Genomic DNA, 143,460 nt, shown 5'->3' on the forward strand with positions numbered 1-143,460 from the left:
TCCCACTTCTTTCCTCTGTCCCCTTTCGACCCTTAATCTCCCCCCTCCCACCTTCCTTCTCTCCTTTCTCCTGTCCCCCCGTCCTCTCTCTGCTCCCCTTCTGGCCCTGTCCACCTCTAGGCCTCGCACCGGCGGCCCCGCCTGAGGTCCGGTCGCTGGTCCCGGGGGTCCGCAGGACTTGCGAGCGAGTGGGTCCCGCGGCGCCGGGTTTGAAGATTCATTCAAGCACCGCACGTGCACTCGGCCGTTTCACTGCGATCTTCACTTTAGAGATGCCTACGGAGGGAGCCAGAGAAGTTTTTTTTAGGCGCCGACTGGGAATCCGTGTCAGTGGGGAAAGATTTCTCGGATGTGTTCTCTTGGAGTCAAAGGAGGAGGGAAAAGTGCCCAGGAGGGGCTTGGACCGAAATGAGGACGGGGCCAATTCTCATTTTACATCTTGAATACCCGTCTAATGGCCCTGTATGGGTCAAGCCGGTTGATTTTATGGTGCCCCCACGCGAATGCTTATTCCGGCGGGTTACGCAGATTCTCTTCGGCTTTTTTCAAAACTTGATACTTTCCGGAATGCTTTCGTAGATGGAATTCTCCTTCACGGGGATTAGGTAACACCATGGACGAGGGCCTGAATGCAAACACAGCAGGCTCCCCTGGCCACCCCCCCGCCCCACCCCCCAGCTATGGAACTGCCTCTAAAATAAAGAAACGCCGATGCGGTATTTGTTCGCGGCCCTGCCCACGTGTTCGGCGGGGAGCTGATGCCGGCTCACCGGAAATTTTAACTACTCGATGATTAACCGCACTATTCGGCCAGAAGATAATCGGAACTCCTGGGGCTCAAATGCTTTCAGTCCAGTCCGTATTTGCAATCGCCCCACACTCCTCACCCCGCTGACCCTTCGCTCTTATCCCCCTTTCCCACCTCTCGTAGCGGTGACGTTTTTCACCGTATGAACCGGAGCTAGACTAAGGGAAAAGCAATCCCAAAGGTTCTAAAGACTCGATGGATGATTAGGCTTCGGTTCTCTCATTACCTGAAACCACCCGCTCTTACCCTTGTGCAGTAGATCTACACGGGAAAGCCTCGGAGACCCGCGCTTCCAATGTGGTCATTACAGTCTTTCGGGAGACACTGAAAGGAGGATCTCTACTAAAATTAAATTCTACCCTTGCTCGGTCCGTTTATATTCCTGGCTCGGGCGATGGGAACCCGAGATGTAGTCACTAGACTGTCAAAGCTCTGAGGGCGAGAATCACGTCTCCCAAATCTCCGAGCAGCTCTTTCCCGGCACTTAGTTCGGTGCTCTGCACGTAGTAGGCAGAAGCAGCGTGGCTCAGTGGAAAGAGCCCGGGCTTCGGCGTCACAGGTCATGAGTTCGACTCCCGGCTCTGCCCCTTGTCGGCTGTGTGACCGTGGGCGAGTCACTTAACTTCTCTGTGCCTCAGTTCCCTCATCTGTAAAATAGGGATTAAAAGCGTGTGAGCCCCACGTGGGACAACCTGATTACCCCGTATCTCCCCCAGCGCTCCGAACAGTGCTCGGCCCCTAGTAGGCGCTTAACAAATACCAACGTCGTTATTATTAGGCGCTCAACCATTATTATCGTTATATTCCTCAAGTGCTTACTCTGTGTTGAGCGCTGTTCTGGGCCCTGGGGTTAATAAGGAGCCGATTAGGGTCGGACACAGTCCCCGTCCCGCGTGGGGCTCACAGTCTAAGTTGGGGCGGGGGGGGGGGGGGGGGCAGACAGTTGAATCCCCATTTTACGGATGAGGAGATTGAGGCACCGAGAGGTTGAGTGACTTGCCCCAGAGGTGCAGGTGGGAGTAGAACCCAGGCTCTCTGACTCCCATGCCACTGCTTCTCCCCCCTAGGCCGTGCTGCTCCTCAGTCAATTGATAGATGCCCCAAAATACCACCGATCGACCCACAGCTCTCCTCTCCTGGCCTTCCCTAGCCTTCGTCTCTCTTCCCATTCTCTGGCTCCTCCGCGTCTTTTCGATGACTGTCGGCTCCTCCTTCTCCCCGGGGCTTTAACGGGCGTCAGTGCGCGTGGCTCGCCCGAGCCGGACAAGAGGCCGACCCGGTTGCTCGGCGAAGAGGAAGTCGGGCTTGGGAGTCAGAGGCCGTGGGTTCCGATTCTGGCTCCGCCAACTTACCGGTTGTGTGACTTTGGGCAGGTCACTTGACTTCTCCGGGCCTCAGTTCCCTCACCTGTAAGATGGGGGATGAACAGTGCTTGGCACATAGGAAGCGCTCGACAAATACAGCCGTTATTGTTACGATACGGGAGGCGCTGAATAAACGCTAAAGATGGAGTCGCTGTAAGATATCGCCATCAATCAATCGAATAGCATTTACTGAGTGTTTACCGTGTAACGAGCACTGAGGGAGAGCACGATACAACGGAGTTGGTCGAGAAGCAGCGTGGCTCAGGGGAAAGAGCACGGCCTCGGGAGTCAGAGGTCATGGGTTCGAATGCCGGCGCTGCCAGCTTGTCAGCAGCGTGACTGTGGGCGAGTCACTTCACTTCTCCGTGCCTCAGTCACCTCACCTGCAAAATGGGGCTTGAGACCGTGAGCCTCACGTGGGACAACCTGATTACCTCGTCTCTCCCCCAGCGCTTAGAACAGTGCTCTGCACGTAGTAAGCGCTTAACAGATACCGCCGCCATTATTATTAGACACGTTCCCTGAAAAAGGATACTTGGGACAAGAAAGAGATGGCGTTTGTTAAGCACTGACCGTGTGCCAGGAACTGTACGGAGTGCTGGGATAGCACAAACCAATCAGGTTGGCCACGGTCCCTGTCCCACAGTCGGCCCGCAGTCTTAGTTCCCGTTTTACAGGTGAGGTAACTGAGGCCCGGAGAAGGTAAGTGACTTGCCCGAGGTCACGCAGCCGACAGGTGGCAGAGCCGGGATTAGAACCCGGCTCCTTCTGACGCCCAGGCCCGTGCTCCGTCCACCAGGCCATGCCGCTTCTCCTTTTATTTTCATTCCATCTGTAGGCGGAATGAAGATTAAGCGAGAATTCATTCCTCCGACTGTTCCTCGATAGGTGGGGAATGAGTCCCGTGGCCGGTCCGTGGTGATTTTGCACACGGTGCTGCTGTGTTCATAAACCTGTTTCTATTTGCTTGTTCTATAATCCTGTAACCGGGGTGAGTGTTCAGTCAGGTGATCTGGCTTGGAATTTAGCGCGGGCTTCCCGTAGCTTCGGGGGGGAATCAAACTGTCAGAGCCAGGCCAGAGCTCTCAGGACTCTCACTCTAGGCTTCGAGGCCGTCCGTCGCCTCGCCCCCTTCCCACCTCTCCTCCCTCCTCTCTTTCCGCCGCCCGCCCCGCCCGCTCCGCTCCTCGCCGTCCCCCTCGGTCTCGCCCGGCCCGCCGTCGACCCCCCCGGGCCGCGTCCTCCCGCGGTCCCGGGCCGCCCTCCCTCCTCGCCTCCGCCGAACGGATTCTCTTCCCCTCTTCGAAACCCTACTCAAAGCTCACCTCCTCCGAGAGGCCTTCCCGGACCGAGCTTCTCCCTCTGCTCCCTCTACCCCCCCCCCCCCCCACCTCTCCGCAGCTAAACCCTCTTCTCCCCCCTCTCCCTCCGCTCCTCCCCCTCTCCCGTCCCCTCCCCTCGGCACCGTGCTCGTCCGCTCGACCGTCTATATCTTCACTACCCTATTTATTTTGTTTAATGAGATGTGCCTCACCCTGATTCTATTTATTTGCTATTGTTTTAATGAGACGTTCTTCCCCTCGATTCTCTTTATTGCCATCGTTCTCGTCCGTCCGTCTCCCCCGATTGGACTGTGCGCCCGTCAGAGGGCAGGGACTGTCTCTGCCTGGTGCCGATTTGTCCATTCCAAGCGCTTAGTACAGTGCCCCGCACCTAGCGAGCGCTCGACAAACACTGTTGAATGAATGAACTACGGCCCGCATGGGGGCTGGAAATGGAAAAGAGAAGGGTCAAACTCCCAGCCGTCGTCGGGACGAGAGAGGCCGCGGGTGGGCACGCCGGTGCCGGGGACCCCCTGCCATCCGGGGCCGTAGATTGAAGTCGGAATGGTGACCGCCAGTTACGTTCACGGTGCAATTCGGGGCCCCGGGACTGGCACCTGCGCAAGAGATGTGGCGGTGATTAATCAATCCATCAGTGCTTCTAGTTCTTGAGGGCTTCCTGTGTACAGAGCACTCCGCGAAGACAACGGAGTTGGTGGACACGTTCCCCGCCCACAGTGGGCTTAAATCGCCTTTTAAATCGGGTCCCTCACCTTCTAGGGTCCCTCCGGGTTGGGGAGGAGAACGGGAGAGGGGGAGGGGGCCGGGGAAGGCCGGTGGGACAAGAGCCCAGTGGGGGAAAAAACAGTCTCTCCTTCCTCTCACTGTCAACGCACCTTGGGAGTTGGACACCCTGAGCCAAGACCTGCTGCCACCGTGACTTCCCGGGCCGTAGCGCTTGCCAACTCTGGGATGCTGAAGCGTCGTAATTCAGGGATCGGTGCGTTCCAGGTTCGCTATTTACGAAGAACCTGAAGAGATATAATTGCAGCGGAAATCACTGACGAGGAAAACATCCCCCGTCATCGCGACGTTAAGCGATGGGAGCCCCACGCGGGACGGGGACTCTGTTATGTCTGTAAGAGCCCCAGTGCCTGGCGCAGTGCTTGGCACGTAGCGGATGATTGATAAACGCCACAACTAAAGAAGTATATATGCGACGGGCAGTTCTTAACCTACGGCGTTTCGAGTTATGCCACAAGGCACCATTTCTAAATTTATATCACGTTTCAGCTTTATGATACACCTGGGAGTCAGGAGGACCTGGGTTCTACTCCTGGCTCTGCCACTTGTCGGCTGTGTGACCTCGGGCAAGTCGCTTCACGCCTCTGTGCCTCAGTCACCTCATCTGGTAAAATGGGGATGAAGACCGCGAGCCCTCTGGGGGACAGGGACCGTGGCCAACACGATTATCTTGTATCCAGCCCGGTGGTCAGTACGGCGCCTGGCATGTAATAAACGCTCAACAAATATCATTAAAGAAAACGACCAGTTCCAGCTTTCCAGCGGTAGCCTCCTCTGTGGCTCCGGGGACGCGGGCAGGCGAGGGAGCCCACAGGAGTGATGGAGAAACGGGGAAATGGTTTTAAAAGCCACGACTGGGCTTTTGAAAGAGAGGGGGAAGCTTACGGAGGGCAGGGAGGGGGAGGAATGGGAGAAGCCGCGGGGGTGGTGAGCGGGGAGGTTATCCGATCGCCAGGTGAAGTCACCAGGGAGAGTCGACAAGTCCGCTTTTCCGCTAGCGAAGTAGAAGTTGGCTAGCCTATCTCGGAACACCTCTGACTCAATATAAATACAGAATGTAGCTATATTGCCCATCTATAATTGCTCTCGTCCACAATTCTGGGTAACTGGGGGCAAAACAGGATGTCCGACAGGTTCGGGAATCAGCCCCCTATGGAAAACATTTTCCCCATTAGAAAACTGGCTCTCATTTACAAAGTTTCAACCTGACACAGTTTTCAGACACCAGTTGTGACGTTAAGTCGGAGGAGTCCCCGTAGGGGGAAATAAGACGACGTACGCTACGTATCCTTTAGTATCACAGATGTCCTGCTCAACTGTGAAAATGATGTCACAAATTATAAAGGTCGAAAAAAGGCAAACAATCAGAATCCACAACTCCAAAAAAAAAAAGGCTGGTTGCCCCGAGGAGACCCTGAGAACCTAGTCTGGTTCTTTCCCCTCACCAGTGGAGTAAAGCAGGGCCGTGTAACCGCTCGAGGAGATCAGAATGTGGTTCCGGTCCTCCGGAGAACTCATCATTCCAAGGGCTTAGTACAGTGCTCTGCACATAGTAAGCGCTCAATAAATACTGTTGAATGAATGAATTTGACTTAGTCCGAGAGCACCTTCGAAAACCTTCATTCAGGAGTCGCCGTATGTCGACTGAAGATTCTAGCCCGGAACCACAGAGCAGGACGACACGAAGATGACTACGAGCTGCTCCTTGGGATCGACGTAGCCGTTCGGATCCACAGTTAGACCGAAGAGATCGAAGGAAGAAATCCCAGCCCACACCTGACAAACTCTAGGCCCAGTCAGAGATCGCCACTGGCACCACAGAAGGCCGCTCCCTTTGCAGGACACGGTTCAATCCATGGATCGACGGCGTTTATCGAGCACGTGCTGTGTGCAGAGCACCGTGCCAAGCGCCCGGGAGAGTAAACTACAATAGCGTCGGTGGACCCGAGAAGCAGCGTGGCCTAGCGGGTAAAGCAGGCGGGCCCGAGAGTCAGAAGGACCTGGGTCCGAGCGAGTCCCGGCTTCGCCACTTCTTTGCTGTGTGACCTTGGACAAGTCACTTTCCTTCTCCGTGCTGTCAGTTACTTCATCCGTAAAATGGGGATTAAGACCGGGAGCCCTACGTGGGACAGGGACTGCGTCCAATCTGATTACCTTGTAACCGCCCTCGTGCTCAGAACGGTGCCTGGCACATCACAGACACTTAACAAATGCCATAAAAAAACCCCAACAAAAAAAGATCCCGCCCTCAAGGAACTTACAACGATTCGAGGAGAGATAAGGAGGTAGAAAAACCGACTCAGTACGGCTAATACATCCTCTGACGGCCCGGCAGGTTAGACTGCACCGCCATTATGGCTTCTGGATTCAGACTGAACCGAACGCCTCCCGTGAAACTGTGGCGTCCGACCTTCTCTGTGACTGGGATACCTGGACTCTCATCTGGTTTCTAGAGTTTCTCTAAAAGGGAAGAGTGGGGGAAATAATTCAGGGGTGAATAGCAGTACCTCAGAGAATAGAGAACCAGATGGCACAGAGAGCAGGGAATGACATAGGCCGAGGGCGACGGTTTTGTAAACCTTGGGTTTTAGGTATACGAATTTAACAGAACAAAGCAAAAGCAAAATGTGAATAATGCCTAGGGTGTTCAACGGTGCTCCAGCGGCCTAAAGGATTTAACGCACTACTTTTACTGCCTATTTTCTCTCTCGTGCTCATCATTTTCCTTAGGATTTAGCCGTGGCCCTTTCAGGAGCCCCTTTTCAGAGAAGCAGCGTGGCTCAGTGGAAAGAGCCCGGCCTTGGGAGGCAGAGGTCATGGGTTTGAATCCCGGCTCTGCCACTTGTCAGCTGCGTGACGGTGGGCGAGTCACTTCTCTGGGCCTCAGTCACCTCATCCGCAAAATGGGGATGAAGACCGGGAGCCTCACGTGGGACAACTTGATTACCTTGTATCCACCCCGGCGCTTAGAACAGTGCTGTGCACACAGTAAGCGCTTAACAAATGCCGACATTATTCTTATTAAAAAGACAAAGTTGCAACTCTCTTTGCTGCTCCGTGTTTTCACAGACGAGTCCGCCGATGGTGAGATTCTATCCATGGCGTGACTTTGGTAGGAAAGACCAAGGCACGCGAACAACAATCCCTTCACGTCCTACACGTACAATTGTGTAACACGTCCGCTAACTGCGAGGCCGGACACCGCCCGACACCAACCTTCAGGCTGTGTTTGCCCACTCCTCGAGGACCTTCAGAGGTTGTCCATCCACCGCCGCTTCCAACGGAAACTCCTTACCATTGGCTTGAAAGCATTCGATCACCTAGCCCCCTCCCACCCCACCTCACTACTTTCCTACTCCAACCCAAGGCCGGACACTTCATTCCTCTAACGCTAACCTTCTCACTGTACCTCCATCTCGCCTATCTCTCCGCCGACCTCTCGCCTATGTCCTGCCTCTGGCCTGGGACGCCCTCCCCTCCTCATATCCGACAGTGACTCTCCCGCCCCCCCCGGCTTCAAAGCCTTACTGAAGTCACGTGTTCTCCAAGAGGCCTTCCCCGACTAAGCCCTCCTTTCCTCTTCTCCCACTCCCTTCTGCGTCACCCTGACTTGCTCCCTTTGTTCATCCCCCCTCCCAGCCCCAGAGCGCTAATATCCATATCTGTACGTGTCTGTTGTTATATTGCATTCCCCCGAACGTTTACTACAGGGCTCTGCACTCAGTAAGCGCTTAATAAATACGATCGACCGACTGACAGAGTAACAGTTTTCTTTCTGCCATTTGGAAATGAGATATTCTTGGAGCCCCTGTTCTAAAAGAGTCACCTCACACCTGATTGTCATGCCGGCGTATCCGCTGCTGTTGTTTTCCAGATGCTAGGTAGCCTAAAGGTTTTCATTTCCTTATGCCTTTCAAATGTCTTCTGCTCCCCTTGCTTCCCGTCTCCCCGCTTCCCGTCTCCCCGCTTCAACTCATGACACGGTAGCGGTTACCTATTCTTCTCGCGCGTCCCAGGCTGAGTAAGAATTCTTGCTTTTGAAGGTGATGCCGCTAGAATCTAGAATCGCTCGACCTGTCCCGACGGCATATCTGTGGCAAACCCAGGTTTTGCAGGTATACAGAATGTTAGTCAATCACTGCTCTATGGACCTTCAATTCCAATAAAGCTTGACGCCCCATCGCCTGACTCCCCCAAGACGTGCTGATTTTCTGGAGTCGGTCTTCACATCCCTTCCTTCCAACATTCATCTGTACAGTGCTAAGTGTTTAGCTCCCCTCTCAGGGTCGCACCCGGAGAGTTGCCAGTACCCTCCCGGTCACAACTACGGGAGGGCGAGTCAAGCAGAGGCCTGCCCATTCCATTCCTAGCTTGGCCGGTAGCTAGCGAGTGGAAGACAATCTGCTACAAGCCAAGACTCACCCATGCCGGGAAGCAGCGGCGTGGGAGAGAGTCGAGGGCGGAGACTCGAGTTTACCGCGCGGAAGGCGGCGATGGTAAACCGCTTCCATATTTTTACCAAGAAAACCCTACGGGTCCACTGCAGATGGAGAGCGGGGCGTTCTGGGAGAGGTGTGTCCGCGGCGTCGCCACGGGTCGGAAACGACTCGGCGGCATAAGACAAGTGTTTAGTTTAGTACAGAGCTCTGAACACAGAGAGCACTCAGTAAATACCGTCGCCGAAGACGGTGTACTAGTAAGGACGTAAAATTCAGTGACAGCTTTCGGCTGGTTGAATGTAGGGTTTCCCGGCTGCAAGGCGGTACCCAGACCTTTTCTCCTTTATAGTCCTCTCAGGCCCCGAGGCATTTCATCATCATTTCTGCCTTCTTAAGGGCGCGCCTGAGCTTCCAGGAGGCCGCCGTTTCATTAATTCAGTAACTTTTGATGAGCATGTAGCTTGAGTTCGAAGAGTTTCCCTAGAAGCGTATTCTCACTTGGCCTTCGGACTCGAGTCATCGGCATGACCTATCACCCGACTCCCGGTAGACCGTAAGCTTCTCAAGGGCAGGGATCGTGCCTTCTAACTTTATGGTACTCTCACAGATGCTTGGTATAGTGGCCCGCACAGAGTAAGCAATCGCTAAATACCACTGATTGACTAACTCTGCTTTGCTCCTCTCAGGGCACTCAAATGTATTTAAGATGTATTCATTTATTCCGACAGTTTAGTGAAACATTTTTACTTCTGTCTCCCCCATTCGGATGAAAGCTCCCGTGGGCGGGAAACGGGTCATCTCATTATTCTGTACTTCCCAACCGCCTAGTTCAGCGCGCTGTTCCACGTGGTACTCGATAGATGCTGCCCGTTACTATGATTGCCACAAGAGCACGGGCTTAGGAGTCAGAGGTCGTGGGTTCTAATCCCGGCTCCGCCACCTGTCGGCTGTGTGACTTCAGGCAAGTCACTTCACTTCTCGGTGCCTCGGTCACCTCATCTGTAAAATGGGGATGAAGACTGCGAGCCTCACGTGGGACGACCTGATTACCCTCTATCTCCCCCAGCGCTTAGAACAGTGCTCCGCTCGTAGTAAGCGCCTAACAAACCCCAAACAATTACCACTAAATTTAACCTCACACACCAGAGAATCCGGGGACATAGCGTCGTACTCATTCAGTCAATAGCATTTATTGAGCGCTCACTATGTGCGGAGCACTGTACTAAGCGCTTGGAACGTACAATTCGGCAACGGATAGAGACCATCCCTGCCCAGTAACGGGTTCACAGTCTACACGGGGGAGAGGGACGGCAAAGCGAAACAGAACAAAACAAAACAACATCATCAAGATAAACAGAATCATGGAGTTGTGTCTAAATGGTTGGCTCGCCTTTTCCTAGAGAAGAAAGGTGAAGACTTTTTAAAACTAAAAGCCCCTTCTTGAAGTTTCCTACACCCATCGCTTAAACTCAACTAACTTTACTCTCGCCGATTCTTGCCCGGTGTTGTGAAAACACCCCGTAAAGTTAAAAGTGAGAAGTGGAAAATGATACTTTTTCTGAAAAACCCAATAGCTTGAGACAGACCGTGGCTTTGTAAAGTAACCATTAAGAGGCTGCCAGCGTTTTCCTGGAGAATTATCTTTGGTGCCAGGGTTTATTATTCAACTGAATCAATCTCTCCTGTGTTGACACTTACCTTTTAAAATGCCAGCCCTGGAGTAAGCTTACGGCATCCTTGGTAGAATGACAGAAGTTTTGTTTAAAAAAAAAAAAAAAAAGGAAAGTCTGAAGGTTTCAGATCAGTTTTTTTTTCACATAATGAGACTCTTAAGAGAAATAAAAGAAGTGAATTGTCTTTATAATTAACAGCACAAAATCAATTTCCCTTATGTGGCAGAACCTCGCTTTGTGCAAAGAAACCAATGCAGTAACTAGTTTTCGCATGCATATTTTAAACCTTGTGCTCATTCCTATAATTAGGCATGTCTTTGCGGTTTATTGAATTAGCTTCTTTGACAGAAGAGATTTTTCTTTCTTCCCTCGCCTTAACTTTTTTTTTTTTTTTTTTTAAAAAAAAAAAAAAGCATGGCCAACAAAAATCCTAGATAATCCACATTCTGTTAAAATAGCGTCCCGGCACTATCAAGATTCCTGGAAATATTTTAAATGTAGAACACCTGATCCCCTCCCCTTCTCACTTTACAGTGCACTGCTTCAGAATGCTCATTTGTTCCCATGGCTTAAGATACCACCTCTTTTGAGTCTGTCTCCCAAACCTACCTCACTAGCCCTGACCTCTCATCTTCTCTGCGATCTCACATTTCCTCTTGCCTCCAAGAACCCACTCCGCCTTGAGGTCAATACGTTATTATTATTTTTTTCATTATTATATCGGTTAAGCACTTACCATGTGTCACGTGCTGTTCTGAGCGCTGGGATAGATCCAGGTTAATCAGGTTGGACGCAGTCCTGGTATCATGCGGGGCTCAGTCTCAAATAGGGGGACAACAGGCATTGAATCTCCATTTTACAGGTAAGGAAACTGAGGCTAAATTAAATTAAGTGACCTGTCCAAGGTCACACAACAGACAACTAGCAGAGCGGAGTTAGAACCCAGGTCCTCTGACTCCCAGGCCTGTGTTCTTTCCACCGGGCCAGGCTACTCCTCCGGAACGCTCCAACTGAACGCTCCTCTCCTCTACTTGATTTTCTCTACTCATTTGACATCACTCTCCTCCCTGTCTCCTAAGCCCTTAACCTTATCATCCTTGGCTTGTCCCTTTCTCTGAATTCCCATATGCAGCCTGCCGTTAAATCATCCTGGTTTTTCCTCCACAGTCTCTCCATCCAATGACCAGCATTTGGATCCAGGTGCTCATCATGCCCCAGCTAGACTACTGCATGGCTCAGTGGAAAGAGCCAGGGCTGCGGAGTCAGAGGTCATGGGTTCGACTCCCGGCTCTGCCCCCGGTCAGCCGTGTGACTGCGGGCGAGTCGCTTCACTTCTCTGGGCCTCAGTTACCTCATCTGTAAAATGGGGATTAACCGCGAGCCTCACGTGGGACGACCCGACGACCCTGTATCTCCCCCAGCGCTTAGAACGGTGCTCTGCACGTAGTAAGCGCTTAACAAATACCAACATTATCATTATTATTATTATCAACCTCCTTACGAGTCTTCCTCCTTCCAGCCTCTCCCCCCTCCAGTCCGTAATTCACTCTTATGCCCAGATTATCACTCTAAAACACCATTCCGCACACATTCACCGGAGCCCCGGCGCTAATGTACGTTGCTGTACGTTATTTAACGTCTGTCCCTCTAGACCGTACGTTCCTACTGGGCCGAGAACGTAATCTACTGCTTCGGTTACGTTGTATTCTCCGAAGCGTTTAGTACATTGCTCCGCATACGGTAAGCGCTCAATAAACACTACTGCTACAGGGAAGCAGCGCGGCTCAGTGGAAAGAGCCAGGGCTGCGGAGTCAGAGGTCATGGGTTCGACTCCCGGCTCCGCCACCGGTCAGCCGTGCGACTGCGGGCGAGTCACTTAACTTCTCTGGGCCTCAGTTCCCTCATCTGTAAAACGGGGATTAACCGCGAGCCTCACGTGGGACGACCTGATCGCCCTGTATCTCCCCCAGCGCTTAGAACGGTGCTCTGCGCATAGTAAGCGCTTAACAAATACCAACATTATTATTACTGATCGACTGACGTCTCTACTCCTCACAGACCTTTCACGATCACCCATTCCTGTCCTCATCGAATAGAAAAACCTGACCACTGGCGTTAAGTCACTACCTCAGCTCTTCTTCTCCTACCTTAACCTCGCTGATTTCCCACCCTATCCCAGCCTGCACATCTCGCTCCTCTACCGTCAACCTACTCACCGTATCTCCAGCTCACCCGTCTCACTGCCGACCCCTTGCCCACGTCCTCCCTCGTGCCTGGAGCTCCCTCCCCTTTACCCGTCAACAGTTGGCCGCTCTCCCCATCTTCAGAACCCTACTAAAATCGTATCTCCTCTAAGAGGCCTTCCCTAACTAGACCATCACTTCCCCTATTTGCCTTCCCTTCTAATAATAATCATCGCGGTATTTGTGAAGCGCCTACTATGTGCCAGGCACTCTACTAAGCGCTGGGGTGGACACGAGCAAAACGGGCTGGATACAGTCCCTGTCCCGCCTGGGGCTCACGGTCTCAATCGCCATTTTACAGATGAGGCAGCTGAGGCACAGAGAAGTGAAGGGACTTGCCCAAGGCCACACAGCAGACAAGAATCCATGACCTCCTGCGTCCCAGGCCCGGGCTCTATCCACTACGCCCCGCTGCTTCCGTATTGCCTATGCTGTTGGGTGTGGACCCCTTAAGCACTCGTGATACTCACCCCACCCCGCAGTCCCACAGCCCTCATTTACCTATCCTTATACTCTGCCGCTTCCATTTGTAATTTAACGTCTACCTCCCCCTCTAGACGGCGAGGTCCTTGTGGACCGGGAGCTCCTCTACCAATTTGACTGTATCGTTCTTTCCCCACCACTCGGTACAGTGCTCTGCGCACAGTAGGTCCTCAAGAAATACCACCGGTTGATTGATTTTTTTTTTTAATCGATGCATTTGTGCAAGAAACTCCTATGAATCAAAGGTCAAAGATCTCCCGTAAAGGCCAAGGCTAAAATTCAGCAACCTAAATCCCATTCCATTTGTGAATTACTGACCAATTATGTATTCCAAGTCCTTCATTCCTAAAGGGTCTTAAAAACTCAGCCAGTTACCCTAGCCTGGAATTTCCTCCCGCTCCACGTATGCCCCGCCACCACTCTCCGCATCTTCAAAGCATTATGCAGGTCACATTTCCTCCAAGAAGCCTTCCCTGATTAAGCCCTCTTTTCCCCTGCTCCTTCTCCCCCCTGCATTTGGATCTGTGACCTTTGGGAACTTGATATTCACCCCACACTCAACTCCACCTCACTTTTGCACATACCTTTAAATTATACATTAGAAATCAGTTGTATTGATGCCTGTCTCCCTCTCTAGACTGTAAGCTCACTGTGGGCAGGGAAGGAATTTGCCAACTATGTTGCATTAGACTCACCCAAGCGCTTAGTACAGTGCTCTGCACAGAGTAAGTACTCAATTAATATCATTGATTGATTGTCGGATTGACCATCTGCACAGCTGCTATAACCAGACTGATAAAATCTTAATTTGCACAGTTTTTAGAATGTTCAAAATTCAAAGGTAATTTATGTAACAATATGATGATTAACGTATCCTTCCAGTTGGGATTTTACTGAAAAAATTCAGATCAGAACCGTGGGCCCAAAAATGTTTAGCAAAAAGAATAGAGCTATCCTTTGTTTTGAAGACAATACTGCCATAGACATTCTTAATAACTACACAGATTTAGCTTTAGCCGACCTTCCCTTGACCTAGTGGTTAAAAGTGAACTTTGAACTCCTAAATAATAACCTATTAATAAATGAAATCTTATACAATCAGGTTGTTTGAATTGGAATTGCGGGTATTTCCTTACTTCCTCGATACTGGGTCAGCCCTTCCTCATAGATCACACTCAATCATGCCTGGTATGTAGATATTTGGTTTCTGGGGCGGGGGGGGGGGGATCAAAAACAGTAGTGAATTATAAATGCATTCTTCCACGGCCGAGCTGAATTCAAAATAAATGATAAATGCCAGCCACAGGAGACTAGTGGAAGGAGCAGGGAACTGAGAATCAGAAGACTTGGATAAGTAGCAGACCCACCCCTGGCTGTGTGACCTTGAGCACAGGCACTTAACCTCTCTGGGCCTCAGTTACCTCATCTGTAAAATGGGGATTAAGACCGTGAGCCCCACGTGGGACGACCTGATTATCTTGTATCTACCCCAGCCCTTAGAACAGTGCTTGGCACATAGTGAGCACTTAACGAACACCACAGTTATTATTATTGTGATGTAAAAGCCACTCGTGGTGACGTGGCTTCTTCAAAATATTTTACTTAACTTTCAGGAAGATGAAAGGGCGGAAGACTGAGGTCCTTCTAATCTATGATGAGCCACACAGTAGATTTGCCCAGATGTAACGTCATTAGATTTGAAGTCCTGAGGTTAACAATTTGGGCTCAGGTATTGGGACTTCTCAGGGGGAAGCAGCATGGCACAGTGGATATTTTGATACCCAAAACTATAATCGCGAGTAATGGATAAAACTTTGTCAGGTGTCATCGGATACCGTTTAACACTCGTCGAATAAATGAGGCCCTAAGCCTCCTGCTGAGGTAGCGGATCACAGAGACACAGATTCCCTTGTCAAACCTAGCAGATCTGGGCCACAGATGTAATAAGGTTTTAAAGCTTTGTAACGAAGTCGTTCACTACCATGAGCTCCAAAAGCTGGTTGGGGAGAGGGCAACTAGTGGCCCAGGCAGCCCTCCTTCCTCGCGCCCGACACCACAAGGGCAAAGCCAGCCCCACCCCTGCCCCTTCCCCTCCCCGTAGGAGTTGGGACTTTCTTCCCCACCCTTTGATCTCTTCTTCTCACCCGGTTCTTATCGCCTCTTCTTACCGTGATCCTTCTGCAAGGCTCTGATCTGCTTTTTCTAAGTCTCTCGGGGAGCTCGTCTGCTCACGGAAGTGTAGTGGCGTAGCTGCAGATGATTTCAAATATACCTCTCTTGATTACCACCCTTATTATTGCCCCCACCCTCATCCCGCAGCCTGTCATCCCAGACACTCCATCTTTCAATTCTCCCACGCGCCCTGCCAAGACTGCTGCTTCTTAGTCCTCAGTGTCTTCTGGCCTTTCTCTCCACCTAAGCAGGTAGGACCCTGCTCTAATCATCCTATCAGCAGCCTTCTTGACACTTTCATCCTCCGCCACGGCCAAACTATAGCAAATGCCGCTGCCCAGATCATCTTCTGGCAAGAGCCGAGGCTTACCGTGGCTCAGCGGAAAGAGCCTGGGCTTCCGAGTCGGAGGTCACGGGTTCGACTCCCAGCTCTGCCACTTGTCAGCCGTGTGACTGGGGGCAAGTCACTTCACTTCTCTGTGCCCGTTACCTCATCTGTCAAATGGGGATGAAGACTGCGAGCCTCACGTGGGACAACCTGACGACCCTGTGTCTACCCCAGCGCTTAGAACGGTGCTCGGCCCACAGTAAGCGCTTAACAAATACCAACATTATATTATTAAGCGTTTCTCCACATCAAGCAACTCCTCCTTCCCTTTTTCAGATGGGCTGTGCACCACCTCGCACTCACTTCCACTCAAGCTTTTTTTTTTTTTTTAAGCGGTATCTGTTAAGTGTCTGCTATACGCCAAGCACTGTACTAAGCGCAGGGGTAGATACTAGATAGGGTAGGCACCGTCCCGGTCCCCTCTGTGGCTCACAGTCTTAACCCCCATTTTATGGATGAGGTAACAGGCACAGAGAACTCAAGCGCCCAAGCTTACACGACAGAACCCAGAATCGGATTGCCAGGCCGCTGCTCTTTCCCCTAGGCCCCACTGCTTCTCACTTTCTAACTGGACCTTGCCCTCCCCTGGGCCCTTGGCTTGATGTCGCTCAACAGAATTTGATGAACTCCCAGCCTCCTCCTGCTCAAACTCCTAAAATCCCTCTTCCGCCACCAGACCTTCCTTAAGTCCCTGTAACCCAGAGCGGAGACACAGAGTGGCTCTCTCTCTCTATCTGTATATCCATCCTCCGCGCTTTTGAATGTTATTCAATTTCTTTTACTCCGCATCTAAACTACCTATCCGCATTAGAGAGGGGAGGCTCGTTGTGGGCAGGGAGGAGGGTGTTTGGGGAAATACAAGTAGGTACTCAATCCTATTACTATGTAATTTTTAGTCGTAGGCCTTGGCAACACGTTAGCTCAGACCTGAGGAAGAAAGGCTGATAAGGCATTGTTAAGCTGCTTGGTTTAATTTTAGCACTTGGAAAAAGTTGTACAGTGTTTTACTGAACACACACTCCGCATACCTCCATAAGTGTCACAAAGATTTGTTCTCATTCACCCATACAAAAATTACTCATGTTTACAAATTTTTTTGGCAATTTCATCTTAGTAACCCGTTTGCTCCTATTGCCATTGCCCCAACCATTGAAAAAAGTTTACAATAATTTACATAGAAATATTTTCAAAGTGCTTAAGAATAGTGATTGTTTTAGGGATATTTACAGATGGCCTATACAAGTTATGTACAGGTGGTATACTATAGCACAAGTTTTCATTGCTGGAATATGGCTTTCTATGGAAAGTGCATATCTGGCCAGTGATGGCAATACTGACTAAAAATTTGAGGGTTACAGTAGTTGGTAACCACATCTGAAGCTGAACTACACTGTGGACAGAAGTAGGATTAAAAAAGTATGCGGACTTGCTCCACACATCTTCAGGTTCTTCTTCCAGAATCGAGGAAGAGAGTCTTATTCAGCCACTGGCTTGGTTACCATCCAAAAAAAAAAAAAAAAGGAAAATCATCAAAACTTAAGTGTAGACTGGAACAGGTTGTGGCAGAAGCATCAAGCTAGATCGTCATCTGTGCTCACGACTGATATCTGAAAGAAAAAAAAAAAACAAACCGTCCCCCCCCCCCCAAAACGATGCCTTAGGTGTGTGTACATTTTTAAAAAAAGAGCTAGACAGAATGACTGTTTGGGAAAAGCTTGCCATCTTACTATTTATGATTCTGTCCCATAGAAGAAGAGCTGTGCATAGAGTAGTTTACATCTGTTGCTCAAAGTTAAAAGCAGTGCAAATGATATAATCCGTTACAGAGACTAAGCAAATAATCCTGAAGTGGATACTAAACAACGCTGTAATTGATGCCTGGCCAAGAAGTTCCTTAGCCAAGAGCCAGGGGGAAGAGTCCAGTCCAAATTGGGTTTTTGTTATGTTTGTAAGGAGTTTAAACATAAGGAGTGAGGCTGTTCACTCTATTATGTACTAGAAAAAGCCTACGTGTCACAGCTAGGATTCCCGGTCCAGTGTTACCTAAACCCCGACTTCAGCAGCCACGACCCCTAGGAGCTTCCTGCTCTAGATCGAGTTTTGAAGGTAGCCTATTTCATTCTATTTGAACTCTATGTCTCTTGGACTAGATTCGCATACTTCAAGTGCTTTGCAACGATTACTGCACTGTGTGAGTGGGGCAGGGGGGCCGGGGGAGAGGAAGGGGAGAAGAGAAGATACAACCGGCAGGGACGGGAGAGTGAGAGTGGTGTTGACGTCTTCATGGTTAGACGGGCTCAGAGAGAAGCAGCGAGGCCTAGTGGGATAGAGCAAGGGCCCGGGCGTCAGAAGGACCCGTGTTCTAGTCCCGGCTCCGCCGCTTGTCTGCTGTGTGACCTTAGCCGGTCGCTTCACTGGGCCTCCGTTCCCTCATTTGTAAAATGGATATTAAGACTGTGAGCCCTACGTGGGGCAGGGACGGTGTCCAACCAGATGATCTCGCATTTGCCGGTGCCTGGCAAATAGCAAGCACTTAAATATCACAATTATTATGACGAGGCGCTCGATAGATACCACGGAATGATCCATCTATTTTAGGAAAGTCGAGTGTTTAGGTCAACTCACTGCTGGATAAGTGTGTCCAACGGAAGTGCTGTGTCTGCCAATGTCAATTGTGAGGTCTTCTTCAGTGGTTTTCAAGTACACGGGATTATCAAAATTCATGCTTTTCATGTTCTTGTGCTGCCAGTTCCTCCACATGAAGTAGCCACCTGCTGCTGCTATTGTCAATAGCACTAGAAAGTCAAGAGTTTGTTAGTAACAGTAACCCAAATCTGGATGAGAGCTTCTGAACTCCAGATGTTCAAAAGACAGATGTGTAGCCAGGGTACATGGGGAGCCGGAGGTGCTGGCCAAGCTTCCTAAGGATTTCAGTGGGTTCTACAGAGTGTTTTGGTGGTCTCGAGCCCTTCGGGGGTCACCGAAGGGAGAGGAAGGGTGACTGCCAGCTTCCTTATCTCCCACAGGGGGACTAGCGTCCAGGAGCTGCAGCCTTTTGGCTTTGTGGCTACTGTGCTTCAGAGGGAACCAATAGCTCCTTAGTTATACTACTTCTGACAGCCTTTACAAGAAAGAAAGAAAAAAAAAAAAAAAGACTCCCGACCACCGACTTCCAGGTGGATCCCTCTGATTAAACCACCAGTCTCTTTAGGACTCGCGAAGAGCTCCCTAGTATTTATCGATTTGGATTACTCATTTCCTCTTTGAAGGACGCAGTGGTTTCCTAAGCACCTGGTACAGTGGTCTGCATGTAAGAGATTCTTAAATGCGGTCAGAGGAGTCTTATTTCTTAGTCCAGAGTTGACTGTCTGGGGTAGATTTTCTACTGTGGGAATCAAAGAACTTTCAGAAGCTCCCTCAAATCAGGTGACAAAACGTGCTGGATCACGTTCTACAGAACCTTATGGATCAAGCCCCTTGACAGACCGCATTTGCGTTGGTGGCCGGGAAGGAGTGTGGCCCAGTGGCTAGAGCACGGGCCCGGGAGTCAGGGGACCTGGGTCCTAAATCGCGGCTCTGCCTTCTGTCTGCCGGGTGACCGTGGGCAAGTCGCTCCCTTGCGCCTCGGTTCTCTCATCTGCAAAACGGGGCTTCGATACCCCTTCTCCCTCCTTACCTTAGAACGCGAACCCCAGTTACCTAGTGTAGTGCCTGGCCCAGAGTGCTTAGTACCATGATCATCACTGCACACACCAGCAGACTACTTACACACAGGAAGCACAGCCCACACTGCTGAACGCCCCTTTGGAGAGGCACTGACTTCTGATACCGTCGTAGTAACGTTGGCTCCTGGAAAGGAAAGGCATTCCCTTTGAAGCTCGAGAGCTGAAAGGTTTTTAAGAAAAACTTGCTCGTGCGGGCAGAGCAGCGTTGCCTGAAAAACGGTACTAGTGTCACTCCCTGCAGACCGCTCAAAGAAGCGGTTCTCGAAAACACACAGGTAGCTACGGCTTTCAATTAACAGAGGCTTGTGTCATCAGCTGTTTCTTCCAGCCAGAGGGGTCTTTTGCTAAGGATCGCCTGTAAGACTTAGGGGGTGGCGGACCGGTTCAGCAGGTACGATACTCAGAATAGAAAGTGAGCAGCACATGATATTTTGAGGGAACTGCTGTCATTCTCCCTTGGGATCCCACTGATTAACTTAAGGGACTTAAATTATGGCACGCTAGCTCTTGTTGGCTCTCACCTGCCTTTGGAGGTACCATTCTAGATATCACTGCAAGAATTTTAGTGGTAAAGTGGCCGGAACGAAGAGGAGAACACCCTCCCCAAAACGGAGGGGGGGGGGGGGGGGGAGAGGGAGAGAGGGACAAGGAAACAGCTCCTTTCTGTCACCCAGAGGCTGAGCGATAAAGACCGTGTCTGGTCGTAGTCCATATGGGATCACCCCTGCACACAGCTCGCTTTACGTGCAAGTTCAATCCCTCCAGGTCGGTGTCTCAGACAGTCCTGACACCTTGCTTCAATTCACGGGATGCTAGGATCATAGTCTTTACTGCCGTGTAGAGTCAGAATCCACGCAAAGGCCGTCTAACGGCATGAGGTGAACTAGTCAGAGGCCTTCAGTACGGTGCTCTGCACACGGTAAGCGCTCAATAAATACCACGGAATGAATGAATGAATGGGCTCTTCGGTTAAAGTTTAAGCCGAACTGTAGTCGGGGTTACCTGACGCTTCCGCTTTAGTTGCTAAGTTTTTAGACGGGGCAAGAAAGGATTGCCTAGTTTCAGTGTTGAGAATTTGCTATATAGTTTGGGAGTAAGAGTTTTGAGTCATTGGGACCAATACCTCCAGCAATTAGTCCAACAGTTGGTGATTGTTCTGTGGTGCTGGTGTCTCGTGTTTCATAAACCACAGTTGCAGTACCTAAATTGTAAATCAAGAACCCAGTTATTCCTGAGGTTCTGAAATGCCTACTTTTGAGCTAGAGGTTTTAATAGCTGCTAATCACACAGCGAGTTAGTTTTCCAGAACGCTGAGGGGAGAAGCTAAATCCGTATTTGAGATCAGTAAGTTGGGGAAGCAAGCAGTTGTGCCACGTCGAAAGACTACCGAGCCAGAAGTCTTGAATGATGTAGGGAGGAACCGAGAGCTTTCGGCTTCAGAAAAGTGAAAGTTCATCTTCACTCATGAGAACTGCTAGCAGTTCGGTTATACAGCTACACACCCTCTGTATTGCCCATCTCAGGCAACGGTTCTACAGCTGATAGATGCCAAGGGGTTAGCTACGGCAAGTGACTTTGGACAACCGGATAGTCAGCGCAGTCACGATTCGGCACCACGCACGCTTCAAAGGATGCAAGATTTAAGCTGCGGAAGCTACCTGGACACGGTCGCACCACAGGCTTTTTAAAAGTTTAGAGGTCTGGGGTAGGGAGAGGCTAGAAATATCTAAGCCAATATGCGGGACCGAACACCCTGAAATTACATTGGGATTCTTTTAAGTGTCATTCTGGTCCGTCCCCTGTAAGCGAGTCAAATTCTCACCTAGGGTAGGTAAGACTAGGTGGCCTTTGCCAAGCATACCCGTTTTCAAATAAAGGTGTTCTTACTTCTGCATCCTTGGCCGCCATCTTCTAGTTTATACCCACTGGGGCAAGAGCAGGTATACTTTGGAGAGTGATCATTTATCTGAGGAGCCGGCAGACACAGATACTCACAGCCTCCATTCGGCGTATCTTCGTCACACCAGTTTTTACCTGGGGGGCAGGGATGAAGAGTTACACTGCTTCAGGCACCGTTCCACTTTAAGACAGTCACCGATCACTTAGCTCTACCTAATTTAGACAAGGGGGACTTCAGAGAACCGCAGGCAGATTCCAGAGTTGCCGGTCAATGATAGAAAATCATTTTTTGCCCTCCTACAGGGAGGCTTCAAGCCCAAGGGCAGCCTAGATTGCCCATCTGGAAGTTACCCAGCTCTAGGCAGGAGGCAGGTTTCTGGCCTTCCTACAAGATAGATAAGAGTAGCCATGGAGCTATAGCAACTCCAAGCTCCAAGGGGTTTACCTGATGGTTGTACTAGTTCATGGTAAACAATAATGTCCTGTGCATCATTAAGATTGTTCACCAGAGTAGCTAGTTCCGATCCAGTGAATTTGTTTGCACCATAAACAGCTTCATTCTCCCCGTCGATCCAATAGACGCGATCCTAGAAAGGAGACCAACACTGAGCAGCACGTCCAAGACTCCCGTGTTACCACATCACACGCAGCTCGTTTTACACATCGATCGCTCGGAGCTTAGTCTGTCTTTACTCCGTGGTCAAGAACGGTGAAGTTAGCACTGAGAACAAGTTGAGTGTACTTAGTTCTGCAGCTTTTAAGAAGCGAACTGGTAGTCTTGACTATCTAAAGCAGAGGCAGCAAGACAAGTGTGTCCACTTCAATGTGAGGAGCAGCCTAATGGTACCATCCGAAGAGTTGTGTATTTTTTTAAATGGCATTTAAGCACTTACTACGTGCCAGGCCCTGTACTAAGCACAGCGGTAGATAAAAGATAATCATGTTGGACACGGTCCCTCTTCTACATAGGGCTCACGGTCTTTATCCCCATTTTACAGATAAGGTGACTGAGGCACGGAGAAGTTAAGTGCCTTGGCCAAGGACACAGCAGACAGGTAGCAAAACTTAGCATTAGAACTCGGGTCTTCCGGTTCCCAGGTCCATGCTCTCGCCACTAGACCATGCTGTTCCTCAAGTTCATTGTACTGGGAGGTTTTCCTGTTTGGCTTGGACGGGGTGGGTGGGGGAGAAGAAGAAGAGGTGGGGAATACACAAAAACAGTCTGAGCGAGTCACGTGGGTTTTAAATCTTACCTCAAATATAGTGACAGCAAGAGGATGAGCAAGGAATTCCAGAGACTTCAGTACAATTCGTCGATCCTGACCATTCAAATCCACACTGGATAGCATATGTAACTTAGAATCGAGCCAATAGAGGCGGCTTTTGACAAGGTCTAGAAGAAGGGAAGAGTTTAGTTACCACTGACATCGCGTACCATTATCCCAGCCCAAGAGAGGCCGCATGAAAATGTAATTAAGAGATACCCAAAGGAGAAGGCTACTATTCTCACTTTGACTAGAGGTCCAAGTGCTTCTGCCTTCCCAACCAGAGAACTAGGGGTTACCCGCTGCCCCTCAGACTTGCTAGTTTGGCCATTATGACAAAGTACATTTCAGAATGGATACGCGCAACATGGCGTGTCAAAGGCTGTGGAGCAAACTTTCCTAACGGAATCTCTGCCTCCCCTCCCACCCGCCATCAGCAGACGTGAACCATGGTAAGGGAGGAGAGCGGAGAGCAGGGTGCTTTAGAAACCTGGTCTCGGGTAGAGGGTTGAACTTCAAATGCATATTTTGAGACCCAGGTCTAGAGCTTCACTGCAGCACCTCGACAGATCTGTGGTGGGGACTTGCCTAGTCTGCTCTGGGGGGGAAATGGAGTTCTGAAGACTGGCAGATGGGGCTCCCTTAGGTCCTGGGATATTTCCGCCCAAATTGAGAGATGCACTTGGAGTACATCAGCTTTAGATTTGCTGTGGCGAGGGTTTGTTTTTTTTTCATTTTTCTTCGTTTTAAGTTAGTCCTGTGCGGAGGTGGGAGGGCATACCAAGTGTAATTCCGTTGGGCCACTGGATGTCTGTTGTCACCAGCTGTCGTCTGTCAAATCCATTCATTCCTGCTTTTTCTATCTTGGCTGGTTCTCCCCAGTCAGACCAGTAAGCAAAGCTGCAAAGATTCAGAACGGGTTAGCCAGAGTTTAGTTTGGGCCCGGTTAGCATCCACTAAACAGCAGTGGCCCAAACTACGCGATTAAGGATCCAAGCCACAATTTTAAGCCTCACCGTGGCTATTCGAGAGAGTGTTACTTCAGTTGATGCAAGGCCACAGTAGGCCGGGACTGTACACCGTACAAGCGCCACGGAGCAGGCCAAAAGATCCAGCCAGCCAATATTCTGCCTGACCATTACAGTGGCACTTGAGGATACTTGCCATCCACCCTAATGAATGAGCCTTTTAACATTCCTAGCTTTTAAAAATCGCCCATCCACAGATCAACATCCTTCTTGAACCTATTGCTATTTTGTGTTTGCACAACTTCCAGTGGTAATGAATTCCATAGGTTTACAGGCTTCCACTCACAATTCACATTTTAGGAGAGGCCCCTTAGTTCTGATATTGAGTGGAACAGTAGGAGGTTTACCCCGTCCACACCTTCCACGTGAATGTCAACCAAGTCCCCTCCGCCATCATCTTTCTAGAAAGAAGTCAGCCCACCGGAGCAGTTCCGGGACTTCACCGGGTGCAAAAGCCACCTCATTTCCCTCATCATTTTAGTTGCCTCTCTCTGGACTATGGTTTTGACCTTGAGGTACAAACCCGAGTCGGAGTATTTCAGGTGTGGCGGTTTCATACTGTGGCAAGACTTGTGCTTTAGGACAGATCTGCACACTGCCTTGAGATTGAAGTAGCCAAACTTCAGAAATGCCTGGAAGCCAGCATGTTACGGTGTCTGTCTGCATTACAAAACCACGCCATTGGGTACAGCTCATGTTTTCGTTCTACCAAGCACGTTACATATAGAATTCCAGGCATTCTGGAACTATGGAGTTTCTGTAAGCCCTTGTAAGTAGTGGGCATTTATAGGGACACTGCTCTGGGGGCTCTATCCTCCTCCCAACTCCCTAAAAACACATGCTAACAGCCACTTTACTTCAGCATAATCCAAAGCCGCTATCTGTGAATCCAGGGTCTCAGCATTTTAACTGGTGTCGGATATGTCTGTGGCATAGGTCACCAGATTGAGAACGGCTCGGATGCAGGCCTTCATTTTCCTCCCGAGAGAGAGGGGGGATAATCTTAATGCTTAAGCTGAAAGCAACCTCTGCTTCAGCATCATCAGGATGCTAGGTGAGGTTATAGCAGGCATTTCAAAGTGAAGCTAAGCAGGAATTCATGCTACCTCCAAGCTCCTACCCAATATAACATCGAAACGCCATTTTTGTTGCCCAAAGTTAGAATACTTGGGTCTCTTCGCATAGCCGACGGACTGAAAAATTCCCATTTTAATAATAATTAAAAAGCACTAATTTTTAGTACGATCTGTAGGGCTTTCAGGTAAGGAGCTGTGCTAGGATCTGTCTAGCGACCGACGATCTGCACCTTGGATGCCAAAGCCCGGGAAGCCTTCACTCTAAGGGGGCAAATATTTTCCACCAAACACAATCGGTAACATTAAGTTATAGGCTGCTGGGAAGAAAGAATGCCAAGTTACAGCACAAGAGGAGGAGTTCACACAAATAGTCCAGAGGATTACTTTGTTTCAAAACCACTTAAAATCGGCTACCAAGTGATGGACACTTGCCTTGCACTAAGCCCAAATCAACCAGAACACTGTGATTGTGAAGTGACTTCCCATCGCGTGTCTAGCACAGGTCACAGAGTTAGGCAGGGGCTTGGAGACAACTCTCCAGATCGGTGGTGTGTTTAGAGTTTAAAAAAAAAAAAAAATTAAAAAAAAAGATAGGGGTCAGTCAATATTTTCTACACTGCGCGCAACGGTTTGGGAGAGGTTACGTTGTGCACGTCTCTCTCTAGAGACTCAGAATCCTACAGGTTTGCCAGAGATTAAATCTGGATCGGCTGAGACTTGCCCACGCCACCCACTTCTCTCTCACAACCACTTGCCACCCAGTAGAACTCGGTGGCCGCGTCAGAGTCCATCTAGGCAACCCATTAGCCGGAGATGCGGCGACAGTAGAAGACGATCAAAAATAAAAAGTAAAACCTACATGGCCTTTGACAGGGTGACGCCAGCGGTGACAATAAGGGCATCGAGCTTCATGCCGTGCTCAAGGTTTAAAAGTCGTAGTGGCATCCGGCATCCCGTATGGCCGTGAGGCACGGGCCCACAAGAGAAGTCTTATCTACGTTTTCGAGCGAGCACTCGCTAGTGCCACCAGACTCGGGTGGCGCCCAAGAGGACCAACGACCGTCCTGGAACGCAGACAACTCACCAGCATTGAATAACAGTAATAATAATAATAACGTTGGTATTTGTTAAGCGCTTACTAGGTGCCGAGCACCGTTCTGAGCGCTGGGGGAGATACGGGGTCATCAGGTTGTCCCCCGTGAGGCTCACAGTCTCAATCCCCATTTTACAGATGAGGTGACTGAGGCCCAGAGAAGTTAAGTCACTTGCCCCAAGTCACACAGCTGATACGTGGCGGAGCCGGGATTAGAACCCATAACCGCTGACTCCGAAGCCCGTGCTCTTTCCACTGAGCCACGCTGCTTCTCTAAGCCCTGAAGCAAGGCAGACACCAGGACAGCTCCCGCTGGGTGAAGCAAGCCTGCGGGTTGAATGGATGCCAGCGGGCTACTCGAGCAGCCGCAGGAGGCCCCGGTATTTAGAGACAGCTCGGCACAGTCTCCAACGGGGTGACGGCGGTCTTTTGGAGGACCCCTCTAGGAGACAGGTCAGCCCCGACGTGCAGAAGTCGGGGGAGTCGCTCTCCTCGAGCTGAGGTCTTGCACCTCTCAGGACCCCCCCAGAGGTAGGCTCAAACCAGAACCGGGTCCTTGGGGCTTTTCAACGTGCACCCAGTGCAAGAAGAGGTGCAGTGGTCACTCAGTGCGCCCCTTTCCCGCCATCTGCACGGCTAGCAGCCCACCTTCTTAAACTGACGGCGAACTAGGCGGAAACGCGGGGCGAGCTGCAGCCCAAGTTCCCCGGTGCGAGGCGGAGTCACCCGGCATCGGGGGTCGGTGCGCCCGTGCACCAAGGGGACTTTCAAGAGGGTGGCAAGCGGATGAAATTCACTACCACGGCAAGTTGTACAGGTTCAAGGAAGATCGGAATCAGTTCCTGAGCAAATGACGCGTAACTGGTCCCTAGAGAGGAGGTCAGGCCACTCATTCAACATCTCTCAAACAGAACGGATGACAAGAAGGGCAAATCGCAGCTCCCCCGGGCACGCTGCCGTCTCGGTCGGAGGCAGAATACCGGACGGACCCAGTAGCGGCATTTATATTCTCACTTCGGCGTCTGCCCAACTGAGCCAGCTGGTCAGGCTGATAAAATAGGCTGAAGCCCACGAGCCAAGCCGGTAAAGTACATCCTATCTGCTGTTGCATCAACTCAGTCTGAACCCCTTTCTAAGCTACCCGGGAATCGTGTGGTCGGAGCTTAGGCATTTATAGCTACTGTGGCTTTTTACGAATCACCCCTCTCGAGGCTACTCGGGAGAACACTCAGCGAGCTCGCCTGCCTATGGAGTAGACAACACTAGGAACTAACCCAGAGAGCGGGTCCACCGCTATGGAAGTTGGCTCCCGCAAGTCAGAATTAAATAGGATCTTCCGTTTGGTTCCATCTAGGCTAGCCACTGAAATGGTCTTGGAAGCCACATCAGTCCAGTAGATGTTCTTGTAGATCCAATCAACAGCAATGGCTGCAGGATTATAGACACTGTCGATCATTTTAACATGTCTACCAACTTTGTCCCGGGCATCAATTGAGGCACTGAAACAGAACAGGTCATGGGTGAGGTTTAAGAATTTCAGCGATAGACTGTTGGCTCTCCAGAATGTCCCACTTAAGCCTTCAAATTATGAAGAGTTCTGAGCTAGTAATAGATTTTTCAGTTTTTCTAGCGTGGTTACTCGCCAGGTCGTCTTTGGCCATTGCCAGCCCTGGACTAATGATTAGAGCTTCAGCTCGGTTGCTAATACAAGGTCTATATATTTTTCCAATTGCTACTCTAATTCTAAAAAAAAAAAAAACAGCTCTAGCTTAAATTTGACACCGTGAAACACTACTGGGATTCGTAGAGCTGCGGAGAGAGCGAGCGAGCAACTCAATCCTCACCTCTCCCAGAGAAGAGAAGGTGGGCAGGGACAAGTATGGGTAAAAATCAAGTCCACCCAAAGTTAAATCAGGTTAGGGATTAAGTGTTGGAACCATCCCTACCAAGCCTCTTACTAAATTAAAAACCGGAGCTTTACGAGCTTCTCCTTTCCGCTAAGGCATCGGACAAATATCAGCGAACATCGAAGTGCTAGAACAGGACAATGGTGACTAATGAGAAAATGGAGCAGAGGAGAAGCCAACTCTCGTAACAATACACAGTAGGGTGCTCATGGCTCCTTGAGAGAAAAAAAGTCAAGTCAAAAGGGGACAGAAAACTCTGACCCAACACCACAAGTGGAAGTAAAGCTTACTGCTGACGTGCCCTAAAGTGAAGCGTAGGGCCATTTACCTGAAGATTGCCTTTTGGCTTAGGTCAGCCCAAAATAGTTTCTGGGCAGCTATGTCAGCATCCAGAGCTACAGTATTTCTTAGCTGTTCTACCAGTTGGATGTACTCTTTCCTTTCTAGGCCAATCTTCCTGATGTCCCTTCGATTAGTGAAGATTAGGCTTGGCTCTTTTCCTGCAAACAGAGATTCAGGGTTTACTTGGTGACACTTGCCTCTTCACAACGAGACCATCTTCTTACCACAGAGTTTCAGGCAAAGACCCTGTTAAAACAGTACCCCCTACGTGTTTCCAGTGCACGAACGAACCAGTCTTTCCTCCCCCCCCCCCCACCCCCCACTACCAAGCGGCTCTGGTTTACTAGCAGCGCCATGCAAGTTGCCCAAAGGAAGAGGCGTCTGGGCCAGCTGATGTAAAGTCACCTGCTTTCCTCTGGGCTCGGAAATAAAATTTAGTAGTAGGAGTTGGTTGCACAAGTGTTGATTTCTCAATACGAAATTGGCAAAAGGAGCTAAGACACGACGCTTTATAGTAAATCCTCGTAAAAATGGGATGGACCGCCCCGATCTGTAAAATGTACTTTGAGAGACGTCAGTAAAAGCACGTCAGTTAGAAGCTCCAGCTACTACGTTAGGTCACGTACTGCTGCAGTTTCGTGTTTGCTATAATCAATTTGGGAAAGCACTCTTGCAAACTAGTCTCATTTACCTATGGCCTTGCACACTCCGGTTGCAAGATCCATCTGATAGCCACGGCTACATTCACACTTATAGCCACCTTTTAAGTTGATACAAATTTGACTGCAGATTCCAGGGTTTTGGCACTCATCAATATCTACAAGGGAAATTAGAATTAGTTTTACTAATCCGGTAGTCATCTTCCCTTCCTCACTAGATAACAAGCTCCCCGGGGGCAGGAATTGGGTCTATTCTATTGTACTCCCAAGTGCTTGAGTACAGTGCTCTGCACACAGTAAGCACTCGGTACCAGAGAAGCAGCGTGGACTAGTGGAAAGAGCACGGCCCTGGGAGTCAGAGGACCTGGGTTGGCTGTCTCCCCCTTCTAGACTGGGGGCCCGTCGCTGGTTAGGGATGGTCTCCATCTCTTGCCGAATTGTACTTTCCAAGCGCTTAGTACGCTTGCTCGGCACACAGTAAGCGCTCGATAAATACCGCTGATTGAATGAACAGTTCCGGCTCTGCCAATTGCCTGTGGTGTGACCTCGGGACTAGTCCCTTCACTTCTGCGCCTTAGTTTCCACAACTGTAAAACAGGGATTGATCTTACTCCCTCCTACTTAGACTACGAGCCCCACGTGGGACAGGAGCTGTGTCCGACCTGATAAACTTGTATCTACCCCAGCGCTCAGAACAGTGCTCGACACACAAGTGCTTAATAGCATAATCAATAAAATAAGACACCATTCATCCCCCCCCCGCCCCCCCTCAAAAAAAAACATGATTTAGAGTCTTACCTCCACACGTCTTCCTGTCTATCAGTTCAAACCCCGCTGCACAGTCACATTCGTAACCTATAACTAGGTCTTTGCAGATATGCGAACATCCGCCATTGTTAAGCAAGCATTCGTTGATATCTGGAAGATTTAATATTAGAGATCATTCCCCTCCACCAAATAGGAAAGCAGATACATTCCGACTCTGAAGCGAGTCTGCAAAGCTTTTACATCAAGTGATTAACTTGTTCGCCTGAACTTCGCTCAATGATCAATCTTACGCTATATCAAATCTTATATTTTGTTACACTCATTCATAGTGGCAGCATTTTGCTTATACCAAAAAAAAAGAGAAATTTAAAAAAAGCTTAGCTAATTCTAGTCTGCCTTGCCCACCGACAGCTGCTATAGTATAAGATTTGCTGCAGTTCTGTGGTATTTCTACAACCGACACCGATGAGGCTCCATACAATCCAGGGAATACAATTCTATGAACACTGACTCAGTTTAACATCGAGCAACTAGGTTTCAAGAGAAACGGGATCTGACGTGCACTTTATACGATCTTGATTTGACTAAAAACTAGTCTTCTCGTAAACTCCGGGCCAGCAAAATAGCCGATAGGAGAGACACGTCATACTCGACCCTCAGCTTCGTAAAGGCCCTCCGCTCTCACTTACTGCATTCTTTCAGGGGTTCGTCGCTCCAGTCCTTGCAATCTTGCTGCTGGTTACACACTTTGCTTATATCTATACATTCTCCACTTCTGCATTTGAATTTTCCAGGTCCCGAACACTGATTGGCTAGAGAGAGATGACCCCAAGCAAAGTGAGAGCAAGCCATTAGCGCACGCAACAAAAACGACGCACTCTTTCAGGCTCCGAGAAAGGTGCGATCTTACCGTTTTTGCAGTTGACTTCATCGGACCCATCGACACAGTCTCGCACGCCATTACACTGCCTGCTGCCGTGGATGCAGTTACCATCTTCACACTTGAACTGGTCAGGTCGGCAAGTGCGAGAAGCTAGACGGAGCAAAACCGTTCGGTGTCACCAGAGGTTCCAGCGCTCGTCCTGTTTCTCCACCCCACCGCCCAACGGACCCGGAGGCGGACAGGTTGGGAGTGACTTACGGCAGTTTATCTCATCACTTCCGTCCTTGCAGTCGGGGTCCCCGTCGCAGCGCCATTTCTTGTGGATGCACTCCCCCGAGTCGCACTGGATCTCGCTAGATGGGCATTTTGCGTGCGGGGCGGGCTGGCGGCCGCAGCGCTCAAGGGATTCGTCCGACTGGTCGGAGCAGTCGGGGTCGTTGTCGCACACCCAGCTGGAGGGGATGCAGGAGGAGGTGCTGCACTGAAACTCATGGGCACCGCATGTCGGGGGAGCACAGTCCAGTTCATCGCTGCCGTCGCTGCAGTCGTCGTGGCCGTTGCACACAAAATTCTTGGAGATGCAGCGCCCACTGAAGCAGGTGAATTCTTCTGTACTACAAGTTATATTACCTGATTGAAAAGAAACACTGGGATAGAGGCAACGTTTTGGCTTCTCTCATGTTTTTATATATATTTTACACACACACACACACACACACACACACACGAGAGAGAGAGAGAGAGAGCGCACCAAACCCTTTTCCAGTAGAAGAGCAACCCGAGGAGGGAATGTGTCTGCTTATTGTTGTACTGTACCATCCGAAGCACACAGTAAGTGCTCAAATACCACTGAATGAACAGAAAAAGCGAGGCTCCCTATTTCATTGCATGGCAGGAGACTAGCGAGTTGTTTCCATCTCTTTGTGACTCCATGTAGAAGTCATTATTTGTTCCAAAGCCATACCATTTATTGATCTCATCTCCTAAGTACCTTCCAGCCTTTTAGTCATTCCTTTCTGCCAAAAGGGTGGAACCGCAAATTGGCTACAACTAGAGGGATGTGGAGAAGTAGGTACAGGGAAGAGCTTCCAAAAAAAAAAAAAAATTTAGAGGGTAAGAAGACAAGAAAAGGTTGTGGGCCGGGGGGGGAGGTGAGGGGAAAAGAGGAGAAGACAAAGGATGGGAGGAAAAAGGAGAGAGAAGAAATTTAGCCGAGAGAGGAAAATACATAGGCAAGACTATGATCTTAAATTTGTATGTTTCAACCTTTTCATTTGCTGCTGTTTGCTCAGGCTGCAGCAAGAGAGATTTGGATTCTATTATTATTCCAGGGAGTGTTAATATTAGAATGCAGTCATTCCTACGGCTTCAGTGGGAGAGGATGCAGGATCAGCGGTGGGCTTTTCTTTGGTTCATCTGCTTGAGCCTGACAACTATCCCATCTGAAGCCGGGGTAGAGATTGAGGACGAAAGGGTGGGAAGGGGAGTAACGATGCTCGAAGGCAATTGGGAGCAGACCGGATGATCTTGTAAAATGAAGGCCACGTTACTAACCCTAATTTACAGGCCAGGAAGCAAGGAGAGACTCTGCAAGTCCCCAGAGAAACTCAATGTTACGACTGGGATTATATCTTGATCCCTTATGATCCTAATTCACTGCGAATCCTAATAGCGACTAGCTCATTTAGGAGGAAACGATTTGCACACAAAGAACATCCTCGAGTGTATTTATGCAATTTTAAGATGCAGGGTGGGGACATCTGAAGAGAGCAAAGTTCATTTTTAAATAGAAACTAGGTAGTAGTGTGGGCTTCCAGGTTGTCAGGGCAGGGTGAAGCATCACTGGATGGACAAGCTCAACTCTAGAAGAAATGTCCAAAAAAATAAAATCAAATCAAATCTGCAGTGCTAGCTGTTGATTTAAAACTTCTTGCACCCTTGGACATGAAGGAGAAACACTTTTCATTTTTGGTGTCGAGTGCCTAGAACTTGTTTGCCTGTTATGCATCAAAGGGCCTGACAGATTTGTTGTTAGAGCTGCACAGTTTTATAAGGCCTCTAAAGCGAGTGTCTGCTTAAGGGTGGTAATGTTTACTTAGTGCCTCACCTTAAATACACAACATTGCACTACATTTTCAGGAGCTGGAGTGAGGCAGGAAGGGCCTAGATTAGTGAACAAGGAGTGCACGTGTGCGTGTGTTGGGGGGAGGGGGGCGGGCGGGGAAAGAAAGAGGCAGAGCAGAGAAGAAAGGTAAGTCATTACAAAGACTGCTCTGTTCACCCAGCTCGACAGCACCCTTTTGGACGAAGCATTTCACTCGCCCCAGGAGGCAGGTAGATAGCATAGGGTGGTGTGCACTGAACAGGCTTTATGGGAAGGGGAGTAGAGGCCACCACATCAAAGTTAGCAAACCCTTCAGTGAAGTGCTGCCTGTCAAAATGACATTCATTAAAATGTAGAAGTCAGAGTCATTGCCTACCTGTCTCAGGCCCCGAGTTGACTAGGTTATGAAAAGCATCTGATCTGGTTGGATAAGCGGGCAAGTGGCTTGGAGATAAAATTTATCCCTCCCACCTTTGGAACTGGAGAGGAGATGTCAATACAAGCTGTTTACTTCTGAACAAAAGAGCATTCGCCCCCCCTATTTTAGTGATTTTTTTTCCCCTTCCTTTTAAGCCACCATTACTGGGTCCCAGCATTGCGCCGATTACCCCTAGGAAGCTCTTGCTATAAGTAGTTCACTTCTGTCTCCCCTCCCCCAACACCTTACCACAGTTTTCTTCATCTTCTTCACTGTCACAGTCACTCTCACCATCACACTTCCAGGACACAGGGATACACTGAGTGGAGCCAGCACCACAGCTAATTTCATTAATTCGGCAGGTTCTCATATCTGTCGAGGATACATGGACCCAGAAGAACCCCCCGCCCCCCGCCAACACCAAATTAAAGCATATTCTAGAAGCGGGTCTTCCAGTTGCTTATAAATCAAAGCAGTAAATGGCCAGAGAGGCCTTTGCAACTTGAAATATCAAGCACGGGCTCTCCTGTCACTGTTTAAGAGCATCATCACTACGGTAAGTGCCCCAGATGCATATAAGCCAGAGCCACCACTGTACCATGTGCTCTGGGTTTTGCAGGGCCCCCCTCGGACCCTAAAGAAGCTTCCCCTCCCTGCCAATCACGGTGGGTGCCCAGACGGCCACCTGCAGGACCCAGAGATCAGGAGCTGTAGATTCTGAACTTTTGGACTGGCAGCTGGAAGGACGTCAGAACCCCGAGGCATCTCGGCCATCTTTTAACAACTGCTTTAAGTGCTCCTACTTAAAACCGGTTCTAGAGATGGCCCCGTAAGGGGCTTCTAGGTTCGGTAGTCCTCCTCTAGAACCGGACACGAGCAAGTAAGTCTTTGTACCCAAGTGTCTGGTGCTAACTGAGGGCGCTCCGAGTCACCGGAGTAGCCTCCGGTACTAACGTCAGTATGTGCCACTCTACAAAATAGATGGGTTTACCTCATTTTACAGGGACAGTGGTACTCTTGGCTCGTTTGATGAGCAATTCAAAACAGGCACAGTTTTGAGCCAGGAGGGTCTTAGAGAGAGACAGCCAATTCTGGTTAAACTGCCCCGGCTAAGGTATCGCCTGTCGATATCAAACAGTTTGAGAAAGTGATTAGCCTACACCTTTGTAAAAGTGATTCCTGGGTAGCGAAGAGATCTCAGGAGAGACTACAGAGCCCCTACTATACGACATCAGGCAACTTTGACGACATCCACCTCCTACTCGCGGCCCGTAGGGAGCCGGCAGGGAGTAGATCGGAGTCCAAAAGAGCGGCCTGGATAGAGGAGTGACTTACGGCACTGTTCCGGGCTTTCGTCCGAACCGTCTTCGCAATCCGGGTCCCCATCACACTGCCACCTGTTCGGTACACACTGACCATTGTTGCATACAAAGTCAGACTCAGCACAGGTCTTCTTCACTATAGAAGAAATTCAGGAGTCAAGTCAACTTAAAAACAAAAACAAAACCCAAATAAAAAAAAACAAGGCTCCAAAACAAGCTTCTGGCCTTAGTTGAAATCACTTCCCCGAAGTTATACGGGTGATTTCTGTACGAAGCCTGAAAACATGGAGGGTTTGCAAGAGAGCCAGGTTGAGGAAAAAAGGTACCTTGCCTAGATGCCAAACCATTCAGAGATAGTAAAGGCAATTGGAACTCTGACTTTGGATCTGACTTCAAAGCCCAAAGCAGATGCAGCTCTGGAAAAAAGTAGTCTTAGAGCAACTTGAATTCCTGCAATTGCCCACTGAACTTATTCCCTTGTTTAAGACTTTGATTTATGGAAGTCTTCTAAATGTTTTTAATAAAAGTGTTGGTATTTGTTAAGCGCTTACTACGTGCAGAGCACCGTTTAAGCGCTGGGGAAGATACAGGGTCATCAGGTTGTCCCACGTGAGGCTCACAGTCTCAATCCCCATTTTACAGATGAGGGACCTGAGGCACAGAGAAGTGAAGCGACTTGCCCACAGTCACACAGCTGACAAGTGGCAGAGCCGGGATTCAAACCCGTGGCCTCCGACCCCCAAGCCACCCTGCTGATTTAGTGATCCGAGTTAAAGTTTCATTCCCATGGGAACAGAATTCATCCTCTTGGGGTTTAGCTTTGAGATTACTCCCCAGGACCCTTCTGAAGAGTTGATTAAGGGTACGGTCTCTTTATTCTTTCAGTGACTTCAATGCATAGGGACCACATTTCAATTTTGAGCACAGGAATTGAGGGGGCTAGGGAGAGATGGGCTTCAAAAACCTAACAGGCTAGAAAGGCTCCATTTTGGGTCCTTCAGGCCTGCCCTGGAAGCTCTCCAGTCTGGGCAGAGATCTGGGAGCCTAGCTCTAAGACCTGTAGGGTGAAGCTAGGATTTAGCAGCCAGAGTGATGCTAAATGTTGGAGGCGGCAACAGGGACCTGCCAGTGGACCAGAACTAGTCAGTCTGGAGCTTCTGGCAAACGTGTCACCCAGCTCACAAGGCAGGGAAAACCGGACCCACTACCGACCCACTCTAGGGAAGACTCCTAGCTTACTATGGCCCGTGAGCAAAAGAGTAACAGAGTATCAGATTGAGTGGTTTTAATAATCTTAGCTCAGTTTCTAGGTACTGAGCGACTCAACTCCTTACTGGGACCACGCAATAGCGTCCCAAAATGAGAAGAGCAGCAGGGTGTAGCGGATAGAGCACGGGCCTGGGAGTCGGAAGGTCAGGGGTTCTAACGTGGGGCTCCTCCACATGTCCGCTTTGTGACCTTGGACAAGTCACTTCCCTGGGCCTCGGTTACCTCCTCTGTAAAACGGGGATTGAGCCCACGAGCCCCACGTGGGATAAGGGACTGTGTCCAACCCAATTTGCTTGTATTCACCCCAGTGCTTAGTACAGTGCCTGGCACATAGTAAGCGCTTAACGAATACTGCAGTTATTTTGGTGAGGAGATTGGGAGGGGAGGAGAGCTTCAGCTGTTAACTGAATTTCAACTTGCCCTTCTCCCTCTACCCCCTCCCCAAGGATTACACCTCAGTTGATAGAATCAAGGATCGATATAGCTTTAGGGTATTAGTCTACCACAGCAAGTGGTTGGAGACATCTTAAATGCTTAGTCTTGAGCTACCTGAACGCCACCCCATCGTGGTGAAAGACTGGCATTTAGTAGAATCCTCTTCACAGATAACTTTAACAAGTCTGTGGAGTAAGCCTCAGTCTAACAGAGTTTACAGCATTTAGTTAGGGATTAGCCGGCACGTGATTAGTCTTGGTAGAAATGGGATGCCAATAGACTATAACGCTACATTTATCGTATGCTACTGAAAGAGCCTATAATTCATAACGATTCTCTCTACTATTAGGTATTAATTTCCACCATAAAGGGCTTAGCTATGCCAGGAAAAGCGGCAAGTGGCATACCACAGTGGTTCTGCACTTTAGTTTGCCGAGTGAGAACTGGGGCTTGAAGGAAAGGGTTCTAAACCCAGCACGCTTTTTCCACAACCTTCAACCTTCGGGTACTACACCACGGCACGGGAAAAGGAAGCTGCATGGGTGATAGCGAGTCCTAGGTCATACCAAGTATCAGGGAAGGAATGGATTTCATTGCAGGGGTTTAAGCATTAGGGAACAGCGTTGGGAAATCTCCTCGTATGGGGATCGGAGAGGAGATGGAGCGTTGTCAATCTGGAATGATTCCAAGCAGGTGACGAACTAGACTCACTTTGTCACTCCCCTTCAGGGACAAAGAAAGGGCACATGGGTAGGTGAAATACCGGGGAGCACGGCAACAGCCACTTGGAGATGTGAAGGCGGAAACAGTCTTGCCATGTTTCGGTTCCCGAGAGAGTGGTAGGACACGGGCATCTACACAGTAGGTTTCTCCTGGCCCCGAAGCTTTTTGGATCCCTTCCTTATAAAACAGTATTTGAGTGTCTACTATGGGCAGAGCACCACACTGGGAATATAGACTGGAAGAGATACAGTCCTTGCCCCTGGGGAGCTTACGGTCTAATAGGAGAGATAAGAGTTGTGAGCAGTTGAGACTAAACGGATATATACAAATAAAAAAAAGCAGGCAAATAAGGAGGCGTGTGAGTGCCAAAGTCGCTGGAGGGAGACGACTAGGATGGTGTGGGATCAGGTAGGAAACACCTTTTGGAGGTGAGAGGTGGCTTGGCAGCTTTCCCTTACAGGAGGAGTACGGAGGCAGTACAGTGCTCTGCACACAGCAGGAGCTCACTAAACAACTGCTGACCTATTTTTACTACGAATCTTTCCCTTTTTTTTCCTCCCCGGCCGGCAGCAGGCCTGGGGGGGGGGGGGGGGGGGGGGAGAGAGAGAGAGAGAGTTACTTGTTCAACAGCATTTGCCCCAGTCACCAGTTAGTCAGGAGGTCATTTGCTTCCAGTGATCCCAGACCAATCTGTCCACAGCTAGTTTCTCTAGAACGGTAGCCTCTCGGACTTGCTGGGGAAGGCACTGGCAGCAACCTATCCCACGCACTTAATGAGTTTACAGGAGCCATTGGTTTAAACAGAGTCGGGCTTCGGCGAAATAATTCCTGAAATTTAAGGTGGAAAGGTTTCAGTGGAGATACTCAAGGGTACTTACCACAAGAGCTTTCATCACTCCCATCAGAACAATCTTCATCTCCATCACACTTCCATAAGAGAGTAATACAGCGCCCATTGCTACACTGGAACTGAGAGACTTCACACTTTTCCCTTGCTCCTAGGGTGAGAGAGAGAAGCACCACACTGGATAGATTAGACAGCTGAATTAAGAAATCATGAGTTTACCCCTGTATTACTCTCATACATTTGAGTATGGCTTGGTTGTGGGAATTCATCTATTGAGGGGAGACTTAATAAACCAAGATCCTGATGTGATTTCACTACTGAAGTATATATATATATATACACACACAAAATCAAGATCATTTTAGCAAGATCCCTCATGTAGTACGTTTAGACCTAAACGCTTATCTGACCTATTAAGGTGGCCTTCTTGAAATGGAATTCAGACATATACCTAGGCTCCAAGTTCGACTCATACCGCACATCTTTCCCACCCCTCTCCATCTCCGCATTAGGTGTCCAAACCTCAAGCTGGAAAACAAGTTTGGCTGATACCACTTGCTACAATTCTGTAAAGTTAATGGGCAAGATAAGCCAAGTTACAGGTGCATAAAGCAATCCTAACTGGTTACCAAGCTTGAGAGACCTGAAAAACTGAGCCTAATTTAAACATCCCGGTGCTGAGTTGCCTAATAGCTGATGGCACTTGAAGAGGCACCGTTCACAAGATCAAACAGGTGATAGGCACCCCAAGCTGAAGTTATTTTATAACAACCAATTATGCAAATTCAGGTTGCACTGAGCCACCCCCAAGAAGTCTTTAACCGCTCCTTGTGGGCAGCAAAAGCGTCTACCAATCTTTAACAGTCGTAAGCATATTTTATGGGTCTTTAGGCTACAGATTGGGAATAATTGGGGGGGGGGGGGTGGGGGAGAGAAGAAGTAGAGCAGCACTGTTGAGACCCAATCTTAGGAGACCTCTGCCGCCTGCTTCTTCCCAGAGGTCTCCTAGGTTGGATCGTGGCCTTGATACCCTTGAGGGAGGAGATTGGTGTTTATGGAACAGATCTGATACGATATTCACGGTATTTGGTACGTGCTTACTATGTGCTAACTACTGTACTAAGCGCTAGGGTAGATACAATATAGGCAGATTGGATCCAGGCCCTACCCCACAGAAAGTGACTCACAGGCTAAGCGGGAGGGAGAACAGCTACCTAGCCCCCATTTTACAGATGAGGAAACCGAGGCACTAAGTAACTTACCCAAGGTCACCCAGCTGGCAAGTGGCAGAGCCAGGACTAAAACCCAGGTCCTCTGGCCACTGTCCTTCCCACTACTGTGTGGCTAGATTTTCCAGGAGGGCTTCCAAGCTCTGCATTTTACACACGATCTGAAAAAACGTACTAGCAACTGCAGATGTGGTACAAATTTGAGTACCAACACACAGTAGTGAGAGGCATACACATTACAAAATATCAGCTACTCAGCAGGCGCGGAGTGCTTTCTCAGCTTCAGGTGCAATTCCTAGGCCCTGGAAGGCAAATCTGAAGTGAACCATGAAATCCACTTTGTGTTTGTTACAGGATGAAGAAGGTTTCTATCCTTATACGCCTAGAGTACTTCGAAGTGGGTATTTCCTTTGTCTCTAATTAGAATTTAATATCTTCCCCTATGTTAGCCATCTCTAGCACTTATCTACCTCTACCTATGAGCTCGAAATTACACACTCAATCGTGTGTTTTGATTGTTTCAAACTTCTGCCCGTCTTCCTCCCCGTCCCCTCCATTAGCATGCAAGTGCTTAGTACAGTGCTCTGCACCCAGTAATTACCCCATACCCTTGATTGATGGAGGAGAGGGAATGTGTCACTTGTTCAGCACTTTGAGTGCATTGGACTCTGTGTGCTCATTCAGTGTTATTACTACCACAACAACACTGCGTCAGAGATGTCACTGATAAGGTGGCATTTCATTTGGAAGAGTGCCAGCTGAGAACCGTGATCATTAAGAGTGGTTTCCTTGAGATCCAGATCTAAATAGAATCTGGATTCTCTGACACTCATCCGGGAGAGTAGATACTGAAAAGAGAAGTCTCCCTTCTAGGGTAACAGGATGTCCTCGAACTCTACCTCTATGCCGTACCTTTTTCACCCCTGGAGAAGCCGTTCCTAGCTTCTTATTCCCCTCCTCCATCCTTTCTCTCTCTCTACTGCCTTACCCACTGACTCAGGTCTATCTCCCAATACTTGGCTGCCTCCCCTATCTGTTACTTTAACGCCCGTCTCCCCCGACGGACGGAAAGCTCCCTGGGGGAAGCAAGTGTCTACCAGATCTACTGTTCTCTCCCAAGTGCTGTGCTCCGCACCCGGCAAGTGCTCAGCTATTAATGATGGATCTGAGGTTAATTAGGGTAAAATATTGAGTTCTTCGAAGTACTAGATATCACGAGGTAGCAGTTTAAAACTGGGACACAGGGTGCAGTCTGGCTTGGCTTCACCTACTTCACTGCTCCTAGAGAGGTAGGGCTCCTGTTCATCGTGAGATAATTAGGTATTCTCTTCCAGGAAATGTAATAAAGGAAATAGGGAAAACCCTGAGCGTCAGGAACGTCTGGCCACCTTAGTTTACCTAAAGTGTGAAGTTGTAGTGTCAGCTGTTCATTTGCCAAGCACCACAAACTGGGGAAGCGTGCCGCATCTACAGTTGGGCTCATTCTCTGGAAGCTGTCTGCTTCACCACCCAAACAGGTAAAGTGAATTATGCACCTGATCGTTCAGCTCCACATTAGCGTCTTAATTTTGACTGCCCTGCTCTCACTTCACTGTAATTTGTCCTTGATGAGTATTGCATTTTTAGTTAGTTACACCACTTTAGAGAGCTCCCAGACAGTGCCTCTGGGAGACAGGAGGCACTGTTCCCATAAGCAGCGAACCTGTAAGGCTGCCATTATCGATGGGATTTGAGTGCTTGCTGCGTGCAGATGGCCGTGCTAAGCACTTGGGAGAGTACGATACAGCAGAATCGGTAGACGCATTCTCTGCCCACAGCGAGTTGACGGTCTACAGGAAGAGCTGTCAGACCTAAGCCAGGCTCTGATGATTCCCTTTTCCCCAGAGCTGCTCCTGACTTCAAAATTGGAGATCGGTCCCGGGACAAAGCAGCCGGGATATTTCAAGCCCAGGCAGGGCTCTAGAACCTATCGCCGTAACATAAGGAATCCTGGTTTCCTCATCTTCAACTCACTGCACGTTCATGCTTGGTCATCGCTTATGGTGCAACTGCCTGCAGAGGAAGCTGAGAATACCTGGGGTAGATGTGGCTAACGACGGGGACTAGGTCAAGCTTCCACAAGCTGCCTAACATCCCTTTAAGTTTAGAGGAATGTTAATCTTATTAGTGTCTATTACCCAATAACCAGCATAGTAGATTACTGCTTCCACAGCTGAAGTGGCGAGGATGACTTAACCTTTCAAGGGGACTTTGAGTTTGTCGGGTGGTGGGGAGGAGAGAGAAAGAGGTAAAGAGTCAAAGAACACAGTTTAGAAATCCTGAAGCTATGCAGGTTGGTTTCCTAGGATACTTTGACTACTCATACTTGGAGCCAATCCCAAAACAAGCAGCTTTTAAAATGCTCTATTTTCATAGTACTGTGGACAACCTCCCTCCCCAAGAGACTCTTAAAAGCATGATGCGGCTCACTCAAGAATATGCATTATGGCAATATAGTGAAATTGGAGAAAAAAAATCTAAATTGTAGAACCGGAGAGATTAAATGATGCTTTCAGCAATTAGCTTGGAACTGGATACAGGTGAATTTGGTTGAAGTTTCAGTCCATTTCACAACTGCCAGTGTTCCACCGGGTTGCTCAGTTTTAAAAAGAGAGTTCACATTATGCAAGGCAATCTAAGAGCTATTATCCTTCATACTGGGCCTAACTAGCACAGCTTTTAGAATGTGCTGCCAGGTTCAAGACAGCTGCTGCCTTGAATGTAAGCAAGAGGTCATGCTTTCAAGGCAAAGATGACACAGTGACCTAGTATAAACTTTATGCTCCCTTATCTGTTTCCTGATTAGTTTATACTCTAAAGCAGTGGAGACATTTCAGGAGGTTTGTTTTGGCTCGTGCGTCAATCGAGGGCATTTTCTCTTTAGTCTTGTAGGTTCTCCAACTCGCTAGGCACCCAACTTTCCACACAGATTGAAATGAAGATTAGGATGCTTGCCTGAACCCAGAAAACAGCATTCAAGAGTACTGGAGAAGACTATTCGGTAGTGGAGTGGATCGGAACGTAGCGGGAGTCGACCGATTACATCAGTCCGTGTTCAACGTTTTGGTAGACGGAGGGACTGAGAGCCACCATCGTGCAAGCTGGGATGGAAGGCAGTGGAAGTATAGCAGTCGGAATCAAGGATAGAGACTTGCGATCAACATCTGAATAATATCTTCTCTGAAGTAGAAGACAACTACCCTTTTTTACTTGCAGAATTTTCCCTCCCCTTTTTAAAGAAGTGGCAGTCTTCTGTACCACACGCTGGTTACTCTAGGCAGTGATAACACTGCACATCAGGGTAGAAAGAGAGGGTAAACCCTGAAGCTCTCATTGAGCTCCCATCATATGCAGCACTTCGTAAACAGAGTCTTAAATGTCCTCTTACTTTCTCTTCCATCTTACTCCTGCTCCCTGTTGCCATATTTCCCTCATAAAATTGGGAGATTGCAAAAATAAATAAAGTGTTGGCAATTAAGTACTGCATGTTCTTCCATAAGCAAGTGCCTACAGGTTAAAAGCCTTCTTGAAGTGCTATGGCTAATATCAACCAGAACTAGGTAGTTCCTGCATTAAGTAGTTAAGCCCTTAACCTCATCTCTCATTCCACCCACATATTCAGTCTGTCAGTTCTACCGTCACCTCTCTAAAATCCACCCTTTCCTCTCTCAACTATCACCGTAATCCAAGCGCTTATAGCCTATCTCATCACTGCCCTCCCTGCCTCACCCCACTCTTCTCTCTGCCTCAGAAAAGCGATCAAGCCCATGTTTCCCACTCCTCAAGAACCTCTGGTGGTTGCCTATCCACCTCCACATCAAATTCCTTATAATAATCTGTTGCATCGTACTCTCCCCAGCACTGGGTACGGTGCCCTGCACAGGGTAAACACTCCATCGGCTGTCCCTCACACCTGTCCTCACTGAATTCCTACTACAAATCAGCCTGTACACATCACTTCTCTACCACCAAGCTACCTACCGAACCTTGATTAACCAACAAATCCTTGTCCATATCTTCTCTATGGCCTGGAACTCCTGCCCCCTTCAAAAGACAGATCACCACTCTTCCCATCTTCAAAGCTTTATAAAAAATGAAACCACACAAAGAAAAAAAAAAAAACCCACATCTCCAATCGGCCTTCCAAGACAAAGTCCTCGTTTTCCCTATTCCCTCCTCTTCAAACAACAAAAACAATCATATTTGAGCATTCACTGTATGCACAGCACTGCATTAATAATAATAATAACGATAATGGTATTTGTGAAGCGCTTACTCTGCACTGAGCACTGTTCTAAGTGCTGGGGTAGATACAGGATAATCAGATTCCCATGTGGGGCTCACTTTTTTTTTTTTTTTTTAAATCCCCATTTTTACAGAGGAGGTAACAGGCACAGAGAAGTTAAGTGACATGCTCAAGGTCACACAGCAGACAAGTGGCAGAGTCGGGATTAGATCCCACGACCTCCGACTCCCAAACCCGTGCTCCTTCCACTTGGGAGTGTACAATATAAACACTTGTTAGACACGAGCCCTGCCCACAACGAGTTTACAGTCGAGAGGGGCACACAGACATTAATATATATGTTAGAGATACACACACGAGTGCTGTGGGGTGTGGTGAAGAAAGGGGGCAAATCGGGGTGACACAGAAAGGGGGGGGGGGGGGAAAAGGAAATGAGAGCTTAGAGAAGGCCTCTTGGAGATGTGCCTTCAATAATGCTTCAGGTTTGGGGAGGGTGGGGGGAAAGTAATTGTCTGTTGGATATGAAGAGGGAGGGTAGATACAAGATAATCGGGTTGGATACACTCTATGTCCCACATGGGGCTCACAGTCTAAATTCACATTTTACAGATGAGAACTGAGGCACGGAAAAGTTAAGTGACTTGCCCAAGGTCACACAACAGCCAAATGGTGGAGCTAGAAATAGAACCCAGGACCTCTAACTCCCAGGCCCGTGCTCTTTCCACTAGACCACACTGCTTCTCTCTGTCGCCCTTGCATCTGTACCCTTTAAACACTTCTGAACATACAATAATAATAATAATAATGATGACATTTAAGTGGTTACTATGTGCAAAGCACTGTTCTAAGCGCTGGGGGGGGCGGGGATACAAGGTGATCGGGTTGTCCCACGTGGGGCTCACAGTCTTAATCCCCATTTTCCAGATGAGGTCACTGAGGCACAGAGAAGTTAAGTGACTTGCCCAAAGTCACACAGCTGACAAGTGGCGGAGTCGGGATTAGAACCCTTGACTTCTGACTCCCAAGCCTGTCTGTCCTTCTCTAGAAGGAAGGCTCCTTCTGTTGCACTGTACTCTCCCAAGCGCTTAGTACAGTGCTTTGTACATCAAATACCATTAAGGACTTTAATATTCTTTTCAAGACTAATGGTGCTGCCTAAAGCAATTCAGATGGAGTCCTGAAGTTTAACACCCATTATCCCTTTAACAAGTGGAACTTAAATTCAAATATAGGGGTGCCAATGAATTTCAGGATGACCAGAAAATGTTTTGATAGAAGGCTTTCCTGTGGAGCAAAGTCTCTGTCTGTAGAAGGCACCACGGTAAAGATGGCTACTACTTCATATTTAACTTACCTTCCGCAAAGCTTCTCCTTTTCTCGGCGATGAAGTAGGTTTTGAAATGCATTGGCCTCGCAGCCTGTTACTTATCAAGCCGGCCTGAAGGACCTGATACTCAAATGCCGTTCGGTATTTGTCCAAGTCCGACTTACACAATCAATCAATGGTATTTGAGCGCTGACTGGGTGCAGAGCACCGATCGAACTCATCGGGTTTTATGCCAGAGACAGCTTGGGACGACGGGCGGCTGGAAACGCGTACAGCCCTTTCAAGCTCCTTGAGGGCAGGGATTGTGGCCACCTACCCTATCCCAAGCATTCAGTGCAGTAATCTATACATACCACTGTGACTTGCTCCAGAACTCTTTGATAGGACGTGTACGCCGACAAGATCAGTAAGTCTGAATTTCAAAGTCAGCAGGCAATTGACAGGGTCAGTATGGGCAGGGATGTCAATCTATAGTGGTGACAAGCTAGCTAGGTTAGCTGCAGGGTCTAAAAGGAAATTCTTTGGACTGCTTGGTGGATTTCTTCTGCGGTAATTGGTTCTACTCTTACAGCAATTAAGTTGATGAGATGTGCTCTATTTAAGGGACTGAAGAACATTTGGACAGTTGACTATTTAAGCCTTCTGGAAAGCCAAGTATGAGGGTCTCCGAGAAAGACCTATTTTTTAAGTCATTCAATCTTTTCTCAATTAGAACTACTGATTTACCAAGACAAAGCAAGACAACACACAAAAACTGACCGGCGTGAGCCAAGTGCATTTAACAAACTATCTACATACCCCAGACTACAGCCTCCAATATTATCCGATGCCAGCGCCCCACGGTTGGTATCCGAGCGCTTACTTTGTGCAGAGCCCCGTGAGAGACAGTTGGTAGACTCGATCCCTGCCCTGAAGGAGTTCGCGATTTAGTCGGGGAGACGGACCTTCAGATTGCAGATAAGAGAAGCAATAGAAGTGCTGGGTGGCTGGGGTGAGTACATAACTGCTTAAGGGGTGAGAGCGCATAGGTGATGCAGAAGGGAGGGAAGCCTTCAAAGAAGGCTTCTTGAAGACAAGATCTCAGCGGGGCTTTGAAGATGGGAAGAGTGGTGGTCCGTCATATGGAAGGGGAAAGAGGGAGGATGTGAGCAAGAGGTTACTGGCCAGAGAGAGGAGATAGAAGCACAGTAGGGAGGTCTGTGTTAGGGTGAAGCGTGTGCGGACTGGGCTGCAGTGCGAGAAGGGTGAGGTTAGGTAGCATCGGGCGATATCAATTGTGTCTCCGGGTAAGCAAGTCCCTCCCTACCCGAGCGGAGATTGAACAGTGGATGTATCTCGAAAGCTCTGTCCACGATCGGCCAGATTTGAGCCACAGGACAGTCCCCTAAACAGGGATGCGACAAAGGTGAACTTGGGGGGACACAAGTTCCTTTACAAAGGATTGCAGCTATAGGCGCATCTTCCCCTTTCACACCAAACTGACATGCAATAGACAATCCAATGCATCGCTGCAAGATGCTGAAGCAGGTGAAGTTGTGGTCACTCCGCCGTTAGCTACAATTTGGCAATTGAAGGGTCTTGGACCAGTTTAAGTGGATCAGTTTATAAAATTGAGGATCGGATAGAGTTCAGGTGTTTATGAGTGAGTCCGCTGGAAGATACTTAACAGAGGAGGGGGCTCATTCACTCCAGCTGGATAGCTTTCTCACTGAAGTTGAAAGATAACCACCAGTTAGCAGAAAGCTTTGGCCTCTGTGGCGGCCTCAGATTGCAGCTCCTGATCCATCAGTTGAATTTATCGAGTGTATACCACGTGCAGAGCACCGTACTAAGCACTTGGGAGTTTAGTGTGATGCTATGAATTACTTTAAGATTTCATATATTAGCGATGTTTAACATAGCATGAAGCACCCCGAAGTAGGTTCTCTAACACTTCTTAAATCTAATCTATTTGGGGAGGGGGCGGGAGGGAAATCAACCACACAACAGGTCTACTATTCCGGGGAGATAGTTATAGCCCATGTATTGAACATTGGAGAGTTGCAGTTATTTGCTACCAATCCTTTCACCCCAAATTAAAGACATGATACTTGCTTATAACAGGCATGGCACACTGAAAGCTATGATTTGAAAGGGACTTGAAGAGAGTCTATCAAGTGACACTTGGGAGCAGTTTGTCACTTCCCAGCTTGGCCAGCCTCAGAGGCATCTTTAGGTATTTTCAGAGAAAGGTTAAACAAAAAAACCCCTCATTTGAAGTAGCGTTGCTTCCACGTGCAGGAAAGAGTGCTTCTGTGAAGTTATGGAAGCCATGAGTAGTAATTAGGGAAGCAGCGTGGCTCGGTGGAAAGAGCACGGGCTTGGGAGTCAGAGGTCATGGGTTCGAATCCCAGCTCTGCCACGCGTCAGCTGTGTGACTGTGGGCGAGTCGCTTCACTTCTCTGTGCCCCAGTCACCTCGTCTTTAAAATGGGGATTAAGACCGCGAGCCTCACGTGGGACAACCTGATTACCCTGTATCCACCCCAGCGCTTAGAACAGTGCTCTGCACACAGTAAGTGCTTAAATCCCAACATCATCATCATCATCAATTCCAGACGTCGACCTACTGTTTCCTCTTCAGAGGCCCCATCGACTTGGCCTTCAGGTATCCTAACGAGGAGTTTGGCTTTTAAGACAGGCACATCTAATATGCTAGGAATTTGTAGCAAAGCGCCTTCGTAAGAGTCAGCGTCTGCAAGCACTCTCTTGCGGTTTAGCGGGATCGTAATAGTCGAGCGTGCCTACCCACAGAGGGGTGTCACTCCAAGTCAGCTATCCCCTCGGATCGAAACCGAGCAGTATTCTCAGGTAGCTCAGTGTTATTCAAACCAGTCTCATCATCAGCTAAAAGACTTCCTCAAAACCACCCCAAGGAGTACGTATTATCAAAAGCTGGTTTTGATTTACCGAGGGCCCGCTTCAGCAGCCGGATCGGGGAAAGGAGTCCGAAAGGACGGCGAGAAGATGCCGTTTAGAGGCCGAGGAGGCCCCCGTAACACCGGGACGTGAATCCCGCGAACCCGTCCGCGTTCTTCATCTCCAAGGGGAGAGCGATTCCGGGCGCGACACGCCCGCTCGTCCCCCGGTGAAGAAACGCTAGCTTAGCTCCGAGAAGCCTTTCCGACGGTTCAGGCGAGAACACGGGATCGCCGCGGTCTCCACCGCGGGCCCCCGTCGTCTGTCTCGCCCAACCGTCCTCCCCGAGCGCTCGGGAAGGCGCTCCGCGCACGGTGAGCGTTCGCTAAGTACGACCGAACCGACGCGACGCCGTCTGCGAAGAGGACTCGGAGGCGTCGATTCCCTCGCGGGACGGAGGCTAAGGGACCGCGCCGGCCTCCGTAACCGATCGGGCCCTCTTGCCATGTGGCTAGTCTCCGACCCCGCGATCCGGGGGTTGCCCGAACGCGGTCGGCCGAGCGACCGCTTCAAAGCGTGGCCACGGAAGGGGGTTCGGTACCCCGGGCCGAAGGCCTCGCCGCTTCCGGAACCCAGAGTCTCGACGCGGGTACTTCGGTCTATTCGCGGAGGAGAGGGTCGACTCCACCGGCTTGGGATAGTAACCATTTCACACGTGACTCGCAGCAGGCAGCTCCGCGGGCGTGCAGAGCTCCACACGAGTAATGGAAGCAACGTGCCCGGCCGAGGCGATTCTCTCTGCCCCTCCCCGCCTCCCTCGCCGGACGGGAGGAGACCCCCCCCCCCCCCCACCCAGGCCTCCAAAGCGGCAGATCCGACCGGACGAGGCTGCCCTTCCCCGGCCTAGGTGTGAAGAGCCAGATCCGGCCCTTCAAATGCCTTTGAGCCCCGAGCCGCTCATCTTCTCGTGCGGGGTGGGGGAGAGAGAGATCAAACCCTCAGTTAGGGGCAGGGGGTCGCTTTTTCGCAATCGCGGTGAATTGGGAGGGATGCACCGGCCCCTCCCGTCCCCCTTCCCCGGCACTGGCGGGGGGAGGGAGCCGTAGGAGAGAGGAACCGACCGGATTAGAGGGGGACGAGGCCGGCCGGGGGGGGGGGGGATTCCCCTCCCTTCTGCCGGCTTACGGAGCGCTTCGCCCAGCGTCGGCAAACCCACTTGGCCCAAGGGACCAAGCGTGCTCAAGAGGAGAGGGAGAAGCCCTCCATTCCGGGAGCCCTCGGGGTGGGTGGGGGGCGTTGGAGAGGAGCATTTGGGAGTCGGATCGGGACCGCGCCATCCCTCGTGTCTCCTCCTCCCTTCCCCTCCCCTAGGCGCTGACAGGCAGGAAGGGGTGGCGGGGGGGAAGACCGGCCCCAGACAGCGAGGCAGATAGGCAGGCATGGCCACCAAATCGGGGGGCGGGGGGGGGGGGGGGACCCCCTTCCCACTTACCGTGGACGGAGCTGAGCTCGCCACATAGGCAGTAGAGCGCCACCAGCAACCCGAGTCCCCACGGCGAGGACGAGCCCATAGCGCCGGAGCCGCCTCCTCCTCCGCCGCGTCCTCCCAGCAACTTAGCAGCTTTTCGGAAAGGGGGTGGAGAGGGAAGAGAGGAGAATTGGGAGGAGAAACGGAGCCCCCCCCCCCCCCCTTTTACCAACGACTTGCACAATCCCCTCCCCCGCCAACCGAGCCGGCCACCCCTCCCCCTGCCCCCGCTGCTCGAGCTGCCGTCGCCGCAGCTGTGTGCAAGCGGAGTCTGCTCGCCGAAAATAATGCAGGCGATGCAGAGGAGGGAGGGGGGGAGGACCGAAGCCGAGAGAGGGGGAGGGGGGGGTGGAGGAGGAGGAAGGTAAGGGGCCCCCACCGGCGCCGTCCTCTCTGCTTCTAGAGGCCGCTCCCCGTAGCGGGGCGTCGGGGAGGGGATATAATGGTGGGGAGCGGCGGAGGCCCCCCCCCCGGGGCTCGCCGGTTGGCCGGCCCAAGCTTCCAATCCCTAATTTCCTCATGCAGGGAACCTGCCGCCGCAGCTGGGCGCTAATCACCGGCTCCTCCCTCCCGCCCGCTCCCAGGCGCCGGCCCTCGCTCCCCTGCCTTTTGACCTGCCGCTTCCAGGGGTCGGGGGGGCGGCCCCGTCGCCCCCCTGCCGAGGAGAGGGGCCCCGAGGACCCTTACCTACCTCCTCTCCATCACCTCCGGGAGGGTGACAGAAGAAGGGGGGGGGGGTTGTAGCTCTGGAAGGCCGCCGGACTAAAAATAAAGTTTCTTTTGGCTGCTCGTGCGCGCTTGTGGTTTTTCTTCTGTGAGAGAAAACGACTGGGATAACCCAGGTTGTGACGGAGGAGGGAGATAGTTTAGGTCTGCCTTCCCTGGGCAAGGATTAGACTTGATTGCCGATTGCACTAAATGATAGTTGGGGGGGGGGGAGGTAGTAGAATTAAAAGCTTCACCTTCGATGGAGAAGGGCGAACCGACGGGTCGATCCTTCTCGGTGGACTTCCGACGTTCGACGGGGCGACCCCGGGGGAGTGGAGAGGTAGGAGTTCCAGGGAGCGAATCTGGCGTCGTCCGCCGTGCCCTTTGAGCTTGCGATTTGCTTAGGACGGTGGCGGGATTCGTTAAGCGCTTACTGTGCGCGGAGCGCCGTCCTAAGCGCTGGGGGGATACGGGCCGATCGGATCGTCCCACGTGGGGCTCGCGGTTTTAATCCCCATTTTTCACGGATCTGAGGCGCAGAGAAGTTAAGCGACTTGCCCAGAGTCACACAGCTGGCGAGGGGGCAGAGTGGGGATTCGAACCCATGACCTCTGACTCCCAAGCCCAGGCTCTTTCCACTAAGCCACGCTGCGTCTCTACCGTGCTTATCGCGCTCCTGCTTTTTTTTAGGCTTCCCCTTCGCGTCGAGCGATCGTCCCATCTCGTACCGTAGGCCGAACTGTTAACGTGGGATCTGGGGGCTCAGCGAGAAACGCGGACCCCGGCGGAAGGCGGCCTTCGCTTTTCCGGCCGACGTCGGTGGGCTCGCGCTCTGTGAGTACGACTTGAAAAGGGTTTTCGCTTCTAGGGCGGTCGACCCGGAGCGCGGGTTCTACTTCCGACCTCCGGGACGAGCGGCCGTAGAACTCGACGGTTACCGGCCCGAGCGTGCCCGTGTGTCGTTTGCGACGTTGGGCCTTTTCTTGCGTCGCCTCGAGGCGTGCCACGTCATGTGATGTTTTGTTATACGTTGCCGATCTGGGCGCGGGGAATCCAGGGCCGGACCTGTCTTCCGCTGTGAACTTTTACGTTCAAACGTGCCCGTTTGAAACGGAGGGGTTTTATTTTGTCCGCAGACGGACCTCGCCGACTCTCTGCCATCTCTGCCCCCCTCGTGAACGGCGTTGGGGGCCGGTCCGTCGGTCGTACTTATCGAGAGCTGGCCGTGGGCAGAGCGCCGCGCCGAGTACTTGGGAGGGTACGGTATAACAGCGTTGGCGGACACCTTCCCTGCCCACGAGGGGCCTACGGCCCAGAGGGGAAGACGTAAAATAAACTACAGGTAGGGGAGATAGCGTACGAGGATTCGTACCTAAGTGCTGGGAGTGGGGTGACCATCAAAGTCCTTAAGGGGTACAGTCCCAAGCGTATAGGTGATGCCGCTTAATTGGGGAAGGCCTCTCGGAGGAGACGTGACTCTGGGAGGGTGTAGAAGGTGGGGAGAGCGGTGCTTTGACAGATCTGAAGGGGGAGGAAGTTCCAGGCCAGAGGAAGACACGGGCAAGGGGTTGGCAGCGAGGCGGCCGTGTGGTCCTGCCCCGTTATGGTGATTCGGGTCCCACTACGTACCCCCAAACCAGATACGGTCTGGCTGACCGTAAGAATGTCACTTTACCTCCCCGTGCCTCACTTCCCTCACCCGTGAACAGAACTGACGATTAGATATTCGGTGACCCTGGCCAGGTCATCCGGGCTTGCGGCTCCATTTTCAGGTTTGAACTGGGGGAGAAAGGAAGGAGGAGAGGGTGAGGAGAGGCACTTCTGCGGTAGTTCCGCTCTACACTGAAGCTCCCTCTCTCGCCCAGCCCGGGACCTCTTACTTTGGGGGAATCCTGCACCAGATTTTTCCCCCGATGACAACATCAACTCTCCATTTTTTGTCCTCACATAAAACCACTCTTGCCTGTGAACTACAAATAATTCCATTTAAGTGTTGTTAGAAGACTTTTCGACTCGATGTGTTAAGTAACCGTGACCTAATGACATGAATTTTTCCCCAACTAATGAGTAGTGCATTTAACCCAGAGTTAGCTAGATCTGTGAAAAGATGGAAAAAGAGGGCTCTTGGGTGAATGTCGTCCTGCTTCCTCATCTGCAGAAGTTCAGGCCCAGCCTCGGGGATGAGGATCTAGGCCACGGCGGTCCCGGGAGGTCTGGTCTGATAGGCCCTGCCACAATCCCAGGACTCAAAAACGGGGTCTCTCCTGGAGGCGGAGCCGTGGGCATTAACGTGTCTTTGTGCCTCCGGGTCGTTGGGGCTCGGAACCCTAATCCGTACACACAACGCACGACGGTTTTTTCGCACCTACACAGAAGTGCCTCAGACAGTGACACCCTTCTCCCGGACGGAAGCCTAAAATGACGGTGTATGGCTACCCTGCTCTGGCTCAAGCCTGGCCCACCGCTCTGGGGATTTGCAGTCTACCTGGAGACGGGTCTGAGAGTGCAGTTCAGTGGAGGGTGTGGAACTACTAAATGTGAAGTGGGCCAATGTCAATATTGCGGACCGAAGAGAATTCCCGTGAGTCCAGTGATTTTTAAAAATGAACCGCAAAGCTATTTTTTTTTTCGGCGGGGGGGGGGGGGGGGGAGGTGAGAATGGAGGTAGCTCAACGTCCTAGGCCGAGGAGGAAAGCAAAGGATTTGAAATGTAGTGCTTCTTCCCTCTAACTTTTTATCCCTTTAAACTTGGTGAAGCTCCCCGCATCTTCATAACCCTCCTGAAATCACATTTCTTCCAGAAGGCCTCCCTCACTCGATTTCTATTCCCTTTAACTGTCACTCCGGCACTTCTGAGCCGTCTAAGCAACTTGTGCCATCCCAACCTCCCAGAGAACTCAAGTTCGTATCGTTCCTTCGTTCGATCGTATCTATCGAGCGCTTACTGGGGGCAGAGCACTGTGCTAAGCGCTTGGGAAGTACGATTCGGCAACAGATAGAGACAATCCCCGCATCTCCAGTTGTTTAAGCATTAACACGTGTCATTTCTCTTTCCTTCATCGGTGTAAGTTATTTGAGTGGCTGTCGGGGCTGCTCCGTTATAGCTCCTCGAGGGCAGGGATCCTGTCTACTTAACTCCACCGTACTCTCATCAGTGCTCAGTACAGTGCTCTTCAAATAGTAGGCGCTCGGTAAATACTGTTCGCGGATAACGTTTTATAGTTAAATAAGGAACTGTTTCACGTGACGTGGCTCAGCATTAAAAAATAATCTGTTTCCCATAGAGAGGTAGAATACGGTGGAAGAAGGCCAGGAAGACTCCGGGAGGGAAGCTAAAAACCTTGAAATATTGATAATGACCATTCATGCGCTGTAAACTGCTCAGAGGTGGGAGTGTGTATGGGGAAGAAGATTGTCCTTTCTCTCAGAGGACAATAAAGGCATGAATGTCAATAGGTCTCGGCACAACGAGCCAGAGACTGCAGAGGCCAACATCTGCAGAAGCCGTGGAGCCGTGAGAAGCGGGATCTGGTTAGAGTTGGGATTCCCCAAAGTGGTAGGAATACGGAAGATGTTTATTGAGCACCCACCGGCTGCGTTACTCCATACTGAACTTGGGAAAGTACACCAGAAGCATGAGACAGATTCCCTGTCCACAAGGAGCTTACATTCGAAAGGGGAAAATACCTGGAAATGAGAAGCAGCACGGCCGGGTGGATAGAGCGTGGGCCTGGGAGTCAGAAGGACCTGGGTTCGAATCCCAGCCCCGGCACTTGCCTGCTGCGTGTCCTTGGGCAAGACTCTTAACATGTGAACCCCACGTGGGACATGGACCACATGCAACCTGATTAGATTGGATCGACCCCAGCACTTAGTACAGTGTCTGGCACATAGTAAGTGCTTAACAAACACACACTCTCTCTTAATATGTGCGACGCACTGCGTGAATAATAAAAGTGACACCTTCCCTGCCCACGAGGAGCTTGCATTCGAACGGGGGAGAGGAACATACAAATATTTTCTACTAGAGGGATCGAAAAGATATAAAGCGGATGCGCACGAGTGACAGGGAGGGTGCTTATAAATTCATAAATGCTAGAGTTGTCTGAAGGGATTGCATCTACCAACTCGGTTGTATTCTCCCAAATGCTCAGTACAGTCCTCTGCACACAGTAAGCACTCAAACAGCACCACTGGTGAGGATGAAGGGATGACGTGGCTCAGTATGCTGGGAAATTAAACGGGGAAAGTTTGTCGGAGGAGGTGAGATTAAAGGAGGGATTTGACTAGGGGGATCGCTGTAGTTTGCCCGATGGTTGGGGGTGGGTGTTCTAAGCTACCGGCAGAGTGTGAGCGGGGGAATGTGGAGGGAGGAATAGCTCCAAGTTGGGGTTGAGAGGAAGAAGAGGGTGAGCTGGAGAAGGGTGAAGAGGGATGAGATGCTGCTAGAAGGTCGAGAACCCGCCCATCAAGACCATCTGCCTTGCGTGAAGACAATTGGGAACTGAATGCCAGGGTGGCTGGGGTGGTGCGCAAGAGACTCTTCAGTCTTAGAACAGAGCAACCGTGCTGAAATACCAAACATTACAAAGAGCAGACTGGGGATAAAGTGGTCACTGCCGGTCACCCTTAAGAATCCTGGACACGCTTCTCCCCACCCAGAAGTCACCGACGTGCATCGTGTCGGTTCCGCGGTGTAACGTAGTGACTTCAGAAGGGGCCTTTGACCCAAATCCATGGAACCTAGAGCGTTTTCCTGGGGTGACCCCTGCCCGTCCTCCAGCTTTCTTCCGTAGCCATCGCCTTCCACCAAGTCGCCGTGAAAGAGGGGGGCGTGCCTTCCGAGGCGTGGGACGCGGCGACAGGAGCCAAAGCAGAGGGGGGCTGGGTTTTTAAAATGAATATACTGGACATGAAGACATCTGGTGCCCTATCCATACCGGGCAAGGGCCAAACCAACTGAACAGAGGATGAACGGCCACCCAATCTACGAGGCCTGAGGCTCCCTGAAACACTTATCCGTAGTGGATGAGAAGAAGAAGAATGACAACTGTGGTACTTGTTCAGCGCCTGCTATGTGCCAGGCACTGTACAGAGCGCTGGGGTGAATACGACGGGTTGGACACCGTCGCTGTCCTACACGGGGCTTGCAGTCTTAATCCCCATTTTACAGACGAGGTAACTTGAGGCCCAGAGAAGCGAAGCGGCTTGCCCAAGATCGCACGGCAGACGAGTGGCAGGGCCGGGATTAGGCCCCTGCATGGCCTAGCGGAGGGTGAATGAGCATCAGTGAGCCCCACCGATGACAACTGCCTGCTGAATTTGAATTTCGGGGCCCACCGCTGGCCAGAGGGTCCTTCCTGAACCTCCCGTAATTCAAAGCGGGAAGACAGAATAGTATCATTTTGCCTCCGAAGGCCTACACGGTTTTGTCGTCCCCTAGAGAAAAGGTCAAAGCCTCTAACTTTTACCTGGACCGAGTGAACGTATTACGTGCCCGACGTCGGCCCAGCGGAGGCAATTCTTGAAATGCCAGGGACACGCTCACGTGGTGATGTATGTGTTTGTCAGTGAAATAACATGTTCAGGGATAGAGAAAATTGTTCACCACTGAAATGTAGCCTCTTAAGGAGGGTGCAGTAAGGCAGCTATAAATTGACGATGATGTAGTCTTCTGTCAGGATTGACGGATGAGTCTTGGTCCCGAGACTTCGGGTTCTTGGCCAGCACCGCTCACAGTCTGTCGTCCGTGCCAGTCAGATTCCCCCCGGGGCACGGAGTGCCACCGGCGATTAGGCGGGCAGCGGGGTGCCCGGGCAGTGTGTCTGTTATTACCGCTTTATTGTCCTCACATTATTATTAGTAATCTCCCAAGCGCATTGTACAGTCCTCTGCCCCCAGTAAGCGCTCAATCGCTACCATCGATTGATTTCCACTCAACAAGACTACATATCCCACTTCGATTTCGGTCGAGTTCGATGTCACCGTCTAAGGGACGGTTCAACCTGGACTTTAGCTCGGGGAACTCTTATCCCAGGTGACTGACAGCTCCTCCTCCTTACCATCTGTTACCTCTCTTCCTCTGCCTTGAGGTATGGGTGATTCTCCTCCCGAGAGCGGACGTAACAGCTGCCCTTCTGTTAAGAAAGGAGACGCACAGACACACGCAGGGAATCATCTTCTCACCCTTCGGTTTAGGGAACAGTCAGAAACGAGGTAGGAAGGAGGGGTTTACGGAACGACCACGTCAGAAGATCGTAGGGCCAATTTGCCCCGAGTTCAGAAAGAGATGAGGTGTAAAGGAAGATTTACAAGATGGCACTGATAGTGTTTCTGTAGAATGTACAAATAGCTGGCTGTGGTGGGGGGAAAAACGATCTAGAGTGGTTTGGGAAGTTGGGAAGATTGTAAAAAACGAAAAGGGGATTGCGTTTGCCCTAGACGAGAGAAGGCACCGATTGAATTTCAGTCGAGACAATGACTGATGTGGGTAATGTGTCAGGAGAGAAAGGAGGTTGATTTACAGACCTGGGAGATGCAGTATAACTGCACTCTTAAATTTCAGTAGATCAAGATTGCGAATCCTCTCTTGGGCTATATTTGGAAGTCAACCCTTTTTTGCCATCCTACGGAAGTGTGATTAGGCTTTTCGAGTAAGGGGATTGAGTCTGGAAGTGAGGAAGTGATCGCATAGAACGCAAATTGTTTTCTACGTCCAGTTTTCCGAGTACTCTTCGTAAATCGTTACCCTTCCTCTAGACGGTTAAGGCTAGCCCCGTGGTTCGGGCCTCGTTTTTTTTTTTCACGACAGTAATTTACGTGAAGCTTGGGATGTTTTGAACTGTACATCCCTTTTGACGGGGCTCAGTGGAAAGAACACCGGCATGGGAGTCAGAGGTCATGGGTTCTAATCCCGGCTCCGCCACCGGTCAGCTGTGTGACCTTGGGCAAGTCACTTCTCTGTGCCTCAGTTCCCTCATCCGTAAAATGGGGATGAAGACCGTGAGCCCTACGTGGGACAGCCCGGTTACCTTGTTTCTACCCCAGCGCTTAGAACAGTGCTTGGCACATAGTAAGCGCTTAACAAATACCAACATTACTGTCATTATTATTATTATTATTATTATTATTACCCAAAAGATTTGGAGAGTTGTACCTTTTTCTGATCTTCATGAGATTAAAATAAACGATCGGCTTAATTGTTTTGATAACATCTTTATAGGAACAGATAGAAATTTTCTGCAAATTACCAGAAACAGCAAGGTCTTCAAATATGTCTTTAGTTGCCTTCTTAAGGCTGCAACATTTTCCTTTTGTCCAAGCAGGCACTCTCTCTCTCTCTCTCTCTCTCTCTCTCGCTTGTTTTTCTTTTTTGCTCGTTTATGTTATTTTGCACTTAGAAATAACCAGTTTTCTCCTTCGGTTCTCCAGCTCTCCCAGCTTGAATTGGCCGTGTCATCAAGGATAATAGGTAAAAGGCTCAATTTTCGACCAAATGGGGCAGGTTCACACTGCCCTGACATTTCTGTATTGTTTTAGAAATATGCCTCTAAGTAAAACTTTAGTGGTTGTTCACCTCCACAATTGGAATGGCGAATGGCGTACCGATTCTTTCGGCTTGCCTGGGGAAATGTTCCGTTTGTAGAATTTGATCTGTGACCGCAGGCTAGGGAGAAGCAGCAGGGCCCGGTGGCCAGAGCACAGCCTCGGGAGTCAGAGGACGTGGGTTCTAATCCTCGCTCCGCCAGCCGTCTCCTGTGTGACCTTGGGCAACTCGCTTAACTTCTCGGTGCCTCAGTTACCTCATCTGCAAAATGGGAATTCAGACTGGGAGCCCCGTGTGGGACAGGGACCGTGTCCAACCTGATTACCTTGTATCTACCCCAACGCTTAGAACGGTGCGTGGCGCCCAGCAAGTGCTTATCAAACACCATAATTACTATTCTTATTGCAACTTCACAGAGTCTCAGGCAGCGCAGAAGGGCCAGAGTGGCAGCTGGGGAATAGAACCTGGGGTGATTAGAAATTAATCAGGGAAATCCTTCCGGGGGAGATATGAACTCGGAGAGGCTTTAAGGATGGGGAGAGCTTGGGTTCTGTTGAAATTGAAGGGGCGGGGAGTTGCAATGCAGAGAGAAGGACGGGGGTGAGAAGTTACTAGTAAATCATTTTTCACGTCTGTCTATCTTCCCCATCAGACTGTAAACACCTTGAAGTATTCCTCTCGCTGCTGCTCTACTCTCGCAGGCGCTCTGTGGGGTGTTCCCCTGTGAGTGAAACCTGTAGCTCCCTAAAGCACCGGTCCCTATGATAACAATAGTAATTAATGGTAATAATTATATCTGTGGCTTTGTCACGTGATTATTAGGTGCCAGGCACGGTACCGAGCGCTGGGGAAGATACAAGGGTGGGCACAGTCCGTGTCCCACTTGGGGCTCGCGGTCTCAATTCCCATTTTCCTGATGAGGTAACGGAGGCCCAGAGAAGTCGAGTGACTTGCCCAAGGTCACACAGCAGACAAGTGGCGGAGCTGGGATTGGAACCCGGGTCCTTCGGACTCCCAGGCCTGTGCTCTACCCACGAGGCCACGCTGCTTCCTGTTTAGCCTGCCCACACCTCGCAGAACACCCTAGGCGGCTCCGCAGTCGGACGCCTTCATCGCGGGTCACACTTTGGGGAGATAAGATAAACAACTTAAGGTCGTGTCCATCTTTTGCCAACTCTGGGAAATGGGACATAACTTGCGTCCCCTTACCTTCTCGTTCTAATCGGGAAATAAGATTGGAGACAGTCCCTGCCCCACATGGGGCCGCCAGTCTAAGGGAGAAGAGGGAACGGGTATTGAATCCCCGTTTTACAGCTGAAGGAACTGAGGCACAGAGGTGTTCAGTGACTGGCCCAAAGTCACCCAGCAGGCAAGTGACAGAGCCAGGATTAGATCCTAAATCTCTTGACTCCCAGGCCTACGATCTTTCCACTAGGCCATGCTGCTTTCTACGGGATGAAAAACAGACCACACTGAACTCCATCTGCCGAATTTGAGCGCCGGAAACCATCGCTGGATGGAGAGCCCTTCGTTTCCGGAGTCACATCTTCTACTTCTAGACCAGCCCCACCGAGGCTAGTTATGTGCGATACTAACCTCCGATGAGAAAACGAGATTAAAACGAGGTCCTGGAATGCAGTCATCGAAGCGACGCTGGTCGTATCGCACGACTGCTTGGGAAGGACGTGTAAGTAGGCTGGACGGCAGCAGAAAAACGGTTGTCCTGCGGTAAGCTAAAAGGGCGTAACCGGAAAACGTTGCTTCTGTCCACCTTGTTTAAAGACCCAGTAAAGCAAAACGTCAAATGATTTTGATGCCCGTCTCTCCCGTTAGAGTGGACGCTCCTTGGGGGCAGGGGACGTGGCACTGCCTTGTTTTGTACTTCCTGATGCTTACCAGTAGTGGTAATACTCATTATTCAGCCATAACCGTGTGCAGAGCAGTGTACAGAGCACCGGCAAAGAGTACCCAGGTGGGAACTAGACATGGTCCCCGTCCCTTGGGGTGCTCAGGATTGAACAGGTGGGAGGCAGCAGCAGCAGATCAAATTAGCCGACCGTGCCGCAGTCGGAAATTCCACCTAGAGGGAGCAGCAAAAAAGATGCCAAACCCAATCAAATGTCGAAAGGATCGACGCTTACGCATTTGTTTGATGAGCCGTACCTGGCCCACGTGAATAAAAATCTCACTATGAGCATCATTTGAATGAACTCAGAGGACGGTGTGTACGAATATATAGGTGCGTTTTCCCACTAGTGTATGAACTTTTAGGTGTTTACTTCATTAACCCAATTTATACTCCTCAAATAATTCATATAAATATTGATATATTCAAAAAATCGTGAAAATAAAAGTTAACCTCCCCCAATCCCGTTAAACCGTAAACGATTTTCTTACCATTTGCATTGTCAAAATAAGCTGAAATATATTTACCAAGTCTTCCTGATGCCGCCATGCTCAACTTAAATCGATTCAGGTCATTCGTTTTAGTAATTGGCAACGTGTCCACTGTAAACAGTAGAAATGCCATGTATTTCGGAAAGTGATAGCTGCAAGATTTAGTTCTTCTTAAACGCATCATCGTTTTTTTCCCTAAGGGATTTCCCTTCTACTGGTTCCGCAGAGTGTCTGATATATCCTCGGGTAACTGGCAAGATCAGTTTTAACTTATCTCTTGAGTGTCATCATTCTTTTTACTCCAGCGTAGAATCCTCTCCTCAAAACTAAGATTTTGGAAGTTGTTAAGCTTTAGATTGAAGCTGAACCTAAATTAAGCAAGGCTGCCTTAACTTTGGTATGGATGCTAACAGGTAGCCTGGATGTCAAGCCTTCCTTTAGCCATTTGCATCACTTGCAAATTCTGGATAGGAGCATTTTAACCGATGAAGCATTTAATAATAATAATGTTGGTATTTGTTAAGCGCTTGCTATGCGCAGGGCACTGTTCTAAGCGCGGGGGTAGATACAGGGTCATCAGGTCGTCCCACGTGAGGCTCACAGTTAGTCCCCGTTTTACAGATGAGGTAACTGAGGCACAGAGAAGTGAAGTGACTCGCCCACAGTCACACAGCAGACAAGGGGCGGAGCCGGGATTCGAACCCATGACCTCCGCCTCCCAAACCCGGGCTCTTTCCACTGAGCCACGCTGCTTCTCGTGGCCAGGCACATGTTGCAAGTGAATCGTGGAACTGAAAATGAAACCTCCAGTTTTTTTAAATTTAAACCTGAACTTTTACTTGATTGGTTAAAGCCCAATCATTGTTCTCCAAATCATCTATTTTAAAAATCCCCACCCTACCTGTTTCATTTACTCTGAACGAACAAACCTCGAGAAGCAGCGTGGCTCAGTGGAAAGAGCACGGGCTTTGGAGTCAGAGGTCATGGGTTCGAATCCCGGCTCGGCCACTTGCTCTGCCTATTGCTCTGCCAACCCCTTGCTCTGTGACCTTGAGCGAGACATTTCACTTCTCGGTGCCTCAGTTACCTCATCTGTAAAATGAGGATTAAGACTGTGAACCCCACGTGGGACAACCTGATTCCCCTGTATCTACCCCAGCGCTTAGAACAGTGCTTGGCACATAGTAAGCGCTTAACAAATACCAACATTATTATTATTATTCTTAGTACAGTGCTCTGCACACGGTAAGCGCTCAATAAAATACGTCTGAACGAAAGAATGAACTTCTCTGGGCCTCAGTTCCCTTATCTGTAAAATGGGGACTTAAGACTGTGAGCCCCATGTGCGACAGGGTCTGTGCCCAACCTGATTATCTTGTATCCATCCCAACGCTTAGAACAGTACCTGGCCCATAGTAAGCACTTAACAAATACCACAATTATTATTATTATTATTACAGTCTCTGCCAGATGGTGGTCACGTGGTTACAAATTGCATTTTTAACTCTTCCCCTCAGTGCAACAGTGGTCTGCAGAGTCCTGTTGATGACATAAATGGCACTCATACAGATAGCTTCATTCATTCATTCATTCCATTGTATTTATTGAGCGCTTACTGTGTGCAGAGCACTGCACTAAGCGCTTGGGAAGTACAATTCAGCAACAGATAGAGACAATCCCTCCCCACAACATAGCTTTACTGTTTTTTTTCTCCCAAGTAAGGTTTTTTCTTTTTTCTTGGAGGGGTTGGGTTATTCCCTTGACATCCAATTATTGATCACCCATTTTTATGTTCAGAGTTTGCGCTAAACCTAGTTCTTATCCTCAAAGAATTTCCAATAATAATAATAATTACGGTATTTATTAAGTCCTTACCAGGAGCCTAGCACCGTACTCATTGCTAGGGCAGATGCAAGATAAACGGGTTGTCCCACATGGGGCTCGCGGTCTGAGTAGAAGGGAAAACAGGTATTTAATCCCCACTTCGAATCTGAAGGAAGAAGATCATCTAGCCACATTTGCCATTTACCACTAAATAAGCACGAATGTACAGGTAGAAGAATCACCAACTAAATGCATAGGTTGACAAGTGGGGATATTAACTGCGCTATTTAAAAGTGGTATTTGCTAAGCACTAACTACTGACCAAACCCTTCACTGAGCGCTGGGGTAAATCCACGATAACTAGGTAGGACTCTCTTTGCGTTTAGAACAGTGCTCTGCACATACCACTGATTGACTGATTGAGAGGACACAGTCCCACGTAGGCCTCATAGTCGTAGGAACAGGTATTGAATCCCCATTTTACAAACGAGGAAACTAAGGCACAGAGAAATTACTTGCTCAAGTTCTCACAGCAGACAAGCGGCAGAGCGGGGATTAGAGCCCAGGCCTGAGCTCTTTCCACTTGACCACGCTCAGCTCATTCATGGGAGAGTCTAATCGGGAAAGGCTTCCGGGGGGAGGCGTGATTTCAGATGAGCTTTAAAGAAGAGAAGGCTCCACACGTGCAGGATGGCTCAGATGACTTTGGTTTGGGAAAGAGATGTGCTATATTGATGACTGCCAGGGTTAGCCCACCTCCCTTCGGATGATTTCCAGTGTCCTAAATATCATCACCAATATTTATTGACTGTTTACTTTGTGTAGAGAATTAGATTAAGCACTTAAAAGGATTACAAAATTTCCCTGCCTTTAAGGAGCTGCTACTCTGTTACCGGGATTCATCGCACGTCTCCCCACTTAAACGTTTCTTTGTAAGATTATGTATCTGTTTCGGGTTACGTTTATGGTCCCGCATTCAACTGTAAGCTGGCCTTCATATTAAAAGTTGGAATTATATCCATGTGCGTTTTTGCAAAGACTTTTGTCCAACTGACACTCTTCCACACAGTACGTCCATTGCTGGGCTGGTGCATTTACCAATGTTTAGTACAGTGCTGTTTATTTTATTAATGATGCGTATTTATCTGTAACGCTATTTATAACGATACTATTGATGCCTGTCTACCTGTTTTGTTTTGTTGTCCCTCTCCCCGCTTCTAGACTGTGAGCCCGTTGGTGGGTAGGGATTGTCCCTATTTGTTGCCGAATTCTACTTTCCAAGCGCTTAGTACCGTGCTCTGCACACAGTAAGCGCTCAATAAATATGAATGAAGGAAAGCACATTTACTTCCCCCAAATGCTGGGGTAAAATAATAATACTGACTCCTATCCCAGGGATTCCAAGCAGTTGGACCTTCTTGGGAGAAAGGCAATAAGTAGGCATTAGGCAAATTGACTATAAATCTCCATTTCCCACACTGCTTCCCCCTTCCCCCACCCCGCTCTCCCTCTAAGTGTAATTAGAACAGTTCCACCAAATGGCTGGTTTGGCAGCAAGCAATGCCGCCTGCCCGTCCAGCCATTTTGCCCCGTGTCCAGCTACTCTTCTTGCAGATTAGATCGGGTCAGATTTGTGCCGAGCCAGCAGGAGATCGCCCGGTAGCCCACTGATTCCATCACTAGTCCAAAAACCCCGAGGTAGTTGGGGAAGTCTGACGTGAGCAATGGCTCGGAGATAAAGGGAGAGGGAGAGTCAAGTGGGGGGACGGTCAAGAGATCAGGTCTGGGGGAGAAGAGAACTGAAAGTAAGGTATAACTGGGTTCACTGACTGAGGAGACCCATTCTTTGAGAGGTCCAGAAAGCCAGATTTCTGTGATTGCAAAATAATAACAATTATAATAATAATGTTGGTATCTGTTAAGCGCTTACTATGTGCAGAGCACTGTTCTAAGCGCTGGGGTAGACCCAGGGGAATCAGGTTGTCCCGCGCGGGGCTCACAGTCTTAATCCCCATTTTACAGATGAGGTAACTGAGGCACAGAGAAGTCAAGTGACTCGCCCACAGTCACACAGCTGACAAGTGGCCGAGCCGGGATTCGAATCCATGACCGCTGACTCCAAAGCCCGGGCTCTTTCCACTGAGCCACGCTGCCTCTCTATGCCACAGTAATAAGGACGACAGAAGCACTTCTGGGAGGAGAAGACGGTGGTTCAGGGTTAACGGAATCTTGTGTCCTGGGGAACGAGAAGACCTGTGGGTGAACCCTCCGACTGAGAACCTAGAGGGTAATATCTGCTGCATATGGATGGGAATCTTTCCAGAGGGCCCCGTGGCTATGCAGCTTCTAGATCTGTCGAATAAAAATGTTGGATAGTTCTTACGTATTGTGAAAAGAATGCTTTGAACATACTTAATGCCTTTCTCCTGAGGAGGTCCAACTGCTTGGTAAAAATGATCCCATGGATCCCCGGGAAAGGAGTCAGTATTATTATTTTATCCCAGCATTTGGGAGAAGCGAGGCCCGGACTAGTGTCGCTGAATGAAGAAATGCCCCACAGTCGTGAAATTGTATCCCCGGGGTCTCAGTGAGTTACTCTGAGAGGTCATTTGAACACCCAAGGAGATAAGGTATTAGTTCCAGACCCCTCCAATTCTGTACCCCTCTAGAGCCAGGCCTTTGTGTGAAGTTAATCTTTGGCATTCAAAGATATGCAGTGTACCACATTACTTTTATCAAAAGAAGATACAATATGTCACAGAATAAGACAGGTTACAGTGGGCAGGATTTCTTGAGCGCTTACTGTGTGCAGAGCCTATGAGCTATAATGAAGGTCCATGAGCGAACATCCCAGGAAAATTTCATCACTTCCTACGTTATGGCTGTTAGGAACTGAAGAGAAGTGCAGCAGTCATGGTAGGTTTCCTTTTTTAAAAACTGTTAACAAAGGTAGCCGTGATTTATTTTCTTCTCCTCTTCTCTCTTCTCAATGGCGTTTTAGTCATATGTGGACAAGATGCACATTCTTTTCCTTTCTCTCAACCCCCCCCCCCCCCCCGGCCCCGAGCTTAGATCTCCCTAAGGAGTCTTTGGAGTCTCAGAATTTGGAAAGAAAGTCTCTGAATATGGGGAGCTGGAGGGGAGTTGGGGGTTGTGAAACTTGCCAAATTTGATTCCAAGGCCTTTCCGGGAAAAAAAAAAAAAGTCACATTCAATTTCCATTCAATTTGAGAGGGGTTTAAGGGTGGATGATTTTGGCTATGGATAACGTCTAGAAATAATTGATGGAGCCATGCAAGTTATTTGGTAGCAAGTGGTAAAAAATAGGAGATCCTTATTGGGCCAAAATCTGCTCTCAGATCTCTGTACACCTTTCGGATTGGGCTCCACTGAGAATTTTGGCAAGCCAGCAGTAATTTAGACGACTCCAGCCGCTGTAGCTCCGCTTAACTTCTGCTGTTGCTGCTGCCGCTCCACTCCAAAGGTAAGTCTCTCGGTCTCTGAGTTGGTGTCTTTCTGTCTTCCCCCATCTCTTCAACTAATGCTCATCACTTTCTCTCTCTCACACCCACACGGAATTCAGAAGTTTCTTCAATCCCCGCCAGAGTCCCTTTCCTTTTCAGTGTTGCTATGCATAATATTGGGGTTAGAGGTGTCGGGTTGAAAGTCCTGGAAAAATATGAAATCAGTGGGCGAGTAAAGCAACAGCGTAGGTTTCACTGCGTTACCACTACTTCCCAAATCGGTGTCTATCTTACGAGTGATGCGTCCTCTCCCCAGCACTTCTCCACCCCCCCCCCCCCCAGGAATCTAGGATACTAGAGAGCAGAGACTGTCTGCCCCACGTATGTCTAGTTTCAGCCCAGGTCCGGCTCTCCACAACAGAATGCTAAAATCTTGCTCCTCGGATGGGCTTTATTTGTTTCCCTGAGGCATTGCATTCCACCTCTGAAATAGGGAATGGCTGGGGCAATAAATCCAGAGGCGTTTTACAACTCCTTAACATTCAGTTGGGAGATCACAGCCTCACAATAAAATTTTAAAAGGTCTAGCAGTGTCTCATTAGTCTACCACAGAAGCCATAGCCAACTTCTTAAGCAATTGCGTCGGCATCACCTATGCGCCATACTTAACATCAAATGACAAGAAAAGATGACAAACTGTGAGATCCCGCCATGCACCAGCAGTCCATTAGCATCATACCAGGCTCTGTGCAACGCATCTCGAGTGGGCAGAACACCATGACAACAAGATTCTCCGGCGCAGCGGTTGGCAACCTAGGGCTCGCGAGCTACATCTGGCTCTTCTTGGAGCCAAACGTGGCTTGGCGAGCCCCAAGTCCTGCTCCGAGCAAGAGCTGTTCGCATGGGGCTGCGATGCGGTCCAACCCTAATAATAATAATCACTGTGGTATTTGTTAAGCGCTTACTGAGTGCCAGGCACTGTATTAAGCGCAGGGATAGATACGAGTTTATCAGAATGGACACGGTCCCTGTCCCCCATGGGGCTCACAGTCTCAATCCCCATTTTACGGATGAGGTTACCGGGGCACAGAGAAGTGAAATGGCGGACAAACGGCGGAGCCGGGATCGGAACCCATCACCTTCTGCTTCCCAGGCCCGTGCTTCATCCACGACGCCATGCTGCTTCTCCCTTTGGGGGAGTAGCTAGTGGTTGGGAGAGCAGGGTTGACAGAAGTGGTAATAATAAGAAGAATCTTGGTATTGGTTACTGTGGTAGCCACCACCTTCCCTCCCGCCAGTGAAAGTTCCCACTCCCAGCATGCTCCGTGCACTCCAGGCCGGGGCTAAAAGCAGCTCCCGTGCGTTCTCGGACTCCTCCATCCCAGACAATCCTATTTTGCCTATTTGTTTGTGCTGTATTTTAATGTTTCATCACCCTTGATGTGTCTGCCTATAATCCTCACCGTGTATATATCTATAATTCTATTGATTTCTATTGATGCTACTGATGCCTGTTTACTTGTTTTGATGTCTGTCTCCCCCCTTCTAGACTGTGAGCCCGGTGTTGGGCAGAGATTGTCTCTATCCGTTGTTGAATGGTACATTCCGAGCGCTTAGTACAGTGCTCTGCACGCGGTAAGTGCTCAATAAATACGATGGAATGAATGAAACAGCATGGCCTAGTGGATAGAGCGTGGGCCTGGGAATCGGAAGGACCTGGGTTCTAATCCCGGCTCTGCCGCTTGTCTGCTGTGTGACCTTGGGCAAGTCACTTCACTTCTCTGGGTCTCAGTGACCTCATCCCTAAAACGGGGATTAAGACTGTGAGCCCCATGTGGGACAGGGACTCTGTTCAACCTTGTGTCTACCCCAGTGCTTAGCACTTTGTCCGGCGCGCAGCGAGAGCTTAACAAATTTTCATCGAATGCCGCCGAGTCATTTCCGACCCATAGCGACTCCATGGACTCACCCTCTTCCCGTTATATGTCATAAGGTCATTCTGGTATGTGTAGCCGTCGAGTTTTCTCAGTAAAGATATGGAAGTGGTTTACCAACCACTGCCTTCTTCCGCACGGTAAAAACCTGAGTCTCTGCCATTGTCTTTGATCAAGGTTTTGATCACTTGATCATCCACCTTTGACTCTTTCCCATGCCGCTTCTGCCCAGCACAGGTGAACTGACTTGACGCTTCGGCTTAGACCGTTCCATAATGGGTAGCCCTATATGGCGTATCTCTAAGGTTCATCAGCGTAACACAAACTCTCCTGCCATGATAAGACGTCAATTCACGGGCGAGCTTAACAAATACCATTAAAAGAACCAAACTCCTCGAGCGAGTTGCGTACACCTGCTGTCTCCACTTCCTCTCCTCCAACCCTCTCCTTGAACCCCTTCAATCTGGCTTCACTCCACTGACCCTGCCCTCTCTGAGGTCGCCAGTGACCTCCTTCTTGCCAAATCAAACAGCTTCTACCCCATCCTAATCCTCTTCCACCTCTCAGCCGCCTTGGACACTGTGGACCATCCCCTTCTCCTGGAAACACTGTCCTCTCCTGGTTCTCCTATCTCTCTGGCTGCTCCTTCTCTGTCTCCTTCTTAAGCTTCTCTTCTGCTTCCCATTCTCTACCTGTGCGATTCCCTCAAGGTTCAGTCCCGGGTCCCCTTCTATTCTCCATCTACACTCACTCTCTTGGAGAACTCATTCGCTCCCGTAGCTTCAGCTACCATCTCTAGGCAGATAATTCCCAAATCTACCTCTCCACTCCTGATCTCTCTTTTTCACAATCTCACATTTCCTTCTGCCTTCGGGATAGCTCGACTTGGATGTCCCGCCGACACCACAAACTTAACACATCCAAAACAGAACTCCTTATCTTCCTACCCAAACCCAGTCCTACCCCTGTCTTTCTCATCACAGCTGACATCACCGTCGTCCTACCTGCCTTACAAGGCTGTATACTTGGCATTATCCTCTACTCAACTCTCTCATTCAACCCACATATTCTATCTGCCACCAAATCCTGTCATTTCTACCTTCGCAACATCACTGAAATCCACCCTTAATTTTTCCATCCAAACTGCTACTATTCTGATCCAACCACTTACCATATCCAGCCTAGATGAGTACACCAACCTCCTCCCTGACCTCTCTGCCTCCTGTGTCTCCCCACTTCAGTCCTTACTTCACTCTGTTGCCTGGATCATTTTTCTAAAAAAAAAATTCTCCCCACTCCTGAAAACCTCCAAATTGTTGCCCATCCACCCCTGTATCAGACAGACACTCCTCACCATTGGCTTTGATGCACTCAATCATATCTCTCCCTCCTATCGTACCTCGCTGATTTCCTACCACAACCCAGCCTGCGTGTGTTTCTGCTGATCCATTTACCTCCATCTCATCTATCTGGCCGCTGACCCCTTGCCCAACTCCCTCCCCCTTCATAGTCAGCAGGCGACCGCTCTTCCAACCTTCAAAACTTCATTAAAATCACATCTCCTCCAAGATAGATCTTCCCCGTCTAAGCCTTCATTCCCTCTCTCTTCTACACCGCCTGCACACTTGAATCTGTACCCTTTAAGCACTTGATATTCACCCCACCCTCAGCCCCACTGCACTTAGGTACTTATCCAAATTTATTTTGTCTGGTTCCTTCTCCAGACTGTAAGTTCCTTGTGGGCAGGGATCATGTTTACCAACTCTAAAGGTTTGTACTCTCTCAAGCATTTAGTACAGTGCTCTGCACACAGTAAGTGATCAATAAATATCATTGATTCATTTCCTGAAAGAGGAGACAGACATAGATGCACACCTTGTCGTATGATCGGCGGAACTAGAGTTGAGACTTGGAACTATTTCCGGCCTAATGTTCTAGCCACAAGAACTAGGAGTCTTTTTCATGCTAAGTTCTGAAAGTTTTTACATGAATACGGTTCAGTTGTGGAAATGCAAGTAAGTTTAACATTCCCACAAGTTTTATCTGCACCTCTCTCCAAACCATGACCAACTCCACCCACTCCATTCCAATCAATCAATCAATGAACTTCCAGGGTGGGGGAGAGGGGAGTGGGAAGAGACAGGAATTAACATCCCCACAAATTTTTTCTGCACCTCTCTCCAAACCATGACCAACTCCACCCACCCCACTCCAATCAATCAATGAACTTCCAGGGTGTGGGGGGGAGGAACATTTATGAGAAGTAAAAGTTATGCGATCACTGTCTTTTACTATTCACTCTTATTTGTAAAGGTGTTTAAGCCCGGTAACTTTTATAGATAACCGGGCCTCATTTAGGTCTTAAAATAATTATTATGATTATTATCCTTGTCCTGAATTTAGGAAACGTTTTGGATCGGACAATATTATTTAACAGCGTGTAATACTTTTTATTACAAAGGACTTTACATAGCAAGAATACGCGTTCAGCCAACTGAGAGACAGTAGAAACAGTCTACTAGGCAACTAGTTAACAGCCCTCTAGATTGTAAACTTCCTGATGGCAGGGATCCTGCCTATTTACTCTACTGTACTCTCCCAAACAGTATAGTGCTCTACACAGGATAAACGCACAGTACATACCACTGATTGATTGAATTATTTTATGAATGAATTACCACAGTGCTTGGCGCATACTAAGCGCTTAATAAATACCATTATTAATATTACTGAGTGCTTACCCTGTGCAGAGCACTCTACTAAGCTCTTGGGAGTGTACGGCATAACAGAGTTGATAAGTCACGTTCCCTGCCCAGATGAGTTTACAATCTAGCACGGGGAGATAGACATTAATATAAAGAAATAAATTGCGAATATGTACATAAGTGCTGTGGGGCTGAGGGAGGGGTGAATAAAGGGAGCAAATTCAAACCCAAGGGTGATACGTAAGGGAGTGGGAGAAGGGGAGATGAGGACTTAGGGCAGGAAGGCCTCTTGGAGAAGACGTGCCTTCACTGAGGCTTTAAAGGTGGGGAGAGTGATTGTACGTGGTCGGATAGGGAGGGCTTCCCAGGCCAGAGGCAGGCCGTGGGCAAGAGGTCAGCGGCGAGACAGATGAGATTGAGGTACAGCGAATAGATTAGCATTAGAGGAGCGAAGTGTGTGGGCTGGGTTGTAGCAGGAGAGCAGTGAGGTAAAGAAGTAGAGGGCAAGGTGATTGACTGCTTTAAAGCCGACGATAAGAAGTTTCTGTTTGATGCAGAGGTGGATGGGCGACTGCTGGAGGGTCTTGAGGAGTGAGGAGATGTGGACTGAGCTTTTATAATAAACATGATCTGGGCAGCAGAGTGAAGTAAGGACTAGAGTGGGAAGAGACAGAAAACGGGAAGGTCAGCCGGGAGGCCGATGCGGTAATCGAGGCGGGATGGGATGATACCAAGTTAATGAGTGTACGGGACTGAGGAGACTGCCGGTGGTGTTGACCGTGCTTGGAAAATTATGTTGAGGACTGGGTTTGGGAGGGTAGATGAGGAATTTAGTTTTAGATATATTAGGCTTGAGGTGTCGGGGGTCATCGGTATGGCGTGGTGGGTAGTCATCTGGTTTTTTCTTAACCAGACGGTCCAGATTTCAGCTGATCCATGTACTGTCTGGTACAAGTTCAGCATTGGATGCCCTTATGATTTGTATTTTAATTCTATCCACGCAGCCTCCCTCTGCCTCACTGGGAGTCAGAGGACATGGGTTCTAATCCTGGCTCCGCTACCTGACTGCTGTGTGACCCTGGGCAAGCCACTTAACTTCTCTGCACCTCAGTTGCCTCATTTATAAAATGGGGATTGAGACCGTGAGCCCCACGGGGGACAACCTGATTACCTTGCATCTACCCCGGCACTTAGAACAGGGCTTGGCACATAGGAAGCGTTGAACAAATACCCTAACAATAACTATTATTATTATTCTATTGCTGAGTTCCACAGCTCAGAAGCAGCGCCAGGGTTCAGAGAGGGGAACGCAATGGCTCAGGAGCAGAGAGGCGTTCTGGATTCAGGTGGACGCGGGTGGATTTCCTCAGGATGTTGTGTGTGACATCATAAACTGGGCCACTTACCTGGAGTGACTTTCCTGAGGCCTGTCAGTCACCCTGCTACCTTGTAGAGTTACCCTGAAGGCACGGGGAAGGGTGAGATTGCAGAGGAAATGGGAATTCGGGACTAGGGAGACAGATTTGAGAAATACCTCACAACGTACATATCTGTAATTTATTTATATTAATGACTGTCTCCCCCTCTAGACTGTAAGCTCGCTGTGGGCAGGGAAGGTGTCTGTTTGTTGTTATATTGTACTCTCCCAAGTCCTTAGCAGAGTGTTTTGCACACAGCAGTGCTCAAAAGATATGATGGAATGAATGGATGAATGAATACTTGCATAGAGTCAGTAGCTGAAGCCGTGTGCATAGATGTCTCTATCTGTTACCGACTTGTACATTCCAAGCGCTTAGTACAGTGCTCTGCACATAGTAAGCGCTGAATAAATGCTATTGAATGAATGAATGACTTCCCCAAGCGAGTGAGCGTAAAGCGAAACTAGAAGGGGATGCAGAAAAGGGTCTTCAGAGACATCTACTGTTAGGGGGCGAGAGATGGAGAAAGAGCCAGGAAGAGACTGGGAAGGAAAGTCGGAGAGGTAGGAGAACTAGGAGAAAGGGGTGACCCATAGTGTCAAAGGTAGCCAAGAGGGCAGGGAACTTGTCTACCGACTCTGTTGCACTCTCCCAGTAAACGATTAATAAAGACCATTGATCGATTGATTGAAAAAGTCAAGGAAGACTAGAACAGAGAGGAGCCCATTAGATTTAGCAAGAGGCAGGTTAATTAGTGACTTTGGAGATTGATTGATTGATTGAAGAGGTCGAGGAGGATTAGGACAGAGTAGAGCCCGTTAGATTTAGCAAGAGGTAGGTTATTAGTGACTTTGGAGAATGTGGTTTCAACGGAGTGAAAGGAACAGAAAGCACATTGTTGCGAATCAAGAAGGGAGTTGATGGAAAGGAAATGAAAGCAGCGAGCTTAAACAGTCAATTCTTCCTTAATGAGTATTTTCAATAAGCATTTTGGTTAGAATGTAATTAGGGAACTAGGGAATTAGGGAACCTTCTTCTGACAACTCCAATCTATCGAAAGGAACTGCCTATGCATGTGCGTATGCGTGCAGTGTCTGAACTGTGAGTACTACGGCATGGATTTTCCTTAACGTAGGGGGTTTTGCAAGAATGCCACCCTGGTACTATAGGAGGGCCGGGTGTACCGTTCATTTTTGGAATAAGATAGGGGTAGGAGGAGGTTGATGGGTGATAGCTGAAAGGTGCCGAAAAGCCTTTTTAGGATAGGAGAGCCGTGGAGAGAACAAGCCATCCTGTGGTGTGCTTACCATTTCGCTTGATTTAATTGCTGTGGTAGGGAAATGTGGAAAAGCTTCTTCTTTTGAAAATTCTGTGGGTTTTTTGTTTGTTTTTTGTCAATGAAGTGCATTCCCCCCTTGGAATAAAGTTTTTTGTTTGTTTTTTTTACCAAAGTATTTTTATATTAAGAAGTAGGAGAAAAAATGTTGAAACCTGTCAGCTTAGTCTGCAGTTTAGTCAGGTTCCAGATCTCAGCAATTTTGGAAGCTGTTATACTGGTTTATATAAAGCTTTGTACCAGCAGATCCACGGTAACAAAGCTAATAACTCCAGCTAATAACTTAAGAGATTAGGAAGTTGGAAAAACGTTGAGAGCCTTCTCGAAGGTAGAAAACAAGCTACCAAATTGGGGCTGACAATTCTCCACCCACTTCAGCTTTTTTTGTCTTGAACAACAGAATAGGTCCAGGTCAACTTAAAATTTGCTCAGGGGGAGGATGTGAATGCATGCAAACTAAAGGGAGCCTCTTGAATTTCAACTGACATGGTAACTAGACATTGAATTTACCAGGCCATAAAAAATATATTTTAGGAGAAATGTTTGCCTAAAACTTCTCATCTTGTAGTTTGATAGGACCGTTCTCACAGGTGGCATTCAAGCCCTCGGGGTCTTGAGCAACCCAGGGTCCATTCACAGGTCCATTCACGATCACCCCTCTGCCTGGGCAGGATAGCGTCTACGCCGTAGATTCTGAAAGTAGTGAAGGGCGTCCGAGGTGAGCTTCTGACGCTCATCCAGGTCACCGGGATTGGATGACATCCTGGGAATGGACCAGGCAAATTTTTATAGTGCCAAGGTACATGGGAATGGCCCGTGGAGAGTCGGGATATACTTCTTTCTCATCCTTTTTTTTTTTCTATTCCACGGTATTCGTTAAGCACTTTCTTATGTGTCAGATACCGTACTAAGCACTGGAGTAGCTAAAAGCTGATCAGGTTGGACACGGTCCATGTCCCACGTCGGGCTCACGGTCTTAATCCCCATTTTACAGATCAGCTGACTGAGGCACAGAGAGGTTGAGTGATTTGCCCAACATCACACAGCGGACAGGTGGCAGAGCCTGCATTAGAACACAGATCCTCTGGCTCCCAGGCCCCGGCGCTTTCCACTAAACCGCACCGCTTCCCTCTCCGTTCACCCCCCGTTCATCTTCGATGCCCTCTCTGTTACCCACGTTCTGTCCTTCGTACTAAAGTCACCGCCACCTAAACCACCGCTATCACCAGCTATGTCTTTTTTGGGACAGCCTCGTGGAGGAGTTGAAGAAGTCAGAGGACCCAGGTTCTAATTCCAGCTTCACAGTGGAATTAGATGTGTGATCTTGGACAAGTCACTCAACTGTGCCTCGGTTCAGTCGCCTTCAAAATGGGGAGTCAGTACCTGTTCTCCCTCCTGTTTAGACTGCGAGCTGCAAGTGGGACCTGATTGTCTTGTTTCTACCCCAGCACTTACTACGGTGCTTGGCACACAGTGAACACTTAAGAAATACCACATTTACTATTATTAAAGTGGAAGAGAGAGGAAATGCCTGGTGATAAGCCAGGGAAGTGGAGGATAAACTAGGGACAGGGCTAACTTTTATATTGTTTCACAGAAAAGAGGTTGTGTGTGTAAGGGAGAGAAGCAGCATGGCCTAGTGGAATAGAGCACGGGCCGGGGAGTCAGAGGACCTGGGTTCTAATCTCAGCTCTGCCACTTTCATTCATTCATTCACTCATTCAGTGGTATTTATTGAGCGCTTACTATGTGCAGAGCACTGTACTAAGCGCTTGGAATGTACGATTCGGCAACAGATAGGGACAATCCCTGCCCAGTGACGGGCTCCCGGTCTAAACGGGGGGAGACAGACGGCAAAGCAAAGCAAAACAAAACGAGACAACATCATCAAGATAAATAGAATCAAGGAGATGTGCACTCAATAACAAAATAAATAAGGTAATAAATGATATATACAGATGAGCACAGCGCCGAGGGGAGGGGAAGGGGGAAGAGCAGAGGGTGGGGGAGGAGGGGAGGGGGAGCAGAGGGAAAGGGGGGCTCAGTCTGGGAAGGCCTCCTGGAGGAGGTGAGCCCTCAGTAGGGCTTATTGTCTGCTGTGTGACCTTGAGCAAGTCACTTCACTTCTCTGTACCTCAGTTATCTCATCTGTAAAATGGGGGCTAGACTGTGAGCCTTTAAGAGGGAGGGACTGTGTCTGACCCAATGATTTTATATCTACCCCAGAGCTGAGTATGGTGCCCGGTACATAGTAAATGCTTAACAAATACCCTTAAAAAAACAAAAACAACAACAAAAAACTTCTGAAGATCCTAGAACAGTCAGGTTTGCTCCTCTAATGAGCCCATCAGAGACCCGTTCCTTAGACACAAGACCAGAGTCCTCTAAGATCCTGTAAAGTTCTAATACCCTGTTCTCTGTTTTCTCTATTTTTCCTTTCCAGCTTCCAGTAGTCAGGAATACTTTCTGGATCAAGCGGTCACACTGGCGAGGCTCAGTAGCTAGGGTTTCAATATCAATCAATCAGTGTTATTTATTGAACGCTTAACTCTCTGCAGAGCAATGTACTCAGATCTTGGGAGAGTGCAAGTCAACAGCTAATAGGCACACTCCCTGCCCACAAGGTACGTACGGTCTAGAGACGGGCATTCAAATCAATTTTGGATATGTACACAAGTGATGTGGGACTGAGGGTGGGGTGAATATCACTGTGACTCAATGGGAAGAGCACGGCCCTGGGAATCAGAGGAGCTGGGTTCTAATCCAGGCTCCGCACACACATACAGACTGACATGCATTTGAAATATCTGTACCTTGCTTTTCATTATAGTTCCGAGCAATTTCATAGAGAGATAAGGGAAAAGAGGGAGGGAGAGAGACGGTTACATGAGTCAGGAGCTAAAAGTCAGGAAATTGAGTAGAAATCATGAGCGATATTGATGGCACTTGCCCATCCACCTCCTCCTCAAACAGAGACTCCTTATCATCAGTTTTAAAGTGCTCAATCAGCCCGCCCCCTCCTACCTTACCTTGATGATCTCCTTCTACGGCCTAGCCCGCACACTTCGCTTCTCCAACGGGGACCTGCTCATTATACCTCAATCTCATCTATCTCGCCCACGCCCTCCCTCTGGCCTGGAACTTCTTCGCCCTTCAAATACGACAGACTGCCACTCTTCCCAGCTACCAAGCCGTAATAAAATCATATTTTCTCCAAGAGACTTTTCCCGACTATTCCCTCATTTGCCCTACTCCCTCTTTCTTCTGTATTGCTTCTGCATTTGGATCTGTACCTTTTAAGCATTCGATATTCACCCCACCCTCAGACTGTGAGCCCTCTGTGGGACGTGGACTTTTTCCGACACCTGAAGACCTTATATCTTCCCAGGTGGTTCGAACAGTGCTTGATATATAGTAAGTACTTGACAAATATTAGTGATGATAATAACAATAACCTGTAATTGATTTTAATGCCTGGATCCCCCTCTAGACTGAAGCTCCTGGGGGGTCAGAGAACGTGTCTACCAACCCTGTTGAATTGTACAATCCCAAATGCACAGTGCAGTGCTCTGCAAACAGTAAGTGCTCCATAAATACCATTGATTGATTGATTGATTGGTACTACGGCTTCTAGGAAGAGAAGAGGAGGCAGGGAATTAATCATTATGGCTCCTCTCCTGTTTAGGGGGCAAGATGTTTGGAAGGTGTGATTTTAAAAAGAACGGCTAGGCAGGGGAAGGACGACCGGACTATTGATTGAGCCCAATTTCTCCAGTGCTTTAGCTTCCATTAATAAATTGGGCTTTCTGGAAGGAGCATAACTTCGTTCAGACCACTGGGGGACAGTTTAGTGCATTGCGTCAGTGGATGCACAATGCAGGCAGAAAAGATCTGAAAGAGTTAATGTTAAGGTGCCTAATTACTACCAAGGAATAATTTAGGGGCTGAAAAAGACATGAAGCTCAAACCAGTGAATTTTTCTCTTTTTCTGAAGCTATGAGATCGAAAGATCCTTGAGGGCAGGGATTATGTATATCGATTGGTGCAGGCACCCAATAAATGCTATTGGATTGAAAGGAGCTTGGAGTTATTAAGGTGAAGTTATTAGTTTATTAATAATAATAATAATACTGATAATAATTGTGGTTTCGTTAGGCGCTACGTGCCAGGAACCGTACTAAGCACTAGGGTGGATACAAGCAAATCGGGTTGGACGCAGTCCCTCTCCCGCATAGGGCTCACAGGCTCAATCCCCATTTTCCAGATGAGGTAACTGAGGCCCAGAGAAGAGAAGTGACTCGCCCAAGGTCACACAGCAGACATGCGGCGGAGCTAGGGTTAGAATGGGCCTGGGCAAAAGAATGTGGACGGCTCAGGACAGACCACTAGTCAGTCAGTCGATCAATTCGTTCATTCAATAGTATTTATTGAGCACTTTCTGCGTGCAAAGCATTGTACTGAGTGCTCGGGAGAGTACACTACAACGATAAAACGGACACTTTCCCTGCTTACAACGAGCTTTACGGTGCAGAGGGGATATTTATTGAGCACTATTGTTGCTCCTCCAAGAGGCCTTCCCTGATTAAGCCCTCTTTTCCTTTTCTTCATCTCCCTTCTGCATCGCCCTGACTTGCTCCCTTTATTCATGCCCCCATCCCAGGCCCACAGCTCCCATGTACATATTTGTAATTTATTTATTTAGATTAATGCCTGTCTCTCCCTCTAGACTATAAACTCACTGTAGGCAGGGAATGTGTCTGTCATATTGTTATACTGTGCTCTCCCAATCGCTTAGTACAGTGCTCTGCACATACTAAGATCTCAATAAATACGATTGGCTACTAATGTAAAATAATGTACTATTAAGGGACCGTGTTTCATTCCCACCGTGTATTTTCTCTCAGCACTTAATACAGTCCGCTGCGCTCAGAAAGTATTTAATAAATACTTAATGTTGGTATCTGTTAAGCGCTTACCGTGTGCAGAGCACTGTTCTAAGCGCTGGGGGAGATACAGGGTCATCAGGTTGTCCCACGTGGGGCTCCCAGTCTTCATCCCCATTTGACAGATGAGGGAACTGAGGCCCAGAGAAGTGAAGTGACTTGCCCACAGTCACACAGCTGACAAGTGGCAGAGCCGGAATTTGAACCCATGACCTCTGACTCCCAAGCCCGTGCTCCTTCCACTGAGCCACACTTACTATTATTATTATTACTATTACTTCTCACTCTTAGAAGGGAAGCAGCGTGGCCTAGTGGGAAGCGCACGAGCCTTGGAGGCAGAGGGCCTGGGTTCTAATGTCGGCTCTGGGTGACCTGGGGCGAGTCACTTCCCTCCTCTGTGCCTCCGTTCCCTCATCTGTGTAATGGGGATTGAATTCTCCTCCCTCCTACTTAGATTGTGAGCCCCACGTGGGACAGGCACTGTGTCCAACCTGGTTATCTCGAGTCGACCCCGGTGCTCGGTACAGTGCTTGGGCCAGAGTAAGCGCTTAACAAGTACCATAAATACCATAATAAGAATGATAACGTACTAAGAAAATAACTCTCACGTCACGGAGCATCAGGACACTGCATGATGATGAAAATAGTAGGCAAAAGATGCTATAAAAATTAAGAACAAAAAGGGACAACTATTTTTGTGCCCGGTGTGGCTGGGACTGTGGATCTCGCATCGGCCTTTTCAGCCACACGTGCGCTTATAGGTGATTTTCATTGCCAGTGGTGTGTTCTTTGAATATGAAAGACAACTCCACACACACACATCAATCAGTGGTATTTATTGAGCCCTTACTGTGTGCAGAGTACCCTACTAAGCACTTGGGAGAGTACAGAATAACAAGGTTGGAAGTCCGGTTCCCTGCCCACAGCATATATATGTGCTCTGTGTATTTCATTTATCTCCAAATTGTTCTTCTTCCCCATTATGCCAGATTACTGTTAGTCCTCGCCACTGGCTACGTATTAGTGTCTAAAAACATAAACCAGAGGTAAATTATATTCAGTTTCAGAGATAAAATTGCTGTGTATTTAGGATATTATTTATATTTATGCACATTAAGTTAGGCAAAGATTTTATTATTGCCATTTTATAAATGGAAAAACTCAGGCAGGGTGAAATTCTCAATTAGTAAGAGAAAGATCCAGGAATAGAATGATCGCCAGTGACACAGTGTTTCTCCTAGAATACGTGCTGCGTCTTATGTCGTTTTTTCTTAAAACATCTGGATTAAACGACAATATTTCCTTGGATAAGCTACAAAACCACCCCTTCTAAATGCTTCCCTCCTCCCAACTTTCCCATCTCCGTCGATATCACCATTCTCCCCTTCGCCGAAGCCTGTAACCTTGGTGTCATCTTCGGTTCTCCTCGCTTTCACCTCGCATATCTCTTCAACTTGTAAATCCTGCCCATTCTTCCTCCAGAGCATTGCCCAGGTCCTCCTCTTCCTCTCCATCCAAACTGCCCCACCCTGGTTCAAGCGTTTGTCATACACCGGTTAGATGACTGCATCAGCCTTTTCACTGCACAGATCAACTTCCTCAGAGATCACTCAGAACACATTTCTCCGTTCCTCCGAATCAGTCAATCGATCACATGTATTGAGCGCTTACGGTGCGCCGAGCACCGTACGAAGTGCTTGGGACCGTACAACAGAGTAGGTAGACATGCTCCCTGCCCACAGTGAGCTCGCAGGCCAGAGCGGGAAACAGACATTAATATAAATAAAGAAATTACAGATATGTATAGAAGTGCTGTGGGGTTAAGGGAGGAATTTAGGGAGGAAATCGGAGAGCAAGGGTGACGCAGAAGGGAGTGGGAGCAGAGGAAATGAGGGCTTAGTCGGGAAAGGCCTCTTGGAGGAGATTTGTTCTTCAAAAAGGCTTTGAAAGTGGAGAGAGTAATTGTCTCTACATAAAACAAACAAAAAATCCTACCGTGGACTCTCTACCAGCTCTCTCCTCTACCTGTCAGCTGTACTCTCCCACTCTTCTCCGGTTTGCACTCTTTGCTTCTCCCTCCTAACTCTATCCCACTCTTGTCTCATTTGCCTCCGACCCCTTGCTCCCTCTGTTCCCCAACCGAGAGTGGGGTTCTAATCCTGGCTCCATCACTTCTCTGCTGTGTGACCTTGAGCGAGTCACTTAACTTCCTCAGTAGTGCCTCAGTTATCACATCTGGACAATGGGGAGTAAGACTGTGAGCCCTATGTGGGACATGGACCGTGTCCAACCTGATTAGCTTGTGTCTACCCCAGTGCTTAGTACAGTGCCTGATACATAGTAAAGGCTTAACAAATACCATTAAAAAAGCCAAACGTGTATTTTCTTCTCACCAAATCCACCGGCCCTCAGCCTTCCCCACCTTCTCAGTTCTTCTAAAATCCCACCTCCTGAAACCAACTTTTCCCAATTCATTCCCAACACCCCTAGTCATAGCTAGTAATTATGAATTCCTCTAAACTCATCCCCAGCACTCAGGTACGTATGTATTTTTAATTGTGCATTCAATTATTTATTCTGATTCCACTATTTGTAAATATTTTTATGTCGGTCCTCCAGTAGAGTGTAAGCTCCTTCTGGGCAGGGAGCATGTTCTGTGCTTCTGCGGGATCTTCCAAGCACTTAGTACCGTACACTGCAATGAGTGGGTACTCAGGAAACACCATAACTACTGTTACGAGAAGGAGCTGGCTTAATGGACGGAGCATGGGCCTGGGAGTCAGAAGGACCTGGGTTCTAATCCTGGCTCTGCCACATGTCTGCTGTGTGACCTTGGGTAAGTCACTTCACTTCTCAGTTACCTCATCTGGAAAATGGGGATAAAAGCAGGAGCCCCACGTGGGACAGGGACTGCGATCGATCTGATTAGCCTGTATCTACTCCAGCACTTAGAACGGTACTTGGCACACAGTAAGCGCTTGACGAGTAGCAGAATAATAATAATCATTATCAATTGAAGGTATAACAGAAAAATCCTTTTCCAGTTTTTGAGGTAAACATTTTGACTTTTATCCAGTCGCATATTCACTATATGCCCAACACTGCCATTATAAATTTAATATAATACAGTTGAGGTATTCTTAGAAGGTTTAAAGATCAAAGTGACTTTATCCTCCATCTTTTATACTTAAGAATACAAATCCCACCTAAATCAGGATGAACTTTGAATAAACTCGAGTCTTTTCATATGAATCAAAGAGTTTACGTAGCTTGTTATTCAGTGCCATTTCTAGGGAGTGAACTGAACTTTTCAAATCAGAAGCGTGTGGCTTCCAGGGGTGGTGACTGGCTGAGAGAAAGCTGAGGTCCTGAGGACAGACACTTCTCCAACTCATGGACCTCAGCATTACCCTTTCCTTCCTACTTGTCCCAGCTCTGTTGTCTGAGGATTGGGATGGTAATAACAGTACTAGAAGTGATAGGAGTATTTTTTAAGTTCATTCATTCATTCATTCAATAGTATTTATTGAGCGCTCACTATGTGCAGAGCACCGTACTAAGCGCTTGGAATGAACAAGTCGGCAACAGATAGAGACGGTCCCTGCCGTTTGACGGGCTCACGGTCTAATCGGGGGAGACGGACGGACGGGAACGATGGCGATAAATAGAGTCGAGGGGAAGAACGTCTCGTAGAAACAATGGTGACTAAATAGAATCGAGGCGATGTACATTTCGTTAACAAAATAAATCGGGTAATGAAAATATATACAGTTGAGCGGACGAGTACGGTGCTGAGGGGATGGGGAGGGGGGAGGAGCAGAGGGAAATGGGGGGAAAAGAGGGTTAAGCTGCGGAGAGGTGAAGGGGGGAGGACGCGGCCCGGGGGTCGACGGCGGGACGGGCGAGACCGAGGGACGGCGAGGAGGTGGGCGGCGGAGGAGCGGAGCGTGCGGGGTGGGCGGTAGAAAGAGAGAAGGGAGGAGAGGTAGGAAGGGGCAAGGTGATGTAGCGGGACAGGGACTGTGTCCAACCTCACTAGCTTGTCTCTTCCCCAGCGCTCAGTACATAGGCTGTCAGCTCATTATACGCGGGGAACGCGACTGCTCATTTGCATGTATTTTGCTCTCCCGCGCTCTTACTTGCTCTGCACATAGTAATAATAATAATAATAATACTGGTAACTGTTAAGCAAGTGCTTACCTGTGTGCAAGAGGACTGTAGTAAGAGCTGGAAAAGTGTAGACAAGTGGGAATCAGACACCGATCCTGTGCCCTGCGGGGCTCGCAATCTATGAATCAACTTGGGGGAGAGGACTTGAGACCGACTCGAACAGTGAAACCCTAAAACATCGGAACAGCATAAGAGACAAGATCATATACACAATGTAAAAAAAAAAAAAAGGTAAAATTCTGGTGAGCAGAATTTCAGGCCCCTCATGATTCAGAGTCCACAGTGTACCCGAAGCCACAGATGCACTCACTAGTCTTCCCGAGTCTTTAAGGAGGCCTCGGGCTGCGGGTGCTGTTCTCATTCCCTACGGGGAGGCAGAAAGTAGGGTGGGATGGAGTCTCCTTGATTGATTTCCTACTACAACCCAGCCCGCCCACCTGGCTCCTCGAATGTCAACCTACTCGCCGTACCTAGATCTTATCTATCTCACCCCCAACCCCTTGGCCATGTCCCCGCTCTGTACTGGAACTCCCTTCCTCTTCATGTCCAACAGATCACCACCCTCCCCACCTTATTAAAGTCACATCTCCTCCGAGAGGCCTTCCCCGACTAAGCCCTCATTTCCCCTACTCCCTCTCAATCAATCAGTCGTATTTATTGAGCGCTTACTATGCGCAAGGCACTGTACTAAGCGCTTGGGAGAGTACAACGCAACAACAGACACATTCCCTACCCACAGCGAGCTAATAGTCTAGAGGGGCAGGCAGACTTTAATATGAATAAGTAAATTATGACTATGTACATAAGTGCTGTGGGGTCGGGGCGGGGATGAATAAAGGGAGCAAGTCGGGGCGACAAGGAAGGGAGTGGGAAATGAGGGCTTCGTCAGGGAAGGCCTCTTGGAGATGTGCCTTCAGTAGGGCTTTGAAGGTGGGGAGAGTAATTGACTGTTGGATGTGAAAAGGGAGGGCGTTTCAGGCCAGAGGCAGGACGTGGGCGAGAGGTCGGCGGCGAGACAGACAAATCGAGGTACAGTGAGTACGTTGGCATTAGAGGAAGCAGCAAGACAAGCATCGTTCCTCCCGATTTAGAGAAAGCATCTGGTTTTTAAGGGTGCGCCCAGAAGCGCACAGCAAGACGCTGGAGCTGAATCTTGAACCCAGTCTTCCAAGTTCCCAGGCTAATACCCGGCAGCCCACTGCTTCCTTCGTTGGATTGTCGGAAACGTTTGGCATTTTCCTCTCACTATTCTCCTGGAACTGCTGAATATTTTCACGACCTGGTAGAAATATGTGAAAGCCATGGTAGGGGAGGGAGTGGGGGGAGTAGGGGAGAGTGAACGGCTAATGACGTCCCCTATGACGCAGCAGCTTGCCGCTGCGCAGGTGCTATTGTAAACATCTCCGTTTGTCATCTTTCATGTATGCTCTCTTTGTTCTCTGATTGAAGATAAATTTAAAAAGGGCAGGGAGGGAGGTACCTGTCAGCTGGATCTGTTGAAACAAAAACCCTTTTGTTGTTGAGAGGCTATTTCTACGAAAACAAGTCTCTTTAACATACAAGGTTCCGCTTCTGGATAAATGTACCTAGAGATTCGAAAGGAAGCGATGAAATAAGAAACCTTCAAATGATACGATTAAGCGTCTGAAATTAATGAATGGCTGTGCTTTGCCTGCAGTTAAAAAGGCGGTTCAGTTACCTGGGATTCAGTCAAGAAAAGTAAACAATCAATAAATGTTTGGAGTCCCTCCCCCCCGGCCCTCCTCCAATCTAAAATTGGAAATCACATAGAAGTTGGTAGTTTTATCACTGGATGTTCAAATTGGTCTAGCAGAAATCTTTTTACTTCAAATTAGCAAAACGGATTGGATTTTCAGGTGAAAAGACAGAGCTTAGTTTTTGCCCATGTTAAGCTTACTGACCTTGTTGCTCATTTCAGTATCGTTTAATATACGGTGAAACCTGGTTAGAATGAGTGTGATCCACAGAGAGAATCTTATTACGGCAAGAGAAAAAATGGCACCAGAAATTTGCCTACGCTGTAGCTAGGCAAAAAGGGACAAGCTTTTCTAATTGGTGTAGAGAGAGGAGAACTTTTCTATTACAAAACCTCATGGTCCAAGCCGCTTGCTCTATTTTTCTTCTTTCTTGTACTTTCTCTGAAGGGTGGTCTTTAATTGGTTCTGTTCAAGAAAACTTGATACTCAAGGCAGCTGAAACAATGAAAAGTTAAACTTTAGCATATTTCCTTCAATTACCAAACGTCAATATTTTTTTTCATACAGAGTTGGTACAAGAAAGAAAAGCTGTAGTTTGTGGGTCTATTTGGGATAATGAAATTCTAGGGTGTTTACTAACCTATAAGTTCCACTAGACTGTAAGCTCTTTGTTGGCAGGGATAATGTCTACCAACTCTATGATAACGTACTCTCCCAAGCACTTAGTACAGAGCTCTGCCTACAGCAAGCACTCAATAAGAGCCACTGATTGATTGATTAAATAAAGTTATATCCAGTCTTGGGTGGGTTCTAGAAATGTCGTGAGGGTAGAACTGCCAGGATTGTTGACAGTTTGAATATCTAGGTTGAATGAGAGAGATGAGTCAACGATAATGCCCAAGGTAAAGGCTTGTGAGGGAGGATGGGGGTGTTGTTCACAGTGTTGGGAAAGGTTGGGCACGGGCTGGGGGCGGGGGGAGGAGAAGGTTTAGTGGGAAAATGAGCAGCTCTGTTTTGGAAATGTTAAGTTTGAGGTGTCGGTGGGGCATCCGAGTAGAGATGTCCTGAAGGCAGGAGAAAATGCAAGACTGCAAAGAAGCAAAGAGGTTGAGGCTGGAGAGGAAGATTTCTGAAAAAATGATTCTGCACACATCTCCCCACTTCTCAAAAACCTGCAGGGGTAGCCCATCCAACTCATCATCAAACAGAAACCTCTTAATATAGGCTTCAGAGCACTCTGTCAAACCTCCTGACTTCTACTACAACCCAGCCCACACACCCAGTGCTTAGAACGGTGCTTGGCAAATTGTAAGCGCTTAACCAATACCATCATCATCATTATTGTAATTACTTCACTTCTCTAACACCAAACTGTTCACTGTTACCTCAGTCTAGTCTCTCTCATCATCAAGCCCTCGCTCATGTTCTCTCTCCCGCCTGGAACTCCGTCTCCCTAAATATCTGACAGACTGCCACTCTCCCCATCTTCGAAGCCCTACTAGAATCATATCTCCCCCCAAGAAGCCTTCCCTGAGTGACTTCTTTTCCTCACCCTATTCTCCTTTCCTTCTGTAGCACCTCTGTACCTCTTAAGCCCTTGGATACTCATCCCAGTCCTACTCTGCTTGTAGTCTTCTCCACTAGATTGTGAGCTCCTTCAAGGTAGGGATCGTGTCTACCAACTCTACTGCATTGTACTTCCTCAGGAACTTAGTCCGGGGCTCTGGATACAGTAAGCATTCTATAAATACCATTGATTGACTGACTGATTGGCACAAATAGTAAAGTATCTGTAGTTGATAGCTCTCCCACCCCACATAATAAGCAGAAAATAGCGGGTTCAAGAGGGGTTGCTAAATTCACAAATTAGAAATTCAGAGTTGCTAAAGGGAGAGTCAGAGAATTTAGATGGTACATCCCTCTATCAATTAGCAGTCTTCATTGAGCACCTACTGCGTGCAGAGCACTGCACTGTACTAAACACTTGGGAGACCTCAAGGAGTTTAGAATCCAACAGGGGAGGCGAGCATAAAATAATTTACCGAGAGAAGGAAGGAAAGGAAAGGAAAGGAAAGGAAAGGAAAGGAAAGGAAAGGAAAAAGGAAAGGAAAGGAAAGATAGAAGGAAGAAGACATGTGACTAGGTAAATGTTTAATAGCAGAGTGTGTAAATCGATATGCACGAAGGTATCACGGGTGGTTGTGAGCATGAAAGTGCTAAACTGGTATTTGGGAAGATATGACCCAGAAAGAAGAAAAATGGATCAGGAAAAGTTTCCAGGTGGAGGTGGGATTGCAGATGGGCTTTGAAGATGGGGGAGAGCTGGGTTCTGGCAAATTTGAAGATTGCAAGCTTGTTGTGGGCAGGGAATGTGTCTGTTATATTGTTGTGCTGTACTCTCTCAAGTGCTCAGTACAGTGTCCTGCACACAGTAAATGCTCGATAAACACGGTTGATTGATTGATTGAAGGGGGAGGAGGTCCAGGCTGGAGGGAGGGCATGAACAAGCGGTTGGAGGCGGGAGAGTTGAGAACCAGGCATAATGATAAGGTTCGCTTGGAGGACTGAACAGTATGAGCTGGCGTCTAGTGGGAGAAGTGAATTGATGAAAAGCAATGTGACCTAGTGGAAAGAGCACGGACCTGGAAGTAAGAGGACCTGGGTTATAATCCCAGTTCTCCCGCTTGTCTGCTGTGTGACCTTGAGCCAGTCGCTTAACTTCTCTGTGCCTCAATTTCCTCAAATGTAAAATGGAAATTCAATACCTGCTCTCACTTCTACTTAGGCTGTGAGCCCCAAATGGGACAGGGACTGTGTCTGACCTGATTAACTTGAATCTACCCCAGCACTTCGAACACTGCTTGATACGTAATAATAATAATAATGTTGGTATTTGTTAAGCGCTTACTATGTGCCGAGCACTGTTCTAAGCGCTGGGGTAGATACAGGGTATTCAGGTTGTCCCACGTGCGGCTCGCAGTCTTAATCCCCATTTTACAGATGAGGTAACAGAGGCACCGAGAAGTTAAGTGACTTGCCCAGAGTCGCACAGCTGACGGGTGGCGGAGCCGGGATTAGAACCCATGACCTTTGACTCCTAAGCCTGTGCTCTTTCCACTGAGCCACGCTCTTCTCTATTGGTAAGCGCTTAATAAATACCATGGAAAAAAACAAAAACAAACTCTAAGTTAGCGGACAAGATACTGACAGCTGCCTCAGAGAGTGGAGGTGTTAAGGGGATGGTGTCTGGAAGGGAAAAAGGTTTATCAGGCAGGGAGTATTGACAGATGGAAACTCCACGTTGTCCAGGCCTGAGAGGAAATATCGTTTTACCATACTTTTTCTTTGGGAAACCTCCACGGGCTTCTTATGAGGTCTGACCCATCTTTTAGATTGATAAATATGGAACTCTTGAACCTCAATACTCATGTGATCTTTTCCTTGTCCAACATTGTGATTGTTGACTAATACAATGCTTGTAGGAAATAGAAAAGTAATATTTATCTTTTTTTTTTTTACAGCTGGAGGAATGGAAACAGAAAAATTAAAAATTTTGGGACAAAGAATCCTTTTTCACCCTCATATCCTGCTCTTTCATTTGGGCTTCTTAGTCTGGTCAGGTTCTTGGCGTGCTGAGAGAGAAAATGGTTACCGATACATTTCTGGGCCCTAACTCTACAAGGGATTAATTGCATTCCCTTTTTTCCACATCGATTCTTTTGAAAGGACTGCACAGAGACATTACCTCCCCACCCCAAGTGTCCTTCGGTCCAGACTAACACCCACATAACCTTTCCCTTCCCCCCTGGCCCCGAAGGAAGGAGAAAAGTCAGGATTCGGAATTGTTGAAACCTTCTGCACGGCGCCTCTCTTCAGCTATTCTCTTTGGTAACTGTCAGAATGCTTCTGGAGGTGGAAATTATCCTAGTGGTCAGGGTTTCTTCAATAAAAACTTTTTAGGCAATTAGCTCCTTGCCACACTCTCCTTGTAAACTTGGGGCATTTGACCCATTTGACTGTAAGATCCTTGAGGATACTCAATAAATGCAATTGGTAATGATGATACGGCAGGTAAGATGGGAGAGGCCTTGGTCACCACTTAATAAAATACTACTGGATATTTGTAGCTCCTAGAGCTTCGGTTGCCGGGACCAATTGCATTAAAAAGAAAATAACTCTGCAAAACAAGTAGTATAGAAGTTTGCCCTGGGTAATAATGATAATAAGAATGATACGAGGTGAAACATTCACTGTGTGATTAATCATTGTATAATTCGTTAGTACTTTTTATATTAATTTAGAGGGATATTAGAGAATTGTAATGCAATTCCCATGTCTTTACAGTGATTTATAATATAAATACTTGAAAAATCTGTAATGTCAAAAATTTGCATGTAAATTTCATTTTAGAGTTTTTCATTTCGGTGATGTATATGAATGTTAGGAAATCATAAATTTTGTGTCCTGCTTGTTCACATTTTTCAAGCTGCCTTTTAAAACAATTTGAGTCGGGGGCATTTTCCATAACGTAACGTAGCTGCTTTCTGAACTCAAGTCACCCTTAAAAGGCGCCATATAGATTATTCTGGAGATTCGTCAGACAGACAGAATGTCCCTTCTCAGTTGCTGGTCCTCTACTGATTGCTTCCCATTCACTGAATGCTCAGCGTATACGACGTGCTGCAGAAGATATTTAGAAGAGGCAGTAACTGGCCCTTTGCAATGAATGTACAGTCTGTGCTACCACTGTCTCTCGAAGGGATGTGCTGGGTGGTACGCTCAGGGTGGTACTTTGGCAGCTGGACTAATAATAATAATAATAATAATAATGTTGGTATTTGTTAAGCGCTTACTATGTGCTTAAACTGTTCTAAGCGCTGGGGTAGGTCCAGGGTAATCAGGTCGTCCCACGTGAGGCTCACAGTCTTAATCCCCATTTTACGGAGGAGGTAACTGAGGCACCGAGAAGTTAAGTGACTTGCCCAGAGTCGCACAGCTGACGGGTGGCGGAGCCGGGATTAGAACCCACGACCTCTGACTCCTAAACCCGTGCTCTTTCCACTGAGCCACGCAGGTATTGTGAAATTTAAGGTCAGGGGAATTGGGCGCATGGTGGAGAGGAAGGGAAAGGGAACCAAAAGAGCCCTCATGAGTGGGAAAAAGGATGGAAACATCTAAGAAACCTTTAACTTGAGGGTGGGGTGGAGATGTGAATATCAAGTGCCCAAAGGTCACAGATCCAAATGCAGAGATGACGGCGAAGGGAGAGGGATTAAGAGGGCTTAATCAAGGAAGGTCTGTTGGAGGAGATGTGTGACCTTAATAAGGCTTTGAAGGTGGAGAGAGCGGTGGTCTGGTGTATATAGAGGGGGAGGGAGTTCCAGGCTAGGGGGAGGGCACGGGAAAGGGGTAGCTGGAGAGATAGACTTGATCGGGGCACAGTAAGTAAGCTGGCGCTAGAGGAGGGAAGCGTGTGGGCTGGGCTCAAGTAGGAGATGGGTGAGGTGAGGTAGGAGGAGATGAACTGATTGAGTACTTCAAAGCCGATGCTAAGGAATTTCTGTTTGATGTGGAGGGGCAGCTATTGGAGGTTTCTGAGGAGTGGGGAGACGTGGGCTGAACTTTTTTTTTCTTTTGAAAAATGATCCGTGCGGTGACGTATGGACTGGCAAGAACAACCTCCCACTGTGGAACTCTTCACTAACCTGAGCCTTTATCAGAAGAGCGCATCAAGTTCCGGGCTTCGCTCCGGGTCTAGAGAACAGCGATGAAAACCTTTAAAGGGTTAGGAATTAACAGTCTAGACTGTAAGCTTGTTGTGGGCAGGGAACGGGTCTACCGACTCTGTTGTATTATACTCCCCCAAATGCTCAGTACAGTGCTCTGCACACGGTAAGTGCTCAATAAATATCACTGATCATTAAATTAAAACTCATAAAAAAGGCTGGAATGGGTGAGGATTGGTTAGCCTAAAGAAGGTGATATACTCGAATAAGTAAGTGAAATGCAGGGTACCTCCATTTCCACAGAAAATTCAAGAAGACTTAAAGGAGCTGAACTATAGAAGGAGAAGGCTTTCACTTAACTGAAAGAAATTTCTTCCTGACTGGAAATGTTGCCCGTGGACATTTGTAACAGTAATAATAATAATATTTGTTAGGTGCTTACTATGTGTCAAGTACTGTAATACTAATGCTCGGGTAGATACATGATAGTCGGGTCCCTTATAGGGCTCACAGTCTTAAGTAGGAGGCAGAACCAGGAATGAATCCCCATTTTGCAGATGAGGGAACTGAGGCACAGAGGAGTGGGGTGCTTCGCTCAAGGTCACACAGCAGGTAATTGGCAGAGCCGAGATTAGAAGCCAAGCCTTCTGACACCCAGGCCTGTGTTCTTTTTACTAGGCTAGGCTCCTTCCCACTAGGCTACACTGCCTCCCTCTATACACTTTGTATAGGGTTTTTGTTTCGGAAGGGGTTTCCTGGGCATCTTGGTCAGGTACTCTTGCCGATTATAGTTTTGGAAATGGAGATTTTTGCCCCAGGAAAGCCAACTGTGTTGCTGTTAAATCCTTCGGAGCCCTTTCACTGGCTGAACCATCCCCGTGGGAGCCTACGGGTCTCAGAACGATATGTCTATGTTTGCTCTCCAGCTTCCAGCTCTCCCTGGCCATATTCGCAAGCTGCCTTCAGCTGCTCCAGAAGAATCTCTCCCACCTGCCAGCTCCAATATCTCATTTCCTTTCTCTTAAAGAGAGCGCCAACCTAGATTTCAAAACAGGCCACGAAGACGCAAAGCCGAAATGAATCCTACTATTCCCGGGAACACATTCCACGGATGTTGCCCTGCTGAGTCTGACTGACAGTTAACTCCGGCCTGACGGGTTATGGTCCGCCCGAATCAATTCAGACTAAGTGAAGCACCTCCCGTGACCTTTTCCCTTGCATTTCGGACCATAAATAGAAGTTGGCATCCTGCTCAAGTTCGCAGTCACACTGGCCACAGAGAAACTGCCTGTCGGTTCCTTCGCGGACCTGATACTGTACCACATTACCTTCTCATTCAAGGCGAGCCATAAAATCCTCCTCTTTGAAAAAGGGGAATATTACAGACATTTATCTCCCGTCACATTTATGATGTCAGTCGAGGAAGAATCCCATTACTCAGCTGACTGTCCGACGTAGTTCTGAGAGCAACCCAACAAGTAACTGGGAAATCTAGCCCGATTATTACTCATGCTGAATATTAGGAAATTAGAAGAGAAGTCTCAGATAACTTTTCTGACTCTAAATGACCCTTTCTAAGAAGAGAGAAAAGGCAGAATGTATTTGAAACATCTCACTACGGAGGGTCTGTCTCCCCCGCTCGTCTGTCTCCCCCGATTAGACTGCGAGCCCGTCGTTGGGCAGGGATTGTCACTATCTGTTGCCGAATTGTACATTCCAAGCGCTTAGTACAGTGCTCTGCACATAATAAGCGCTCAATAAATACTATTGAATGAGTGAACGAAAAGATGGTGGTGTAATCTACTCTTGATTGTGACAGGTCAGTGGGAATTAGGCTAGCCCCAACTCCACTTTGTTCTCCGCCTTCACTGCCCCACCAGAGCTGACTGACAAGGGCCCAAACTGATCTGGTTTGAAGTTCAGCTCTTCCCTATCCCACGGAGGACATACTGAGCGCAGCGAGCTGTCCAAAAGGCATGAAGTGGGAGGGAAAAGGGGGAGAAGGAAAGGATCTGGGTAATTTTCTTCTCAATAAAGGAGTATAATGCTACACTATATAAAGTGGAAAAAGGCTGCAGGGGTGTAGGAGATTAGGTCATTTTGGCCATCTAGCAGGTCACTTTATAGTTCTTGGCTCTGAGGACTCAAGTCTTTGATCCTAGCAGGCCTTTACCACTGTAGGTCAATATTACAATAGCCAACTGGGTATTTTTTTTATAGTGGAAAACAACCCAGAAGGAAAACGCCTTGTTTCCCCTAATCTGTTGTGGTTAGCATTCTTATCTGTGTCAGATGCCCCTCTTCAATTCCAAACCCAAAGTAGATAATCATTAACTCGTTAACAAGTACTGGAAAAAAGACATCTCCAATTGCTCTTCAAGAGGGGGAAGATTCACTTAAGATTCACTTGCTAAATGCTGGTCCTTCTTTCTCTGCAAAGTATCAAAGCAACTTTATCCCCTTGCAGAATGTTTTATGGCTGTTCTTCACTAAGAACCTCAGCTTTACGGGGTCCTTACAGCACCCGCGGAGGGCGAGCCCACCTTTTTGTCCCATCTCCACCAGAGAAAGTATCTGGAGGATCCCCTAAACCTCCAGAGTAATCGGATTTTTATGTCCCTGCTACCTTCACAGTTGAAGTTGTTTTTGTTTGATTTTTTTTTTTTTTTGTATTTTGATTCTCCAGGTCCAGTTGAAGTTGTTTCTGTCTGATTTTTTTGCATTTTTATTCTTCGGGTCTGGCTGAATTAAATGCTTCCTGGATGTTTCAACAGGGACAGCCCACAGAACCAAATTCTCTGAAGATTTTCAAGTCGGTGAGAAAGGACCAAAGGTGAATTACCCTGCTCTGCTCTGCGGGGCAGTTCCTGTCCTCAGGCCTCTCTTCTTCTGCCCACAGCATTCTTTCCTACTGGTCAGGGTCTCTATCAGGATTTTCCCAGCTGTGCAGTTATTGTTTGCCCTTTGGACCCAGATGCAGTCCTATTGGCAAGTGGATGGGTGGGGAAATATACCCTCCAGTTGAAAATCCTGTGTGTGTGTGTGTGTGTGTAAGGCTGAAAGCTGCAACGGAACAGATGGGCTGGAGCCTGGTGTATTTTACTTCAGAGAATTTCCCTCACTCCACCTTACTTAGGTGTTCGTAAACATTGCATCTCTCATCCTAATTACACCACTGTGAAGTTAGGTGAGTGATCAATGACATTCTTCCTCTCTGCAACTGGATAAACTGAGGCAGAGGCTAGAAAAATCAAGAACCCGCTTGGCTGATATGGCATCCAGTGGTGCACCAGCTAAGTGCCATCTGGGTAGAGCTTGATTTGTTTTGCTGGACTCCGGTGCCACAAAGTCTGGGCATGTTGATGTGAAAAGAGCCGGTAAGGGGATACTAAGGGTTTTTTTGGGATACCCATTTTGAACTAAGGGTGTACCTCCAAGGACTAAGTGCACTGGGGAGGGATGGGGAGGGAATTCTTGATGTTCAATTCTATTTTGTGTCTGAAACTGTGTAGCCTAGTGGAAGGAGCACAGGCCCGGGAGTTGGAGGGCATCTTTTTTTTACGGCACTCGTTAAGCGCTTACTATGGGTCAGGCACTCTCCCGAGCGCTAATCCTGGCTCCACCACTTGTCTGCTCTGATCTTGGGCAAGTCACTTAAATTCTCCGTACCTCACTTACCTCATCTGTTTAAAATGGGGATTAGGACTGTGAACCCTAGGAGGGACAGGGACTGTGTCCAACCCAGTCATCTTGTATCTATCCCAGCAATGGGTATGCCATAAAAACAAACAAACAAAAGACAACGACAGCAACAACACAAAACCATTAAAAAAACAACTCCGTGCCTGTGAGGATTTCACCTTGCAGCTAGAGTCCATATTTTTGGAGTCAGCTATCTCCCAAACTGATGTCAGCTCATCCACCCGACTGTCGTGAAGCACTCCTGGCTCTTCCACGTCCTTTCCACTCCCCAGGCTGCAGGCAGAGTCAAGCAAGACAGGCTGGCAGTCAGGTGAGGGGGCCAGGCCACAGGTGACAGCCCTTCCTGAACAGCTGTTTTCAGTAGGGCAGACTGGCAGAATAAATAGAAGGCCCCGAGAGGGACTGCAGCTTGGGGGGAAGAAAGGAAAGGAATGGAATGGAATGGAATGGAATGGAATGGAATGGAATGGAATGGAATGGAATGGAATGGAAAGGAAAGGAAAGATCTCTGCTTGACTTCCACCTAATGCTTTTCAGAACTTTCATGCTGAATTGCAACCAAAGAACTCTTATATTTATTTCTTTGTGGGGAGCGTCAAATCTCCCTAACATTGAATGAAATGAATGAAATGCCGGTGAATGAATCAGACAGTATGATACAGGCAGATTCTATGATCTGTTTTCAACTGCAGCGAGGCCCAAGTGGATAGAGCACGGGCCTGGGAGTCAGAAGGACCTGGGTTCTAAACCCAGCTCTGCCACTCGTCTGCTGTGTGACCTTGGGCAAGCTCATCTGTAAAATGGGGATTGAGTCTGTGAACCCCATGTGGGACAGGGACTGGGTCCAACCTGATTAGCTCGTATCTACCCCTGTGCTTAGTACAGTGCCTGGCACATAGTGAGTGCTTAACAAATACCACAGTTATTATTATTATTGTTCCATTAGGCTTAGCCTAGGCAGACCCAGTGTAAATGAACAAGATGCACATCCCATGCAATATATTTAGGGATTAACAGCTCTGGGCCTTTCTATGATTAAACTGTGGCATTACCGAGCCTCCGACTAAAACGATGGAACTAAGACTAGAAGGTCATTCAGTTCGATTGTATTTGTAGAGCACTTACTGTGTGCAGCGAAGTGTCCTGAGTCCTCGGGAAAGTACAATACAACAATAGTGACATTCTCTGCCCACAACGAGCTTACAGGCTAGAATTTGAAACTTTCTTCTATGAACTACATTTTCAAAGGCAGAACAAAAGACAATGTGAATATCGCTCTGATCTTTGAGGCAGCATTTGTCATATGCTTAATGCCCCTGAAAAGTGTTACTCTGCTATGCACAATGGATCCTAGCAAAGTTTCCACCTACGGGATCACACCTAAAGTCTTGTTTCCAAGAGGCGGCAGAAACCACCGCCTAGAAGAGGGTTTCCAGGTTGCAGGACAGTGGCTGACGTCTGGGGTCTCTTAAATAAGGGGCGATTACGCACCCCCTCCCAGCAGACCTTGCTGAGAAATTGGGAACCAAAGAAGGGGCAATCCCGGCTACATGAGAACCCCCTGGTGCCTCTGTACTGGAAAATCTGTACGCCATTCCAGTTGATCATCAGTGAACTGGCATTACATCAACTTCCTAGTTTCTAAACTTCCATTTTTCTACCTGCAGGAAGCTCTCTTTCCAGGCCCACATCATCCATGCGAATCCTTTCCCTGAATATTCATTGGATACACATGCTTCCTGCCGCTGAAGGGCCCTCAAGATGGCCAGGTACTGTAGAGAAGCAGTGTGGCTTAGTGGATAGACAACAGGCTCGGGAATCAGAAGGACCTGGGTTCTAATCCCAGCTCCACCACATGCCTGCTCTGTGACCTTGGGCAAGTCAGTTAAATTCTGTGGGCCTCAGTTACCTCATCTGTCAAATTGGGGATTAAGCGTGTGAGCCCTATGAGGGACAAGGACTGTGTCCCGCCTGATTAACTTGTATCTGCCCTAGAGTTTAGACAGTGCTTGGCACATAGTAAGCGCTTTACAAGTATCATAATTATTCATTTATTATTATTGATTTGATACAGACCGAGGCAATAAAGTTTAGAGCTCACTTCAAAACAGTCCACTGTCAAAAGAGAACGAGAATAGACCAGCCAACAACCTTTTCCGGCAAGTCATCGTCCCCATAGGCGGTATATCATGTTCCACCTATTTGACAGTTTCTGAGAACAGCCCTTCCAAATCTTCCCAGGGGTGGAAGGGACTGTCCCCTGTACCAACTGTCTTCACCTACATGTGCCCTCTGGCTTGTCTAGTTGAGCAGGGGGCAACTGGAAATTTATTTTTGGTGTTTCGTGCCTCGTTTTGGCAACAGAGAGAAAAAAACTCTCCCGAGCCTTACTAATCCACTCCCAGGAGCAACAAAGCCGCGTGGCTTAATGGAGAGAGCACCAGCTTGGGAGTCAGAGGTCGTGCCGGCTCCGCCGCTTACCAGCTCCGTGACTTTAGGCAAGTCACTTAACTTCTCTGTGCTTTGGTTACCTCATCTGTAAAATGGGGTTTAAATCTGTGAGCCCCGCATGGGACAACCTGATTGCCTTGTACCTACCCCAGCACTTAGAACAGTGCTTGGCACATAGTAAGTGCTTAACCAATATCATCATCGCCAATAAATACTACTGACTGATGGAGTGATGGATTCTCAAAAGTGGCCTATGAAATGGTTGAGGCCACAAGATATATTCTGTTCCGTGACCAGAGCCTGGACCTGCCCTTGCCACCAGTTGCCTCACAGTGTGGGCTGCTGGGCACGAGGGGAAGAGGAGAGAGTGTGTGGACGACTCAGGGCAAACCATCACCAGGACTGCAAAAACAACTCAGATGCATAACCTGTTGACAGGAGGACATCCCTCTCCTCTCTTAACCATTAACCTGGGTTCTAATCCCAACTCCACCACTTGTCAGCGGTGTGACTTTGGGCCAGTCACTTAACTTCTCTGTGCCTCAATTACCTCATCTGTAAAATGGGGATTAAGACTGTGACCCCCCACACGTGGGACAAGGACTGTGTCCAACCTAAATATCTTTTATCCAGCGCTTAGAACAGTGCCTGGCACAGAGTAAGTGTTTAACAGATGCCATCAGTGGCTCACAACAAACGGTCGGGGGTCAGAAAAGAGAAGCAGAAACACGTTTCTGTCCAGTGGCCTCGATTGCAGGCTTTATTCGAGCAAGGCAGAGGACTGGAATGGCCAGGTGAGAAGGGTGTGTGAAGAAAGACCCGTATAGGAAGTATTTGAAATGAACCCAGATTGGGGGTGTGTGTGTGTGCGGGGGTTGGGGTGGGGGGTGGGCTAAAGGAAGACTGAAATTAGAGTTTAAAGAGTAATGGAATGGAAATGAAACATCCTCAGATGGAGAGGAGAGGAAAGCATTGCATTGTGATAAACCCTACGCAGTAAAAGCAGAGGAGGACATGCAGAAGGGATAAAGGTGAACTGGAAGTGCAATTGCAGCCCTCCTGCCTGAAAATGAGAGGAAATGAGTGAGTCTGCCACATGGAGCATCATCATTTCTGACAAATATGCCCAAAGTAGAACTGGGACCTCAGGAGAGGGTTGGTTTCTCCATTTCAACTTTTCCAGAGATTATTTGTTTCATTTTAGCAAGAACTGCCTGGCTTCAGGGCAAAGAGAGCTCATTCTAAAATCCAGAGAGCAAACATGTCGCATAAAATATTGGATTGAAATGAAAGAGTTATTGTCCTAATAAAATGAGGTTGCTCAAGGAGGCCTTGACGGAGCCTTATCATTAAATGTTCATTCACAAAGCGAGCACTGTGGCGAGAGAATGGCCAGGAATTAAACACATCGAGTTCCTTCAAAGGCATTTTTGTTCCAATTTTTGCATGCCGTACCAAATTCAAATGATCAACATGGATCGTAGAAGTGGCTCTCAGGTCCTTCTCTTCCTCAGGAGGAGGCTTTGACTCGTGCTTATCGATCTTACCCAGCGAGCCGTCGACCTGAAACAGATTTGACAATTTCAGAAGTAGGTATTGATTCTTGAGGTCAGGATCCACTTGGAAAACTACACCGTTCAACTCTGAATATAGATGGTTCGGGGCGTACGCTGCTATAAGTCCTCTTGAGCAGGCTACCTGCTCCCAGAAAAGTTTAAAACCGAGGAAGGGTTTGGAAGACCGGTTTGAAACAGAGCACGCGTTTCTAGGCAGAGCATAATTGTACCTCTATGTGTTTTTTTTGGAAGAAATCTCTGGAGCCCCACAAATGAGATTTTTATGTATTCTGGGTAATACCAACAAGGGGGTACTTGACAAAAATGTTAAATAAGAAACCCATAAGCTAAGTATGCTCAGTTCTACTGAGCGTTGTCGTCGGTGAATTCTGTTCCGATATTAAGTTGTTCTCTCACGCAAGAGATATTGGCTTTTGTTAATACGAAGTCAGAGCTCCCCAGCTGCTGGAGAGAATACACTTAATTTCATGACATTTGCCTTTATATATTTCTTACAGTACTCTGTATAATTTAATCTGAATGCAGAAACCACTTCAAATCACTGACAAGCCCCATTCGATGTCGGTGTAATCCGATAGCGGCTACCCCTTGTTCTCAACCACGTCTCCAAAATCTGGAGAACTTTCTACTATCCCAGAAAATAGAGAAGCAGCGTGGCTCAGTGGAAAGAGCACAGGCTTGGGAGTCGGAGGTCATGGGTTCGAATCCCACCTCTGCCACTTGTCAGCTGTGTGACCGTGGGCAAATCACTTAACTTCTCTGTGCCTCAGTTACCTCATCTGTAAAATGGGGAGTAAGACTGTGAGCCCCACGTGGGACAACCTGATTACCCTGTATCTCCCCCAGCGCTTAGAACAGTGCTCTGCACATAGTAAGCGCTTAACAAATACCAACATTATAATTATTATCCCTGTTTCAGCCCATCAGGAAAGACGCCTACTGGCACTAATGGAAATGCTGGAAAAAGTACCAACTCAGTCAATTATATTTATCGAGCACATGCTGTGTGCAGAACGCTGTACTAAGAGTTTGGGAGAGTACAGTACAACAGAGTTGGTAGACACGTTCCCTGCCCACAACAAGCTTACAGTCTAGAGGGATATACCAACTACGGAGGTTCATTCATTCAACCATATTTATTGATCACTTACCGTGCGCAAAGCACTGTACTGAGCGCTTAGGAGAGAACAGTATAACGACGAACAGACACATTCCCCGCCCCCATATGAGCCTCCTGGGAAAGGAGGATCATGAATCTCAAGAGAAAGAAGGAGAACGTGAAATTTTGGACCTCATCCCCGTCACCGGGCTTTAGGAAAGTCACTGCCACTTATTAGCAGTGTCCAGCGCTTTCTGGCACGCAGTAAGCCCTTAATAAATGCCATGATTCTTATTTTTATTGTTCTATTTCCCAGTCAGGTCGGGTCATAAGTGTAAGTAAGAGAACTAATGGAATTTATCAAGTGCCCAGTGGGTGCTCTGTACTAAATTTCCCTGTGGATAAATCGAGCTGGGGAGAGAGCAGCTGGCTCAGACCCAGGGCCAGTTTCTCATCTAACCACTTATCTACTCTTGCTACTGTGGGGGTGTCCCAAGGTGAACCCGGGGTACCCACCATCTCAAGGTCAAATGCTATCTCGCGACTGCCCGGGCCACTAAGGCAAAACTCGGAAGTGCGGGTGGGATACCGCCCCCACAACCAAAACTGTTAGATTGACGGCCCAAGCTGGGAATACAGAAGGTGTCCCTCGCCCCTGTGCCAATCAGATTAGGTATGGAGGAGGGGGGAGGGCGGAGATTGGATAAACTGAGGCCGGAAGCCAGAATGGCCTAGGAGCACAGGCAATAAATCCCCGCGGCCTCTGACCTTCTGTGCAGCGGATCGAGACTTGCGGCAGCCGGCTGCGGGTCATCTCTGCCCCAGAGCGTGGGATGCCCGCCCTCTGCCCGCACCAAGTGAGGAGCCGTGGGATGGGTGAGGGTCCCGTCCCACTGAATGCCCGTGGGGCTGGAAGCCAGGAGCTTCGCCACGGGTGTGTGACGCATAAATGGATTCCTCCCAAGTGGGAAGTGCTCGTGGGGCTGGAAGCCAGGGGCCTCGCCACGGGTGTGTAATGCACAGGTGGATTCCTCCCAAGTGGGGAGCGGTCGGGGGTGGGAGCTAGCCGCCTCACCACGTGTGAGCAGACCATAAGTGAATCCTCCTGGGTGGGACCTGGGGGTTTTGCCACGCACGAGTAACACACAAGTATATTCCTCCCGTTAGGGAAACTCTAAAATCATTAAATAATCATATTTCTCCCCAAAGGGAGGTTCAATTCGCCATGTCCAAAATAATCAAATAATTCAACTCGCTGTGTCCAAAATAATCAAAATAATTCAATTTGCCTCGCGAAATAAATTTTGTATAAAACTCAGGCTCTCTGGCCCCGGTCTCTCTCTCTCTCTCTCTCTCGCCGTGCCGATTCCCGAACGAACCCATCTCCGGGCGACGGGTGACAGAGGGTCTCTTGGGAAAGTGTGTGGCCTTGAAGCGATGAAATTCCATTAATGCTACGAGAGGGTGAGAGAGAATGAGAAGTGCGTGTTTCCGTCAGATGGGTTGGCTTTTCCCTCCTTGTCAAGTCTGTCGCTGGCCCGGATGAGAGGGACTGACATCACCACTTGACGCGTACTGTGACCCTCAGCTGGATCAGAGGGGAAAGAGATGAGAGGCAACCAGGAGAGGCGAAGAAGCAGTAGTCAAAGCAAGGGAAGCCAGAGGTGGAATCTTCGCTATTAGTCACTGATATGGGGAATGATATTAAGCTCCCTGAAGGCCTACTGAGGTCAAAACCTCCTCACTCATTGCCCTGTCTCTATCCTGTCCCTCACTCCAATTTATACTACTCGCCGAGACACGGATCATCTTTTTGAAGTGTCGCTCGGCGCGCATCTCCCCAGCTCCTCAGAAACCTCCAGTGGCTACCCATCTCCGTCTGTGTCGAAGCAAAATCTCCTCGCGGCTGTCTTTAAGGCTTTCCGTTGGCTCTCCCCATCTCACACGTCGGCGATTTCTATAATATTTGTTCAGGGCTTATCACGTGCAAAGCACCGTACTGAGCCCTGGGCTGAATGTAAGGTAATCAGGCTGGCCGCAGTCCCTTTCCCATTCACAGTCTAAAGGGAAGGGAGAACAGGCATTGACTCCCCATTTTACAGGTGAGGAAACCGAGCCGCAAAGAAGTGACTTGCCCAAGGTCACGGAGCAGTTAAGTGGTAGTGCTGGGATTAGAACCAAGTTCCCTGACTCCCAGGCCTAATCCCTAGTTTGTACTCCTGGGTCCTCCCAAACTCACCCTCTAATTATACTTTACATTCCAGTCTCACCTCTGGCTCCTCTTTGGTTCTGTTTCCCCAGCCTGGAACTCCCTTCCTCTCTTCTTCCCCTCACCCTAGTCTTTCAGATCAGTTCTCCCCATCTTTAAAAGCCTCTTAACATCCCACTCCCTCCACAGAAAAATTCCCCTAAGGATTCACAACACCTTACCTCGAGTGGCAGCATGGCCTGTTGGAAAGAGCACAGGTCTGGAAGTTAGAGGACCTGGGTTCTAATCCCAGCTTCCTCACTTGTCTGCTCTGCGACCTGGGGCAAATCACTTTACTTCTCTGTGCCTCAATTTCCTCATCTGTAAAATGGGGATTAAATCCAACTCCCTCCTACCTAGACTGTGAGCCCCATGTGTGACAGGGACTGACTTTAACTTGATTATCTTGTATCTACCCCAGCACTTTTACCAACTATTAGTATTTTTATTATCGTCACTATCATTATCCGACTCTGAGTTTGTCATTTAGGGAATGTTTGTTTTTCTACTGTATTCATCTTTTCTTGTGTGTCTTTTGCCACACCCTTCCCCACTTTATTCTTAGGCCGTGATCCCATGGAAAGCCAGGGACCGCATTTAATAATTTTCTCTCACGTATTTTTTTCCCATTGCTTAGTACGATGTTTGTTCACAGTAGGTGCTTAATGAAAGTGATTGCTGTTTACTACTTCTGCCATTACAGCTTAGTCTTGCTAGCCCCAAAGCCACCCTTAAATCGTTCAATCAGTCTATCTATCAGTGATTTTTATCATACACCTACTGAGTGTGTAGCGCTGTGCCAAATGCTTGGGAGAGATGCAACAGAATAATAACAATAATAATAATTATGGTGGTATCTGTTAAGTGCTTTCTATGTGCCGGGCACTGTACTAGGCGCTGGGGTGGATACAAGCAAATCGGGTTGGACACAGTCCCTCTCCCACGTGGGGCTCACAGTCTCAATCTCCATTTTAGAGATGAGGCCCAGAGAAGAAGAATAATAATGTTGGTATTTGTTAAGCGCTCACTATGTGCAGGGCACTGTTCTAAGCGCTGGGGTAGAGACAGGGTAATCAGATTGTCCCACATGAGGCTCACAGTCTTAATTCCCATTTTACAGATGAGGTAACTGAGGCACAGAGAAGTGAAGTGACTTGCCCAAGATCACACAGCAGACAAGTGGCAGAGCTGGGTTGAGAACCCACGACCTTCTGACCCCCAGGCCTGTGCTCTATCCTCTAGGCCACACTGCTTCTCTAAAAGACACCCGTTCTCTTCCCTCAGCACTAAAATACACACCTATATTTTGATTTGGATTTTCAACTGTTTTTTCAATGACATATTCTATTTCTACTGGACGTTGTTATCGTTGAACGTTTTTCTGCTATAAACCTCTTACCACATTTGCAAATAATTTTCTACCTTGCCCGTCAGATTGTAAACTACCCGAGGGCAGGAAAATTTGTATCTTGTATCTGTGGTACACTCCTGGTACTCTTTTCTCCATAGGAAGTCAATAAATACTCTTGATGAATTGATTGCTTCAATCACTCAGCGCTATTTGTTGATCACCTATTGTACGCAGAGCACTTTCTGTTCCCAGCATTTGGTATATTACACCAGATGCAAGAACATACGAAATACATCATCCCTGCCCCCGGAGAGCTTGCACATCAAAAACGACATAACATATCAACAGTCAAGGCTACAGCCTACAGTATCAAATCAAACTGCTTCGCCATCTTTTCTGGAAACCTGGGAGAATCTAAGGCAGTGTCTGCCTTGATCCACAGACCTTGTTGGCATGTTGCTGAATTCATTGTCGTATTTATTGAGCGCTTACTGCGTACAGAGCACCGTACTAAGCGCTCGGGAAGTACAATTCAGCAACAAATCGAGGCAATCCCTGCCCACAACGGGCTCATTCATTCAATAGTATTTATTGAGCGCTATGTGCAAAGCACTCTACTAAGCGCTGGGAATGTACAATTCGGCAACAGATAGAGACAATCCCTGCCCATTGACGGGCTTACAGTCTAATCGGCTCACAGTCTAGAAGAATGAGGGACTACCCACCAGGTCATCAAATAAATCTGAGAGATTACTATCTTCCTATCAAATGCTCATCCGAGTCAAATCTCGTTCTGCACTGAGGGAAATGCCTTGTCGCTAAGGTTTGTCTGTTTTCTCTAGTCCTGTGTTTTCCTGTGGGTGAATGGAGCCCCCTCCCTTCAGGCTCGCATCTCCTCCCGCCTCCGGGACGTCTCCACCTGGATGTCGGCCCGCCGCCTAAAACTCGACGTGAGCGAGACCGAGCTCCTCGTCTTCCCTCCCGAACCCGGTCCTCTCCCAGACTTCTCCATCACCGTGGATGGCACGACCGTCCTTCCCGTCTCTCGGGCCCGCGATCTCGGTGTCGTCCTTGACTTGTCTCTCTCGTTCACCCCACACGTCCTATCCGTTTCCGAGACCTGCCGGTTTCACCTTTACAATATCGCCAGGATCCGCCCTTTCCTCTCCACCCGGACGGCTACCTTACCGCTACGGGCTCTCCTTATATCCCGGCTAGACTACCGTGTCGGCCTTCTCTCTGACCTCCCTTCTTCCTCTCTCGCCCCGCTCCGGTCTATCCTTCACTCCGCCGCCCGGATCATCTTCCCGCAGAAACGATCTGGGCGTGTCACTCCCCTTCTTAAACAACTCCAGTGGTTGCCTATCGACCTCCGCTCCAAACAAAAACTCCTCACTCTAGGCTTCGAGGCTCTCCGTCACCTCACCCCTTCCTACCTCTCCTCCCTTCTCTCTTTCTACCGCCCGCCCCGCACGCTCCGCTCCTCCGCCGCCCGCCTCCTCGCCGTCCCTCGGTCTCGCCCGTCCCGCCGTCGACCCCCGGGCCGCGTCCTCCCGCGGTCCCGCAACGCCCCCCCCCCTCGCCTCCGCCAAACTGATTCTCTTCCCCTCTTCGAAACCCTACTTAAAACTCACCTCCTCCAAGAGGCCTTCCCAGACCGAGCTCCCCTTCTCCCTCTACTCCCTCTACCGCCCCCCCTTCACCTCTCCGCAGCTAAACCCTCTTTTCCCCCCTTTCCCTCTGCTCCTCTCCCTCTCCCTTCCCGTCCCCTCGGCACTGTACTCGTCCGCTCAACTGTATATATTTTCATTACCCTATTTATTTTGTTAACGAAATGTACATCGCCTCGATTCTAGTCGCCATTGTTTTTACGAGACGTTCTTCCCCTCGACTCTATTTATCGCCATCGTTCCCGTCCGTCCGTCTCCCCCGATCAGACCGTGAGCCCGTCAAACGGCAGGGACCGTCTCTATCTGTCGCCGACTCGTTCATTCCAAGCGCTTAGTACAGTGCTCTGCACAGAGTAAGCGCTCAATAAACACTATTGAATGAATGAATGAATGAGCCACGCCATCAAGTATTGAGTGCTTGGGAGAGCATAATAAAATAGAGCTGGTAGACCCAAGTTGGTAAACTTTCAAGGAGCTTACAGTCTAGTGGTGGAGTGGACAATCCGTTGGAGGATTTTATAAGCTAGCAGGGGAATTTACAGTCTAGTGAAGGAGTCCACAATCATGTCAGTAGTTCGTCATGTGCTTAGCTGATGTACATGAGAAATGACTGGCCATGTATGATTTATTGGGCCATGCCTTTGAGTCCTTCACTACATTCCTCCCACAGAAAATGCTGGAGCCGTATGCCAGGTTCAGGGCCTTCGGTGCCTCTTGATCGTTACCGCACCCACAGTTTCTGAGAGCTCGTCTCTTCCAGATCCGACGCTAGAAAGCCGCAGATGCACTTCATCAGTTCTTAATTCTGAGCAGTTACATCCTCCAATATTCTCTTTACTGAGTGACTGCTTGAATGAATTGCGAAAAGCAGAGGAGATGGGGGTTTAAGCATATTTAGGAAGACTGTGTCTTATTTTTAGGGATGGTTGCTTCCTGACTTGTTCCATTAACCCGTTCTTACCAATGTTGCTTGTCTTTTTCTTGGAATCCAGGGGGGCAAAAGCAGTAGGTTGTTTTTTTTTTTTTCCAAAATAAAGCAACAGTTCTCGGGGTGGAAAAATTCCAAATTCTAAAATTTGGGATTAGGTTGTAACTCTAAGAGTGGAACAAATGTTCTGGAGGCTTCCAGTGCCAAACTGGTGTTGGTCGGTGCTCGAGAGACCCGATCAGTAATCTATCTGTAGACCGTTAGCTCCTCTGTGGGCGGGTATCGCGTCTACCAACGCTGTCGCATTGTGCTTTCGCAACTGTTTAATGCAGTGCCCTGAATGCAGTAAGTGCTCAGTAAATACCGTCGGTCGATCCATCGACTGAGAGGTGGGCACTCAGAGCTCACTCTCCTGCATTTGGAAGCGCGTAGAGGCGACCGAACGTTTGCCAACCCAGCCGGGTTTTGCTCAGATATTCTGAGGAAGGACAATGGAGACCATCCAAACCCAGGGGCAACCTTTGCCCTGGAAACTTGGTCTCTGGTGTTGCAATAGGGGTTCCCCGGCGGTTACCATGGAGCTGGTCAGGGCTCCAGGCACATCTCCACTTGTTCTGCAAAGTAGGAGAACGTGAAAAATATCACTTTCCTCTTGTAGGGCCCCAGCTTCCTTCCTTGAACAGTTCATCTTTCTTCTGGCCCAGGCAGGCCGTGTACTACCCCACGACTCTCTTCGACCAGCCAGGTCAGTCAGTGGATCGATTTGACTAAGCAGGTCAGTCCCTAGCTGTCCGTCAGGAGGCAGCCAGCAACTTCGAGAAAACTCCGAAGGCTTCCTTGACCCCACCCAGGGACGTCCTCATCCGGCGGGGTGACGGGATAATCCAAAGGAGGGGAGGGATTTCGGAAGTTCCCCATGGCCCATTCTAGTTGGAGAGGTGCATCCTTTTATAAATCTTTGATTTTTATGTTATTTTTCATCTTTAGAGAAGCAGCGTGGATTAGTAGAAAGAGCCCGGTCTTGGGAGTCAGAGGTCATGGGTTCGAAGTCATCAGCTGTGTGACTTTGGGCAAGTCACTTTTAACTCCTCTCTGCCTCATTGACCTCATCTGCAAAACGGGGATTAAGACCGTGAGCCCCATCTGGGACAGCCTGATTACCTTTTATCTACCCCAGCGCTTAGAACAGTGCTTGGCACCTAGTAAGCACTTAACAGATACCATCATCATCATCATCATCAGGTGATACTGTGCTGATAGATAAAATGTTGAAGGTCAGAAAAAATGACGGTTCGTAGTTACCGGTAAGTATTCGTCTTGGCCTGTGAATTTTCTTTATGTATTTATTTATTCATCCATTCATTCGCTCATTAATTTATTGTAAGACGGTAAGTGGAAGGCATTTTCTCATGGATCGTCCTATTCCCAGGAAATAGTCTTTGAGCCTTACAGGGACAGACGGTTCAAGAAAGGTAGGAAACTAGGTTCACATCAGTCAAGAATCAGTAGAATTTACTGCGTGCTCACTCCGGGCAGAACGCTGTACTAAGCACTTGGGAGGGGACAAGAGAATCAGTAGACATGATGCCTGACCCAGAGGAGCTTAAAATCCAGCAGGGGAGACAGATGCTAAAATGAATGACAGGTAGGAGAAAACAATAGAGCGCCAAGATAAGCACAGGAAGGCAACAAGGAGTGGGAGAGGTGGGGGTACCTAAGTGACTAAGTCATGTAGAAGTGTTCACATGGCACTGGGGGGTAGGGGGGTATAAGGTAGGGAGATGGGAAACGAATCAAGGAAGGCTTCCTGGAGGAGATGTAATGTCCAAAAGACTTTCAGGATGGGAAAAGCAGTGGTCTGTCACATGTGCAAGGGAAGGGAGCTACAGGCCGGAGGGAGGGAAGTTGGTGATGCGAGAGACAAGAACGAGGCAACGGTGAGTAGGTTGGTTCGAAAGGAGTGAAATGTGTGATCTGGACTGTAGTGAGTAAGTAAGTAGCGTGGAGAAGTAGAGGGGAGAGTTCAGATTAGGTGCCCGAAAGCCAGTGGTCAGGAGTTTCTGCTCAGTGTGGAGAGCGATGGGCATCCAAATAATAAACGGGATTTTGGTTAATTATGTAAATAGCACTGTTGGAAGTAAAACATGACTGAAGCTATACATCAGACTTAAAGTGCTAACTAAAAGCCAGAAGTGTTAGCTCTTTAATGTAAGCAATTAATTAGGCAGTGTCTGCAAGTCTGGTGCTAAATCCCAGAATACTCGGAAGTTAAAACGTATCATTACGCCCACAGAGTATGAAGTTTACCAAATGGGGAGCTGAATGAATCCATTTCTGAAATTCAGGTAGTCAAAGGGCTGTTAGTAAACTGACAAAATAAATGACGCTTTCATCAGGACAGAAGGATGGAGCTATCTGTAATCGATAGGAAAAAAAGCAGTAGTTCCCTTACCGTGTCAAAAAAAACAAACGCCCCAGGAATATTATCTCACAAGAAGTGTGTGATCTTTATCAAGACTATTGCATATAGGTCTAATTTTAGGCACTGTTTAATTAATTAATCAAGCAATAATAGTTATTGAACACCTACTGTGCAGGGACTAGTGTACTAATCAATCAATCAATACTATTTATTGAGCACTTACCGCATGCTGAGTACAGTGCTAAGTTCTTGGGAGGGTTCGGTAGAATTAGTAGACACAGTATCTGCCTCCTATGAGTTTACAGTTTAGAAGGGGAGACAGATGATAAAATAAATTACAGCTAGGGGAAATGGTAGAGTGTAAGGTTGTTTGTATAAGTGCTGTGGGGCTGAGGTTGGGGTGAGACCTATGCGAACTAATTACCTTAGAAGGAAACTTTTTTCTCTCTCTTCTTCAGAAGGAGCAAACAGCGGCCACCATGGCTTAGAGGTGCTGGTCTCCTAACTCAGCAGCCTCCGAAGGCCTCCGCAGCTTTCCGTTTGGGAACCTCTGGCCTACTGTATTTTAGAGGAAGCAGAAAAGGAGCACTCTGTGGATCTTCGCGGTTCAGAGAATACAGATTTCCCTTTCTAGCTCTCCTTCAGAGAGAGAGAAATACTCGTCTGGTGCTGATAGTGCTTTTACTGCAGCCTCATCTTCCCCTGCATCAATTTGAACTGCAGCAATAATTCTAGTCGCTAAACCCAAAGCCGGTAATCTCTTTAGGATCTCCTCCTGCTTCGCTTGACAAGAGAACTGTTTTCCTGTTTTAGTATCTTTAATTACTCCGCACTGTGGATGCATCTGATTCTGCCAACTGCATGACAATTGTTCTCTTGGAGCAGTAACTGAATGTAGTTTCTGACCATGTCCCTCCTCCCTGACTGGGCCCTGTGCTACGTTGGTATTCTGCCTCAGGTTTTTGTTTTGGTTTTGTACTTTTAGAGTATTTGTTAAGCGCTCTGGCAATTAATACAGTGCCTGGCACACAGTAAGCGCTTACCAAATAGCACAATTATTATTATTATTATTCTTGTTCTGTGCCAGGCACTGTACTAAGCACTGGGGTAGATTCCAGCTAATCAGGTTGGACACAGTCCGTGTCCTACGTGGGGCTCACGGTCTTAATCCCCCCTTTACAGTTGAGGTAGCTGAGGCCCAGAAAAGTGAAGTGACTTGCCCTCGGTCACACAGCGGACAAGTGGCAGAACTGGGATCAGATCAGCCCGGGTCCTTCCGACTTCCAAGCCCGAGCTCTATCCATTAGGCCACGCTGCTTCAGGTTCTCACCTCTTCTGTGGAAAGTTCCTACATTTTCAGATTTTAGGTTAATTAGCTCTGGAGCAATGGTTTGAGCCCTAGATCCCCCAGAGACTTGCCTGGCTTCGGATAACTGGGAAGCCAAACAGGAGAAGGAAGTGGGAGCAAAACCCACACCGCCCCAGGCTGAACCTGAAACATCGGAGCACCCGAGACAGCTATCTATATATAGATTTATAAAGCCGTCCTCTGGTTCAAAGACTGCACGGCTGACAGGGAGGAGCCAGCCCGGGCTGAGGAGCCATCCCCCAGTGGAACCGGCCGGGGAGTGTGAATGGCTCGGGGCAAACCATCGCCACTACTGCTTAAACAAATTCAACCACGCTGCCTGCTGGCGGAAGGATCTACCTTTCTCTTCTCGGTCACTGGTGCCTGAATAACGTTCACCAAAATGGCAAGGGGCCAGGAGAGTTGCCCTGCGGCTTGGGAGGGTGCAAAGGGGGTCTCTCTGGGTAACGCAGACACTCACGGATACTGTCTCGCCGTTAGCGGTGTCATTTTTCAACCAAAGGATAACTCTACTATTCAGGAGTGTGAGCATCACCAAGGGAGAATTTCTTGCACACTAGCATACTGTGCCCACGGAAAGACAGCGGGGTACATTTTCTGGCCTGTTGTCTCTGGGGATGAACCTTGCTTGGACGGCAAGGGTGAAGAGGAGAAAGAGACCGTGACCGCGAGCCCCATATGGGACAGGGACTGTGTCCATCCTGATTTGCTTCTATCCGCCTCAGTGCTTGGTACAGTGCCCGGCACATAGTAAGCACTTAACATATACCGTAATTATTATTATTGTTATCGTTCACGCTGAGCCATCTTTCTCCCCTAGACTCCCTCTGCCCAAGGTCACACACTGCCAAGTGGCCGGTAAGGAGAAGGATGTAGTCTGTGTCACTGGAAGGACTATCTCTGGGACCCCAACCGCAGCAGAAACCAACTGTACCCTCACCCCTATCATGGCAGCTCTGGGCTTAGTAAGGGTCGAGGAGGAGTGAATCCTTTCTACTTTACCGCAAAAGCCCCACACGAAAAACAAAACAAAGAGCAACAGTGACAAAAAAAAAAATGCAGCTGTCCTCCACTCATCTAGACTGTAAGCTCGCTGTGGGCAGGGAACGTGTCGATCGACTCCGTTACATTGTTATATTGTACTCTCCCAAGCGCTCCATAGAGTGCTCCGCACACAGGGAGTGCTCAGTGAATACAATCGATCAATGGATCGATTGACCTAGATAGAGCAGAGCCACAGAATGGCAGGCTCCCATGCAGACGCGGGTAGTTGTTTCAGGGAACGGTCAGCGTCACCAGACAGTCCACTTCTGTCCGTGGGCAGATTTGGAAGGACCGTGACAGCCATCATCTGACAACGAAACCCCACCGCTCCGATGAGGGAGGACCGTCTCAAAACCCGCCTCCCTGAACCATCCTTCATCCGGCTGTATTCAACCTCACCCCGTGCTCCAGCGCTCAGAACAATACTCGACGCATAGTAAGCGCTTATCGGATACCGTCATTATTATTATCATTATTATTATTTGGGCTCCAGACCTGGCCAGGCCATGGGCTACAAAGTCACACCATCCGTTCAGAATAATAATTGTTCTTATTTTCCCCAAGCATCCCTCTCAGAAGGGGTATATATGATACGAAAGGATATTAACATTGCTACGGTACGATACTTGCAGCCAGTGAAGGAGTGGAGTAAAAAAGCATTAAAAACATCCTAAAATAGATAAAAGCCCAGATTCTCCACCATACCGTTTTAGGAGCCAGGAGTTGGGGAACCTCTCGTCCCCAGACCCCCTCTTTCCTGGGTCAGGCCGGTGGAGCGACACGATGAAGCAGCATGGTCTAGTGGATAGAGCATGAGCCTGGGAGTCGGAAGGCCATGGGTTCTAATCCTGGCTCTGCCACGTGTTTGCCGTGTGACTTTGGGTAAGTCCTTTCTCTCTCTGAGCCTCAGTTACCTCATCTGTAAAATGGGGATTAAGACCATGAGCCCCATGTGGGACGGGCGCCGTGTCCAGCACCAGCGTGGCTCAGTGGAAAGAGCACGGGCTTTGGAGTCCGAGGTCATGGGTTCGAATCCCGGCTCGGCCACTTGTCGGCTGTGTGACTGTGGGCGAGTCACTTAACTTCTCGGTGCCTCGGTCACCTCATCTGTAAAATGGGGATGAAGACTGTGAGCCCCACGTGGGTCGACCTGATTCCCCTCTGTCCACCCCAGCGCTTAGAACAGGGCTCGGCCCATAGTAGGCGCTTAACAAATACCACCATTATTAGCAGAACTGGTGCGGCTCACTGCTACCCATTCTTGGTTTGGGGTGATTACTGGGTAGCCTCTCTCTTCCGATTACTGTAACGGCCTCCTCGCTGACCTCCCAGCAGAGACCTCCTGTCTCTCCCCACTCCAGGCCATACTTGGCTTTGCTGCCCGGATCATTTTTCCACAGAAACATTCAGGACACGTTTCCCCGCCCCTCAAGAAACTCCTGTGGTTGCCCATCCACCTCCGCATCAAACAAAAACTCCTCACAGTCGGCTTCAAAGCATTCAACCACCTTGCCCCCCTCTTACCTCATCTCCCTACTCTCCCACTAGCCCGCACACTTCGCTCCTCTAATGCTGACCTTCTCTCTGTACCTCGATCTCGTCTACCTCCCCCCCGACCCCTCGCCCACATCCTGCCTCTGGCCTGGAATGACCCCTTCCTCAAATCCGACAGACAATTACTCTCCCCCCTTCAAAGCCTTATTGGAGGCACATCTTCTTCGAGGAGTCTTCCCTGACTAAGCCCTCCTTTCCTCTTCTCCCATTTCCTTCTGCATCATCCTGACTTGAAGCAGCGTGGCTCAGTGGAAAGAGCCCGGGCTTGGGAGTCAGAGGTCATGGGTTCGGATCCCGACTCCGCCGCTTGTCAGCTGTGTGACTTTGGGCAAGTCACTTAACTTCTCTGTAACCTCAGTTATCTCATCTGTAAAATAGGGATGAGAACTGTGAGCCCCACAGGGGACAACCTGATCACCTTGTATCCCCCCAGGGCTTAGAACAGTGCTTTGCACATAGTAAGCGCTTAACAAATACCACCGTTATTATTATTATTATTATTCATCACCGCCCCTCCCCCCCGAACCAGCCCCACAGCACTCATGTATATATCTGTAATTTATTTATTTCTATTAATGTCTTTCTGCCCCTCCAGACTGTAAGTTCACTGTGGGCAGGGAATGTGTCTGCTTCTCATATCATACTTTCCCAAGCACTTAGTACGATGCTCCGCACACGGCACGCGCTCAATAAATACAACTGAATGAATGAATCCCTCTGTCTTTGTCCCGGTCATTTTTCCAGCGTATTGGCTTGGCCAATCATAGCCAATTTAGTCTGTTTGTTTTTGTTCCTTAAACCTGTCCTTTATGCTATTCTTCGCCCTCCCCGTTGACTGCCATACCTTCCTGTTTTAGTATTGCATTGGGATGTACTTAACCCCGCGCAAACCCTCTCTCATAGACCATTAAAAGTTAGCCACATATCTACCTTTCCAGCTTCCACTGGACATCTCCTCTCAACTCACGTAGTTGCTTGTTCAGTTTACATTCTCTTCGGTCAGTTTCCAATCAGGGAACCCGATTGCTTCTCCAAGACAGGTCAGATGAGCGGGCATCTGGAGATCAATGCTTCATCTCCTCTCTCTATACAGAAGATAGATATAGAAGAGATCTGGAAGAGCGACAGATAGAAACAGAAGATATAAGGTCAGAGCTTTCTGATTGACTGACAGGCTGGTAGGCAGCTCCATGAGTCCCGACTGACTGTACGGTGGGGATCGCGCCCAGGGGGGTACTCGGATGAAAGGGGCCACTCTGAGGGGAAGGAGGAGGTGGATTCTTAAACTGAAACATCTGATAGGGCAGTGACTTTTCCGCGCTCTTAACATGCTTCCAGGCCAGGTAAAGGCTGGCCGATCCTGTTTACCCCTCCCTTCTCCCATCGCCTCGCCCTCCCTGGTTCCTGGAATGGCTTTCCCACTTCCCCTATCTCTTCCTCAAACCTCATCCCCCTTATCATTTTTTTTCTTCTAATGAAAATTGAATTTAATTCAGTGTGGCTCCTTCCCCCCTTACAGCCCCCTCTTCCCAAACCTTGCCACCCTGGCCAAAGTTTGAGGGACGGCCTGGATGCGGGGGGTAATGGTCAGGCCTCCTCCCTGACCTCTGCCACTTGTTCTCACCCATCCTGCCTCAGTCCAGCTCCATCTTCCCTGGATTTGACTGCGGGGGAGGGGGGGGGTGGGCGAGGTGAAAAGTGAGGAAGGGCCTGCTGTTGGCAGCTGTGCCAAGTATGAGGTAAAACGAAAGTGAAGGGAAGGGGACGCGTGGAGACGGGGAGGTGAATTCAGGGTGAGTGAAGGTAGGACAGAAAAACTATAAGTGGGGAAATTGGGAAGAGAGAAGGTGGGAGGCAGGAAGGGACTTTACCTTGTGAACCCATAAACACTGAAGGCCAAGGGCAAATCATTTAATCAAGAAATGAATTCTGCAGGGCTGTGGTAGATTTTTTTTAATTTGTTTTTTATGGTATTTGTTAAGAGCTTATTATATGCCAATCATCTTGAGGTGATTCAGCTGGCAACCCTGCTTCTGGGCACCCAGGTGAGAACAGCACTGATCTGGCCAGAAGAGATTAGTGGATGGGGTCAGTGGCTTGGCAGGGGAGGAATGGTGGAAGTTGGAGGAGGCCTCAACGAGGGGAAAACGGCAGAAGCTGGGGGTGGCTTGGCTTCGCCTTTCTCACGGGGTGGATTCTGGGAATTAAGAACTAGGTCGGCAAGTTTACAATATGAAATGATGAAAGGCTCGATGAAAATGATGCAAGAGGTTTCAAGGAAAGAGTAGGACCGTGGCTTAGTTACCTGAAATGACTCCTGAAGGGGAGATATTTTCCGCTTCCCTTCCCATTCCGTTTGAGTATGACAAATGGCATGAGGCGTTCTTTGCCGGGGTAGCATCTGGGCCTAAGCAAAGTGCTGAGATAAGAGATATGGATCTTGAGAGGGTGGTCTTTCAATTCGTAAAAGAAGACTGAACTGAAAAACTTGAAAAGTCTATAACCGATTGAAGTGAAAAGGAGGGATCAAATAGGCCGATTACGCCCTATTGCTGACTGAACTGAACCTCAACTGGGTCTAAATCGGTATTCTACGGCAATGTCTGTTTCACCTCTGACGGAGAAATACATTCCACTCCGAGTTTGCTCCTGCGTTTAGGACTTGCAGAGCTTTGAAGTCAAGGGATTAATTTAATTGAAGATACTACACCGTGAGCTCCTTGAAGGCAGGGGTAGGAGTGGCGATCATAGCAGAAATATTAGGACTAATATTAGCGGCGGTTTTAGGGGCCGTAGTACTTCTGATCCTGGCTCCGCCACGTCTCTGCTGCGTGACCTGGGGCAAATCACTTCTCTGTGCTTCAGTTACCTCATCTGTAGAATGGGGATGAGCGTGAACCCCATGTGGGACGGGGACTGCGTCCAACCTGATTAGCTTGCATCTACGCCCGCGCTTAGAACAGTGTTTGGCACATAGTAAGCACTTAACAAGTACCGTAAGAATAATAAGAAGTATTAGTAGTAGTAACAGTAATAGTATTAAGCGCATATGGCGTACAGAGTACCGTTCAGCGTAGCGTAGTAGAGAGGGACTGGGCGTGAGCGTCAGAAGGTCATGGGTCCTAATCCCAGCCCTGTCAATTGTTTGCGGTGTGACCTCGGGCAAGCCACTTCACTTCTCTGGGCCTCAGTTACCTCATCTGTAAAATGTGATTCCCGTGTGGGACAGGGACCGTGTCCAACCTGATTTACTTGTGTCCATCCCAGCGCTTAGTACGGTGCCTGGCACGTAGTTAGTGCTTAACAAATACCGCCGTTATTAATCTCTGGGAAAGAATACACAGGTGGGAAAGCGCAGTCAGGCAGCCAATGGCATTCACTGAGCATTTACTGTACACAGAGCACTAAGCCCTTGGGAGCGTACGGTACCACGGAGTGGCGTACAATACAGTGGAGTTGGTAGACGTGTACCGTAAATAGCTCTTTGAGATATTTGCGATCCAACCTTGAAGACTCTTTAAATCAAACGTTTATTGTGTGCTTACTCTGTGCAGAGCGCCATACTAAGCGCTTGAGAAAGTACAATATGACAGAGTTGAAAGAAATGTTCCTTGCCTGCAAGGAGTTTAAAATAATTATGGTATTTGTTAAGCGCTTACTATGTGCAGAGCACTGTTCTAAGCGCGGGGGTAGATTCTGGGTAATGAGATTGTCCCACGTGGGGCTCACTGGTTTTTTTTTTTTTTTAATCCCCATTTTTACAGATGAGGCAACTGAGGCACAGAGAAGTTAAGTGACTTGCCCAAGGTCACACAGCAGACAAGTGGCGGAGCCGGGATTAGAATCCACGACCTCTTGACTCCCAAGCCCGGGCTCTTTCCACTAAGCCACGGCTGCTTCTCTAAAATAGGGTTGGTCACAGTCCCGGTCCCACGTGGGGCTCACAGTTTCAAACCCCATTTTACAGATGAGGGAACTGAGGCCCAGAAAAAAAAAGGTATTTGTTAAGCGCTTACTATGTGCAGAGCACCGTTCTAAGCGCTGGGGCGGACACAGGGGAATCAGGTTGTCCCACGTGGGGCTCACAGTCTTAATCCCCATTTTCCAGATGAGGTAACTGAGGCACAGAGAAGTTAAGTGACTTGCCCACAGTCACACAGCTGACAAGTGGCAGAGCTGGGATTCGAACTCATGACCTCCGACTCCCAAGCCCGTGCTCTTTTCACTGAGCCACTGTCACCCGTTGCCGGGGACAGGTTCTTTCGGAATCGGCGCGGGAGAGAGAGAGAGAGAGGCTGGAGATGGAAAACCTGAGTTTTGTATAGAATTTATTCCACGGGGCGGATTGAATTAATTAATTATTTAGACGCGACAGTCGGCCTTCCCTTTTTGGGGGAAGTATGGTGTTAAAGCTTCCCCTTTGGGAGGAATTTGGTGTTAAAGCTTCCCTGATGGGAGGATTACACTAGTATGTTACTCGAGTGTGGGCGGACCAGGGCCCGCCCAGGAAGGGCTCGTTAATGGTTTACTAACAACGTGGTGAGGCGGCTAGTTCCCACCATGTGCGCACCCACTTGGGAGGAATCCACTTAAGCGTTCAATCTACTTATGCGCCGACCCCATTTAGGCATTAGATTCACTTATGCGTTACACACTCGTGCGTTAAACTCACTTGCGCGTTACACTCGCTTGTACGCTACCCACTTACGCACTAAACTCACATGTGCATGATACTCACTTATACATTGCCCGCTTATACACTAAGCTCACATATGCGTTACACTCATACATTACCCACTTATGTATTTAACCCAGTTATGTGTTACACTCACCCGTCCCGCGACCCCTGTCTCTGTGCGTTGTTCCTGGTGGCAGAATGGCGTCTGGTGCTCGGGACAGGGAGAGACACGTGGGTGGCCGTTGCCACCGCTGTGATCTTCCCAGAGAGAGAGAGACCCGAGCACCAGAGGCAATAGGCATTTAGTACCTTGGTTTGGGTGGTCCCCACTTGCTTCCTGTTCAATCTCCGCCCCCTTCCGCTCCCTTCCCTTCCATACCTTATTGGGTGGGCACGGAGGTGAGGGACACCTATCTTCCCGTCCCGCCTCCTCTGGCCAGAGAGGTTACGTCACCGATGGCATTTTGACCTTTGGGTAGCCGGTGCCCAGGTCCACCTTGGCACAGCCACGAAAAGTGAAGCGACCGGCCCAAGGTCACACAAGCAGACAAGTGGCGGAGCCGGGATTAGAACCCGCGACCTTCCGACTCCCAGGCCCAGTCCCTCTCCACCATGCCAGGCTCCTTCTCACTTATCTAGATGGAGAGACAGACATTAGATAAATAAATCACGGGCATCGACATTAGTGCTGCGGGGCTGAGGGTGGGATGTATATCGAGTGCTTCCCTTGATCCGAGCGCGAGGGTGACCCGGAAGGGAGTGGGAGTAGGGAAGATGAAGGCTACGTCGGGGAAGGCCTCTTGGAAGAGATGTGATTTAAGAGGGTTTTGAAGGTCCGATCCCTGCCGGATTTAACATTACTCCAAGGATGACAGAGAGCGGTGAGAGAGAGCTGGGTGTCACTGACCAATGGTCTGATCTTCTGAACGTGTGTTCGAAGGTTTCCCGGCCAAAATATAAAGAATCCATCGTTGGCATTTATCAAGCATTTACTGCGTACGTGACACTGTACTAAGAGCGTAGGAGAGTACAGGGGAGTTAGTAGACTTGCTCGGGTTTGTAAAGCGTAAAAAGGAACTCCCGGGAAGAGGGACAGTTGCTGGGCACTGAGGCGAGAGGACTCGTAGACTGCGGCCGCTATGTTTGCGTTTCCGAATCGCCCGGGCACCGCAAGGCTCATCCTGGGTCCGGGCCAGGCTAGGCCGGGGCAAAGTGTCGGCGCCTTCTGTCGCTCACCCTCTCTGCCGTAGCCTGTTGGAGCACGGGGGGGGGCACACGCTAGGAATGTCCCGGGCTCAGACGGAGACCAAGTAGCCAAGGGCTTTGCCAAATCATCAGAGAAGTTCCTCTTTCCCTGGTTATCTCCGGGAACGGTAGCCAGCTGGGAAGCAAGCTCTTGGCTGCTTGGTTTCCATCTGAGCCCAGGACATTCCCAGCCCCCTGTGTGCCACCCCCCTACGACAGAGAGGGTGGGTGATAGAGGACACCGCCACTCTTCCCTGGCCTAACCTGGCCCGGCCCCAGGATGAACCTTGGCTTAGGAGGCCCTGGACTGGTGATTTGGTGATCTTTGGAAAAGCAGCTGAAGTGGTTTGAAAGGGGCCATTCAGGACCGCAGCATATAATGGCAAAATAGCGAACCTTCCCCGGCTGCAGTTTAGAGTCCCCTGGCCTCCGTACCTAGCGACTCTCATTCTTCCCAGGTGGGGCTTCGTGGAAAGAGCCCGGGCTTGGGAGTCAGAGGTTGTGGATTCTGATCCCGGCTCCGCCACTCGTCAGCTGTGTGCCTTCGGGCAAGTCACTTAGCTTCTCTGTGCCTCAGTTACCTCATCTGTAAAATGGGGATTAAGACTGTGAGCCCCATGTGGGACAACCTGCTTAGCTTGTATCTACCCCAGCGCTTAGAACGGGGCTTGGCACATAGTAAGTGCTTAACAAATAGTATAATAATAATAATTATTGTTGTTATTAACATTTTGCAAGTCTACTAACTATATTGTACTCTTTTAAGTTCTTAGTACAGTGCTTTGCACGCAGTAAATGCTCAATAAATACCACTGATGGGTTGACTTTTTTGGCCAGGAAACCTTGAAACAGATGTTCAGGAAATCATACCATTGTTCGTGGGATAATTGGCTCTACCCTTCAGGAGGTAATAATAATGTTGGTATTTGTTAAGCGCTTACTATGTGCAGAGCACTGTTCTAAGCGCTGGGGTAGACATAGGGGAATCAGGTTGTCCCACGTGGGGCTCACAGTCTTAATCCCCATTTTACAGATGAGGGAACTGAGGCACAGAGAAGTTAAGTGACTTGCCCACAGTCACACAGCCGACAAGTGGCAGAGCTGGGATTCGAACTCATGAGCCCTGACTCCAAAGCCCTTGCTCTTTCCACTGCGCCACGCTGCTTCTCTAGGAAGGTGGGGGACGACGATGATGATGATGATAATTACGATAGTATTACATGTCTATGTGTTTCACTATTTGTCAATCACTGTACTAAGCGCTGGAGTAGATATAAAACGATCAGATTCATTCATTCTTTCAATCGTATTTGTTGAGCGCTTACTGTGTGCCGAGCACTGAGTCTAAATAGGTGGGCGAACAGATATTGAATCCTCATTTTGCAAATGAGAGAACTGAGGCACAGAGAAGTGACTCGCCCAAGGTCACACAGCAGACCGCTGGCAGAGAATTGGAACCCAGGTCCTTTGACACCCACATCCCTGCTCTTTCTGCTTGGCAACACTACTTTGATTTATGCCAATTAAGGTAACTGGGGGAGTTCAAAAAGTATAGCTAGGAAAGAACATAATGGCTTCCCATAAGGTGACAGAAAAATTCTTTGTCATTTAGGAGGGAATTGTGATTTTTGAGATGGTAAGAATCCTTTCTGACCCGTCCTACTCTGCTTGGCCTGGAAAGAGTCTCCCTGGTAGATATCCTATTGCTTAAGACATGCTTTTTCACGACGCTGTTTTATTTTCTAAATATTCCTTTGGGTCTAACTTTATCTTTTAAGGTACTGAAGCATAATGCGATCTTTCAATACCCAACAGAGAAGCTCTCAAGTCACACTGGCGGAAAGTGTGTCATGGGTTAGAGCCCGCTAGCTGAGACTTTTGAAAATCAATGAGAAATTCAAAGAGAGTAAGCAGAATTATTAAGCAAAGTGCTCAGTGCTATACTAGAGGGCAGGGCCGGTGTTCCCTCGAAGGATCATTCCCCAAAATGAACTCTGAGTACCGTACTCTAGTCTGATAATGTCTCTCGTAGTTGCAAGAATAACATGGAACAGCATTATTCCAGTCCAACAGGAACATTTCACAGTGGTTACCTGAAGTTTCTATAATCCCTGCTAGACTGTAAACTCCCTGAGGGCAAGAATCATTATTTTGTCTTCTCCCAAGTGCTCAGTACAGTGGTTTGCACACAGTGGGTGCTCAATAAATGCCATTGATCGATTTGAGAGGGACAAGGAGGTAATTTTCCCCCAGGTGCGATGCCATCCTGTTCGCCTTCCCCTGATGGCGGAGGGGCATGGAAGGATGAAGGAAGGCCAGGAGAGGTGTATGGACATTCAACTACTTATAGTCGATCACAACGTCCTCCTAACGTTTCTATTACATTTCAACAACAGAAAGTTCAAGATTTCCCACTTGAAGCCGAAACTTTTAAGTTTCTGTTCTGAAAGGAAAGAAGGAAGTATCATCGGTCTCATATAACTAGAAGGTTGCAGAGGGGTTGAGGATAAAAACCTCTGCCTTGAGCTGTAACGGGCACAATAAATCTTTTCTAAAGACACACAAAGCACAGCCTACTACTGCTCTTTTCCTGGTTATTTTTGCTTTAAGGATCAATTGACTTTGACAGTTTTATGAATTACCCAGCAAGTTGTGTGTTGGGGATTTGGAATTATAAAAATGAGGCTTAATTAAAAATTACCCATAAATTAAATAGGCCCCCACAATTTATTTTTAGCTATTAGCAAAATATCCTCAGTTTTAACACCTCTATTAAATTTTTATTCTTCACTCACTTGAAAAGCTCTTTCTGCAGAACCTCTGGTTAGTCTCCCTACCCCGCCTCCCAGTAGCCCAACATTTTTGTTGTTGAAATGACAGTTTCTTGTGAAAGAATGGACCGATCTCGTGCACCTGGGTTCTAATTCCGGCTCCGCCACTTGCCTGCTGTGTGACCTTGGGCAGGTCACTTTACTCCTCTGGGCCTCAGCTACCTCATCTGTAAAATGGGGTTAAAGATGATGAGCCCCAGGTGGGACATGGACTGTGTCCAACCTGATTAGCTTGTATTTCCCCCAGTGCTTAATACAGTGCCTGGCACACAGTAAGCGCTTAACAAATACCATAAACAACAACAACCGCCCGGAGGACGAGATCAAGTTCCTTTCCACCTCCGCTGCCTCTCGTTTATCCCTATCACCTCTAGATCTCCAGTTCCTTTCCGATTCTCCCTGTCTGGAGGAATAACAGTTCTCTCTCCCCCCACAGAGCCCTTCTACATTCTCTCACCTCCTTCTCGTCTCTGGATGTTGCAATCATCCCACCTCCACAAGCGCCCTCCCTTTCTCAATTTTTCCCGCAGATTCATTCATTCAATCATATTTATTGAGTGCTCACCGTGTGCGGAGCACTGCATTAAGTGCTTGGGAGAGTACGATACAACAGTGAACAGATACACTTCCGGCCCACAGTGAGCTCACAGTTTAGAGGTGGGGAGGTGAGGCCTGGTCCATAAGATCACCCAAAATGTTCACCCCCAAGACCTCCTGGGCAAGGAACTCTTAGGAGCTGTACAATCTTAGTTGGGGCACACAACACCCAGTGGTCCAAAGAATCATTATCCTCCAGCCAGCCTGTTCTCTAGCGGCTTTTATTCTGCCACCATTTTCCCCTGAGAGAATCTCTGTCCACCTAAGATTCACTCATTGCCATCAGCCCTTCCTACCTCTGTCCTTGAAACTGCTCCAAGTCCAAATCGCACCACTGCCCTAACTAGTGCATCTGTCCCGTGGCCCTCCCCATTGGGTTTCTGTCCATCACGCTGACCGAGCGGAATCAGACTGCAGAGAATCCTGACCGGGCCTGCTGGTTCTCCTACCTCTCGTTCTGAACATGATCATTCCACCGTTGTTGAAAGACATCCAGCAGGGGTTTAGTGACCTGAATGGCAGTGTTTGTTGGTGCGGAATGTGTATGATGTAATGTTGTACTCTCCCGGAAGCTTAGTACAGAGCTCGGCACAAAGTAGGCGCTCAGTAGATGCGCTTGACTGACTGGTAAGGAAATCTGGCGGGCATGGACAGAGGCTGTGGGCATGCACAGCATCGGTTTCTTCCAACATCACATTCTATCTAGGTAGATGCACGCTGTCAGAACATTCCCCCTAATTCCCCAACAACATTCTATCCCAAACACATAGTGAAAACCTGTGTTTTGGCAGCACAAGAATGCATTCTCAACTGCCAAGGGGTTGTCTTTAAATGGCATTTTGCACTCTCCCCCCCCATCCCCTCCCCCCCTTTTTTTTACACAAATGAATAGTATGTATTTTCCTGGAAACCTCTTCTCCCTCGCAAAACTATTATAACCTACCATTAAAAGGCTCATTTACACAGCAGGGCACCTGTACAGTTAAACAATTAAGTTTGCCAAGAGGAAGTTTCATTACCATATTAATGAAAGTAATCTACTCCTGGCAGGTTCTGTTTGTTATTTTTTTAAGCCTTCCCAAACAGAGTTGGCGCCTAAGGATTCTAGTCCTAAGTCTTTAAGGAGAGGAACAGGAGGTGATTCCATTCATTTGTTAGGTTTCTATAGATCCTTTTCTGTGAGTCCTCTGAGGGACAGGGACTGTCTAATTCCCACCTGTGTATTCTCTCCCAGTGCTTAGTACAGTGCTCTGCACACAGTAAGTGCTTAATAAATACTCCTACTGCTACTATTCCACCCCATGAAGGAACTGTGTGAAGTGTTGAGCCTGAACTCCTCGGACCCTGTTGATAGCTGTAAAGTGGTTTACCATTCCAAAGATGAGGGACCCACAGAGTGCTTAGTACAGTGCTCTGCACACGGTAAGCGCTCCAGTAAATATGACTGATGGATTGCTCTGACTTTCACCAGGACTTGCCCTCCTTCGAATGTGAACCTTGCCTCCGTCTCTTAATACCGAAGAGATGGTCCTGCACTTGAAAGTACAGCAGGACCCAAATCCCTCTTTGCTCTGAATGGATCTTCCAAGCATGAAGCACGGGAAAATGATATTGAGTTCAGAATGGATTGAGGATTTGGAGACCAGTGACATTTTGTGCTTGGGTGGTACCGCTCTTTTATGTGGAGATAAATTCTTCTAGGGGACTCAAGTCACTCCTTGGCCTTTCGGGACAACGAATAGGTCAATGTGCCTCTCTCTACACCCATCTGGGGGCAGTTAGAGAGCAGAGATCGAGAGGCAACGATGAACCCATATGCTACAGACAGCAGACACATCAGCCTCAGCTTAAGGAGGGGCAATCTATAATGACAATAATAATGCTTCTGGTATTTGTTAAGCGCTTACTATGTGCCGAGCACTGTTCTAAGCCCTGGGGTATACAGGGTAATCTGGTTGTCCCACATGAGGCTCACGGTCTTAATCCCCATTTTACAGAGGAGGTAACTGAGGCACAGAGAAGTGAAGTGACTGTGGGTTCAGTGTGGATGGGACCGTTAGGCCCACAGTGACCTTTTCAGTGACATGTACACTCACTAAGTAAGCCTCATCCTCTCTGACGTCATCTTCAAAGATGAAGGACAAGGGGAAATGCACGAGAAAGAAGATCTTGTTAATTTGTTTAGAATGGGGAGAAAGAGTCCATTCATTCCATCTAAATGTGCCTAGATTAGTTTTGGTTATAGCGGGACTATACTCTTTTCTCTTTTCTCCCGTCTCCTGTGGAGGAAAACTATTCCACAGAGATTTCCAAGGAACCATGAAATGGAAAAACTGCCATAGATAAGATGAATGTGGAGGCCTGGCTTTCCAAATGTGAATAGAATCTTCTCCCCTTTCTGTTATAAAAGCCGAACATGAGGTGCTCACTGAGAGGTGAAAATCCATCCGTGGGAAGAGGAAAGCAACAGGAGGAGAAAAGAGAGCTATACGTTTGAAATCACCAGCTGCATGTGCAGTGTGGGTGTCAGTCATTTGTCCTTGGTTGGGAATGTTGACAGCTCCCCTAAAACAATTTGAGTCCTATTTCCATTTGGCTTTTTAGGAGTGAAATACAGATACCTCCTGGTCTGCGTTTTGCACGTACCCAGTGGTTTCTATTCAGAGGAGATGTCAGCAGGAGTATTGTACTTAGTGCGGTGCTCTGCACATGGTAAGTGCTCACTAAATACCACTGACTGATGGGCTGTTCCAAGTAGCACCCCTTCAGAATGTGGGGATACCGACAAGAACTGTGCCTTGGTGGCCTAGTGTGAACATTACCTGAAAGTATAAACCAGTTTTTAGGGCTGGCAGTGTGCATCTTGAGGAAGCTGAGCTATTGCTTACAATGTCCTAGTGACTGGTGTTAGTGAAGCGGTAGAACATTTCCTGGGAAAACATCATGTGGAAGTGAAATACAAGTATTTGGGGGCGGGGAGCAGAGAAGGAGAGAGAATGAATTAACGAATGAATGAACTAACATTCCTTTTCTTAACCAACCCCCCAAAAGAATGGATTCTAAAGAAAAATGGGATCGGACAAATAGTCCAATGTCTTTCAGAGTTGATTTCACACAGAGCTCTGGGGAGTGCACCACAAACACAGACCCATCTGTCTGTTTGAGGAGTCCTTATAAATTAATTGTAGAATTTAAGTGCTTACTATGGGGCAAGCACTGTAGTAAGCACCGAAGTAGATACAAGATCATCGGGTGGGACACAGCCGCTGTCACCCATGGGGCTCACAGGGAGGGAGAACAGGTGTTGAATCCCCATTTTACAGATGGGGAACCAGAGGCACAGAGAAGTGGAATGACTTTCCCAAGGTCACATTGCAGGTAAGTGGCAGAGCTGGGATTAGAACCCAGGGCCCGTGCTCTTCCCACCGGGCCGGGCCGTATATGAATCCGAAGGAGGGATTTTCGGGATACCCTTCAGATACCCGTGGAACCTTGCCCAACTTGCCCAAGGCACGGTCCCACGCATATTTTGGAGAGCAAGGCTGCTGGGGCTCGGTTTCGATCTTTATTAAAATTCTTGCTTGCCTACCACCCAGTTTCTTGATAGGCCGCCTTCAGCCAGTAGCTCTCTCTAATTTCCATGATTGAAATCTTTCTAGAGAGAGAAAACCCACTTCCTCTGTCTATCTGAGCACAGATCGAAGTCAACATTGGCCTCCGCTTTTGTTTGACTCTGAGTTCTTGTCGAAGGGATGTCTTCATAGCTCTCGGGGAAACCGGGAAGGCGGAAGAATTGTTTTGTACTGTTTAGTGCAGTTTCGATTCAATTTGGCACCATCAATTTAATGAGTGGCTGTCTGTGGGGCTTAATGAGTTCCATTTTCTTGCGCTGTTTCAACCGTCTCATGTGCTTAGGTGCCAGAGCAGTATTAATCTAATTACTAAAACAAAGAAGAACGTTCTATATCTATAATGCCTGTACTAATACACACGAGAGCAATCCCACTTGGTGAATGTATTATCCATAATTCTGGCAGGAAATAATGACCGCAAGGTTTCGGTGACATTTGGATAAAGAAAATGTGTGCATGATTCTGGGCACAGAGCAAAGGATGGCCTACAGGCTCCTCCATTTGCCGGCTGTGTGGCCTTGGGAAAGGCACTTCTCTGGGCCTCAGTTTCCTCATCTGCAAAATGTGGTTCTCCCTCCCACATGGACCGTGAGCCCCACGTGGGACCTGATTATCTTGTATCTACCCCAGTGCTTAGAACAGTGCTTGGCATACGGTAAGCACTAAACAGATACCACAGTTATTATTTGTTATCGTTATTCTTCTTCCATTCAACCCAAGACCAGTGGATGAATCTGCTGGGCCTCCATTTTCCAGACGGAAATATCACTCATATTTTCTAAAAGCTTCACTGGGGTGTTGAAAAGCTTCACGATAATACATCTGGCAAACACTTGAAGCTCCTTTGAGGAAGCCCAGTGTCCATTAAAAGTGTTGAGGATTTTGATTCTAATGTCCAATAGGTGTTTTGGGGTTGGGTTTTGTGGCAGGGGTGGGGGGGGGAGTTTGTTAATAAAAGGGATATGTATAGCTCTTGTTCGAAGGCTACTCCACTGTGGTTCACCTATGGGTATGTGCATCATAGAAAAGATAAATTTATTGTGACGTCGGACACTGCTTTCTCTTTCACCCCCCGCCACGTGATTTTTTTTAGGAAGCATCTCTTAGAAAATAGCTGCTCCTTTCTTGATTGCCGGCTACCACATTGCTCTATCTGCAGCAACTGATTCCTAGTTTTCCTCTGAGACGAAACATTGCCTGAAGCCTTGCTTCGCTATATTCTTAGACGGTTTCTTCTAGCTTTTGGTTTCCTAACGCCGCGTTTTGTTTGTTTTTTATAGTACTTGTTAAGTGCTTATTATGTGCCAAGCACTGTTCCGAGTGTTGGGGTAGATACAAGTCCATCGGTGTCGACACAGTCCCTGTCCCATATGGGGCTCACACTCTTAATCCCCATTTTACGGATGAGGTAACTGAGGCCCAGAGAAGCGACTTGCCCAGGGTCACGCAGGAGACTTGTGGTGGAACTGGGATTGGGACCCAGGTCCTTCTGATTCCCAGGCCCCCATGCTCTATCCCCTAAGCCATGCTGCTTCCCCAGGTTCACCATACAGTAACTCTTTGGGTACCCTACTGCTGTCTAGTCTAGCACAGTTGTTTGGAGGTGAGCATAGGTTTAACGCTAAGAGACTGACTTCATTCCAGGACTTCATTGTTTGTGATCCCGTCTGGCCGTTTGACCCAATCCGTCAATCAAGAGTTCTTTTATTGGGCATCCATCACGTGCACAGCCCTGTGGTGAGCACTTGGGAAAGTACAGTAGAGTTAGAAGGCACGATCCCTGCTGTCAAAGACCTTAATTCGAGCAGGGGAGAGGGACAAGTACTTAAACAAGTTACAGGAAAAAGAGGAGAAAGGAAAAAAATAGATATGCAGATAAGTGCTTAAAATAGTAGGGTATAGGAGTCGATATGTAAAGAAGCGTTAGGGGGACAAAAGTGCCTAATTGGCACAGGAGGGAAGGGACTTGTCCTTCCCACTGTCACAGCTGGAATCATCCACTACAAAACCCAGACAATTTTAGATCCACATGGTACGCCAATTCCACATGATGGTTGGGAATTTAAAAATGGGGGTTATAAAAATTTCAATGTTATCTTTTCCATGGTAACCACAACTCATTTTCCTTGAACACTAAAAGCATTTTGTAGAGATTACCTAAAAGGCTGTTAGATGGTGACAGTGACTGTGAAGGTGATTCTTGGGGTTTCTTAACAGTAATGATAATGATAATGGTATTTGTTAAGTGCTTACTATGTGCAAATCACTGTTCTAAGCGCTGGAGGGGATACAAGGTGATCGGGCTGTTCCACGTGGGGCTCACAGTCTTAATCCCCATTTTCCAGATGAGGTAACTGAGGCACAGAGGAGTGAAGTGACTTGCCCGAAGTCACCCAGCTGACAAGCGGCGGAGCCGGAATTAGAACCCATGACCTCTGACTCCCAAGCCCGGGCTCGTTCCACTGAGCCGCGCTGCTTCTCTAAGGTGTCTTGAGCCTTAAATTCTGACCTGGCAAGTTGGTTGGGAAATATTGATTTTCTTTAACTTTTAGAGGTAAATTGGGAAAAAAGAACAGAAGGGGAAAGAAATGAGAAACTAGGCGAGTGAACACTTTGCTCAGAAATTTAAAGGGTTGAAGGAGGCTCATAAATATGGGCCTGTCAGCCTATATTCTGAGCCAGTCCCAGCTTGTAATAAGCCGGCGTTGAATTTAACGTGCATTTTCTCTCTCATCCCTTTGGTCCCTGAGGGTTGAGATGAACACATTTCTATTTATTTTGGAGGCCGAGAGCACCTGGCATGGGCATCAATGTGGGGAGCCCCTCTAGAAACCCATCAATGCAAATTTGTTACAGGGCACTCCTGCAAATCTAGGAAAATGTTAAAAAGGGGTTCTTTAGGCTTAAAGGCCACCCCCCGCCCCCCGCCCCCCGCCACCGTCCCCTGTTGTCTTCAGCAGGATCCAAACGGAACATGCTGAGATTCAGGTTTTGCAATATATGGCCAATTCTGAACTTAAACTTAGTAATAATAACCATGGTATTTTTTTAAGTGCTTCCTACATGTCAAGCACCGTGCTAAGCCCTGGGATAGATGTGATAATCAGATGGGACACAGTCTAAGGGGAAAGGAGAAAGAGGTATTTAATTCCCATCCAATAGATGAGGAAACTGAGGCACAGAGAAGTTTTAAATGAGTTTGCTCAAGATCACACAGCAGGCAAGTGGCGGGGCTGGGATCAGAACCCAGGTCGCCTGATGCCCAGGCTTTTTCCACTAGGCCAGGCTGCTGCTTTGAGAATTTCAAAATGTCAGTAACAGAAGGGATGAGGTCATGGCATAACCGAACTTTAAAAATTAAGCTATTTTAGAAATTGGAGTGCAAAATAATTCCCCCGACTCACTTTTTTAAGGTGTGAAAGCTCACTTTGAGTCACGTAAACTGACAATAAGAATTTTTACAGAATTTCAACTAAAAATACGTTCTCCTTTCAGGCTCAAAACAAGGAATTTCATTCTACACGGTGGATTGTTTCACTTAAGAACTGGACAGATTCTTAAAAACAGGGCCAAAAAATGAACTGCGAGGCTAAAAAGCAGAATCTGGCAAATGACACACCATGGGTAATGTTGGGCGTCCTGAAACAGATCGGTAAAATGAAGCGCTTCACCAATCCCAAGGACAAGGAAGCTCCTTGAGGATCCTCTTCGGTTCCATGTTGATCGTAATCTTTTACCCCTCTGGCTTGTTTCAGGGAAATCTTCCCCTTCCCTGACTCCAAAACACAAGGAGGAAGTCCCGCTACCGAGAGAATCAGACTAATCTTTAGGAAAACAAAACACAAAACATTCACGGGAAGAAGGCTGCTTCAAAAAAAAAAAAATGAAACTATTAAGCCCACAAGTTATTGGGTTTGGTGTTTCATACAGTGACAACCGGTTGTGCTCAGGTGTCTCAACCTTTTGGATACGCTCGCTTCACTTTGGGTCCGATCACCATTTCTGTGTATCATCTGCCCTGTCCTGTAACTTGCTAGAAGAGCCTTGGGTAAATCACTAAACTTTGTACCTCCTACCCCTTCGGCCCTTGTGAGAGGGAAGTAAAACTATCTGCAAGGCACAGGTGAAGTCCAGCAGAATGGTTAAATTCCCTTTCAAATTCTTAAGTACAGAGTACAGATCCCGGCCTCGCCACCTGGTAGCTGGATTTTGCAGAAAAGAAACTGAAACATCTGTAAATAGTTGGTTTCTGTGTCTCCCCTTTTAGACTGCGGGCTCCTTCCTTGAGCATATGCCTTCTGTTTCACTTTCCCACGTGCTAAATATAGTGCTTCACGGTTAATGGGTGCTCAATAAATAACACGGAGGAATTGAGATTTAATTTTGGGGCGTGGCTGTCCATACAAAGAGACCCGGAGGACTCTGCCGCGATGGAATTGCTCTGTGGCCGCTGCAGAATTGGGACTCATAATAAGGGTTGCCAAAGGACAGGGGAGAGCATGATGCCCATGGGTTTCATACTACGGATTTCTCGGACAGCCGTTGGCTCATCCAGACAGTCGAAAATTCAATTCTTCCACTGAAATCCAAAAACATCTGCTCCTGGAAGCAGCAAATTACCCAACGAGGTGCCCAGTTGCTTTCCATTTATGACGGTGGTATCGGACAGCGTTTTCGAGTCCTTTCTTCGACACGTTTATACCTGGAATGGTTCTTATTTGGGCTAGCCAGTTTGGGAGTTAATTGCCGAGGAGGAACAATTCTTATGGAAAATTCCCACCCAGCGACAGGTGAGAGAAGGAGAAAAATGCCAGCCAGAATCTTTATGGACTGCCAGGAGGGGATGTGCCTTAAGGCGTGTCTTTTGGCTCACCCCATAGCTCAACAAGCTTGATTTGGACTGTAGTCTGGAGTTGGCTCCTTGAGCTCTCTTTCCCTCTCTCTCTCTCTCGATTCTTCCAGCTGTTCCTTGGCTGGATTTCATTTCTGATTCATTTACTTTCAGAAAGAGAAGCAGCCGTGGACTATTGGAAAGAGCGCAGGCCTGGGAGTCAGAAGACCTGGATTCTAATCCCTGCTCTGCCACTTGCCTGCTGTGGGACCTTGGGTAAGTCCCTTAACTTTTTTATGCCCGTTTGCTCCGCTTTAAATTGGGGAGTCGATATCCGTTCTCCCTCACCTTTAGACTGTGAGTCCCAAGTGGGACGGGGATTGTTTCCCACCTGATTATCTTGTATCAGATCCAACGCTTAGAGTAGTGCTTGACATAGAGAAGCAGCGTGGCTCAGTGGCAAGAGCCCGGGCTTGGGAGTCAGAGGTCATGGGTTCAAATCCCCGCTCCGCCGCCTGTCAGCTGTGTGACTCCGGGCAAGTCACTTCACTTCTCTGTGCCTCAATTACCTCATCTGTAAGATGGGGATTGATTGTGAGCCCCACGTGGGGCAACCTGATCGCCTTGTATCCCCCAGCGCTTAGAACAGTGCTTTGCACATAGTAAGCACTTAACAAATTCATTCAATAGTATTTATTGAGCGCTTACTATGTGCAGATCACTGTACTAAGCGCTTGGAATCCATCATTATTATTATTATAAAGTAAGGCCTTAAGAAAACCACTTTTTTTAAATTATTAGAGAGGAGCAGGGTTATTTTCCCTCTTTTATCATCACCACCAACAGCATTTGTTAAGAGTGAGCTAATTTCAGAAAGAGAAGCCGACTGGCCTGGTGCATAGAGCACGGGCCTGGGAGTCAGAGGACCCAGGTTCTAATTCTGACTCCGCCACTTATCCGCTGCGTGACCTGGGACAAGTCACTTAACTTCTATGTGCCTCGGTTTCCTCTTCCGTAAAATGGAGATTAAGACTGTGAGCCCCACGCGGGACAGGGACTGTGTCCAACCTGATTGCTTGAATCTACCCCAGGACCAGCGCTTAGAACAGCGCTCGGCACATAGTAAGCACTTAACGGATACCATCATTTTTTTTTTTTTTTAAAGTACAGTGCCCGGCACCTAGTAAGGACTTAACAAATACCATTAAAACAAAAGGCACATACCGTATGCAGAGTCCTGACTGTATGAGGACTCTTGGGGTAGGGGTCAGGGAGCATACAGTGGAATTAAGAGGCCCATTCCCTACGTCCTGTGGGATAACTCCTTGAGGTTTTGCCTGCTGTGCAAATGACTGGTAAGCCTGCCGAGGGATCAGCCGTAACCTTCCCATTCAAGCGAAACTAAATTGAAGCTACCTAAATTGAACAATAGGAATAGTGCTATTTGATAAGCCTTTACTGTATTCTAAGCTCTGGACTAGATAGTGGGGCAGATCCCACGGGGGACTCACAGTCTAAGGGAGAGAGAGAGAGAAAACAAGTATTGGATCCCCATTTTACAGATGAGAAAACCGAGGCACCGAGAAGCTGCGACAGCAGGCTAACGGCAGATCTGGGATTAGTACCCTGGTCCTGTGAATCCCAGTCAGTTTCCAGGGATTGGAAATGCACTCCCTCCCCCCCCCCCCCCCCCGCCCCCTTTATTCTTTTGCCGCAGTGTAGCCAGCTCCTAAATGAAAGTGGAAATGACAAAATGCCTTGGAATAGCCTGCTTAGGCAAAATGAGAAACATAGACATCTTCTGGCGAGGCTGTTTCCTGGACATAGTTCAACCCCCAGTTAATTGCCCGATTCAGATCGTGTGGGAAGAAGATGGGAGTGCATAAGAGCGTGGTGGTGGGGCCCAGTGGGCAGTGGGTTCCGGCTGGGTCGGTGGGTAGGTTGGACCTGGAAACGGGAAATACAGAGAAGCCCTGGCGAATGGCAGGGTGATTAAGATGTCCTAGACCCCAAGGAGTTCCAGCTCTCCTTGCACCGTGCCCGGGACCTAGGAGCCTAGGTTCAGTGGGATCTTTTGGAGAGCTGGAACTGTGGTCTGGCAACTTTTGAAGTGGAGAGGATTTGTAGGCAAAGGGTAGAGAAGCAACATGGCCCAGTGAATAGAGCACGGGGCAGGGAGTCAGAAGGACCTACGTTCTAATCCTGACTCCGTCACTGGTCTGCCGTGTGACCTTGGGCAATCACTTCGCTTTTCTGAGCCTCTGTTACCTCATCTGTGAAAGGGGGATTAAGACTGAGCCTCATGTGGGACACGGACTGTGTCCAACCTGATTAGCTTGCATCCACCCCAGCGCTTAGTACAGTGCCCGGCACATAGTGAGCCCTTAACAAATGCCACGGAAAGGAGGTAGGAGGGTAGAGAACAAGGCACAGGGAGGGGATTGGGACAGAGGAACAGATAGAAGGGAGAAATCCAACGAGAGACCTCCGCTTGAGAGGTAGCTGGTGAGGATATGAGGATGAAGAGTGGGAGAGAGTCGAGGCGGTAAGAGATGGGGTGGAGAGGACTTTGAGAAGTTCACGTTTGCTGGTTTCCATTTTATCAAAGAGGTAATAGGCAAGGTAATCAGGGGCAAGTCAGGGTGGGGGGGGGGGGGGACTGGAGCTTCTCCCAAGCCCAGAGCTCTCCCATCGATCAATAAATTGATAGAACTTACTGAGCACCTACGGTGAGCAGAACACTGTACTAAGTGGTGGGGAGAGTTAGGAGCAGCGTGGCCTAGTGGAAAGAGCACGGGACTGGGAGTCAGAGGGCCTGGGTTCTCATCGCGGCTCAGCCCCTTGCCTGCTGTGTGACCTTGGGCAATTACCTCACTTCTCTGTGCCTGTTTCCTCGCCTTTAAAATAGGGATTCAATGCCTGTTCTCCCCTTACTTGGCCTTTGAGCCCCGTGTGGGACAGGGGCTGTGTCTGACCCGACTGACCTGTATATACCCCAGCGCTTAGAACAGTGCTTGACCTATAGTAAGCCCTTAACATATACAATAATAATACGGAGATGCAATTCCTGCCTTCAAGGAGCTTTCACTCTAGCAGGGGATACAGACGCTGAAATGATTTACAGAAAGAAAGAAGGAAAAGTAGCTATGTTTAATGAGTTAGTGCTTAAGTAGTAGGATAAGGTGAAACGCTCCATGGTGCTATGGGTGATGGCGAGTACCCCAGTATGTAGTTAGTAAAGTGGTACTGTAAGTGAGATGGAGGGGGGCACGCACCTTGGGTGAAAGAGGGATGAATCAGGGAAGGCTTCCTGGAGGATATGTGATTTCCAAAGGGCTTTGAAGATGGGGAGAGCAGTAATATGCTGGATTTGAAGGGAAAGGGAGTTCAAAGCCTGGGGAGGCGAGTGAGCAAGAGGCTACAGGTGGGAGAGATGAGAATGCGGTTCAGAGAGTAGCTTAACTTGGGAGGGACAAAGTGAGTCGGAGTAGGCGAAAGAGATCGAAAAGGAGTGGTCAGAGAGAGAGCAATTCGAGGAGAGAGCTGTGCATGAAAAATCAATGTCAGGTAGCGTTTCTAAGAGAAGGGGGTGGTCCACAGCGTTCAAGGCTACAGAGAGGTCGAGGAGGATTAGGATGGAGTAGAGGATGTAAGATCTGACGAGAAGAACATCGGTGACCTCAGAGAGGCTGGTATCAGTGGGGTGAAGGGGGCAGAAACCAGATTGCGGTGAGTCAAGAAGGGAGTCGGAGGAGAGAAAGCTGAGGAAGCCAACTGAGGAGCTTAGGTGGATGGGAATAGAGAGGTGAGGTGATAGCTGGAGGGTACAGTGGGATCCGGAGAAGGTGTTTTTAGGATAGGGGAGACAAGAGCCTTTTTTGAAGCCAGACCGGAAGGAGCCATCAGAGAGTGAATGACTGAAGTCGGCGGTCAGAGACGGAAGAAGAGTGGCTGCAACTCTTCTCAGAAGGTGAGAGGGAATGGAGTCAGAGGTGCCGACTGGGGGTAGATTTTGTTGAGCAGATGGGAAATCTCTTGAGAGGGAACTTGGAATGAACAATTTCCCTGTGTGTGATGGTAGCTCTGCCAATGTCTCTGGGAAGTTGCAGAAGTGAATAAAATCGTAAGCTCCTTGTGGTCAGGGATGGTGTCTATTAACTCATTTGTATCACTCTTCTCCGAGCGCTTAGTACAGTGCTCTGCAAACTGGAAGTGCTCACTAAATATCACTGACTGATTGACCTCTGTTCAACTCTGAGTTCCTAGAAGCTCTGGTCCTGCAGAGACTGAGTTTCAAACAAGGGCTCATCATTAACAAGTCGTTTCCGCCTTATGCTGTCGAGTCGGGTCCGGCCCATAGCGACGTCACGGTCACGCCTCTCCAGGAACGCCCCACCTCCATCTGCAATCGTTCTGGTAGTGTATCCATAGAGTTTTCTCGGTAAAAATAGGGAAGTGACTTTACCATTGTCTCCCCCCGCACGGTATATTTGAGTCTCCGCCCTCGACCCTCTCCCATACCGCTGCTGCCCGGCAAAGGCAGAGTTTTGACTTGTAGCAGATTGTCCTCCGCTCACTAGCCACCGTCCGAGCTAGGAATGGAATGGATATGCCTCTGCTTGACTCTCCCTCCAGAAATCGGGACTGGTAGAGTGCTGGAAACTCCCCAGGTATGACTCTGAGAGGGACATTAGCGAGCAAAAACTCCTCACTGTTGGCTTCAGAGCTCTCCATCACCTTGCCCCCTCTCACCCCACCTCCCTTCTCTCCTTCTACAGCCCAGCCCGCACACTCCGCTTCTCTGCCGCTCACCTCCTCACTGTGCCTCCTTCTCGCCTGTTCCGCTGTCGACTCCTGGCCCACCTCTTACCTCTGGCCTGGAACGCCCTCCCTCCTCACATGCACCAAACTAACACGCTTCCCCCCTTCAAAGCCCTGCTGAAAGCTCACCTCCTCCAGGAGGGCTTCCCAGACTGAGCCCCCCTTTCCCTCTGCTCCTCCTCCCTTTCCCATCGCCCTGACTCCCTTCCTCTTCTCTACCTCCCTCCCCGCCCCACAGCCCTTGTATATATGCACATATTTATTATTCTATTAGTGATGTGTATAGATCTATAATTATGTTTGTTTATATTGATGCTATTGATGCCTGTCTACTTGTTTTGTTTTGTTGTCTGTCTCCCCTCTTCTAATAATGATGATGGCATTGGTTAAGCGTTTACTATGTGCAAAGCGCCGTTCTAAGCGCCGGAGAGGATACAAGGTGATCAGGTTGTCCCACGTGGGGCTCACAGCCTTAATCCCCATTTTACAGATGAGGTCACTGAGGCCCAGAGAAGTTAAGTGACTTGCCCAGAGTCACACAGCTGACAGGCGGCTGAGCCGGGATTTGAACCCATGACCTCTGGCTCCCAGTAATAATAATGTTGGCATTTGTTAAGCGCTTACTATGTGCAGAGCACTGTTCTAAGCGCTGGGGTAGATACCGGGTCATCAGGTTGTCCCACGTGAGGCTCACAGTCTTCATCCCCATCTTGCAGATGAGGTAACTGAGGCACAGAGAAGTAAAGTGACTTGCCCACAGTCACGCAGCCGACAGGTGGCGGAGCCGGGACTCGAACCCGTGACCTCGGACTCCCAAGCCCGTGCTCTTTCCGCTGAGCCACGCTGCTAGACTGTGAGCCCATTGTTGGGCAGGGATCGTCTCTATTTGTTGCTGAATTGTACTCTCCAAGTGCTCAGTACAGAGCTCTGCACGCGGTAAGCGCTCAACAAATACGATTGAATGAATGAATGAAATGCTCAAGTATTAATGACTGACTGAGGGGGTCATACCTCTAGTTTCAGCGGTAGGCACCATATTCATTAATGAATTAGGCTTATTATTAATCATTACCGTCAGTTCCTCCTAAAGCCAAGAAAGAGAACAAAACACTCCGGGAGTTACCTGTTATTCTATTTATTTTGTTAATGAAATGTACATCGCCTCGATTCTATTTAGTCGCCATTGTTTTTACGAGACGTTCTTCCCCTCGACTCTATTTATCGCCACCGTTCCCGTCCGTCCGTCTCCCCCGATCGGACCGTGAGCCCGTCAAACGGCAGGGACCGTCTCTATCTGTTGCCGACTTGTTCATTCCAAGCGCTTAGTACGGTGCTCTGCACATAGTAAGCGCTCGATAAATACTATTAATGAATGAATGAATGAATGAATGAATGAATTCTGTCTTGGGTGATTTGACATTCTCTTGGCAACCAGGGCAGCCCTAAATGGACTTCTCCCAGGCCCCTGAATCCAACATTAGTGTTTCCATAGTCAACCAATAAATCAGTGATACTTAATGCTTACCGTATGCGGGGCACTCTACGAAGCACTTGGGAGAGTAGAATATAACAGAGTCGGAAGGCACGTTCCCCGCCCACAAGGAGCATACGGTCTGGAGGGCGAGACGGACGTTAAAATCAATTATGGACATTAATCTATCAGTGGTATTTATCGAGTGTTTACTGTATGCAGAGCACCGTACTGAGCTCTTGGGAGAGTAATAGTAATAATAATAATGGTATTTGTTAAGCGCTTACTATGCGCCAAGCACCGTTCTAAGCGCTGGGACAGATACAAGGTGATCAGGTTGTCCCACGTGGGGCTCACGGTCTTATTCCCCATTTTCCAGATGAGGTAACTGAGGCACGGAGAAGTGAAGTGACTTGCCCGAAGCCACACAGGTGACAAGTGGCGGAGCCGGGATTAGAACTCACGACCTCTGACTCCCAAGCCCGGGCTCTTCCCACGAAGCCACGCTGCTTCTGCCGAACAGAGTTGCTAGACACAATTCCCGCCCTCAGGAATCAGTGGGGAATTAAATCATCTCAAATGATTGACTATCTTATTCCCAAGAGTGGTTTGAGCACTACCTCGGCAGAAGCGCTGGCCCAGATCATTCTTTTCAGGTTTTCACCCGTCCGAATTCACGAACCAGTTGAACCCCACCGCCAAGGGTTGAAATTTGGTGAACTTCTTTGTACCCATCATTAGCACTTCTGGCACATGATAAGCGCTTACTTTGTGCCAGGCAGTGTAGTAAGCGCTGGAGTAAACACAAGCTAATCAGGTTGGACATCGTCTATGTCCCGCATGGGGCTCCCATAATGAATTCCTGTTTTACAGATGAGGTAACTGAGGCAGAGAGAAATTAAGGAACTTGACCAAGATCCCTCAACAGATAAGTGGCAGAAGCTGATTTAGAACCCAGGTCCTCCTGACTCCCAGGCCCGTGCTCTATCCACTGGGCCATGCCGCACTATTGCATATATGACTATTTAATTGTTCCTTCAGCTATTTATCTTAACTCCTCTATTTGTAAATGTCTTTTTCCCCTGTGTAAGCTCCTTGTGTAACTTCTTCCCGGACTGAGCCCCGCCTTTCCCTCTGCTCTTCCCCCTTCCCCTCAGCACTGTGCTCATTTGTATATATTAATTATTACCCTATTTATTTTGTTAATGAGGTGTACATCTCCTTGATTCTCTTTATCTTGATGTTGCCTTGTTTTTGTTTGGCTCCGTTTTGCTCGGCCGTCTGTCTCCCCCGTTTAGACTGTGAGCCCGTCACTGGGCAGGGATTGTCTCTGTTGGCGACCTGTACATTCCAAGCGCTTGGTACAGTGCTCTGCACATAGTAAGCGCTTAATAATTGCTATTGAATGAATGAACTTCTTTATTTGGCACTTCCCAATTGCTTCCGCGTAGCGCACGGCCCTGGGTGGATGCTCAATAAACAGAAAATGCACCTACAACTATTTTGGGAGTGCGGGCCTTCCTGTTCTGGTCACTTTAAGTGCACCACTTACGGGAAATGTGAACATGTTTTATCTTTCAATTTCAGGTTGTCAGTTTTTCAAACTTCAAATCATTTTCCTCTCCGAAGGTACCTGCAATTATATGCTGTAGGAAAAGGGCAAGTCAGTGAAACCTCGAACCTATTCTTGCTCCGTTGTTTTGTAAATCCGTGGGGGCGGAACAAGAGAAGGAGGCCGAAATTGCAGCCGGAAGATTTAGATGGGAGGTAAACAAAGAGCTTCCTGACGGTGGCAGGCTGAGGTACAGGAACAGTTTTTTGATCATCAGTCGGTGGTATTTAGAGTGCTTATTGCAGGCAGAGCTCTGTAGTAAGTGCTTGGGGGACTAGAGTATAACAGACTTGGTCAACATGGACCCTGCCCACAAGGGGGTTGTTAAGAATTCCGATATTTGCTAAGCGCTTACTACGTGCCAGGCACTCTACTGAGCGCTGGGGTGGATACAAGCAAATCGGGTTGGACACGGTCCTTGTCCTACACGGGGCTCACAGTCCTCAATCCCCATTTTACAGATGAGGTAACTGAGGCCCAGAGAGGTGAAGCGACCTGCCCAAGGTCACACAGCAGACAAGAGGCGGAGCCGGGATTAGGACCCCTGACCTTCTGACTCCCCGGCCCGTGCTCTATCCACCGCGCCATGCTTCCGAAGGGTCTCTATCCTTGGCTGTCTTTATGACCCCCTCTAAATCAGCCCGGCCTGGAGGTGGACTAGGGCTTAGGACTGAACCGTGCCTAGAACAACAACACCGTGGGAGCTCTGTAAATACCAGCTGGTGAGAAGAACCTCCGGCGCTATGGGTCTGCATAATCCCTCACGAGCGCAAGCAGAGATGTTACGGGGTGCCGAGAGAGCGTGCCGTCAGAAGAGCAGGCTCTTAGTGCTGGGTGCTAGTTAACACTGAGATGCACCAACGTTTGACCCTTTGGGAGATATTTTACTGAGCACGGTATTCGCCTCAGTTACTATTCTCTGGCTGGGAAGTCCACAGATTAAATGCACTGTATCAGAAAAAAGAAACATTCATTCATTCATTCAGTAGTATTTATTGAGCGCTTACTATGTGCAGAGCACTGGACTAAGCGCTTGGAATGTATAAATCGGCAACAGATAGAGACAGTCCCTGCCCACTGACGGGCTTACGGTCTAATCGGGGGACACGGACAGACGAGAACGATGGCGATAAATAGAGTCGAGGGGAAGAACATCTCATTAAAACGATAGCAAATAAATAGAATCAGGGTGATGTACATCTCATTAAACAAAATAAATAGGGAGATGAAGATAGATACGGTTGAGCGGACGGGTACGGTGCCGAGGGGAGGGGACGGGAGAGGGGGAGGAGCAGAGGGAAAGGGGGGAGAAGAGGGTTTAGCTGCGGAGAGGTGGGGGGGGGGGCGGGTAGAGGGAGCAGAGGGGAAAGGGGGGAGCTCAGTCTGGGAAGGCCTCTCGGAGGAGGTGAGCTTTAAGTAGGGATTTGAAGAGGGGAAGAGAATGAGTTCGGCGGAGGCGAGGAGGGAGGGCGTCCCGGGACCGCGGGAGGACGCGGCCCGGGGGTCGACGGCGGGACGGGCGAGACCGAGGGACGGCGAGGAGGCGGGCGGCGGAGGAGCGGAGCGTGCGGGGCGGGCGGCGGAAAGAGAGAAGGGAGGAGAGGTGGGAAGGGGCGAGGTGATGGCCAGCCTCCAAGCCTAGAGTGAGAAGTTTTTGTTTTGTGCGGAGGTTGATAGGCAGAACGTGCTCTCCTCCGATGTGTTTTTTTGCCAGAAAGGGGTGACTTGACCGAATCAAACCATGATAGGGATTGAGCACCTACTGTGGGCTAAGCACTCTGCTAAGGACTTGGGACGGTACAACAGAAGCCCAAGACACAAGTTTCCTGCCTTCACGGATCTTACAATTCAACGGAGGAGACGGGTAGTCGGTCAGTCAATCGTATTTACTGAGCGCTTACGGTGGGCAGCCCGCTGTACGCTGTACTAAGTGCTTGGCAGAGGACACTGTTACAGACACGTTGCTGACCCACAGAGAGCTGGCAGTCTAGATGGGGCAAAATAGACACGATTTGCAAGTAGAGTGAGAGCGAGGAAATGGCAGATCATAACACAAGTATATCAGGACGAAATGGTTGAATGAATAATCAGATGCCCAAATCGATACGCGAATACACACGTACATGACTGCTGAGGATAGAAATAAAAAGCATATATGCTCAGGATAGGAGTGTTGAGAACCGATCGGGGAAAGCTTCCTGGAGGAGGAGGGGCGAATTCAAACAAGCAATCTAGCGGAGGGAGAGTGAAAGGTCACACTCAGTCCAAGTGAATTTCCAGGATGCCACTAATTGTCCTACCCTGAAGAGTGTTGCTACGAGATTAATTATATACCGTGAACTGCAGAGAGCACACGAGGAGCTCATCTTCCGAGAAACGGCAAGCTCCCTGGCATCGGCCGGATACGATTCGCAAGGTTTGACGCTGATCGGAGCCTTAGTAAAGCAGGAGGCTGAAAATGGCAAGTGAAGTGTGAAATCTAGGTTGAGAAAATAAATATATTTGCTGGTCTCTTCTCCTCCGCTTTACGGGAACTTAAACTGTTTGTATCAGCCCTAGACCCCGTCGGTTCATTCTTCATGCAACAGTTATTTTTTAAGAAGAGAAATGCTCCACTAGAAGCTAAGGGCTAAGTAAGCAACTGTAATTGCTGATCACAGAAGGGGGAAATCATTCTTCAAGAGCGAGAGAAACAGTTACTTGTAGAACATTTGAAGATCTCCATCCCTTCATCATAGGTAAAACATCAAGGGAACCAAGAGATTTTTCTTTACATCCCTTTCTGCCATTTTGGCTTCTTTCTGCACTGCGCACTTTGGACTGGATCCAGTTGTTCCTACAGGAATCTTGCGGTGTTTCTCCCTCGCAGTTTCCAATAAAAACCCTGCAAATATCTGCACAGATGAGAATTCTACTGCCTTGCCTAGTTTGATGTTTCCCGAGTTTTATTTCCAAAGAACTTTAGGCTCCTTCCCCTTCTCTGATCTCTCCTCCAAGTAGAATGATTTGTTGAGGCCACATGTAGGAAATTTACTTTAGTAAGGGAACCGGTTGGTGTTTGTGGTAGGTCCCAGTCACTGCTGAGCCTCCAACTTCCTTCCTTCGTGACTGGTTCTGCGAAGAGATGCAAAGGTTTTATGGCTTCCTGTGCAGATTACTTCTAGGAAGACAAAGTTGTAGGAGTGCTCAAGAGCTCGATCAGTGGTATTTACCGAGCGTTTACAGAGCACCGAATTAAGCGCTTGAGCGAGCACGATACGACAGAGTTGGTAGACACGTTCCCTGTCCCTGATGAGCTTACAGTCCAGAGGGGGGAGGTGGACATTAATATTAATAAATAACTTATAGATAACGTACATAAGTTCTGCGGAGTGAATACCAAATGCCCAAAGGGTAAGGAGGTATCTTTCAAAGGCCGCAAATTCCCTTGGAGAAAGGCATCGAAGATGAATAGACAACACGCACAAGAAAGCACCCTAAATCCTTCTGGATAAACTGGTGGAACTTGGACTGGATTATCAGTCATATTTATCGAGTACTTACTGTGTGCAGAGCACTGTACTGAGCGCTTGGGAGACTACAGTATGAATGAATGAATACAATATAACAGACTTGGTTGACACATTCCCTGCCCACAGTGAGATTACAGTCTAGAGGAATTCGTCGGTGAGCAGTGAGGAGGTTTTTTTGGTGTTTGGTTTTTTTTTTCCCCCATGAGATTTCATTTCTGTCAGCCCGGGAGTCAGGCCTGGGAATGAGTGGATAGACCTCGGGCCTGGGAATCAGAAGGTCCTAGTTTCTAATCCTGGCTCTGCCACTTATCTGCCGTGTGAACTTGGACAAGTCACTTCACGTCTCTGTTCCTCAGTTACCACATCTGTCAAATGGGGATTAAAACTGTGAGCCCCACGTGGGGACAAGGACTGCGTCCGACCAGATCAGCTTGTATTTACCCCAATGCTTAGTACAGTGCCTGGCACATAGTAAGCGCTTAAAAAATACCATAAAAAATGAGAATACCTGAATTCTTGCTTAACTCTGGCCTGGTCACTCGTTAGGCGGCCTCAAGTGAAACAGGAGGTTACCTGAGTCCTCACTGCCGTGGGCCAGGGCTTGCCAACCTTCTTGGCTGTGTTTAATAACCTTTCTCCACTTGTCCACGGTCCCTGGGACACCTGCTTGCCATTCTGGTGAAAGAATTTTTTTTTTTTCGGACCTACAGTCTTCATCCCTATTATGTTTTGAAATTGTGACTTTTCGGGACTTTTCGGGTTCATGAGGCTTGGCCATTCCAGCTGTATAGAGATACACCCAGCTCTCCTATAACATGGGGATTGTGTTCTTCCAAAGCTCTGCATTCATCAATCATATTTATTGAGGAATTAATATGTGCAGAGCACTGTTCTAAGCACTTGGGAGAGTACAATATAAAGGGAAACTTGTGTTATAATATTCGTGGCGTCAGAGGCCATGCCCACACGGACAAGGTGGTTTATCTGACACAGTGGCATGCTGTTTTGTCTTTGGGGTGAGGATTGCCGGGTGAATATTCCCTATTTTCTAACAAAGTTCTAGCTAAGCTTGTAGTAAAAACGTGTATTCTGGCAGAATTGGCAGCTGCTAGCCCGGTTTATCTGAAGGTTGCTATTTACATGTCCAGTTTTAGTAGAGTTACAGAACCGGAGGGGATTCAGGTGTCCACAACAATCAGTCAATCGTATTTATTGAAAAGAAGCAGTTCATTTAGATGTGGGTTCCATAGTTGTTAGGTAGGGGGCTACAAGACACTATATTCTCTGCCAAATGATAAACCCTAGGATCCACAGTGATCGCCATTTTCCACAAAAATATGTTTAAGTAAATCTTAATCCATAAAGGACAGTGCACACTTTCCCCTCTCTCAATTGACGTAAAACCTGAGCTTTCACTCACCCTTCTTTCCTGGCCTCTGTAAACTCTGTCTAGATGGCATGCCTCCATTTTACTGTTTCCCTTCCCCTTTCTCTTTCCTCTGGCTTAGCTGGAAATGAGAGCATCCTTAAGGCGCCGTGGATATAACTTCCGGTCTCCATTTCACACACCTCGTTGGCCAATGTGGCCCGGGTGACGGGTAAGGTGGCCGATGATGGGATGGTTTCGATCTCTCAAACTCCGCGCATCTTGCTTCCTCTCCCCACCTCCCTTCGCCCTTTTGAAGTCCAGCCCGTCCAGTCAGTTGTTTCCTAGGAGTTGTCTCCAATTCAGACATTCGGAACACTTGGCTGAGACCTAGAGAGAAAAATGTCTATTTTATGTGTTTGGCTATATTTTAATATAGTATGCTAAATAACGCACCAAATATATCAATGTATATTTATGTACTTTCATATATAAAGCAGAAATGGTTTCTTGGGGCCTTTACAATATACGGCTATTCGAATATATTTTATACATTGATAGACATACATTCTATGTCACATAATTAATATCGTACGTGCAATCTCTGTATATACGCACACCCATGCATAAGGTTTCCCAGTATCTGTAGTTCAGACCTCTTTTTCCTTTTGCGCTCCACCTTCCTCTCCTTTCTCCCCATCTCTCCTCCCACCACTTTGGACGCGCGCTATCCCTACAGCTAAGGTGGTTTCAGAGCAAGCGGGGTCTTCTGAGGAAATGGGAACTCCATTTTGTCAGACAGTCAATGCTGCATTTGAGTACCTGCTGTGAATGAAGCACTGTTCGAGGCTCCCGCGAAATGAAAGCCTCTCTCTCTGTGGAGAGAGACATTTTTTGAAGGGACCTACTTCAATCGGAGACCCGGCGCTTTTGAAAACTGGCTTCACTGCTAAAAGTCCACCTTCACCTGGAGTTACACCAGCCTCACTTAGCCTCTACTGAGCTGCACACATGATCTAAATGTGTTTCAGGCCTTGGGATTTGCACGGGCAAATGGGGAAGACAAGATTAGCCATTTCAAAGATTACATTTAAAAAAGGTCACAGCTGGGAATAGCTGGGTCCTCATTACCCCAATTCTGAGCTCCTCTATGTAGGTCAGGAGATTGAGTTTCTCCTATTGTTTGTAGTTTAGAACCAAAAAAAGCTAAACCCTATAGAAGCAGATTTTGTATTCATTTCACAAACTCATTTCACTCAATCAACAAGTCATAAACTGGGAAGTGTTCGAGAATGGAGGAAGCCACACTTGAATGTTGTTGTTTATACTGAGTCTCCTCTTATGTTTATAGAGCATCTGTCATGCTAAAGGACTTTGCGAACTATATTTAGCATATGAATGCGTCACTTCAATCATCTTTGAAACGCAAACACCTTGAGGCTAGAACATATCTATTTTAAGAGCACAGGGTACCTTGGCATTATGATACGGGGGGGAGGAAGGGGGCAAAATATTGTGTAGCTTGATTATTTGAAATGAAGGGGAAAGTAATATCTGCCACGGCTCTACAAGGTGGAGTGGTGAACTGGCTCGCCACGGCCTGCAACTCCCCAGGATCCTACGACTTGCCTGAGGTCACACGGCAGACAGGTGGCAGAGCCGGGATTAGAACCCAGGTCCTTCTGCCTCCCAGGCCCGTGATCTACCTACCCACTAGGCCCCGCTGCTTCTCTGTGCCTCATTTACCTCACCGGTAAAGTGCGGACTGAATACCTCTTCTCCCTCCCGCTTTAACCGTGAACCTCGTGAAGAACCAGACAGTAAGCCCGATCAGACTGTGCGCCCGTCAGAGGGCAGGGACCGTCTCTACCTGTTACCGATTCGTACATTCCAAGCGCTTAGTACAGTGCTCTGCACATAGTAAGCGCTCAATAAATAAATACTATTGAATGTGTCCGTCCTGTCTTGTAGCTACCTCAGTGCTTGACGCTTACTAAGTGCGTAACAAGTACCGCAATTATTAAAACAGTCCAGCGCTTAGAACAGTGCTTTGCACATAGTAAGCGCTTAACGAATGCCATCATTATCATTATTATTATTATTATTGTTTCACGGTCCTTTCCTTCTAGGATTAGGGTCTTGGACAAGCTGGCAAGTCACGGATGAACAGGCCCACAAATAAACATAGATGACGTATAAAAGTTAGGCTTCGGGCCTTCCACCACTTGACTCCCCTTTGCCTAAGGTGCTGGGTTTTGGTGCTTCAGCACGGTATTGGCAACTCACCCCGTCAGTGGCACCAGTTCATAAAATACCTTGTGTGTGCACTTCGCAGTGTATCTCACCCCTTCTTGCCTCCCCAGCAGTCGCACTCCGTGTTCCTGCGTTCGGTCGTGATTAGTGAGCGCGATATAGGTTAGACGTGGTCCCTGTCCCTCAGGGGGCTCCCAATTTAACAACGAGAAGGGAACGAGGAGACTGGCCACAGATCCATTAGGGAAACAGCACGGCCTTGTGGATAAAGCAACCGAGCAGAGGACCTCGGTTCTAGTCTCGGTTCTGCTGCTCGTCCCCTCCGTGGCCTTGGGTAAGTCACTTAACTTCTTCGTGCCTCAGTTTTCCCAACTGCAAGATGGGGGTTCGTAACCGTTCTCCTGCCTACTTAGACTCTGAGCCCCATGTGAGACGGGGACGGTGGCCAGCCTGATGAACTCGCATCGACCCCAGCGCTCAGAACAGTGCTTAACACAGAGTAAGCACTTAGCAGATACTGTTAAAAAAGAGAGTTAAAAGCGGAACACTAAGAAGATATCTAAAAACCAAAACAAAGAGCTG

The 143,460-nt window shown here is 48.5% G+C and overlaps 1 protein-coding gene, 1 long non-coding RNA gene and 2 other non-coding genes across 7 annotated transcripts; 1 reads left to right on the top strand and 3 right to left on the bottom strand.

Annotated features, from left to right (window-relative positions):
* Positions 1-3,951: 3,951 nt before the first annotated feature.
* On the bottom strand, positions 3,952-7,096 carry LOC114808220. Its single transcript, XR_003756065.1, has 3 exons — positions 6,560-7,096; positions 4,391-4,525; positions 3,952-4,111 (listed from the first exon to the last, which is right to left on the bottom strand). It is a non-coding gene; the product is annotated as an uncharacterized LOC114808220 (long non-coding RNA).
* A 1,476-nt stretch (positions 7,097-8,572) lies between these two features.
* Positions 8,573-8,710, top strand: LOC114808395. The gene has a single exon (XR_003756242.1). It is a non-coding gene; the product is annotated as a small nucleolar RNA SNORA7 (small nucleolar RNA).
* Positions 8,711-16,646: 7,936 nt separating this feature from the next.
* Positions 16,647-49,184, bottom strand: VLDLR (very low density lipoprotein receptor). Of its 4 annotated transcripts, XM_029055725.2 has the most exons (20): positions 49,105-49,184; positions 48,690-48,818; positions 37,491-37,610; positions 34,199-34,321; positions 33,113-33,235; positions 30,600-30,971; positions 30,369-30,491; positions 30,148-30,270; positions 29,489-29,608; positions 28,723-28,848; positions 28,018-28,189; positions 27,057-27,281; positions 23,367-23,485; positions 22,574-22,713; positions 21,766-21,907; positions 21,309-21,455; positions 20,545-20,622; positions 19,465-19,545; positions 18,322-18,491; positions 16,647-17,303 (listed from the first exon to the last, which is right to left on the bottom strand). In XM_029055725.2, exons 2-20 carry the CDS (start codon positions 48,766-48,768, stop codon positions 17,268-17,270), a joined length of 2,619 nt encoding a protein of 872 aa, XP_028911558.1. In that variant the 5' UTR covers positions 48,769-48,818; positions 49,105-49,184; the 3' UTR covers positions 16,647-17,267. The 4 variants fall into 4 exon arrangements, with proteins under 4 accessions (XP_028911558.1, XP_028911556.1, XP_028911560.1 ...); XM_029055723.2 differs by lacking the exon at positions 49,105-49,184 and having other exon boundaries at positions 48,690-48,861; XM_029055727.2 differs by lacking the exons at positions 27,057-27,281; positions 49,105-49,184 and having other exon boundaries at positions 48,690-48,861.
* Positions 49,185-132,393: 83,209 nt separating this feature from the next.
* LOC114808574 lies at positions 132,394-132,531 on the bottom strand. Its single transcript, XR_003756420.1, has one exon. It is a non-coding gene; the product is annotated as a small nucleolar RNA SNORA7 (small nucleolar RNA).
* Between the last annotated feature and the right edge of the window lie 10,929 nt (positions 132,532-143,460).

Source organism: Ornithorhynchus anatinus, chromosome X5 (assembly GCF_004115215.2).
Source record: "Ornithorhynchus anatinus isolate Pmale09 chromosome X5, mOrnAna1.pri.v4, whole genome shotgun sequence".
NCBI classification, from domain to species: domain Eukaryota; kingdom Metazoa; phylum Chordata; class Mammalia; order Monotremata; family Ornithorhynchidae; genus Ornithorhynchus; species Ornithorhynchus anatinus.

Coding starts and splice junctions, on each gene's coding strand:
- VLDLR (XM_029055725.2), bottom strand. CDS start 48,768: ATGGGCTCGTCCTCGCCGTGGGGACTCGGGTTGCTGGTGGCGCTCTAC. Junction 37,611..48,689: donor CGAGCTCAGCTCCGTCCACG/GTAAGTGGGAAG, acceptor CTCTCACCCTAG/GAGCAAGGGAAAAGTGTGAA. Junction 21,908..22,573: donor TTGCTGTCACTATATTTGAG/GTAAGATTTAAA, acceptor TCTCCTTTCTAG/GATCGCGTCTATTGGATCGA.